Source organism: Pituophis catenifer, unplaced genomic scaffold, assembly GCF_029215685.1.
Source record: "Pituophis catenifer annectens isolate HBS135680 unplaced genomic scaffold, rPitCat1.0.hap2 SCAF_1, whole genome shotgun sequence".
Taxonomy (NCBI): domain Eukaryota; kingdom Metazoa; phylum Chordata; class Lepidosauria; order Squamata; family Colubridae; genus Pituophis; species Pituophis catenifer.
This window is the reverse complement of record NW_027256881.1, coordinates 71224849-71369027: the sequence shown is the minus strand read 5'-3', so window position 1 is coordinate 71369027 and position 144179 is coordinate 71224849. Positions and strand designations below refer to the sequence as shown.

At 39.1% G+C, this 144179-nt stretch overlaps 5 protein-coding genes across 6 annotated transcripts; 4 read left to right on the top strand and 1 right to left on the bottom strand.

The window, feature by feature from the left end:
* Positions 1-26798: 26798 nt before the first annotated feature.
* On the bottom strand, positions 26799-52589 carry URB2 (URB2 ribosome biogenesis homolog). Its single transcript, XM_070950972.1, has 10 exons — positions 52352-52589; positions 48677-48813; positions 46847-47023; positions 41831-45212; positions 40179-40339; positions 39101-39214; positions 36373-36606; positions 35262-35352; positions 33260-33399; positions 26799-27449 (listed from the first exon to the last, which is right to left on the bottom strand). Exons 2-10 carry the CDS (start codon positions 48800-48802, stop codon positions 27252-27254), a joined length of 4623 nt encoding a protein of 1540 aa, XP_070807073.1. The 5' UTR covers positions 48803-48813; positions 52352-52589; the 3' UTR covers positions 26799-27251.
* Positions 52590-52908: 319 nt separating this feature from the next.
* Positions 52909-64601, top strand: TAF5L (TATA-box binding protein associated factor 5 like). The gene is made up of 5 exons (XM_070950961.1): positions 52909-53228; positions 55118-55262; positions 57964-58068; positions 58908-59632; positions 61833-64601. Exons 2-5 carry the CDS (start codon positions 55121-55123, stop codon positions 62628-62630), a joined length of 1770 nt encoding a protein of 589 aa, XP_070807062.1. The 5' UTR covers positions 52909-53228; positions 55118-55120; the 3' UTR covers positions 62631-64601.
* Positions 64602-69513: 4912 nt separating this feature from the next.
* Positions 69514-91106, top strand: ABCB10 (ATP binding cassette subfamily B member 10). Of its 2 annotated transcripts, XM_070932569.1 has the most exons (13): positions 69514-69996; positions 73052-73252; positions 74739-74941; positions 76850-76984; positions 77648-77794; positions 81100-81235; positions 81961-82056; positions 83602-83811; positions 84346-84425; positions 84690-84870; positions 86175-86218; positions 87079-87113; positions 88680-91106. In XM_070932569.1, exons 1-13 carry the CDS (start codon positions 69645-69647, stop codon positions 88930-88932), a joined length of 2073 nt encoding a protein of 690 aa, XP_070788670.1. In that variant the 5' UTR covers positions 69514-69644; the 3' UTR covers positions 88933-91106. The 2 variants fall into 2 exon arrangements, with proteins under 2 accessions (XP_070788670.1, XP_070788671.1); XM_070932570.1 differs by lacking the exon at positions 69514-69996 and having other exon boundaries at positions 73120-73252; positions 74792-74941.
* Positions 91107-96686: 5580 nt separating this feature from the next.
* On the top strand, positions 96687-126963 carry NUP133 (nucleoporin 133). The gene is made up of 26 exons (XM_070950948.1): positions 96687-96940; positions 98641-98759; positions 100368-100471; positions 101460-101567; positions 103007-103138; positions 103311-103481; positions 104723-104878; positions 104958-105028; positions 105780-105927; positions 106604-106748; positions 107190-107347; positions 107508-107599; positions 109998-110161; positions 112132-112226; positions 112309-112533; positions 112807-112929; positions 113434-113533; positions 114671-114913; positions 116501-116634; positions 117892-118050; positions 120105-120240; positions 120371-120489; positions 121979-122059; positions 123585-123649; positions 126298-126386; positions 126744-126963. Exons 1-26 carry the CDS (start codon positions 96768-96770, stop codon positions 126881-126883), a joined length of 3450 nt encoding a protein of 1149 aa, XP_070807049.1. The 5' UTR covers positions 96687-96767; the 3' UTR covers positions 126884-126963.
* A 6476-nt stretch (positions 126964-133439) lies between these two features.
* Positions 133440-140058, top strand: ACTA1 (actin alpha 1, skeletal muscle). Its single transcript, XM_070932567.1, has 7 exons — positions 133440-133536; positions 135306-135446; positions 136041-136365; positions 137346-137507; positions 138372-138563; positions 138677-138858; positions 139599-140058. Exons 2-7 carry the CDS (start codon positions 135318-135320, stop codon positions 139740-139742), a joined length of 1134 nt encoding a protein of 377 aa, XP_070788668.1. The 5' UTR covers positions 133440-133536; positions 135306-135317; the 3' UTR covers positions 139743-140058.
* The last annotated feature ends 4121 nt before the right edge of the window (positions 140059-144179 follow it).

Genomic DNA, 144179 nt, shown 5'->3' with positions numbered 1-144179 from the left:
CAATCTCTTATTAAATATAGAAGCGAAAGGCGACTTCTGAATTCCAGAAATGAATATGGTACTGACTAACAAAGATTCTCCCATATTTCTTTCCCCTTTGTCACAATAATGGAATTCAGACACATTTCAGCACAAAATTATGAAATATTTTAATGCACTATGTGTATATCAAAGCCACATGTGCTGCTTTCCTGAATGATTTCTAAGAAAGCAAGGGAATTCCTGAATTGGATTAAGTTTATTGGATTCAACTTTAATTAAACAGAAACAGAAAGCACTTCCTTTATTTCATAAGTGAAGTATTTATGAATCAATCAGTTTCAGACATATTCATTCAGTCCATGTAAGAAATTCTGGAAGGCACGATTTTCTGGGAATCTCCACAATCTGGGAAATTGTGCTGTCCCACTCACTCGCATGCACATGTAATGGTGATTTAGTAGGTTTATTAATATTCCCCAGCAATTCTCTTTACCAAAACCCCAGAACTGTTCCAATTAAGTCCAGCCAAAAGCTGGACTAGTCCATAGAGCAATGGCCAATGAGTCCACAAGGCACTTGAAAGTTTCCCAAACGAGACAATTCCACCAGGCAAAATTAAATCCACAGTACAAAAGGATTCATGAAGCACGAAAAGTCCAGAGTTCGCAAGGCATGATCCAAGTCAAGGCACAGTGTCAATCCAAAGCAAGGCAGGGATCACAAGAACCACAACCAGGAAAACACAGCTAGGAAATGGACATGTTGTTTCCAGCATCTGTTTGCTGTGCTAAATAGCCAGCTTCTGCTGTAGCCCATCAAGAAGGGAGAGGGGGCTTTCTCATGAGTAATCAGTCTCATCTTTGCAGCTCCTGCCTTTTCTCTGCCCTTTGTTCTTGGATCAGGTGCAGAAGGCAGTTCCTCTTCCTCTTCACTGACCGGCTGTAGCTGCATGCTTTTCCCACCTGAAACCTCAGGGCAGTCCTGTTGTAGCCATGCTTCAACCAAATTCCTCTGAGATGGCTGCTTGGAGCCATTGACCAACTTCTCTCCAGAAGTGCCCAGGACTAGTTCATCCTCCTCCAAGCTGACATCTGGAGAGGTATGGGGAAGCGTCCAGAGGGGAATCATCACAGAAATTGACATTCATCTTATAGTTTCCAAAATTCAATGTTTATTCCTACCACTAGTATTAAACAAACCTCAATGAAGTTTGGGCAAGATTGAGGAACTGAAAATTGCCCAAACTTCATTGAGGTTTCTTTAATACTAGACAATATGTTTATCTAAGACTCTTAGTGGTGTTTGGGATGGGAATCCCAGTGGTGGGATTCAAAAATGTTTACTACCAGTTCTGTGGACCTGGCTTGGTGGGCGTGGCATGGCTTGGTGGGCGTGGCAGGGGAAGGATAGTCTAAAATCTCCATTCCCACCCCACTCCAGAGGAAGGTTACTGCAAAATCCCCATTTCCTCCCTATCAGCTGGGACTCGGGAGGCAGAGAATAGATGTGGGCAGGGCCAGTCAGAATTTTTACTACCAGTTCTCCGAATTACTCAAAACTTCTGCTATTGGTTTTCCAGAACTGGTCAGAACCTGATGAATATCACCTCTGCCTAAGACTAAATCAGGAATACAGACAATGACATAAAACATATAAGTATAATAATATTTTCAGTATACTATTGTCTGAATGTTTTGTTCTTCTTTTTTTTCTATTTTTTTTTATTTCTGTTTTGTTTGTAAAAAACCTCAATAAATCTTCAATAAAGTTTCTAAAAAAAAAAAAAGACTAAATCAGGAATAAATAAATCACTATTGAAAACTTTTCTTTCCATGAAAGCTGAAGTTGCCATACCGACCCTGAAGTCTTCCAGGTGACCATTAGAAAGAAGTAGAGCTTTCTGTTTCATTGTGCTGCCATCTAGTTAATATTCATGATTTGCAACCCAGATATGCAAATGCCCAGATGCATTTGCAGCCCAGATAACCTTACCCAAGCCCCCCCCCAAATAATTTGTTCCAAGTTTTTGCTCTCATTTTAATACTTTTTCATTTCGTATGTTTTATTATTGTCCATCTGAAAAAAAAAACTTAATAAATTACTGATTGAAAATATGGCTAGTTTTTATTGCAAATTATATTTCTGCTAGCCTTCTCGGGATCTTGGCTCCTCCCCAACCACTTAAGAACTATGCTTCAGCCTCTGCCTGTAGAATACCTTTTAACAGACAAGTTTTTAATTTGGGCTGTCTGCTATCTTTTGGAAGGTATTACCGATCTTCCAAAAATAATGCAAATGTAAAATTGAGTGGGGGGGGGGGAGATTTTTTTTGTGCATCTAAATATCTTTCTTTTCTTAGCACTGAGTAAGTAGTTTTATCATATGCCTGAATTGAGCTTTGGAGTGCCAATGTTGGTTTTCTCCAAACTGATAGCAATAGCAATAGCACTTAGACTTATATACCGCTTCACAGTACTTTAAGCCCTCTCTAAGCGGTTTAGAGAGTCAGCATAGTTCCCCAAAAAATCTGGGTCCTCATTTTACTGACCTTGGAAGAATGGAAGGATGAGTGAACCTTGAGCCTGGTGAGATTCAATCTGCCAAACTGCTGGCAGCCGGTGATCAGCAGAAGTACACTGTAATACTGCACTCTAACCACTGCACCTCTGCGGCTCTTATCTATCTGATGCCCTCTGAATTGGTTGGACTACAACCCCCATAATCTCTAGTTAGCACAGTCCAACACAAGGATGTTAGCATCCCCAAAACTGCCTAAATAACCAAAAATTAAAGAGAATTGAACATGGAAAGAATGATGCCTTATGGAAATTTTTTTATTTTTAACTGCATGTATCTATTTTATTATGTGGAGGATTTATATTCGGAGGCAAAATATTTCAATATTTCAGTGCTGCATTGTTTTTCTTCCCTAGATAAAAAAAAAGGGAAGGAAGGAGAATGCTTAATGCTAAACTCTTACTGATTATATGTAACATAAAAAGATATGAATCTCAAGGAAGAGAATTAAAATACTGTATATTGGCATGTATTTCAACATCGCATCTATAAATATGTTGTTAGTTATGCTGTGTGGATTTTACTACACTTTTATGACTTGGGTAGGTTTTTCCCAAGGACAATTTCTTAGCAATCTGCAACTTCAGAATTCAATATCACAAACACAAAACATTATTTATATAATTATTTGGGGGGGTGAGGGGATGAATTTAAGAAGGCAATCTTCAGTGGCAAGAGAGTTCACACAGTGGTTACTGCCAGTGGTAGGTTTCAAAATTTTTTGCTACCAATTCAGTGGGCGTGGCTAGGTGGGGGGGGCATGTAACTGAGTGGGCATGGCCAACTTGATGTCACTCATGCCCACACCCACTCAGTCACATGACACGCCCCCACCTAGCCACACTCACAGGAAAAGGTAGGAAAATTTTTGGAATTTCCACCTATCTACCCCCGCCCTCCCTTCACCAGTTGCCCCCATTTCCCCTCCTTTAGTGGCCCCAGTCCTAGCCCCATTTCCTCCCCCACCACCACCTCTTTGTTCGGGCTGCTTACCTTCTGCAGTGGCTGGTCCAGAGTTCAGAAGGCAAGCTTACTGGAGTTTTCAGCAGCCTCCACCCAGCCACCGCTGCTGGAAAGTGGCTGGCAAAGACGCCTCCCAGCCGCTGCCTCTTTGAGAGCCACTGAAAAGTACCGGAGGTCATGGAAAAAGCTGCTGCCGTCACCCCCATGTTCTTCGTGCATGCGCATCCCATTAGACTTGCAAGGCAATGGGATGTGTGCGCGCGAAGAACATGGCAGTGGGGCAAATGAGCGGCAACTGGGGGACCAGTTCGGGGGCATGGCCAGGTGACCATCTCTACCTGTTCAGCGACTGTGGCCAAATTTCCGCCAACGGTTCACACAAACCACCTCTGGTTACTGCTGTAATGTGCTCTACATGGGACTGTCCTTAGTAGCAACCCTAAAACTACAACTAGAGGAAGTTGTAGTGGCCTGCATACTAAATGGGACAGCTAGGTCTTGTCATGTAAAATTAATCTTGAGGACTGTATTGGCTTCTGATTTGTTTCAAGTTTAAGATGCTGTGATGCTACCGATCTGAAGAACTAAAGAAGCTTCTTGAATGAGAAGCGAAACATCTTCAAGGAAAAACAAAGGAAGTCCTATTGGGACAACCATGACCTTGGATGATTGAGAATCTCCATAGACGATTGGCTATCTAGCTTGAAACCTGGCTATCCAGCTGCTTGGATGGGCAGCTTGTTCCAAATAGAAGCTGCCCATCCAAGGTGGGTCTGTAGGGGGACCTTTTGAGAATTCCAATCTTGCTGAAGTGCAGCAAGAGCGGAGTTGGAGGTGAGCATTCTCAGCAAGAACTCTCCTCCTGTGGAACTTCTCCCACCAGATCTAAGAACTGCACCCTCCTTTTCAACATTCAAGAAGCTTTTAAAAACCATGCACTTGGGGACTGAAAGACACCTGAGTATAGGACGATGTTTGTAATTTGGCAATATATTGTATGGTGTTATACTCCTTGTTCTATTATTATTGTTATTGTTGTTGTTATTGTTACTATTATCATGGTTAGTCGGCCAGATGTTTAAACTGGATTTATCATTTTTAATCTACCTATTGAGCCCTTCTCAAGGACCTGAGATAGTCAGATGTTGCTTGATGGTGTTAAAGTACTGTTGCAGGATGTAAACTGTTTCAAGCACTATTAGTGTTATTCTGGCTTGTTGCACAATCAGCCAGATGTTCAGACTGGATTTGGCATTTTTATTGAGTCCTTCCAGAGGACTGTTATTAGTATTATTTGTTCCTTAAAATCAGTATTGACTCCAGGCAACTGCAAGATTTTGGAAGCGGCTTCCCTTTGCCTCCTTTCAAGAGCTGAGAGCGATGGCCCAAAGGCACCTAGCTGGCTTTGGGCTTAAGGTGCAGTTAGAATTCATGGTCTCACAGTTTCTAGCCTGGTGCCTTAATCATGACAAGTGTCAGCTGTCTCAATATTATCATTATTATTGATGTAGACAAACAGACAGACAAAGAGATAGATTTTAATCATTAGTGGATATAGTGTATTGTTATATATTTGCTGTTGCTTGGAAGCTGCTTAGTCAGGTAAACTGAAGCAGCATAAAATCATGCACAATAAATTAGAGAGAGACAGAAAGATAGAGAGATAGAGAGACATATGGTTTTGAGTGAATCCAGCTGTTGTCTCCAAGGGTTTCTAACTTGCAATGTTTTCACAAGAGCTAATAAAAGTACAAGGATGACTTGGAATTATTTGTTCATCTCTCAGCCTCAGTTTTCCTCCTCAAAAGGAAGAAGACCCATAGGAAGTTAAAATCCACCCCTCTCCTAGAAAATGAAATATTTTAGGAAATATTAAAAGGGCAGAATATTTCCCCTAAAAGGAAGGCAGAAACTCAGCCCCTCCACCTTTGTTAATGGGTCATTAAGGCCTGGGCCAGTCTATTCTACGTAACAAAGATCTACCTCCTTCAGGCAGAGCCATTTAATTGCCTTTCATTGCATCACCCAGCAAGATTCAACCAAAATTAACACAGAGACAACATAAAAAGCTAGCTATGACCTCTGACAGCAATCAGTCAGGATACTCTTCCTGTGTCCCAGGAAGTTCAAAGCCAGAGAGAGTATAAAACCCAGGGACTCTCAGCATCTCTTCCCTTTTTTTGCCCAAGATCTCCAAAGCATGTGATCCTGTTCATCAATAAACCTTCTTTCCAAGCAACTTCCATGAATCCAGTGTCTTTTTCCCCACTTGGAATTGAACCCAGAAGGATATTTCTTCCAACAGACCTATGCCAATTGATTGCTTTTGATTGGGTTTTTGCTTTGCTTTGTTGACCAGGTTAGACTAGGTTTCACCAACCCTTACCCACCCACTCTGATTGCCGTAAGGTATATACCCATTTCTATGCAATCATATGGTTCTGCCTATGCTCTGTAATTTACTCTGATCACCTGACAATGATTGATAGACAAATGAAGGCAAATATATGTGTTCCAGGATAGTGCTGCAGGATCCAATATGGGTCAGTCACTGGGGCCAGAGGCTTTGTCTTCCAGGCTTTCAGACTCATGCTGGAGCCCATCCTCACTCAGGGAATTTCTCTGTATGCTCTGGGCTGTTCTTTGTGTGGTATTTATATAGTGGGTGGTTATGTGTAGCTTTTTAGATGTAGATTGGGGTGTTGATGGCTGACTATTAAGTCGTTGGCTGTTGTTTCTGTTAAGTTGGGTGAATGAGGACGCAGCAAGCCAGAGTAGTTAGTGATAACAGCTCTTTATTATATGGTGAGAATCCAGCAACTGACCAGGGGAGCCAGCTCCCTTTATATACCTTGCAGCTGTGGTGGTCAGCCAATCAGCTGAGGGTCAGTTAATTCAAACTTCCCGCCAAACAAACCTATTTACATAACACTCCTCCCCTCCCAGAAGTCACTTGGGGTGTTATTTGCATACAAAGTCTCTCAGGTGACTAGGGCGTGTACGAGCCCTAGTTGACCTGCGCAGTTCAGTCGGAGGGGCGGCGTCGAGCAGGTCGGAGGGACTTTCTGTTTCTCCCTGCTCCGCCAATGAGGCCTCCGGGACCTCCTCGTGGGCGGCGACTTCTTCGGCTGCTGGGACTACCTCGATGGGGCGGCGCTGGATACCAGAATCCTCAGCTAAGTCCTCCGCTCTATTCGGGCTAGTGGTTTGTGCCTCTGGTTGGTAGTCGTGGTCGGAGATGGGGTCGTCTAATGCCTCGTCTGTGTTTGTGGTTACCCGTTTTCTTAATTGGTCAATGTGTCTGCGCCAAACTCTCCCGTCCCCCATGTCTACCCGGTATGACTTGGGGCCTGTGATTTCTGTGATTGTTCCTGCCTCCCAGAGTGGGCCCTGTCCATAGTTTCTGGCGTGTACCGGTGTTCCTATGGTGAACTCTCTAAGTTTCCTCTCCCCCCCCTTGAATACCTCTGGGGAGTAATTGGGGTTGAGTCTATCTAGTATTCCCCGGAGTTTCCGCCCCATTAATAGTTCGGCCGGGCTTCGGCCTGTGGCTGTACAGGGTGTGGAGTGCTGGGCTAGTAGGAACTTGTCTACCCTTTCCTGCCAGTCCCCGGGGCTTAAGCGTGAAAGGGCCTCCTTTGCTGATCTAACAAATCTCTCAGCCTGTCCGTTACTAGCCGGGTGAAACGGGGCAGAAAGGACATGTCTGATCCCAAGTCCCGCTAAGTAGCCCTCGAACTGTGTTGCGGTGAACTGTGGCCCGTTATCTGACACTAGGATGTCCGGTAACCCATGTGTGGCGAATAATTGTCTTAGCTCTCTAATGGTTGCGTCGGTGGTAGTGGCCTTCATTAGCTTGATCTCCAACCATTTGGAGAATGCGTCTACGACGACCATGAAGGTCTGTCCATGGAAGGGGCCTGCAAAGTCAATATGTATTCTGGACCAGGGTCCCTGGGGTCTTTCCCACTCTCTCACGGGTGCCGTTGGCGGGTCTGATCTGGACTCTTGGCAGGGCTGGCATTTCCCCACCCACTCGGTAATGTCTGTATCCATGCTGGGCCACCAGACGTAGCTCCTGGCTAGCCCCTTCATTCTTACAATCCCGGGGTGCCCCTCATGCAACAACGTTAGAACCTTTTCCCTTAAGCGTGAAGGAATAACAACCCGATCGCCCCATAGTAAACAACCCCCTTGCATTGTTAACTCGTCCCGTTTTCCCGCGAATGGTTTGAATTCCCCGCTCCCAATCCTTTCCGGCCACCCCCTCATAACCCAACTTGCGACTGTCCGGGTCACGTGGTCTTTGGTTGAGGCTTTCGCAACCTCGGCTGATGTGATGGGCCCAGAGTCCAAAACGTCTATCAGCAGGATGGGGATGCCGGGTGTGGGGTCTTCTAAACTGTCGGGTAGTGGGCATCGGCTGAGTGCGTCCGCGTTGCCCATGTCCGCCCCTGGTCGGTGTACCAGGCGATAAGAGTATGCAGCGAGGAAAATGGCCCAGCGTGTCATCCTGGGCGAAAGAGCTGCCGGAGTTGGTCGATCTCCCGCGAGGAGACCCAGGAGTGGGCGATGGTCTGTGATTAACTCAAAGTCTCTCCCGAACAAGTACTCGTGGAATTTCTTCACTCCCGAAACGGCGGCTAGGGCCTCTTTGTCGAGCTGGCTATAATTTCGCTCGGCACTTGATAGAGTTCGGGAGTAGTATGCGATGGGCGCCTCTAGTCCATTCGGGAGTCTGTGGCTCAGGACGGCTCCCACCCCGAACGGGGACGCGTCACATGCTAGAACAAGGGGAAGCGTTGCGTTGTACTGGATCAGAAAACTCTCGGCTGACAGCAGTTTTTTAATGCCGGCGAATGCCCTATCTTCAGCCTTCCCCCATTTCCAAGTGGCTTTTTTGGTTAACAGTCTATGTAGGGGTTCTGCCACTGTTGCCTTGTCTTTTAGAAAAATGGCGTAAAAGTTTAATAGTCCCAGGAAGGCCTGTAGCTCTGCCTTGTCTTTGGGGGTGGGTGCTTCTTGGATTGCCCTGATCTTGCTTTCTGTGGGGTGGATGCCGGTGCCATCTACCCTGTACCCTAGGAATTCGACTGAGGGGACTGCGATCATGCATTTGTTGCGTTTCACTCTGAGTCCTGCGTCCCTGAATTTCCTTAATACCTCCCTCAGTCTTTCTCTTAACTGATGCTCATTGTCGGCTGTAATGAGCACGTCATCAAAATAGGGCACCACCCCGGGGATCCCCTGTAGCAGCCGCTCCATGGTGCTTTGGAACAGTCCGGGGGCCACGCTTACTCCGAATTGCAGGCGGGTGCACTTGAAGGCCCCTCTGTGGGTTACGATAGTCTGTGCTTCCGCGGTAGCGCCATCTACTGGCAGCTGCTGGTACGCCTGCGCAAGATCGAGTTTTGCGAAGATCTTGCCGGGGCCCAGGGAATGCAATAAGTGGTGAACGACGGGCACTGGATAGGCGCTCTGCTGCAGGGCCTTATTAATTGTGCATTTATAATCGGCGCATATGCGCACTGACCCGTCCGGCTTGACCGGTGTAACAATTGGGGTTTCCCATTTGGCGTGGTCGACTGGAACGAGCACCCCTTGTTTGATTAATTTGTCCAGTTCAATGTCTATTTTGGGCTTCAGGGCAAATGGTACCCGCCTCGGCTTTAAACGGATGGGTGCAATATTGGGGTCTAGATTAAACGAAATCGGGGGTCCCCACATACTTGCCAAGCCTTTCGTCGAACACGTCCTGGAATTCCTGCATCAGGTCTTCCTTCAGGGTGCTTCGAACGTTCCTTACTCCGGTGAATCCCATGCCTAGGGCCCTGAACCAGTCCATGCCCAGGAGGCTGGGGAGGTTGTCGCTGACGATGGTGAGGGGCAGTTTCTCGGTAAACTCCCCGTACTGGACTTGGAACTCGCCTCTGCCTTCGACGGGTATGCGGTTCCCTTGGTAGTCCTTCAGTCTGCGTTGCTGCGGCTGGAGCTGTCGCTTGTGTATGCTGGGGATGACTTTCTTCAGGTTCTCCCAAGACATGATGGATATTGGTGATCCCGTGTCTATCTCCATCTGGCACTCCCGTCCCTCGATCTCGACCGTGGTGTAGGTCTTTTCTCCGGGCGAGGTGCAGGTCTGTGCGATGCGTATGGTGTAGGCCCCAGCGTCTTCGAATTTCGCGCCCTTCCGGTTTCCGCCATCCCTGTTGGGCCTTCGGTGTGGCGCCGTCTCAGATTGGGCAGGTTGGCCACGTGGTCTGTAGTTCTGGTGTGCCTTCGATCTGCAGACCCTCGCGATGTGGCCCCTCTTTTCGCAGGCACGGCAAACGGCGTCCCTGAACTTACAGTTTTGTTGTGAGTGGGACCCTCCGCAGCTGGCGCATCCGTCTCTGGGCTCCCTCCGGGCTGTGCGGGACTGCTCGGTGCGGTAGACCTCTTCCTCAGACTCCCCCTCGCTCGCGGTGCTCACGGCCTCCCGATGCACTGGCGCCGTTTTCTGCGTTGTCTTGGTTAGGTGGGAGCTCTTTAATCTCTCGGCGGCCTTTACTGACGACTCTTGCGCTCTGGCTTCGTCTAGCGCGATGAGTAGGGTCAGGTTTGACCTCGCAAGCAGCCTTCTCTGGAGCCGGCCATCTCTCACTCCGCAAATTAGTTGCTCTAGGAGCATCTCATCGAGGTCTCGGTACTCACATTGGGTTGCGGCCTTACGCAGGGCAGCGACGTACTCGCTGATCGATTCGCCCTCCTGCTGTAGCCGTTGCCGGAATTCATAGCGTTGGACGTACTTCGATGGCGTTGGTGCATAGTGGTCTTTCAGCAGGGTCTGTAGCGTCGACCAGGAAATGTTGTGGACCGAATTCGGCTCCGACAATGCTTCGGCTGTGTCGAAGACCCTTGGCCCACAGTGGCTCAGGAACAGGGCTTTCTTCCGAACGTCCGGTAGCCCTTGCATGTCGTTTGCCACCATGAAGCACTCGAACCGAGACATGTAGGATCCCCACTTCTCTTCCTTGGGGTCGAAAGGCGCTGGCGGGGTGTAGGCAGACATCGTTTCGGGGATTCTCCTGTGCTCCGCTCGCTCGCCTGGCTGGATTCGGTTGCGGTCTCTGGTCCCTTCTCTGAACGTGGCTTCAGCTCTTTCTCTCGAGTGTGGCTTCAGCTCTCCTCTGCTTCTGGCCTCAAAATCCCACCTTCGTCGCCAATGTTAAGTTGGGTGAATGAGGACGCAGCAAGCCAGAGTAGTTAGTGATAACAGCTCTTTATTATATGGTGAGAATCCAGCAACTGACCAGGGGAGCCAGCTCCCTTTATATACCTTGCAGCTGTGGTGGTCAGCCAATCAGCTGAGGGTCAGTTAATTCAAACTTCCCGCCAAACAAACCTATTTACATAACAGTTTCCTTGTGCTGCGCACCCCCCTCCTAAGTATTTGATAAGCTGGGGGTAAATGCCAATTATGAGGGGCCTGTTTCCCAGGCTTCAATCACATCCCTGGCTATTTTTGTGGGTGCTTGTCCAACAATCTTAATAGCTTAGAGTTTAATAGCTGCTCTATGATTGATAGAGTTTAGTATTCTAGTAGAAAACAAACCAGGTATCACTCTTATTCTAGGGTACCACACAGGGGTGAAATCTACTTACCTTCCCAACCGGTTTGGAAGTGCATGCGCCTTGCACGCGCAGTCACTTTGCTTGTGCATGCACGCGTGTCACGTGTGTTTCGGTGTCGTCTTCAAATAAATTGCATTTCCAAACAAATAGTCTTTGATGAAATCTTTCATTTATTAAGCACGACAATCTGTCCCCGATTATGTCATAGCCAACACTGACTGCCTGACCACAAACCTTCCCTTTCTGTTCCCCAATTCTCTGCGTCTCATTGGCCATCTTCCAAATCACTCTCCCCATATCTACTACTTCAGCTCCCAGGAATGTCCCCCCTCCCATCTCATCTCCTAGGGGATATTATTTTCAGGGAAAATAAGTAGGTGAAAAGTCAAGCGTCCTCTTGCCAGCTGCCCCCTCTTCTCCTCCTTATGTCAGCACTGGAACGAATGTAGTTTGGAGTGCTGACAACATGCACATGCAAACCCTCTGCTCGTGCGCAAACCCATCTGCGCATGCACAGAGGGTAAAAAACAGGTTACTTCCTGGTTAAAACCAGGAAGTAACAATGACTGGGTGGGCAGGCGGAGCTTCGTGCTGCCGGCGCTACTGGTTCTCCGAACCACTGGCCACCATCACTACCGGTTTGGGCGAACTGTTCCGAACTGGGAGCATTTCACCCCTGGTACCACGTTAGTTCTCAAGAAATGAGCACAAGGCATCTTACCTGCTTTTGGAAAGAAAAGAGAAAGAGAGGCAAAAAGATAGCAGTCTGAGGAAGAGAGACAGCACTTCCACTAGCTTTCCTGGCAAAGCAAAATGGCTCTGCTTGCACATACCTGGACATATCTGCTTCAATGCTTTGAGGAGCACTGCTTGGCTTGGGCCTCTTTCAAATGCTTTGCATAGCCTGCCTTCAATACAGGGGTGAAATGCTCCCGGTTCAGACCGGATCACCCGATCCGGTAGTGATGGCAGCGGGTGGTTCGGAGAACCAGTAGCAAAAATCCCTGCCCCTCACCCTCTGCCCATGCCCAGCTGAGCCGCGTGATCATCAGAGACTTTTTTAAAAAAACTTTTAAAAGCATTTTTTTCTACAACCTCTTCGGCCAAAGATGTTGTAAAAAAAAAATGCTTTTAAAAAGCTCTGACGATCCCAGCTGAGCAGCGTGATCGTTAGAGGCTTTTTTTTTTACTTTTAAAAGCAGTGGTTTTAAAAGTAAAAAAAAAAAGATTGCGTGCCACAGCTGAACACCCCCCCTCACTGGCATCCACTGCATGCGCGCACCTCACATTTAGTGCATGGTGCGCACTGCACATGCACAGCCAGCGAACCGGTAGTAAACCGGTTCAGATTTCACCACTGCTTCAATCTATATCTATTTCACTATATGTGCACACAGAGACACAGAGACACACATATATTCTAGAGAATGTTCGAGAATAGTCCATACAAAAAAAAAATATCCAAAACCAACACTAAGTTGTTAAGCTAGGGAGAATTGAGTATAAAAATAAAGGTTAATTTTTGTCCTTTGTGTATGAGTAAAAATCTTGCTGCATTAATGTGATTGCACAGATTTACATGTAAAGAATGACAAAAAGTATTTACCTTTACCTTTAGCAGGTGCAATAAAAATAAAATACCCTTCCAGTGCCTTTTTTCCCACTTTATATTATGGTACAGTATACACAGTACTCAGTACATACAGTACACTACACAGTATGGCAGTACCCCTTGCTAGTTTTGATCCGTCTCATGCTGTCTCTCTGAAGATTGCCAAAAACAGCCATGTGTATGTGTGTGTTGATGTCTGGCAAACACAATGTGTGACTGGCGGGTTCCTTTCAGCTGGATGTCTTGCAGATGGTAAATGACTGTTTTGTAGAAGGCAATAGTTTAGGATTGGCTCTTTCAATTTCCAGACTAGAGAAATCCCTGATTATAGCATCAGTCTTCTTGCTAGAACTCTCTGTGGTTTTCCCCTGCAGTTCCTGGCCCAGTGATTGAGAAATCTTTGCCTGATCTCCAGGGTTATCATGCTAACCCTAAACAGTTTTGCCAACTCATGAACAAGAATTACATTCCACCACCAGGTCATTACAGAGTGGAAAACTAGACAGTAAACATTTATTTTTCAGATTTGGCTTGTAATTAAGAACCTGGATAATAAAACCTTGCATTTTCCACCCCAGAAGTGCCTGAAATTATACTGTATAAACAGCAATCACTTCATCCACCATTAAATAAACAACTGCCTTCGCTTTTGTCTGATGACAAGGCATGTGCCAAACAACAATGCTCAAAGCGAGGAAGAGATCCTACTACAGGGCCTCTTCCATTCATTTAGCACCAACAAAATCAGAAATTTGCAAGCATGGCAAATGTATCAAGTGTACCCCGCCGTCTGCTTTGATATCCAGTGTGAATAATCTGGGCAGAAAGTTAAAGTATGTAAATTAGCGATGTAGAGAAGAGGGAAAAAAGCCAACAGAAAAAGCTGATAAGATTTAGTCATGATGAAAAGGGCAAGATGGAAAAAAGAGATGTCTATTCATTGGGGAATTCTGGGAGCTGAAGTCCAGAACTTCTTCAAGTTGCCAAGTTTGAAAAAAAAATGCTGCCTTAGATTGAAATGCAAAACTGAAGCAAACGTGACTTCGCCTGCATAACTCCCAAATGAATAGCCCTGTCAAGAGACACAAATGTAAGAGTTGTCTGTTGGGCGAAGTGAAGCAGGGCATAGTTTTAAACCGGTGACTTATTGCTGTTTACAAGAGATTACTCTGAAAACAGTTTCAGTTATTTGCACAGATGTACCTTTCTCTTGTAGAGTTACCTTGTTCGTGTATCAGTCTGGATAGGTGCAAGACTTCTTCCCGCAAGACATCTTCCCATATGGTTTGGCTCTCTGGAAGGTATCCGTACCATATATTAATGTATTATGCCTTAATGTATTAATATATTAATCTTTGAGACAAATCAGTTACGATTACAGAGTTTGTGGGTATGCCAGGAAGATGAACAACAAGGGCAGAAGTCTGTATGCAAATCACCAATGCTAGAGGTGGTTGTGGGACCTCAGGCTTTCATTAAAATGATGAAAACAGCATTGCAGTGTTACAGTGCGAGCTGTGCCTTCTGCACATGTCACAAATAAAGGCGAATATACATGTCCCAGGATAATGTTGCAGGATTAGAATAGAACAGAATAAGAGAGTTGGAAGGGACCTTGGAGGTCTTCTAGTCCAACCCCTGCTTAGGCTGGAAACCCTGCACCACTTCAGACAAATGGTTATCCAATGTCTTCTTAAGAACTTCCAGTGTTGGAGCATTCACAACTTCTGGAGGCAAGTTGTTCCACTGATTAATTGTTCTAACTGTCAGGAAATTTCTCCTTAGTTCTAAATTGCTTCTCTCCTTGATCAATATCCACCCATTGCTTCTTGTTCTACCCTCAGGTGCTTTGGAGAATAGCTTGACTCCCTCTTCTTTGTGGGGGCCCCTAAAATATTAGAACACTGCTATCATGTCTCCCCTAGTCCTTTTTTTCATTAAACTAGACATACCCAGTTCCTGCAACTGTTCTTCATATGTTTTAGCCTCCAGTCCCCTAATCATCTTTGTTGCTCTTCTCTGCACTCTTTCTAGAGTCTTAATATCTTTTTTACATCCTGGTGACCAAAACTGAATGCAGTATTCCAAGTGTGGCCTTACCAAGAGATTATAAATTGGTATTAACACTTCACATGATCTTGATTCTATCCCTTTGTTTATGCAGCCTAGGACTGTGTTGGCTTTTTTGGCAGCTGCTGCACACTGCTGGCTCATATTTAAATGGTTGTCCACTAGGACTCCAAGATCCCTCTCACAATCACTACTATTGAGCATGATACCACATATACTGATTCAAACTGGGTCAGTCACCAGGACCAGAGGTTTAGTCTTCCAAGCTTTTGGACTCATGCTGGAGCCCATCTTCAGGGAACTTCTTTCTCCAACCCCAAAGTTCAAAGGCATCAATACTCTCCCTATTCTGCTTCTTTAAAGTCCGATTTTCACTTCCATAGAGAATAGCACAGCTTGCACGATTCTGATCTTTGTGGGTATAGACACATCATGACATTTAAATATGTCTAAGATCTTCACAGCTGCTGTGCCAAGTGTTTGTCTGTGGTATATTTCATGGATATTTGTTCCTTTCAGGAATCATTTCTCCCCCATTTTGAGTAGAGGGAAGTGGGGGAAGCATCTGGGTCTCTGTGTATGTGAAAATGTACATAGATCTCTTCACTGTATGTGTAAAGTCTAGCACCTCTATTGGATTGGATTGCAAGCATTTTACAGTGGAATTGGAGAATAAAGATCACCAATCACCTCTCTGTCAGCTCCTGAAGACTGTTTGTCTTCCATTAAGAGCTGTCAGATTCTGATTCTGTTCGCATCTCAGCTATCTCACCTATGAACTGTTGCAAGAAATATAGCCACTTGATTGCTATTCATAGAGGCCCCTGTGTTTAGATTAATAAAACATTTTATCAGGAAGGAGGGAGAGAATTTTAAATGGGCATTTATAGGCATTCTGAGAATTAAACAAGCCACAAGAGTCAAGAATGAAAACCTGGCCTTAGACATGGAGAGAAACCAGCAATAAAAGGGGTGAATCGTTTGGGCAACATGTTTTTTTTTATCCTAAAAGCTAAGCAAGCATATACATCTGTGTCACAAGATCTTATCCTAGAGTTATTTGTTTTTCTGTCGAGAAGCTTAGAATATCTAGAAATAATGAAGGTTTACAGCTTTTATCTTTTACTTTCTGTACAAAAAGCTTCAGTCTTTTAAATATGTACCCCATCCATATCTATCCTACTCAAGGTCTAGTATGCCAAGCTAAATGCCAGTTCTACAATAAAATGAGGCATGAAACCAATGGTGAAATCCAAATTTTTTTACTACCAGTTCTGTGGGGGTGGCTTAGTGGGCGTGATGTGGCTTGGTGGGCATGGCAGGGGAAGGATACTGCAAAATCACTGAGTGGCGCAGTGGACTAAGTGCTGTTAAAGTAGCACTTAAGTTACCAGTTGCCTGCAATTATTGCAAGTTCAAATCTCACCAGGCTCAAGGTTGACTCAGCCTTCCATCCTTTCGAGGTAGGTAAAATGAGGACCCGGATTGTGGGGGCAATAAGATGACTTTGTATAAAAAAGAACACCGCTTGGGGGGGCCGAAAGCCCTACTAAGCAGGTATATACAAAAGTATGAAGGCTATTGCTTAATGCATTGTAAGCCGCCCTGAGTCTCCGGAGAAGGGCGGCATATAAATCTAACTAATAAATAAATAATAAATAAATAAAATCTCCATTCCCACCCCACTCAATGGGAAGGATACTGCAAAATCCCCATTACCTCCCCACTCCTGGGGGAAGGATATTGCAAAATCTCCATTACCACTCCACTCTGGGGCCAGCCAGAGATGGCATTTGCCGGTTCTCTGAACTACTCAAAATTTCCACTACCGGTTCTCCAGAACCTGTCAGAACCTGCTGGATTTCACCCCTGCATGAAACCGTCTCTGTAGCCTCTGAAATGCTACAATTCCCATCTACTTGCATCATCCCCTACAAAGTCTGGCTAGTCACAGCTAGGAACTTTTCTCTCACCTCCTGCTCTTTTTCAACCCTGATGCCCGTCTTTCATCCAATTCATGTTCTTCTGAGACTTAGTTTTTGAGAATCATCCTTTATTTTCCTTAGCAACCCTCCAAGTTGAAATTTTTCTATAAAATGCATAAGCTGATTATTTTCCAGAAAAAAAGCCTTTCCATTTCTATAGCCTGTTTTGAATGGCTCCATCTTTTGCACATTTCCATTCATGATACACACAAATGTATGCTGCAAGATACATAATATGAATAGGAATGAAATTACTTTCTTTGTCTCGATTGCCGATGCCCATGTGTCCAAGAAGTAAGTCAAGAATGCTATTCGATTTTTAGTGTTTAGGGTAGTCAATAATGCAGCTAAATTTCTGAATTCCCTATTATTGTTTTGGTAAATGGATATATTAATGGGTATGGAGTGTGATCTCCAAATAATTTGTCTCCAATTCAGAATATTACAGATATGCAGTCAGATGATCAAGATACCAGCAAATTTCTGTAACTTCTCTCCAGCTTGCTTTCAATAACATTCCTGCTGATTGCTATGCAATTACAATCAGTTTTCAAATCAACTGGCTTGGAGATAAATATACCATAATATAGAAATATGAATTTCTTTCTGTTGATGACTATTTTACTACTTACTGTGTTATCCAATCAATCGGGTTTTTGTTTGATGAATATCTTCAAGTTTCTATCTTCTATCGTCTCAATTGTTTCTTTCCAGTGTTTTTGTCTCCTTTTCAGACTTAAAAAGCTCCTAGTTTTATCAGATCACAAAATATTGTATTATTGCACTGCTTACCAGAATACAATTAGCCAATAATAAGATGGTGGGTTCTTTTTGTTTGCATATGTTTCTTTTCTTGGGTGTGTTCCCATGGGATACATATGAAGTCTTCTCATCGTTGTGTTAGGCTATTAAATAACAAATTATCAAAGCAGAGAATGTCAGACTATGGAAATGAGCAAATGGCTGTTCTCATCTGCATACATCTCCTTTTTGGAAAATACTTACACATCCTTGAAAGACCTCAGAGAAGGCTTAGGCAGCTGAAATAATGAACGGGAAGATTAATGTGCATGCAAGGAAAAGGATGCAGAAGAAAAAACACAGAACGGAAATGGGGCCACTTCAAAGCTTTTGTGGGGGAGCTCAACAAGGCTCCCTGAGATACTCTCTCTAGTGAGGTGCCACCCCAGCATACACAGAAATCGAAGATTTCTCTTATTTCATACTGATCAAATATTTTTGGTAACTAAGGCAGAAAAGACCTCCCAGAGGAATTACAAACCCAGATTAAAACTGGGTAGTGCCCATCATTCAAATCAGCTGCTTCTGCCCAATATGAGTGGAGTTTGGTGGAGTGGTGAAGGCATCAGCTAGAAACCGGTGAGTTCTAGTCCCACCTTCAGCACAAAGCCAGTTGGGTGACCTTGAGTCAGTCTCTCTCTCTCAGCTCCTAGGAGGAAGGCAAGTGGCAAACCACTTCTGAAAAACCTTGCCAAGCAAACTGCAGGGATTTTTCCAGGCAGTGGCTAAGAATTCGGCACAACTGAACGGAAGGAAAAAATTGCCCAGTGGCAGAATTAGACCTCCAGTTCAGTAAAACCTTGCAGAGAAGTGCAAGCAGAAGAGATCTAACAGCTTTCCAGATAAAGCTGAACAAGGGTGCTGTCATGACTATCTGCCCACGTTTCATAATGGCCATGTCCAACTTGTCCTAGCCTCAGCACAAACATGCTATAGCAGCAGAATCGCTGCCTTGCTCCACCACATTTTCTTTCACTTGTCCCCTTCCCATGAATGAGGCAGGCTCAAATTATTCTTAGCTGTATCAATGTTAAAGAAGGGTGTGTTCCCCCTTAGGGATTTGTAAAATCTGGTAGGCTTACATACCAGTGATGGGTTTCACTTACCTTTGCTACTGCTTCACTCGCGCATGCGCAGAGTATATTTGATGATGTCCGGGCGGGTGGGCGGAGCCTCCCACCGCCACTACTACCAGTTTGCCCGAACGGGTATGTAACAGCACTGTTACATACCCATTGGCTTGGGAGAACACTAGGTTATTGGCAATGTCTTGGAGCATAGAAAACAGAGGTGGGGTTAGATATAGGAAATGGAATTACAACGTTTCATTATGCATCAGAAGAGAAGGTTTCCTTAGTCTTTATACTTCTACTAGTGATTATAACCAGCAATATCAAATAAAAATTTGCAAGACGGTGGGCATGAAATTGTAAATGAAGCCCCACCCCTTTGGTACACATGGCAACTTCACACACGTATTTACAAAATGGACAGGGACTTGATCACAGTGTCGTGCTTGCTAGCTTGCCGATGGTGACAACCTCTTTGTGGATTTCCATGAGTAGAGGATTAGATTGGATTTGCATCGTGTGCGAATCACCTTTTTATCCCAGACTTATACATTACTGACAGGCTTCCACTTAAAATAGCTAATGTCAGCGTGTTCAGCAGCATTTACTCTTGTCCCGTGGTTCTCTTTTATCACAGTTTAAGTGAACATGGAGCAGTTCTAGCCAGAATTTGAAACCAAAGTCAATTATTGGTTTCAAATGTATTTATTTACTTAGTAAAGTGGTATAATAAATAAGGTGGTATACCACCATAAGTTCTAAAAGTCTCTTTAGCAATAGAATAAGCCATAACAGTAAGGTTAAAATGCCCACGATACAAATATAAAGATGAGAACTAAGGATCTGAGGAACCACAACAGCAAAACCAAAAAAAAGAAAACAAAAACAAAAAATGACATTTCACTGAAGTTCAGATCCCCCCAGACAAGGGTTGCTTTAACAAACTTTTAGCAGTCTGCCATGGAAGGGATGAGGTGACCAACTGGCACACATTCCACATTCTAATGACATTGAATGAAAAGCCACCAAAACCACGTAGAATAGGACTAGAATGATAGTGTGTCTGTTTATCGGCCGGAGTCCTCGGTGTGTCTTGTGATAATCCCCATGTAGTTGAGCAAGGAAAAGGGTCTTTGAGTGAATCCAAGCTAAGCAGATCCCAAAAGAGATCGTGATTACTTTCCAGCAAAGTAGACTCATAAGAACTTAAGAGAGATGGGCTGTTGTAAAATTCAATCGCAATTTATGGGAAGCTCAGCAAGCACAAGTCAAGCTGTGTGATCTACACTGTTTGACCTAACATTTGAAGCAGCTTCTTTACTCTGCCCAACAGAAGCTTTATTGTTGGTCGTGTTGGTTAGTTACCACTGTATTTTTGGGGAAAACATTGTTCCAAATCTTACCACTTTTCTCCCACTTTCTAACTGAATCCATCTACTTGAAAAATATACTACACAAGCAAACAGGTTTGTTTTAATGAATATGATTTTATAGATTGCTGTTGAATAGCATATGTGATCCTACATAACACTAAGCATCTGCAAGTGGCATTTTTTATAAAACCATGACATAGATTGTTTCAATCAGTCTATGTCACCTGATCTTTTACTTATGTCATGTTGGGGTTTTTTTCCCCCAGCTTTTATATCTTTTCCAGTTCAACAGCCATTTTCTTCAATGGATGGAAACTAATCAAGGAGAGAAGCAACCTAGAGCTAAGAATAAATGTCCTGACAGTTAGAACAATAACCCAGTGGAACAACTTGCCTCCAGAAGTTGTGAATGCTCCAACACTGGAAGTTTTTAAGAAGACATTGGATAACCATTTGTCTGAAATGGTGTAAGGTTTCCTGCCTACGCAGGGGGTTGGACAAGAAGACCTCCAAGGTCCCTTCCAACTATTCTATTCTATTCTATTCTATTCTATTCTGTTCTGTTCTGTTCTGTTCTGTTCTGTTCTGTTCTGTTCTACTCTACTCTACTCTACTCTACTCTACTCTACTCTATTCTATTCTATTCTATTCTATTCTATAGAACATCTGCAATAAATCAAAGTACAAGTCTTCCTGGTTTCCCAAATAGAAGAGCAGTTGACATGTTTGCTTTCTCAAAACTCCTTTCATGCTCCAGGATTGGCTGTTCAAGGTGCCTATTACCCCTGCCTGAAAGCCTTTTAATAACATAGGAGTTCTCCTTTTCATGGACCTTTCTCTCTGTTCCCCCACCTCCAGTTGTTTTCTGTAAAAAAAAAAAAAAAAAAAAAAGACTGCTGGAATCAATGAAGGTTGAGAAAGGCAGCAATCTGGAAATGCCTGACTAGGTGGCCCAGTGGCTAAGACCCTGCGCTTGTTGATCAGAAAGGTTGGCAGTCCAGCAGTTTGAATCCTTAGTACGTGAGCAGGGGGTTGGACTAGATGACCTCTAAGGTCCCTTCCAACTCTGTTACTGTTTACTGTTTACTGAAAAGAAAAACAATACTAAGCCCTCTTCCTCAGGACAAGGCAAATATAAGGTAATCCTTGATTTACAACCACAACTGAGCCCAAAATTTCTGTTGCTAAGCTAGACAGTCGTTAATTTTGAGTTTTGCCCCATTTTACGATCTTCCTTGCCACAGCTGTAAAGTGAAGAACTGCAGTTGTTATTAATTTTAATTATTTAATTATTAATTAATTAATTTTGCTTGTTGGGAGGTCACAAAAGTTGATCACATGACTCTGGGACACTGCGACCCTCATCAATATGAGCCAGTTGCCAAGCATCCGAATTTTGATCATATGACTATGGGGATGCTGCAATGGCTGTGTGAAAAACAGTCATGTCACTTTTTTCAGGGTCATGGTGACTTTGAACTGTCACTAAACAGATAGCTGTAAGTTGAGGACTACGTGCAAACATGGACTTTTGGGGTTGAATTATTAGATCTCACAATATAAGCTGAAACTTGATTTCCAGTTATTTTGGGCTACAAATCCTATCACATCCAACCAGCCTAGGCAATGCTGAGTTAAATCCAGGGGTGAAATGCTCCTGGTTCAGACCAGCGGGTGGTTCGGAGAACCGGTAGTAAAAATCCCTGCCCCGGCCCCCGTGCCCAACTGAGCCACACAATCATCAGGGTTTTTTTTTAATTTTTAAAAGCATTTTTTCTACAACCTCTTCAGCCGAAAAAATGCTTTTAAAAATTAAAAAAAAAGCCTCTGATGATCGCACGGCTCAACTGGGATCGTCAAATGCTTTTAAAAGCCTCTGATGATCCAAGCTGAGTTGCCTGATCGGCAGAGGCTTTTAAAAGAAAAAAAGTCTCTGCTGATCAGGCAACTCAGCTGGCACCTCTTCACTGAAGAGGTTGTAGAAAAAATGGTTTTAAAACTAGGGGGGGGAATGGCCACGCCCACCCAGTCACATTACCCCCACCACCACCAAGCCGTGCCCACACAACCGGTAGTAACAAATTTTAGATTTCACCACTGGCTAAGTCTAAATAGATTGCTTATCTCCATTATACACTACAGGCAATTCTCGCTTAATGACAGTAATTGAGACTGGAATTTCAGTCACTAAGAATTGAAGTTGTAAAGTACAACATCATGTGACTGCATTGTTTAGTAGCAGCAATCCCAGCAGTCTTCCATTGCTATTGTTAAGCAAAGACCGCGGTTCGAATCCCTAGTACAGGTCTCCTGTGTGAGCAGGGGGTTGGACTAGATGACCTCCAAGGTCCCCTCCAACTCTGTTACTGTTACTACAACAAGCAAAGTTAATGTGGGAGCTGGCAGGAAATTGCATGTCCTGGATGGCTTGCAAATTTCAAAGAAAAAAACAGAAAGTCCGGTTGCCTCTTGAAAAAGCACCTTTTGGGAGGCCAGTGGGCAAACTCACACAACTCCCTAGTTTAAAATACTAATGTGGCTAATTTGTGGTTCAGTGTGTGGTGTGCAAAACGGCAACTTGCCAGTTGAATGTGAGCCCTGGTATTCCTTAGTAGTCTCCCATCCAAATGTTAACCAGGCAGAAAACTGCTTATTTTCCAAGGCAAGACAAGTTAGCCTACTCTGTCACCTGAAAAGTGCTTTAAAACGATATTATTTATGTCCTCTTCCTTCAATATTTCTCTGTTTTTTAATAACTGTGGGAGTTTTACATCTCTACACAAGGCAGCAGTTAATCAAAGCGTTTGACATTTGAAAGGTAGGGTGGACTATTTTACATCCTACTTTCTTTGGGTATTCCACCGGGGCCCTTTTGTGAGGGGAATAACTTCCCTGCTGCCATTCAGCAGTGGCTAAAATGCCAACAGAAGCAGAGTCTGATCCTGCCCTGAGCATATCCATTTTTATTTTTATTTTTGCTGCATTTCTGCTTCTAATGAAATTGAGTTTTATGGCTAGAAGTTGGCTTTTTGACAACATCTCCCTCTTGTGACAAAAAGGGTGCACTGCAATGGGCTTCAGGGGATAATAAATATGTATGTCTGTTCTACAAAGGGAGAAAAATGGCTTATGTGCTTGCCTTCCTGCTTCCTATTTTTGAGTTACTCATCCAAAGGCAAATTTAAAATTAGCATTTTTGTCCTTCAGGATGAAACTGACAAAGGTTTGGGTACTTAATCCTAGAAAATCCAATACTGCTTGTAAGTTGCATTGTGACACCGGTTGGTGCTAATATGAATCACCATTTAAAATTGCAGCAGGCACCAAGTTACCTGTCCAGGTTTCAGCTTTATTTGCAGACACTCTTCAAGAGTTTCTCCAAGGCATAAATGAAAATGGAGGAGAATTAAAGATGGACATTCTGCCTATGCTATTCTGCTATGATGTGGCTCTTCTCATCGATTATAATAAAAACGAAATTTATCATGCATTGATTATGTGCCATCGTAGTGGTGTTGATTCATGGTGATCACACAGCTAAGCATCCTCCATAATGATTTGTCTTCAACCTTTGGATCATCCAAAGGGCTACCCATCAATTGAATCTAGCTACCTTATAGCATACATGCATTGCATATAGATACATACAGTACATAGTATAAAAAAGGATTTGATTGTTGTAGTTTTTTTTTTTGAGTTAAGCTCCATATTCCACTGATCTGTTTAAAAGTCAGACTTCATCTGTGCATTCACACATTATGTGAAAGGAACCAATTTGTGTTAGGCTTTTCAATGCAAAAAAGCAAATGTTGTGCTGAATTAGGATTTATTTATGTTTGAAGTTCTTTCTATTTTATTTATTTATCTTTCTAAAGCTAGTTATTAATTCTACTGAATTAATACAACACAAATTTGCTGATTTAATGAGCCTGAAGTGAGAGCATACTGGGTATCTTATGACCTCATTCTCATGTTTTTTTCAATGGTTAGATAGGAGGAGTTATCTTGAATTGTCCAAAAACAGTTAAGGAGGGAGGGAGGGAGGAAGAAAGGGAGGGAGGAAGAAAGGGAGGGAGGGAGGGAGGGTTTTTCTGAACTTTATCATCACAAAATATAGTTTCAAGTTGAGATACCCATGTAAACTTTTTTTTTATTTTTTCCAAAAAAGTTTTTATTTTTATTTCTCATAAACATATTTAAGTGTACAATCTTTTATCCATCATTTTACATTCATCTTATCTTTTAACTTTCATTTTTAGTTGTTCAGGGCTGCTGTTTTACCATTTACCCTTCTTTATTTTGCCACTTTTCTACTTCTCCTCCCCTTCTCTTCCTTCCTCTATCTCTTCCTTTCTTCGTTCTTCCTCTCCTTCTCTTTCCTACTTCCCCTTCCCTTCCCCCACTCCTCTTCTTCCCCCCTTTCTGACCCTCTCTCCTACTCCTCTTTCCCCTCCCTTTTCTTCCTCTCCTTTTCCCTTTCTTCTAACTGTCCCTCTCCTCTCCTCTCCTCTCCTCTCCTCTCTTCTCCTTTCCTCTCTCTCTACTCCTTTCCCTCTCTCGTTTCCCTTTTCAATTCAATCTAGAATGGTATTCAAGCAGCACCGATTTTCTATTTGTATCTATTTTCATTTCAATTTCTTATTGATTTAGTAATTACATCTACTTCATCATTTGTGTTCATTATTTTTATAATATTCTCACTTTTTCCCTTTTACTCATGTAAACTTTTTAGAGGAGGGAGACTTAACTAGTAATGTCAGGCCAAGTTAGCAACTGGAAAATTCCAGGATGGCATAGTGGACTCTCTTGATCGGAAGACCAGTAATGTAGAGAATATAAACAAGCATTCCTCAATAAACAATATAAAGGTTAGAAATGAGGAAATCTTAGTTTCCTGCCCCGAAAGAATGTTGCAGCAAACATACTGAAGAAAGACAATGGTTTTGAAGGACAAGGAAGATCCACTACCAACCAAGGCAACAGATAAAACTTCAATCCAGATCAAGAAAGTAATTTGTGAAAACCGTTCAGACAAACCTCCCTTAGATTTATGACTGTTCATCTAGTGAGAGTTTGAATTAACAGTGGCCTTGGAAAGGATGCTTTACAACTTATAAAACACAATCCATCATTAAAATGTCACACACATTCCCCTTATGGTCAAGGGATTTTGATCTGGGCACTTGATGATTCACCACTCCCAACCAGTTGCCAAGCATGCAGCAAACATATGATCACCATTTGCAATCTTCCCTGTCGGCTTCACCAGATAGTCAATGCTTGGATTTTGACAGGGTGGATTTGCAGCCCTGGGCAGAGACATTTGCTTGCAGCTTCTGCTGGGCTTCTCCCTAGCCCCCCCCCCCTCCGAAACACACAGACACACCGCATTCCTTACCTTACTGCTTACTACCTTAAAATCCTGCTTGGATTTTGGCAGGGAGGATTTTCAGACCAAGTGGAGGAGACTTGCACGTGGCCTGCGCTGGGCCTCTCAGGGTTGCCCCCCCCCCCGCCCACTCCTGAGGACCCCATAAGATTGCTTAGCAACCACAACTAGGAGTGCCAGGACTGTGGTCATTGAATGAAGCAACCATGTGGTATCTCACTTAACAACCATTTCACTAAATGACTGAGATTCAGGTCCCAGTTATGGTCATAAGCTGACTACCTATAATTTTCCTGAGGGAAGAAAGGTATATAGCACATTCCGATTTATAATTAGTAATTATATTATACTATTACTATTAGTAATAGTAATTTATTACTATAGCTAGTAATAGTATTACTATAGTAATACTAGTAATGTTATAGTAATAGTATAGTTACTACTATAGTTTCAATAAAAGTACCTTTTGTTCTGTACAGCCAGTCCTTAACTTACAACTACAATTGAGCCAAAAAATTATGTTGCTAAATGAGATGGTTGTTAAGTAGGTTTTGCCCCATTTTACAATCTTTCTTGCCAAGTTTATTAATCACTGCAGTTGTTAAGTTAGTAATACGATTGTTAAGTGAATCTGGCTTCCCTATTGACTTTGCTTGTCAGAAAGTCGCCAAAAATGATCACATGACCTTGGGACACTGCAACCGTCATAAATACAGGCCAGTTGCTAAGCGTCAAAGTTTTGATCACATGACCATGGGGCTGCAGCAACAATTGTATGAAAAAAGGTCGTAAGTCACTTTTTTTTCAGTGCCTTCGTAATCTTGAATGGTCACTAAATGAATGGTTGTAAGCCAAAGACTATCTATCTAGTGTCCCTTTCTTTGTTTGGTTTATTGATAGGGCTGACAGCAGAAAAGTTTGAAGACTCATAAATTTTGAATTACTACCTTTGCTTTCCCAGAAACTGTCAATATCTTATCTTACATGGCTTTTATCTTTTATCTTATCTTACATGGCTTTTATCTTATCTTACATGGCTTTTTTCCTAGACTACAAAAAAATACAGTTTCTAGTGGGGTTTATCCCTGTCTCAGTGGGACTCTGACAATATGACAATTTGACAAGCCAATAAGAGAACACACATTTTGTAGAAATTTTAAAAAATGTTGTCTGTCTTGTAAAATATTTGGAGGGTAATACACCCTCCAAATATTTCCTTCAAAAGCCTCCACATTTCCAGCTAGTTCTTTGCTGTGATGTGCAAGTAAGAGATAGTGAGATTTATAGCCTAATGCATCTGGAAGGATCAGGTTAGGAAAAATCTGTTTTAAGGATAGGCAGTAGAAGAGAAACAACTCCATCTTTTTTTAAAAAAAGAAAAGGCTATGTAGATTTAATAGTTATCAATATTTTACAGGTATAATACAAAATTCGTTCAGTCTAAATATAAAAATAACACTATCCCAACAAGAGAGTAGTTTGGAACCCATTATACCTTACTTCAAAAAGGGGGGAAATGGTGTTCGTTCATAGCTCAAAATTCTGGCCCATTAATACATTTATTTTTTTTCCCTTTACAGAATTTCTCCTTGCAATGTACATTTTTAATACAATTTCTTTCAGAAATGTCTGCTTGTAAAGCCTGGAAAAACAGAAGTTTACTCAAATCACCAGCACAGAGGATATGTGCCATACATCCTTGCTTCGGGGCACCTGGTTTTCTCATTCAAATCAAGTGACTTAATATGGAAGAAAAGTAGATTTCATCCCATCCAGATGGAGACTCTTCACCCAGATCTCAACAGAGTAATTAGTTCATGCTTTGTACTTTTCATCCCCTTGCTTTAAAGCTTTGTGATAATGAGCATAATCGCGATAGAGTTCCTTGAAAACTTCTCTCACACCTGCTGGTAGAGAGACATTTAAGAATTTGATGTCCCGTTCCTTGCAGAGATCTATGATATGATAGATCCCTTCTGTTAGATGTTTCTTTACAGCTGGATGCAAAGTCACCTAGAGGGAATATAAATGAGTTTATTAAAGCTTGTTACCAGTGATTAATGACACACATACACTCTCATTAGGGAAGGCACTGAAGAGAAGCATTCATTCATTATCCCACTTGCATTAAGACAAAGATTGTGGAGATATAAAGACTCCAACCTTAACATAATTAGAACAGAAGGAAAGATCTGTGGCGTCTTTACCAAACTGTAGCCTATTTTTATTGTCAGTTTCTTTTTAATGTATTTTTACTCCTCTGTGGGTATAATGAACAACTTCATTATTTAAAAGCCAAAAATACAGAACAAAAATGAATATTGCTATAGGAATGCATGGATGCCTTCCCTTTTGAGAAGATTATCATATTCAGATATGAAAGCCCCTTTTCTTCCAATTTTCCATTCTTCCATTCCAAGAGAGAATGACAGAAATGTCCACATCAAAAGTACAAACAGTAAAAAAAATATAATAGAAGAGATAAAGCAACAGTAAAACATCTACAAGCATATACAAGTAGTGGTAACTGTTCTTACAACGGTTCATTTAGTGACCACTCGAAGTCGCAATGGTACTGAAAAAAGTGACTTATGACCTTTTTTCACACTTATAATCATTTCAGCATGCTCATGGCCTCATGATTGAAATTCAGACACTTGGCAACTGACCCATATTTATGACGGTTTCAGTGCGCCGAGGTCATTTGCAACCTTCGGACAAGCAAAGTCAATGGGGAAGCCGAATTCGTTTAACAACCGTGTTAGTAACTTAAGAACTGCAGTGCTTCACTTAACAACTGTGGCAAGAAAGGTCATAAAATGGGGCAAAATTCACTTAAGAAATGTCTTGCTTAGCAAAAGAAACTTTGGGTTCAATTGTGGTCGTAATTAGAGGACTACCTGCACAATAATCAAATGGCTCAGTGATTGAGGATAAAGTCTACCCTAGATATATTACAGATAGACAGGAAGTAGATCAGGATCTAGTAGTAGACCCCTGGGTGATGTCAGATCCCACAACTGAGAAATTTTGGCAGAAGTAGACCCATTCTTACTGTTCAGAACCACGGGTTCTTATGAACAAGTAAGTTCGTATTGAGTCAATTACAATACTACATTCAAAACACACCTAAACAAGCTTTAAATTAAGCACAATTTTTACTACAAAAGACAACATTAACCAGGATACTAAAACCGACTTGACCAATGTTCATTTTTTTCCTATGCAGGCATGGTTTAATGTTAAATGTATTATTGGATAAAACACTGAATAGCGTGCAATAAATAATAACGCTGCTATGGTCTTCCAAAGGCATAGTTTTGCAGCATTCAAGATTGCTTTATAAAGATTTGCAGCAATGACACATCCAAGTATACACTCAGTCCAGGAACTTCCAGAACCAACCTAATTTTTTTTTTTCATGCATAAAAATCGTACCTGGCCTTTTCTATCCCTCTTGGCTTTTTTTAAAAAAAAAATAATAATAATAAATGTAACTTTGAAAGCAACCATTAATTGCTCTTTCTCACCCAGGAAAGCCAAAAACCCTAGTCAGCCTACTCAATTCATCAAGGATTTACCAAGCAATCTTTCAATATTAAAACCAATTTTTAAATATATATATACATACCTACACACACACACACACACACACACACACACACAATTCCCTTCCAAATAAACCACTGCAGAAATGACTGAAATGATACATCTTGAAAAGAAAGTTTTCAATAAATTTCATTGTCACCCTTTAAGATCTAGAAAATATGTACCAATAGCAATAGCATTTAGACTTATATACTGCTCCACAGTGCTTTACAGCCCTCTCTAACCGGTTTACAGAATCAGCAGATTGTCTCCCAACAATCTGGGTCCTCATTTAACCCACCACGGAAGGATGGAAGGTTGAGTCAACCTTGAGCCAGTGAGAATCAAACTGCCGGCATCCGGCAGTTTGTGATATAATCGACTAAATAGGTCTTCATCAAGATAGAAAATATGCCTGCTAGTTGTTCTTCTTTAATTCCCCCTCTACCCCCTCAGCTCCTAATTCTCCTCTCTAGAGAGTTAGGGGATTCCTGAATGTTTAGGGAGGAAGAAGAGGAGGAATCTGCAATGTGTCATTTATGAACAAAATCTATTCCCAGATGTCTAGCTTGAAATCAAGCTGTTCAGCTGGGTCCTCATTTGTCTACTGAAGGACTCCTTCTAGATCATTCATTCAACATTCAAAAGACTACGAAGATCCTAACCGGAAGCCCCTCATTCAATTCTGGAGCCGACCGGAAGTCCAGTTCCCCCACCATAGAGACTCCTCTTAGTGTGGCGCCCTTTTTCCTCTGCCAACTGGAAGTCCAGTTCCCCCACCATAGAGACTCCTCCTAGTGTGGCGTCCTTTTTCCTCTGCCAACCGGAAGTCCAGTTCCCCCACCACAGAGTCTCCTCCTAGCACAGCGTCCTTTTTCCTCTACCTGCCCTAACCGAAAGCCCTATCAATTGTGGAGCCAACCAGCGACAGGGAGCTGCAGCAGAGGGATGAAAGACCCACAGGCGGCTCCAGAGCCGCAGGTTGCTAACCCCTGTTCTAGATAGTTATATTGGGTCCATTACATTTTTTTTAAATTCATTTTGGATTTGAAAAAAATATTCCCAAAACTACAGTTGCACTCATAGTTAGCAATTATCTGGGAAAGAATCCTACTAAGTACTTATCCAAGTCTACAAAATTCAATCAGGCTTTTTTTGAAACACCCTTTTCCAGTACTAGTATTGCTCACCCCCTTTTGTCTTTATCTGCTCAACTGAGAAATTCATTATGTATTTCTTTGTAATCCAAAATTTTCTCACGCAGTCCAAAAATTTCTAACGGTAACATCACCAAAGCTAAAGACAACCCTGAGAATCAAACCTGCTCTACATGACTCCTGGCTGTTCCTTTTGAATTTTAGGACTGCAGGCGCCATCTGAATAAAAAGCCAGCTCTGGCAAAATTTTCTTGCTGTGGCTGCCTCGAGAGGCAATCTTGCTATTTTTACCACCAAAAGTATTCCCTCCCACCATGTGCCCTAACCCCAGATTAGTCTCATGCTGCCAGACATGTCAGACTAACTTCCTAGGAACAGAAATTAAAGAAAGGGCTGTCATTAGCATTAAAACCTTTTTCCCCCTCTTCTTCAGGCGAGTAATAAAATGTTTTTCTGATGAATTGAATTTCTAATTACTATGACAGCACAGCGGGGGCGGGGGGGGGAGAAGAATGTCAGTTTATCATCCAAGGTAGCTGTGAACCCATTCATTTGTCAAGGGACAAATGGTCCCATTTTTCCTCACAATTTTTAACCAAAGTGGTATCATCCATGTTAACATAAAACCAGCTTTAAAACCAGCATAATGCTGGGTAAGGATTCTGCTACTTGCAGGAAAGCTCAAATGACACACCGCCTCTCTCTCTCTCCCTCTCTCTCTCTCTCTCTCCCACTTTCCCTGTTTCTTCGCCATGCTCCTCCTCCTCCATTGCACCACACTGCCCAGGATTTACATTGACAGAGGCAGAGTTTGGGGGATGGTCAATCCCCATTCGTGGTGCAGTGAAGGCAGAAGGCAATCCCCCTCACCAGACCAGACCAGCCTGGGGTGGGAAACTGAGCGGTACCAAAAGCAGCTGAAGGCACACCAGCTGTAGCTGCCCCACCCCCTGCCTCACCTCATCTCATCCCATGGGATGAACCTTCTGCCCCCTGTCCCACCCACAGGAGACCTCTAGATACCCTCTCCAACCCTGCCTGGCCCCCACAGGCATCACCTACACAACTGTCAAGATGGTCACGCCCCAGGCCACACCCAATTGGTTGCAACCACCCCGGGCTACACCCCTCCCCCCTGGAGGACAACCACAATCATGATCGGTCCTCAATGAAATCAAAATTTGACAACCCTGTTCTAGGACAAGCCCACTCCACTCATGCCAGCAGAGAGGACCTACTGCAGATCCCATTGGTCAAAGATCTTCACTAGCGGGATCCAGAAGAAGAACCTTCTCTACCATAGCATCCGCACTTTGGAACAACATATCTTCCAACATGAGATCTGCCTCCACCCTCCTATCCTCCAAGCCTGAAGATCTGGTGTCAGGGTTCCGACCAATGTCCTAATAAAATCAGGAGCCTCAAGCCATTTAGCAAGAAAAATCCAGTTGTTTATTAGGAGCACCATGTCGGCACGAACCAAGTGAAGCCAGCTCTGACTTCACCCAGTTTGGGTCTTGCCTCTGACCCTGTTTCCCCCTCCCCTCAAGGTGTGTCACCAGTCACATTCCCCAACGAAGCAATTTCGCGGGTCGGACAAGTCACTCCCTCCGGCTGTTGCAGGTCTCTGTGGAGATGGCCTTGACTTTAGCCGGCTAGGATGTATTTTGTTTTGACTGAGATGTGAATTCCTTGGTGCAACTGCGAGGCGCAATTTCCCATCCTCCCCTGTCTATGGCAACTCAGGAGCAAGTCAGGAAGCTTCACAAGTTGACACCTGGCTCTGCTGGTTGTTGGCCTGGGGACCCAATGGGGGAGTACCAACACTGGAGGTGGTTACGAGATTATTAGTAAACACCACCTACCCCCCGCTTCCCCACCCACCCATCTTTTATTCTCATATAGTTCTATCATGCTGCACTATACAACAATGTGAGGACAATTTAATTTTGAGAACAATTTAATTTTGTCGTAAGCCATCTAGGCAAATAAATTCAAGGAACAAGTAAATAATTTGCCTCAGGACATAAGTGTTAGATGTTTGCCCTTGGTCAATTGTGACATTATACTGAATCCCCTTCTCCAACGTGGTTTTCCAATAAAGACATCATGAAACACTGGGCAACTGCAAAGTGAGAAAATATGGGAATGAATCAGAGTGCATGACGAAAGGAAACATGATGCTCTGAAGCACATTCCCACAGACCAAACTAATGTTAGGTCAACTGAATCATTTTCTGAAATGTCAGCTAAAGAAAAAAGCCTGAACAATACAGTACGAAGTATGTTAAAAACCAGAGTCACTTGCAGTCATTAATATCTCATTGAAAGAAGCGTTTGCTACTCATTAAAAAGAATGACTGAGAATTTCAATTACCATAATAGGACACAGGGCCAATCAAGAGGAACCCAGTGAGCAAATGAAATATATTTTGTTTCCTACCAGGTGAGAAGGATAAGGAGATTATTGCTTAACAGAAAAATAAGTAGGATGGAGCAATCAGAAGTTTTGCAAAAACAAAATTCCCCTCTCAAAATAATGCAGATTTTAGAATTAAAAAGGTGTCCAGGACAAATATCTATCGCTTAATTAAATATTGCATAAATATCTGCATTCTGACTCTAGGTGCACTTTATGAAAAACAAATCCTACTGATTTTAATAAACCTGATGTCCAAGCAGTGGGGATGAGCCTATTTAAGCTTCTCTCCTCTAGTCTAAGTATCTTGGAAGCACCATAGACTCCGGTATCCTAATCAGTTTTAAAACTGATTCAAAAGTGTCTTTCAATATTCTAAAATACAACTTCTCTAAATCTAATACACTTCAGATACATTGGATTACAGTCACCAATATAACAAGCCAGTATCGTGGTTCCCAAAAGACTTACCAGTTGAGGATGATGGGAGCTATAGCCCATCACTGCTAGAAAGCCTGGATTTGGACAAGCTGTCTTATGACATGAGACTCAATAAAGAAACATGTCACTAAATTTTTCCTGTACACCACTTTGAAGGTATTACTCATTCCTCACAACTAAGAACTCTTTGTCTTTTGACTGAATAAGTGGGTCATTACCTTTTGCAATTCTATCACATATTGGGCCACAATGAAGGCTGACATCACAGTGAAGTCTTCTGTTTTTGCAGCAATATAACTATACATCCGCTCCACCAACTGAGCACATTTCAATATAGCTTCAAGTTCATCCACAGACCCTTGGAAAACCAAATGAATTGAGATTTAATATTGCATTACATAGGGGAGGGGGATGAGAGGTAGTTTGGTTTCATCCATCCCTCAGCAAATCATAGGAGCAAATACAGGTAGTCCTCTACTTACAACAGTTCATTTTAGTGACTGTTCAAAGTTATGGCACTGAAAAAAGTCACTTATGGACATTTTTCAAAATTATGATCACTGCAGCAACCCCATGATCATGTGATCAAAATTTAGCTGCTTGGCAACTGACTCATATTAATGATGGTAGCAGTGTCCCAGGTTCATGTGACTAACTTAACTGCAGTGATTCACTTAACAACTGTGACAAGAAAAGTCATAAAATGGGGCAAAATCAGGGGTGAAATCCAGCAGGTTCTGACAGTTTCTGGAGAACCGGCAGCGGAAATTTTGAGCAGTTCGGAGAACTGGTAGCAGAAATTTTGAGTAGTTCAGAGAACTAGCAAATACCACCTCTGGCTGGCCCCAGAGTGGGGTTGGAATGGAGATTTTGCAGTATCCTTCCCCTGGAATGGGGTGAGAATGGAGATTTTGCAGTATCCTTCTCCTGCCACACCCACCAAACCACACCCACCAAGCCATACCACACCCACCAAGCTACGCCCACAGATCTGGTAATAAAAAAATTTGGATTTCACCACTTGAGCAAAATTCACTTACCATCTCAGTTAGTAACACAAATTTTGGGCCCCAATGTGGTCATAAGTTGAGGACTACCTGTATACTGATGATCATATGAAAGCTTTCTGTAAGCAGTTCTTCTTAGTTATGGGTCAGTTATAGGCTGCAGTAACAGTTAATAATTTCCCAGGCATGCTAATATGAGAAGGAAGACTGTATACTTTTTAGGGTGGCATATGTATATAATTAGATCCACTGTAATGTATTTTTTTCTTGTTGCTGAATTTATCCTCTTACATTCGTGCCTCCTGAAATGACACTAGTAAGACTCAACTCTGAAACTCAGAGGATGTAATAACATGTAGTGGTTCAATATGGAAATATTTTAATTGCACCTAGACTTCTATAAGCCTTACACAGCGAGAATTAAAATGCAAGTACTCATAGGAAATATTTAGAAAAAAATTAATCACTTTTACTGTTATGTATATGCTTATTTATTTTATATATTTATTTTATATAAATAATATATAATTTATTAAGACTCTACTACTATTATTTTTCTCTTCCTTACTAGTATCTACCTCTTCCCACTTATTACTATAAACCATGTTGCTTGTATCTTTCAATTTATATTGTTTTAATTTGTTTCCTAGTACAATTTGATAGTTTATTAGTAACCTTCACTATCACTAAGCATTGTATCTTTTTATTCTCCATGAATGCATTTTATTCTCCTTATGCACACTGAGAGAATATACACTGAAGACCAATTCCCTGTGTGTCCAATCACACTTGGCCAATAAAGAATTCTATTCTATTCTATCTATTCTTATTCTGTTCAGGGCAAATGGACTTGTGTGATGCAATAATTGGCATCCAAATAGTGTCTACATCTTTGACCTTTCCCTAATGTATACCACTGAAGGAAAGCACTGCATGGTCTAGATAAATGTTGACCCAATTCTATGGATATTCATTCAATATATTGGATGGGCTTTATTTCTAACGGTGGGTATTAAGATCACAGCTTTAGGTTCGAGTCATATACTTGCTTAATAACTAATGAATTCAATTCAAACCCAATAAGACCTACACACAGACCAACTCAAATTCGGCTAGGTAGAGTCTTCCAGACATGCAAAATCATTTTACAGTCAGGAAAGGACATGAGTGCAGAACAAGATGAAAATGGAATATAAGACAATAGATGTCAAACCTTTGTCTCCTTTTTGTCTCCCTTCATGCATCACAGAAATAACCAATCGATGAAAACTGTTCAGAAAAGATGGAGCTGCTTTCAGCATCACCTGCATAATAAGTACATTGATGTTAAAATGCAGCGATTCAAAAATCCATACTCAAGAGTAAATAAGAGAGATTGAAGGCAGGGTTCAAAGCTATGTCTGGCTTTTGAAGTCTGGCTTTTGAGAATTCAGACGGAATGGTCTTTTATTTATGTAACAATAATCCATAATCATCTACCGTGCTCCCTCCACCTCAAACACGACCCACCCCAATAGTAAGCCCAACCCTACTTTTTTGGAGGTGGGTCTAATATTACCTCTACCCTGAAAATAAACCCGGGGGGGGTCAGCACGAGTGGCCGGGGGGGGCAACTGTCCGACTTCAGCTACAGCCCACTGGCCCCTTGGGGCAGCGCAAATACCGCTTTTGCCCTTCTCTTTCTGGGCACAGTGCTTCTGCTTGTTGGGCCGCTTCCCCAAAGCCGGTAGTTTCGTAGCCAGCTGCTTTGCTTTTTCCCTCTTTTTGGGAGGCTCGCAGGAGGCTTTTTGGTGAACGGGAGGAAAATTGGGAGGGGGATTTTCCTGCGTACCATCCTTCCTCAGTCTGTGCTGAGCTTGAGGAATGGTTGACAGGCAGGAAAATTCGCAAAAATGGTCTCCCCGGGCTCCGGAGGCCCTCTGGAGGCTGGAAACTTCTCGAACTTCTGGTAGGCCCGTTTTTCGACCTCCCCAAGCCTCCGTACGTGCCCTGCACTTACCTGCATCCAAAACAGTGGGGATTCCTAGGAGGGACGGGGTCGGGTGGGCGGGTCCAGCCAGGGATTTGGGGGTTCTCCAAACTGCACAGAATCTTAGCTAGAGGTTCTCCCAAACCCCTGCGAACCCCCAGCAGTCCCCTCTGCCCCACCAGCCCCAACTTTATCCATCCTAAAAGCCACCAACTTTCATTTTCATTTATTTTTCTAAACTTGAGGTCACCTTAACAGAAGATGAACAATAGCAGAAAAAGCCTAATGGGGAGGTATATAGTTTTATCCCTCAGACACTAGGTTTACTTTCATGTTTTTCAAGCTTGCTCCTTACCTTAGGATGACACTGCAATATGGAAAAGAGCACTTCATGGATTCCCAGAAAGACGCTGTTATACACCCTCTGGTCAAGAGGGACAGTCAAAAGAATATTAAAAACAAGAGCGACATGATGTGGGTTGGAGAGAATCCCTTCTCCGCGTCTAAGAAGAAGAGCTGCTGCTTCCAGGATAGGCACAGCAAGAAGAGGGAGCAGGACTGGATCTTGAGAAGCCTCTTTGATTTGCATCTACATCAGGAGGAAGGAAACACAAACAGTAGGACACACACTGTATGTGTGGAAGCGTGCTTCTCCAGCCTCACAGCTCCCGCTTCAAATCACACAACTGCTAAGCTATTTCCACGATGGTTTTCCGCAAAGGCAGTAATGCCAATAAATCCATGAATATCCACAATCTTTCCTTGCCACTGGAAATTTACTATACAGGTGGTCCTCAACTTATGACTGCAATTGAGCCCAAAATTTATATTATTAAGTGAAACATTTGTTAAGTGAGTTTTGCCCCATTTTACGACCTTTCTTGCCACAGTTGTTCAGTGAATCACTGCAGTTGATAAGTTAAGTAACCCGGTTGTTAAGTGAATCTGGCTTCCCCATTGACTTTGCTTGTGAGAAGGTCGCAAAAGGGGATCCACATGACCTTGAGACACAGCAACGGTCATAAATATGAACCAGTTGCCGAGCATCTGAATTTCGATCAGACGATCATGGGGGATGCTGCAAAGGTCATTACTGTGAAAAATGGTCATAAGTCACATTTTTCAGTGCCATTGTAACTTCCAATGGTCACTAAATGAATTGTTTTAAGTTGAGGGTTGTATTTTTGATGGCTCTGGCGTATGCCAAGGACGTAAGACTATGTATTGGAATGAAATTTAGAACTCTACTATACAATCTGGGTTTTTTGTTGTTATTTGTTCATTCACTAACTCATATCTGGCTCTTCGCGACCTCATGGACCGTAGCATGTCAGGTTCCCCTGTCGACCACTGTCCCCTGGAGTTTGCCCAAATTCATGTTCATTGCATTGATGATACCATCTAGCCATTTCATTCTCTGCTGTCCCCTTCTCCTTTTGCCTTCAACCAAATCAGTTTTTAGCCACATACAATTTGTTCTTTAGTACAGTTCAGCTGTTTCAAGACTGCACATTTGAGTCTAGGGTTACTGGATGAGGGTTTGTTTTGATTTTAACCTGGACAACCATCATGTTTCCCCAAAAAGTTGCTTTCGGGTTGACTGACAGAATGGGCTTCAGACGAAGCGACCCGAGTGGTATGATATCATTTAATGATGCCATGTAATTACATAATTTAATTCTCCTTTGTGTGTTATTTTGCAAAAAAAAACAAGTAAATAAATATAATTATAGACATAAATATAGTGTAATCCTATACAACCCAAATAAGATAATCTTACTTTAAAAATAAAATGTTAAGATAAGAAACAAAGCTTCTATTTTTTTCATTAGTAGTTTTATTTCATAATGTCCTTTTCTTTTAACTAACCCTACTATGGGGATGACTTTAAAAGGACAAATTGGAATTGCAAAGTAGGAAAGTAGTTTCATTCATAATGTGCCTACACTCCATGCACATTATCTTATTATTTTCAGTTTCTTGGAGATTAAATGCTATCTCTTCTAGCAATATAACTATAACATAAACACACAGAAAAAGAAAAGGAGATATAAGCTAGAAGCTCTGGTATAGTTTTCCAGCTTCCATCTTCTGTGCATTAGGTCAGTGTTTTTCAAACTTAGCAACTTTAAGATGTATGTATTTCATCTCCCAGAATTCCCCAGCCAGCGTTTCCCCAGTCCACATATCTAAAAATTGTTTTGAAAATCCTGTACAGTATTGAAACTTCTGACCTCAGAGTGAACTGGAATGTTCTGGAAGGGTGGGGGGGGGTGTTTGTCTACGTCTATGTCTATCTGTATGTCTGTGTATAGAAATAAATAAATAAATAAATATCACAAAGTGTCTGCTTGCCATTAACCTGTATATTTTGAACCAGAGGTTCAAAACTGTCAGAGGTCTACAACATGTAATGAAGCACATGATATCATTCCACTGCTAAGGAAGCCAGGAAGTCTGGCCATACAGAAAGCTGCAAAGAGTAGGAATAATAATGTGTTTTGGAGCAACTAGAGCGGGGTTGTCAAACTCGATTTCATTGAGGGCCGCATCAGGGTTGTGTTTGACCTCAGGGGGCGGGGTGTGTGTGGCCAGAGTGGGCGTGGCCAGCTCAACGTCACCCGTGTCAGGGGCGCCTGTGGTGGCCTAAGCGCTCTGCCAGCGAAAATGGGTTCCCGAGCTCCGTTTTCGGCTGTGACGGCCTCCTGCAACCCTCTGCCAGTGAAAATAAAGCTCAGGAAGCCCATGTGTGGTCCTCCCAAGCTCTGTTTTCGCTGGCAGAGGCACCATAGGCCACTTCTTCGCGGTTTCCAGGGCGGCACCGCGGGCCAGATCTAAGCATCCTGCGGCCCATATCCAGCTCCTGGGCCTCAGGAGACCCCTGAATTAGAGCATAGAACACTGAGATAGGAGTTGATATGAGCTATGTAGTTTTTGATCCTCAGACTTGAGACTACAATATGAAAAGTCTATGCTTATTTTTATGTCTGTGTCTTCTTAGGTGAGTGGGGGTCAATAGCATAAATGTAAACAGTGACCTAAATTCAGAAGCATATACGTAATCCAGCAGCAGAGGTACTTACAGCTAAAGCAGTCATTATCTGGGGAGTAGAAAACCAGAAAACTTTTTCTTTCTCTCCACTTAGAGGAGGACAGTTGAGTAGCACTTTCAGTAAGGTAACAGCTGATAATACTATCTGTACAAAACATACCAAGAAAATAAGAGTAATAAGCATGGTCACATCAAAAAAGATAAAAGATACAAGCAAAATGCAATGTAGAAAATATCAAGTTAACCACGGTTTTATAAAAGTAAATGAAATTTAAGTATACAAAATACAGGTAGAAGTGAGTCCCTTAACATGTCTATATACTAATTATATTTTTTAAAGAATTTTTCTGAAGCTTACCAATGCACAGACAATTGGATATGTAAGCACATTACTTAAGCATTAAATCAACAGATTAAGACTGCAGCATTAAAAATATGTTTTTTTTCTGAATGGTGCAATTTATTTTTGCTAATGCATGATAGTTAGCTTACACAAAAAATTCTTAAAAAATAACCCTCATGTAATTCAGGAACTACTTATAATATAATACAGTATTTAGGGGCAGAGTACACATTTTGTACTCAGAAAGTTTCTGGGTTTAATCCCAACTCCTTCAGTTAGGGGGCACAATGGATTAGGGGTTTGATGCTGAGCTTGTCAGCTGGAGCTGACAGCCTGGGTTCAAGATCCGAGTACGTAACAACAGGTTGAGCTCCCATTCCTGAACCAACTGCTGCCTGCTTAGCAGTTTGAAAGCACGCAAATGCGAGTAGATAGATAGGTACCACTTCAGTGGGAAGGTAACAGCGTTCCATGCACCTTTGGCATATAGCCATGCTGGCCACATGAGCACAGAAATTGTCTTCAGACAATGTTGGCTCCCTCAGCCAAGAAACAGAGATCAGCACCACATCCTAGAGTCAGACATGACTACACAGGGAAACCTTTAACTTTTATCTTCTTCAGGTAGAAAAATACTCCATGTAAAAAATACAAAACAGAAAACCTGTTCAGCAACATAGCAATTCAAAAGCATGGAACTGGATGAAGGCAAATAAAGCATCGTTGATTCAATTTTTTTTAAACAAAAAATTAACATTGTTCTTACTTCAGGATTTTGTTTCCAAAGATTGCAAACATTCAGTCCCTCAATCAGCAGCCTCAACATGGTAGAAAAGTCATCGATGGTACCATTCTCTACCAGCTGGGCAATCAATTCAGTCAAGGGGACATCTAGATCTTGAATCAACTGGCCTTTGACTTCAGGAGCTGCAATAGTTCAAGAGAAACCATCATCCAAACTCTTAAGGTCCACAAACTGCTGAAAGATGCTAAACCATTATAGCACAAAACTTGCCCTTACTTTTTATCCTTTACCTTCCTTTACTTCCCCATTTGTCATTTACTGAAATGACAAACCAACCCATTCTTTTTTCTTTATAGTGCAACAAACTTAACAGCATTTCTCTCACACCAACAACATCTCCTTTTCTGCATCTAGAAGGCAGGATGGAAAATTTAGCTTCTCCTGTCATGTGAATGTCTTGCCCAAAACTCAAATTATTTCTATCAATAGAAATTTCTGTAAATTATAAAATATATTAGCAGAATTTCGCCCAGCAGAATAGTCAACCAAGCAGGAGACATCACAATGCCACTAAAACTCCCTTTCCAAGAAGATTAATAAAAGAAAAGGGTAATTCTGCAGATACTGTTGCTAAATATTCTAAATATGCTAAAGATACATGCTAAATATTCTTTATCATAGGCCGTGATGGTAGAGCTGCCAAAAGCTGCAGTTCATTTAGATAGCTTTTGGTTCCCTCCAGCTTCTAAATCAGGCAGGCTGCTACCATTATTGGGCAACTACTGTATTCCACACAACTCTCTGCTTCTATCCCAGCCAGTATGACCTGTTTTGGGAGACAGGAGAGTAGAGGGGGGAAACAAGAAGCAATATTTTCATGCCCAGCAAAGAGATCTAAGTAAATAACATCTCCAACCCAGTTAGCTATCAGGCAGCAGTGGAGAAGCCAATGAAATCCTACTGCAGACATCCAACTGGCAGCGATCAACTATATTTTCAAAGAAATTAAAATCTAAAATATATGATTTTAAGTAGGCAATTCTTTTTGGTGGCTTCAGTTCTTGTTTCAAAATAAGATTGAAATCCCTAGCACCTCACTTACGGCTCCTAGAGTCCACCCCAAAACAAGTGGAGACCAACATTTTGGAACCATTCCCCCCACTAAAGAGAGGGGATTAGGATGCCTTTAAGGCACCAAACAATATCCCCTAAAAATTCTAGGAATCACAAGAAAACTAGGCAGATTGTCTCAAGCTCATCAAAAATACAAAAAAAAAAAAACCCCAAACCTTCAGTGCACTGTTAAATTCATATCACCGAATGTGTTTCCGGCAGGCTAGGAAGTACATAAAGGTAAAAAGGATATCATCAAGATTCTGAGCTCTAGAGCTTTGTTAAAAGTCATTGGTTTCCCTTCTTCACTAACCATCTATTGGACTTTCAGAGTCATATCATAGCCATGCTAGAAAAAGCATTTTTAGAGAGGCCATTAATCTGCCATTGGTGGCCATCCAGTAGTAATTCTGACCTCACCTCTTTCATGATCTGTATTATTCCTATATGCTGTTTTTTTTATCCTTGCTCAACACTGACTACCTGGAACTGTTTCTAATCTACCTTCTCCTTCCAATATTTAGGAGTGAAGTGAGGAAATAAGAATTGCACTTCCTTACCTGCAAGTAATTTTCTGACCGAATTAAATACGGCAATTGAAGTTACATGTGGGGGATACAGTTCTGGCATGGAACAGAAAGCAGTCAAAAACTGCAAAGCAGAGTGAAGGAACTGGAAGTTACCATCTGCCAACTCAAGTTCTCTCAATATTTGAACACAAAAGCTTTGATATAATTCCCTGTGAAAAAGCTGGCTCTTTTTGCTGGGTTTCATTGGATCTTGTAGTTCATTCTCACCAGCTGCAGGAAGCATAGACTGAAAACAAAATGAATCTGCTTTTAGAAGAGTAGTAATATGCGGTATAAAAGCCAAAGGTAATGGCTGGCCTTCTGTCTTGTTTCGAAGGCAGAACTTGATAGTCGCTCCTGTTTGCAACATGGCCTGTTTAAGAAAAACAGGTAGCATTCCTGAAATCTGTAGTTTTCCATTGGGGTGTTGTTGCAGGTACGTAGCCAGAACATGACACAATGAAATTAATGCCACTAGAAGAACCTGGTCAACTGCAGGGCTCCAATGCTCAGGCTGTCCAGAACTTGTATCGCGTGGCTGGCAACTTGTTATAAAAGACAGGAACTTTTCCAGGTTCACTTTCACACTCTGCCTCCTTTCTAGCATTACCTGAAGATAATGTTCCAAAAAGAGTTGGAGCTCATGAAGAAATTCATCCCGAGCATCAATATTCAAGACACTGCCAAAGGTCTTACAGACTGCAAACATAGAGTTGAGGAGAGCTTCGAGAACATCACTAGCATACAAAACCTTGAAGGATGAGTTTGCATGTCTTCCGGCCTGTAAGCATGCTAGAAGATGGCAGCAGGTTGCCAAAAACTTTAAAGACAAGGCTTTGTTGCAAGAAATGCTTGCTCTGGTATTAACAGCCAAAGAAATCAACAGAAGAAAGCATCGTGCAAAATCCAAAGGAAAGAAGCTGTCAACATTCAAAGCTGAAATGACCTCTAGCATATTCAAGAGCTCTTTGATATGTTCTTCCTCCAAGGTAACGTAAGATCTCTCTTTCACAAATTGCAGTATATTAAGAGCAACTTTCTCCATAATTGCCCAGGAAACTGAAAAGTCATTGCTGGACCTTACGCTGGCTGCGTGACCTGAAGGCATAGCTTCACACCACGGAGTATCTCCTGCACACAGCAACTGAAGAGGCTGATTGGCAATATTTGGAAATGTAGATGAGAGAACACTAGCACAGTGCTGAATTATTTGGCTTAGGAAAAAACTGTGCAGCATCTGCAGTTCTGGGAGAAGGGAACTGTGCAATAAATCCTTAGACAGCTTCTCCATGGTGAATAAAAAATCGTCCTCATCAGCAAAAGTTGACTGGGTTTGCTTAACCAATAGTGTTCTCAGCAGCACCTCTGCAATATACTCTGTATCATTCTCAGAAAGATAAGGAAACAGGACAGGGAGATTTGAGAGTACCAGGTGCCAATGTGCCACTGGATAAGTTAGAGCGGTTATACTACTTGCACTGCCATCCCAGGGTTCCGATTCTTCTTTGTTCGTGGAAGCTCTTCCAGACTGAAGAATGAAAGCTCCAGCACTTTGCAAAGCCTGATGCAATGCCTCTGTCCAACAGGTGGTGTGCATTAGCATCTTCTTCATTTTTTGAAGCACCAGCCATTCGGTACAGTAGCTGCTCATTGGGGAGGAACATTTTACCAGCTTATTTATCTTCTCCCAACATTCTGCATCTAAGCCAGGAAATATGGTTGAGAAGTCCCAGTTTTCTTCAGAAGAATCATCAAGCAACAGGGCTAAGGGAGAGCTATACTGCTTGCAATTTAAGGCAAAAAGAGTATCACTTTCTACACACACACAAGCCAGAAGAAGAGCTGAGTTACTGACCTTCTCTGTCCAAAGCTCAAATTCTGTTTCTTCTGCCTCAGAACTTTTCAGCAGGTCAAACAGAACTTGGATGACATTCTTCTGCACTGTCTCCAGCAGGTTTTGAGTGCGATGCACAACAGACAGTGGAGTGGAATCATCTAAACTCTTCATATGGAAGAGAACCGAATACAGCAATGTGCTTATGGACAGAAGCTTTGAGGCCACATCGGCATCCCCCTTGACATGAGGAATGACGAAAGTCTGACATTTTTCCACTGTGAGAGCTACGATATCCAGCACCTGATTGGACGGCAGATCCAAAAGACACTCACATAGCTTGGCCCTGATACTGGCTGGCAACAATGGCAGTCTTGATTCCTCTGCAGCAGGGCGTAAAATGACTGATAAAACTTCTTGGAAGAGACTTGGGAACTGGCGCAATTTGGCATAAGTAGAGAAGACGGTGCTAACAAGGGTTGTCTGAGCCTTCTTGGTTCGTGGCTCAGAGACCTCCGCATCAATCCAAGCCAAGGCCACTAAGTCATCCAAATCGGGATCCACAATCAAATGATTTAAGGAAATCAAGGCCTTGAGACATCTAAACCAGGCAGGTATGGTGGCCTGTGAATGATTCATCAGCAACTGGGCTAACTGACGGTAAAAATTAAACTGGACTGCCTTGTGCCGAATCCGATCAGCAGCCACGTTATAAATATTATTGCTCAACACCAAATTGAGAAGCTGCTCCACCGCAAGCAGTTCCGAGCTCCACTCTGATGCTGGAAGCTGGTTGTCCCAAAGATTCCCTCGCAGGCAAGAAATCCGTAAGCAATCGTAAAGTTTGCTAAGCATGTGAAAGCAGACCAAATGGTCTTCGGGTTTATTGTAAGTCTCTAAAAAAAGCTTGAAGAGCAAAGGTACTGAATGAGCTACCACTTTTCCATGAATAGCTTGTTCGCGTAAGGTGGCTTCTCTTAAAGAAGCCTGGATTGTATTGGCTGGGAGAAGCAGATTTTTCAAGCCTAGTTTCTTTGTGCCAACGGATTCCTTCTCTGGTAACAGCTCTTCTCTGTAGGATGACAAAAGCTCCTGTTGGAAAATGCCAGCCTTGAGCAAACTCTCTACATGATTTCGGACTTCCTTGCTGAGATGTGGATGAATGCGATCGTCATCTGCATCAGTCCATACTTTCATTGTGAGCAAGTATCTAAGCAATAAGCATGGCTGCAACAATTTTTGGGTCACTTGACCAAATACACGATTTATATTGCTTTGCTGCCGCTGAATTAGAAGGTACTGCTTGAGGCTCAGTTGAAGGACTTCAAACAACTGGAGGGACACAGCATCTTCCAATGATAACTGCCAACAGGTTAGCCAGGACAACTTACTCAGAAGATCTACCAGCAGTTCAAATTTTGCAGTATAAACTATTGAAAGAGGAGGTTTGGAAAGGATGCCGCTACAACAGCTTAGCACTGCCTTGACATTCTTCAGTGTTTTTTGATTGTAAGCTAGAGAAAGATTTTCATTTATGACCTAAAGACGAGACAAGGGACAAAACAGAAGTTACGTTCAAGAATCTGTATCAAAATTAAACTCAGTATCTTCTTGTATATTTATTATTACCTGCTAAATCACGTGATATAAACAATTTTCTTTTCCTCCTTTTACATTTTACTGCACTATCTAAACGATCTGTTCTGGCCCTTTATAATGACAGTAATTATGGAAATTCAGCCTCATACTGAGGATCCAAAAGCAGACAGACAAAACATCCTTTACAAATGGATTATAGATAAGGAAGGTTCTATAAAGGTGCAAATCAAATCAGACAATTACTTAGTAAAAAAAAATTATCATACTAGCACAATCTGATTTTAAAGCAATGTGTGTCTTAGTGGACTTTAACTCCAAAGAAGCATTTCTTATTGTCAAGCCCCACATAGTTGGCAATGGCATCTAAGAAGAAAGAACCACACCAGAATTCAGACAGGCATATTTAATACAACTCAGAGGTAAAAAAATATAGGTGACTCTGAGGGCACAAATAAACCTCCAAGTGGCCTCAACAACTCTCAGAAAGAGTGCTAACGACCAGATGACTGCAAGGAATATAAATCCTTCCATTCTCCACCATTCATTCAGAATTGAAGATGCTTCTTGAATGAGAAGCAAAATGTCTTCAAGCAAAAACTAAGAAAGTCCAGTTGCCTTTTGAAAAACCATCTTCGGGAAAACCGTGACCTGTAATGACTGAGAATCTCCATAGACATTCAGGTAAAAATATAATCTTGAAATCTTAAAAGTTCCTAGGCAGGCTTTGGAGCATTTCCTTTCTTTACCCCCCACCCCATACCGAGGTTGTACTTCCTGGTTTCACATCAACTGAATCCTCTATCTGCTTCTCTTCGTCTCTCATATTTTCTCACCAAAAAACAAAAACATCTATCCTCGGAAGACAAAAACATTTTGCTCTGTTAAAACTTCACAACAATCAATGGGATTTTGTTCTTGAATAACATGTAAGATGATCAAGTGTAACAATCAATATTCTTTGACTGGGAAGACATGGCATTTAGTATGAACATTTTAAAGCATAATGTATTGTTCTAAATTCTCATTCACAATTCTATCTCCTGAAGATATGTATTAATTTTTTTAAAAAAACCCACCGTATCTATATCTACAATGTACAATAGTGATACTAAGTTAAAATGTCCAGCTATTGGCTAGTTTGCCAATCTGCACTTCTCTATGAACATACTGGTATCAAACAATATTCCTGCCAGTACCAATATGTTTCTATGTGCTAAACATACATACCTGCTTATAAATGTTTATAAATGACTGCTGGATTATATTATTATTGCCCAAGCTGGCATCTTCCAGATGTGTTGTAAGAGCAAACAAAAAATTCCCTTGCTGGAATTCTTTGAGTTGCAACCAAAACACAATTGGAGACAGCTAAACTAGGAAAAGCTGTTCATGAAGAAATACAGCTTTGAGGGGGTATCAGATTATTATGGGAGAGTTGCAGAAAAATTTGCAGCTGGTGTTGTGATGTAAAGAGAAAAGGTTCAGCAGATAGTCAGCAAGATCTCAAAGCAATCCAGGCACTATTTCCAGAGGAAGATGGATCTATGTAAAAGTTTGTTTATTTATAAACATACCTGTGCAATTGTATAGCGCAGGGTTACTGTTTTTCCATCCTTGAAGAGATTCTGCAGCTTTTTGCTGTGAATGATGCTGTCCAGGTAAATCCAAAGCTTCTCAATTATCTCATCTGGCAATTCAAGTTTCTTATTGTAGCAGGAAATCAAGCTATGACTTACCCAGTCAAGTAAGACCTGTGTCCCCCAAAATACCCATGCACACGTATTAACAATGATTATTTTAGATAGGATAGGGACAGTTGCAACACAAAGCAGTTTGACGCAAATAATGTGATTCCTAAAAATAAGCAGATCTGTTTCACTAATGGGGAACATGGAAGGGCAACTCAATACTTGTGTATAAGAGGCAGGCTTCCAGTATTGTGATTAAAAAGGTGACAATATCAAAATATAGAGATTCATTCTACTTCCTTATTAATAACCCCCTCACCAACTTGCATATCTGTTATACAGCTTGCAACTAAAGCTGCCTTTACCTGTAGGACTATATCTGGAAACACATGTTCTTTTTCTTTTCTTTTCCTCACAATCAAAGAGACATTTCCCAATTTTCAAAACTCCCATAAAAGATTATTTAAATGCAAAATTTGGATTCTATGTGTATTGAATGTCCACGGATGGATGATGTGTCCCTTCCAAAAATATACTCAGGCTACATTTTCATAGGGATGGAAACATTAGGAACTTCAGTGGGATGGCACAATATATTTAATTTTACATGACAAAGAGAAACATAAATAAGACCTACTAGCATATAACTGTGTAAGTGACATCCACTCTTACATTCTAAACCATTTTGCAAAAGAATATATTTTATAAGTAGGCTGCCTGCCGACCAATTACTTTCTGTGATAGTTGGTTAGATTTTTCTAGATTAACAACCAACCTGGAAAATAATGAATTATTTTCCCAAATTACAAAAGTTTTCTTGCTACTAACAGACCCTTAACTGTAGATAAGTTACTATGTACAGACTTAACAAAATTCAGTCCTTGTACAGCATAGTAAATCACATGTCTCTGGTTTCAGTCAATGTTGGCCTTGTGTGCCCAGTTTTATGTCCCATATTCCCAGGAACACCAGTGGTGCTGTTAGGAATCCTTAACTGTGGCTAGATAGTACCTTTAATATTTTTTTAGTTGGTTTTGAAGGGCAATGTACAATTTTTAAAAATAAAACAATAAGATCTCTATCTGCCTGGTACGTTGGTATTCCTTGGATGAAATCCAATGTTAGGAGTATATTTCTGCTTGAGTAACAGATTTTTTCTTTCTCCAACCTTCTGCATGTCCTCAAAATCTTTTCATAAAGCTGCTGCAGAAAAGCAAGGAAACCTCCCTCTTCTTTTTTTAAAAAATCTGCCTAAAATGTGGTTAAAATTGTTGTCCCCCAAATATACTCCTCTTGTCTAGGGAAAGAAATATTTTTTAAGAAAGGTAAGGTAGCCTTAAAGGTGGGTGAACTTTAAAGGTAAACTTTAAAAAATGGTGAAAAAATGGCACTAGATCTTTACAGAAATATCCAGTATATTTACATTTCCTTCAAGCACAATTTCTAACATTACAGAAATATATTAAGAATGGTGTGTTGAGATAAAAACATCCTCTCATGAAAAACAAAAACGATTTTGACATTTGTGCTATTTAAATGCTTCTCCGAGTGTCAAATTAATTCTCAGCCATTTTCATTTAAACTTGGAAAAAATAAGTGATAAAAAGTTTTGAATAACTAAGTTCACTTTTGGTTGAAGAAAGAGTGCCGAGCAGGTTCAAGACTTCCTAACATAAAAACAGCATTTAAGGGAAAAGATCTAATGAAATACATTACTTGTTCTTTGTTTGGAAGAAAGCACTGATGAGAAATCCACGCAAACCGAGCCAACTTGAGTTTGTCCTCCCAAGATGTCTTTGAGCTTTTCAGCTTCAGATGAATACCAGAGTAAATTGCAGCCATGGAAGGAGCACCTGAAAATTATTTAAAGCTGAATATTAATTATGTTTCTAACCAAATTCTCATGACAGCTCCTTCAAACTGCTACATATATGTTCCAGTCTGCAATATAGTTGATCCAGGTTGAAAAAGAGGAGTTCTATCATTCAGTTCTCATTCCTGCTAAGAATTCATTGATGGTACAGGTAGTCCTCAACTTATAACCACAATTGTGACCAGAATTTCCATTCCCTAGCACGGTGGTTGTTAAGTGAGTCATGCCCAATTTTACAATCTTTTTGCCACAGTGGTTAAGTGAATCATGCGGTCATTAAGCAAGGCTTCCCCACTGACTTTACTGTCAGAAGCCAGCTGGGAAGGTTGCAAATGGTGATCATGTGACCCTTGCTGGTTGCCAAGTGCTTACATTTTGATCATGTGATCACAGGGATGCTACAACAAGTCACAAGTGTGAGGATCGGTCATAAGTCGCGTTTTTTGATGCTGGTGTAACTCTGAACAATCACTAAATGAATGGCTGTAAGTCAAATACTATTTGGTGTCATTCACAAGTTTGCCTTTGCACTGCCTGTCCATCACTGTAATATTGGGCTAAAAATGAAGTGAAAAAATGAAAATGAAATGAAATAAAAATACTAATCAACTTTGAAGGGTTATTCTAACACCACTGGGGGACTTTCAATTCCTTTTTTTGGTACTTGGGAAATAAAAAGAGAGCATCCGCTGAAAGAAAATATAATCTCATAATAAGAGATGCCTAGATTTCCTTTCATAAACATTTTAGCAGAATAAACAATGTTTTGAAGGATCTGTTCTTTCCTGATTAGAATCAAGCCAAGGTCGGGCCACTATGGTCCCTTTATGACATCTGGACTTCAATTCCCAGAAATCCTGAGGCAGCCATTCTGGAAGCTAAAGTTCACAGATCGTAAAGGCACCATAGTTGCCCACCCGTTGTAAGATGCCAACAGACATCCGATATAGAAACAGAATAATAGAGGGCCTTGAAGGTCTTCTAGTCCAACCCCCTGTTCAAGCAGCAGACCCTATACCCATGATGGCAAACCTATGGCAGGCCCTCTCTGTGGGCACGCACACCATCGCCAGCTGCTTTTCTGGTTTCCGGCGCATGCATGCGCACTGGCCAGCTGGTATTCGGATTTCCGGTGCTCCGGCATGCATAAATGCACGCATGTTCTGGTTTGAGCACTCGGTGCCGAAAAAGTTCACCATTACTCCCTATACCATTTCAGATAAGTAGATGTCCTGTCTCTTAAAAGCGTCCAGTGATGAAGCACCCACATCTTCTGAAGACAAGCTGTTCCACTGCTTAATTGTTGTGTTGGGAAATTTCTCGTTAGTTCTAGGTTGCTTCTCTCTTTGATTAGTTTCCATCTTTTATTTCTTATCTGGCCTTCTGGTACATTGGAAAATAGGTTCAGAGAATATCAGAGAGCGAAAAGGACACACTGGCATTGTTTAGAAAATGAACTAGCTAACCAAGTGCACCTAAGCACAGTAAGCCATGTTAAGATTATAACTTCATTCTATGACAGCCTTCTCCTACCTTTTCCTGTCCTTATAGCAGCAAGGTCTGTCCTCAATGACACTGTGCATAGAGATTAGACACATATGTAGCACTTCAAATGCACTGTCCGAAAAGGGTTTGTAGCACCCAGGAAAAGGTACTAATTCTTTAAGGTAAAGATAAATGCTATATTCATTTTCCTGGACAGACCATGCAAGTATGGGGATATGACTGTTTCAATAAAAACTGTTCAAATCAATAAAGTGTCTCATCTCTATCATTGCCAGTCCTCTGTTTACTATTAAAGTTTGTATATGCACATTAACTAATCAGATTCTTACTACTGATTTGCTGACTGCTTACTTATTATAGTTTTTATTATAGATATACTACCCTGTCTTCCCCCCAGACATAAAAAGAACTTATTATGGGTCTACCAAAACGGCCTCTCATTTCCAAATTAATATAGGAAAGCACATATAGGAAGCACTCTGCCAGTAGTTCCCATACAGGAACCACAATCCCACCCCAGTATCATTCAATTCCAATGCTAACATCAGGTTTTCAAATGCCCCAATGCACCATGACAGTGATGGCGAACCTTTTCAGCACCGAGTGCTGAAAAGAGAGTGCACTCGTGCGCTTTGTGCTCATGTGCACGCTTGTCTGGGTCGCAATCCGGAAGAGGAGCTGCCCAGGGTGCATGTGCGTGCTCAAAAATGAACTTCTAGTTTCCGGCGTGCGGCAGTGCCGGAAACTGGAAGAGCTGATCTTCCGTTATCCTGTGTAATCATCCGCACCGGCCAGCTAGTCTTCCTGGTTTCTGGTGCACATGTGCGTGCGACGATCAGCTGACCAGTGCGTATGATCACACAGGAAAACAAAAGACCAGCTGTTCCAGTTTCCGGCACTGCCACACGCACAAAGACTAACTGTTCATCGCACACACATGCACACCAAAAACCAGGAAGAGGAACGGGTGATGCCGTGCGTGCCAGGTGACATGACTCCGCGTGCCACTTTGGGCACACGTGCCATACGTTCGCCATCATGGCCCCATGAGAATATACAATCAGCAGGCATACTTGTGCCCTCTATGTTTTAAACTATAATTTTTATCCAACCTAACTTTGCATGATTTGCAGCAACATTTGGCTACATTTGTCAGAATTCCCTCTGGCAGCACAGAAAGCTGCAGTTCAAAATATCTATAATATATTACATATATTACAAAATATATTATTAAAATATATATTAATCAGTGGAACGACCTGCCTCCAGAAGTTGTGGGTGCTCCAACACTGGAGTTTTTAAAGAAAAGATTGGACAACCATTTGTCTGAAACCGTAATAGGGTTTCTGGCTTGAGCAGGGGGTTGGATTAGAAGACCTCCAAGGCTTCCAACTCTGTCACTGTTATATCTAGCATCTGCCCCTTGCTAAGGATCCATGCCTCGCCATCATCTGACCCCAACCAAATTTAGAAGCAGTAAATTCAGAGCAGTCCAGGGGTGAAATCCAGCAAGTTCTGACAGGTTCTGGAGAACCTGTAGCGGAAATGTTGAGTAGTTCGGAAAACCCGCAAATACACCTCTGGCTGGTCCCAGACTGGGGTGGGGATGGGGATTTTGCAGTATCCTTCCCCTGGAGTGGGGTGGGAATGGAGATTTTGCAGTATCCTTCCCCTGGAGTGGGGTGGGAACGGAGATTTTGCCTTCCCCTGGAGTGGAGTGGGAATGGAGATTTTGCCTTCCCCTGGAGTGGAGTGGGAATGGAGATTTTGCAGTATCCTTCCACTGGAGTGGAGTGGGGATTTTGCAGTATCCTTCCCCTGGAGTGGGGAGGGAATGGGGATTTTGCAGTATCCTTCCCCTGCCACGCCCACCAAGCCACGCCCACAGAACCGGTAGTAAAAGAATTTGGATTTCACCACTGGAGCAATCTATATAACTTCCAGGAAAGCTCGCCTCCTAACACAAGAAAAAAAGAGTGCTTTCCCGTGGTTACGAAGTTTTGCAAACTCACATCCAAGCAGAGCCGCTTACAAATCAAGCCTCGCACACGAGATCGGTTTCTAGCAGCCGCCCGAAACTCGCCGCCCTGCCGAATAACAGCAGCTTCCAAGAGTCCCTGGCTGGGTTGAGGACTGAAATAAAGAGAATTAATTGGGCTTCACTTCCAGAATTTCACCTATGGCTTAGGCACAAGTCCCGTTAGCGAGAATTGCGGAGGACCGTAATGCAACAGAGGCTACAAGGCTACTCCAGTGACATTTTTTTGCACCGTTTCCCCTGGGACGTTCCACGGCTTCCCAGATGCTCCCCGCACGTGTTCCTCCTTCCGGAACCTCCTCGTGTCCTCCTCTGTCACCTAATTATCCGGATGAAAGGAACCGGGCAGGCCTTCCTAGCTGAGCGTCGAAAAGAAGGAGCGCCTTCCCATTGGTTAGAAGGCCACGCCTGCGCAATCGCCTTTCTCTCGGCCCACCTCCCCTCTCCTCCTCCTCCCTCTTCTCCTTCTTTCCCCCCCTCCCTTCCCCCTCCCCCCCCTGGTTTCTCCGAGTCAGTTCCGTCAGTCATGGAGCGGCGGTTTTCAGCCGCGACAGTCATCGAACCTACTAACGCCGCCGGGGCTTGCAACGCGGGACGTCCGAGCCAGCTTAGTTTGCAGAAGGTTCCCCCGGGTGGAAAAACTGCTCGCGCCACCGCCGGAGTCCGCGATCTCCGCAACACCAGCAGCAACCGCGGCGGAGTCGTCTCGCGCGGCTGGGCGCAGTGACTGACGGCGCGAACCCGGGAATTCTTGTCGCGTGCCTGCATTAGGAATCACCCACGTTCGCCGCCGATCGCGCGCCTCTCTCTCTCTCTCTCTCTCCCTGGACTTCCATGCCTGCAATGCTCCAGTGAGTATATTTCTTCCCCGCGGAGCTGCTCCTTTGCTCGGGCGGGTGGAAGAGAGTCGAGGCAAGGCGAGCTGCGCGTGGCGCGCGGAAGCGCTCTCGGGCCCTCCCTGGGTAAAATCGGGCTCTGTCTGTCTTCGGTTTTCCCTTCTTCCCGCCGGTGCAGCTGCCTGAGCGGCAGGAAGAACTGGAGAGTGGGGGTGGTCTTCCCGATCGTGCATGGACCCCCGATCATCTTTTTTTATCCCCCTTTTCTTGTCTTCCTCTCCCCCGTGTTTGTTTGGGGTTCCTTTTTTTGCAAGTGCTTTCCCCGGGGACGGATGTGGCGGAAAAGGCATAGAAACGGGAGGATGGTCTGTGCATCTTGCCTTGTTACGTTGGGAGCATGAAGCCACAGTTCGTGAAACTTTTGAATAAGTGGACTTTATATTTGGCCGCCGGGTATTGAGTTCTGCTCCATCTTTTGCTTTTTCTGATGCTGAGTTATCGGTGGAGATGAGCAAATAGAAGCCGGCATGGACCTTAGACAAAATAGCCACAGTAGAGATTAGCAGTAAATTTAATTCTATCCTATGGTGCAAAATATCATTGTTGCTTATTGTACAGAGACACTTGACAACCCAAAAGTGTTGGTCCTGTCAGGAGTAGTATTTAGGGAGACATGTCTCTGATTGATGGAGAGGAAAAATACCATTTCCAAACTGAACCATTAGGAAGGGAGGCAACAATTCAGCCTGCATGGTAAATTATGAAAAACCACACATTCCCCCACTTGTGATATCACCTGGAATACTCAACATCAATAATACTTTACTTTATTTTTATTTTTACTTTTACTTTTATTAGATTTCTATACCGCCCTTCTCCCGAAGGACTCAGGGCCGTGTACAGCCATATTAAAACACATAAAATTTACAAAATTTAAAAACCATTAAAATCAAATATACAAAAATTTGGCCCACAAATTAAAAAACTAACATACACCCATTAAAATTCATATTCATGTTAGGCCAGCCCGGCTTGTTGAAACAAGAGGGTCTTCAGGGCGCGGCGAAAGGTGTGCAGGTCGGAGATCATATGTACATCTAGGGGCAGCTCATTCCAGAGGGCTGGTGCCCCCACAGAGAAGGCTCTCCCCCTGGGTGTTGCCAGTCGACATTGTTTGGCCGACAGCACCCTGAGGAGCCCCTCTCTATGGGAGCGTATTGGCCGGTGGGAGGCTGTCGATGGCAGAAGGCGGTCTGAAAAGGCCCGCTAAGATACAGTGAAACTAAGAAACTAATCCACCACTCTCATTTATGTAAATTAATCAGTGATGATGTGGATTATTCTGGCTGCATTATCCATTCCTGGTAAGTGGGGAAAGTATTTTGATTTAATAACTCACAACTTATTTAATCCATTTTGACACTAATAAAACTCAATGGGAAGTAAATATAGTCACCTCCAGCTTGTACAGTGTTGAAAAATAATTTGCAAATAAAGATTTCCAAGCAGTTTAATATTTGATGGGTGCCAAGAAATCTAAAAAGTTAGATAGCCGGTGAACACAGCAATTATAGGTTTATTTGATCAATAGACTGGTTAAAAGCTTTGTTTTATGTGATGTGTAAATTAGGCCAGTGACAATTTGAAGTTTTCATTGACAAAATCTTTGCTCAACATTTTGTTAAGGTTTTATTTTAAATAATCATAAAAGTATTTCATTGTCATTGTCCATCTCAAAATGCTGAAATCTAAACATTACCTTCCAATATTGTATGAGTTCTCTCGGATTGAAACATTGCAGTGGCTTGAAGCTTACAATAATTTATGTTTTAGGAAAATGCTACATAAAACTCGTGATTTTACTGTTTCCTTGGAATTAGAATTCTGCGTCTCTTTCCTTGAAGGTCATGAAACGTGTACGCACCGAACAGATTCAGATGGCTGTTTCCTGCTATGTCAAGCGCAGGCAGTATGTAGACTCAGAAGGTCCCTTGAAACAAGGGCTGCGCTTATGTCACACGGCTGAAGAAATGGCAGCTAATCTAACAGGTAGGTAGGCAAGAAAGAAACAGTGAACTTATTTTTATAGTACTACAGAATGTCTAGGCATTTACTTGGAATGAGACTGAACATAATGAATCCAAGTCAGCAGCATTCAAGTGGAGGGGGACTCAGAAAAGTCAAAATGGTAGCTGTGAATGCATGATCAAAATCCCATTCTTTTTTACATGCATTGCATGAGCAGTGCACTTAAGGAGTGGGATTTTTATTGCGTGGTCACAACTGCACTCTTGACTTATTTGATATTCTCTGCAAATGTCCGTGTAAGAAGGTATGTAGTTGAAATTATTTATTTATACATATTTTCATAACTGATTATAAATATAATAATTAAAAAATCATAATTAATTATAACAATTATTTTTATTTGTTGTATTCCATCTTAATTATTTTTACAAATAACTCAAGGTGGTGAATATATTCCTCTTATTTTTCCCTTCAACAACAATCCTATGAGGTGGGTTGAGTCAGACCTGAGAGAGAATAACTAACCCAAACCTGCTAAACCTTTTTTATGGCTAAAAGGTGGGACTAGTACTCATGGTATTCTGCTTTCCAGCCTTAACCACTAGACTAAACTGGTTCTTTAATTAATCAGTTAATATTTGCAAGGAAAACTTACTAAAGATTTTGAAATAAGAAAATATAATGAAACATCTAGTTAATAACTGCTATTGCTGAATATTTGAAAGTGATTCATTTGGGAACTGCATCTTTAAATTATTGTATATCTTGATATATTGAGATAAACTGCGCTTTTATTGGTTTAGTTAATTAGTTGAATTAATCACTGAATTGGAACATTTATTTCATAAGTGAAATAAAATTATGGGAGGTTGTGTGATTTAGAAGTGGTTAATATGTTCTAAACTTATGAGTTCATGGCATACTTAAAATCTTGGTGTGGTAATTCTGGGTTCTATGGATATGTTAAATTAATCTAAATAAGGATGTTATGTCATTTTTGGACAGTTCTATATGAAATAACTGCATTTTAAAACAAATAGCAATAAAGTGTGCAACTTGAAGTTATGATTGGGGGGATACCAGGGACCATACTTATATAAGCATGAATTAGCTTTTTCCTTGAAATCTATGTTGATCTACCTTTTCAGGTTACATTAGAGGAGAGCATCTGTATGCAAACATTTTATGTGTTTTTTTCCATGTATATGTTGGAGGCATTATTAGTGTATATAAGTGCATGTGTATAAAAAACAGTAAAAGCAGCTTCATAGGAAAACAGGTGTATACACTGATCATTCTTGTTTGCAGTAATGCTGGAATACGTGTTAAATAACCTTAGCCACATATTCAGAGCTCACTATTTTTGTATAACTTGTATGAATCCACAGAAAATGAATGCAAGACCCTAATTAAATTAATAGAATTTAAATGATGTAGGATTTGCATAGCACAAGCTGATTAAAATATATTCCTAAAGTGTCTTTTTCCCATTTTTGAGAACTATTAGCCAATTTAACTGCAAAAGTTGCTTCTATATTTCTTCTGATGGGACTTTTATGGGATGCTAACAGTGAAATTTAGGTTTCCAGCTTGACAGGAAATTAATTGTAGAGGTTCCACTATAAGCAGAATCTGTAGTGATGCTGAGTCACACATCTAGCCATCCTGAGGGGTTATTTGTAGACATACCGGTAATCTAGAAAATTATGTTGGTGGAGTAATAATCTCAATGAGGTGAATCCCAACCAGTGCTTAGGAAGGAAAAAGTATTTTATGCCCATCTGACCCTCTCAGTTCTTTGCTTGTCCCGAAGGTGTAGAAGATTCACTGAAGGAGATAGGCTTCCTAAAAATCAAAGATATCTTTTGAAAGCAGGAGCTCTGATACCAGAGTCTCTGTCATTGCCTGAAATCCCTCATTTTTGCATCTATTCTCATGCTACAGTACATCGTATAGAAATGCCTCAGTGGACTTTCAGAGGATGGGGAAGGTCTCCTTCCTTCATTCCTTTCACCCATGTTCTTTTTAAAATTGTGTAAGATAAGTTCACACAGTTAGTGATTCCCAAGCTTAATTAGGATTCTAGATTGTATAGATAGTTATACACTCAAGGTAAAATTATACAAGTGCAGTTCTTCGGATTTATGGTGGACATTTAGATGGACATCTAAAAATGAAAGTGGATTATTTGATTATTGAATAATCTCCACTTAATTTAGGAATGGAGCTAGCTGAAAGAAATAATGGATTCTGACATTTCACGTGTCATCAATTTTCTGTGATAGTAATCCCTGATAACAAGCTAAGCTAAATACTGATTTTTATATATATATATATATATATATATATATATATATATATATATATATATATATATATATATATATATATATATATTTTGTGGCATGTTTAGTTTAGTTACATGTAAATTCGGTCTTTATCATGAAAAAAACTAAACTGGATAAATAGAAATATCTTAACTATCTTAACTTATTTGTAAACTTTATATAGAGACAAGTAGTATACCAAGCATTGTGGATTATTTTCAGCCTGATTGGTACCCTTTCCATTTGTCCTCTAAAAATAATGGAAACTGACGTTTACTAGATTGTTTTAATAATGCAGAAGTTATGTGTTTCAATATAAAAAAGCAGAAAGTTGCATTGCAGCATTCAATGCCTTCGAAAGCCAATTGTCTTCATTTTTGTTTATTTTTTTTTAGTACAATCTGAATCGGGTTGTACAAATGTGATTTCTGCTGCACCCTGCTTAGCAGAGCCCCAACAATATGAAGTACAGTTTGGGAAGTTGCGCAACTTTCTGACAGGTGGGTAAAATCCAGATTGGAGCCATAGATTTGTTAAGTGAAAGGTTCCTGACGTTGTATGCCAGATTTAAGGGTCAAGCAGATTTCTCCAGCACTGCATGCATGCTTTCGTCCTTTGTAGACAGTTGTATAGCTGTTGTATTCATGCATTTGCAAATGTTAACATTCTGGGTAGGGAATACTATGCCAATAACAATGGCACAGAACAAGTCAGATCAACCAATCAGCATGCAGGACACACATCTCTGCTTGAATGGGGAGGTATTTGTGTTGGGCCCGTCTGCAGCCATTTGCAACCTACACTTAACCATCAACCCCTTTGCTATCTAGATATGCGGTAACGGCTACAGGCAGTTGCAGGCAACTCTAAACCAACCTTTAGTCATTAGGGCAAGACTGTGATTTCTCAAAAGCCATTGGAATGTTAGTCCCTGCAATTTCCATTTCTAACTCTTATCTCTGCTCTGATGGCATGTTATTCTCTATCAAAGATGCCAGAATAAAGTAAAGAAGCTGAGTACCTTGTCTGATTGGAGTTCCATAGACAGAATGGCATTCTGTTACCAGAGCAATTCTTTTAAAGGGCCAGAGTGTAACTGGCTACTTATCTGCCCACCCCTAATTCTGCCACAAATAATGTTCCTATGTAAGTTTTAGAATTACCCTGTATTTCTTAATGAACAAAAAGTAATGTTGAGTATTCCCTGATTTGTTTTTAAAAAATGTAATCAAAAGGCTATCTGTAAATAGAGTGGGAGATGGCTTGCTTAATTTTCACTCTTCATATCTGCTGAGTACTCAGTGAGGAAAAATGACATTTCTTTCTCTTCGATGTTTAGATTCAGATTCCCAGCATAGCCAGGAAGTGATGCCTCTCCTGTACCCTCTCTTTGTCTACCTCCATCTCAACATGGTCCAAAATGGCCTAAAGAGCACAGTGGACAGTTTCTACAGTCGCTTCCATGGGATGTTTTTACAGAATGCCAGCCAGAAAGACATCATTGAACAGTTACAAACTACATTAACAATTCAAGACATCCTGTCCAATTTCAAGCTCCGGGCATTTCTGGACAATAAATACGTGATCCGCCTTCAGGAAGAGAGCTACAACTTCCTCCTCCGCTACCTCCAGAGTGATAATAATAGTGCTCTCTGCAAAGTCCTATCCTTGCATATTCATCTAGATGTGCAACCCACCAAGAGAGTGGACTACCAGCTCTATGCTAGTGGTGGCTCGTCACGTAGTGAGAGCAATGGCCTGGAACCTACTGATATGCCTGCTTCCATCCTGCAGAATGAAGCAGCCTTGGATCTCCTGCAAGATAGCATTAAAAGAGTCAAAGATGGGCCACCATCCCTTACTACCATATGTTTCTATGCATTCTATAATACTGAGCAGTTGCTGAATACAGCAGCGATCTCGCCAAATAGCAAGCTGCTGGCTGCTGGTTTTGACAATTCCTGTGTAAAGTTGTGGAGCTTACGGCCCAAGAAGCTGAAATCTGAGCCTCACTCAGTAGATGTTTCCCGAATCCACTTGGCGTGTGATATCTTGGATGAAGAGGTCCAGAGCATCTTGTTATCCTGTTTTGTTTTTTTTATTGAATCATGGGTAGAATGTATTACGCTTATGTTGAAATGCTTTATGTGAAAGATTTTCAAAATTGTCACGTTCTCACAAACCAAACCAAAAGCAAAATCTGCCTCACACTGATGCTTTCCTTCTACCTATTAGTCACATGGGTAGGCTGGACAGTGAGAAATGATAGGGAGCCAACAATAGTTTGCCTGGGAAAAGATTTAAGTTAAAACTGCCCATTTTCCCACCTCTGATAATAGTAGAACTGATCAAATACTTGTCCTTATTAAATTGCACACTTCATTAGCCAATTATGACTCCTTATGGTGGCAATTTCATTCTTCATTTGCATTTATGGTAATACACCTCAACTTTTCAAAGGCACAAATCGAGATGAGTTATAATATTTGAGTCAGAAAGGGAGACTCAGAAAGTGCTTTCAGTTATAATCTCTAGATTTGCTCATTAGAAGGAAAGTTACTTATAGATCGCATGTACCCCTGTAAGAACTCATGAACTGTATGTTCAGGGCGATTTTGAGACAGAATTCAATAAGATGCATGATTAATCTAGCTATTATTTCTACCTCTACTGTATGTGGCATAACTGCCTAAACGCAGCAGTGGTGCAATTGCCTAAAATAACTCATAAAGTAGTCTTGTGCAACTAATGCCTAGAGCAGATTGGTCAATGATCAAATAAATTATTTCAGTTACAGCAGAGTTCTCCCAACATTCCTGGCTTTCTGGACCGGCAGGGGAAGAGGGGATGGTTCTGTGTGAGTGGCTGGCAAACGCGCATGTGTGCACAGTTCCATTTGTGCGAGCAGTGTGCACACAAGCCTGCTGCTTGCTTAAGTGGAACGCTCGCTGCTCCTGCAAGTGAGATGTGCATGCATGTGCTCGCTGCCCATTTCCATGGCCTGGTTGTAAATCTCTCGGCCCACAAGTGGGCCATGGCACACAGGTTGGGGACCCCTGATTTACAGTATAAATATGCTATATATAATTTTATCAATTTTTAATAGAATTGAGGGTGATGGCAAAAGTAAGGAAGGGTCTCTCAGTCTTCTGATTATAGCACAAAATTTGTATATTTTATTATTTTTTCCTTAAAAACAATGGTACAGAATTTTGCAACATACACCATACAGTTGTACCACCATACAATGGTACAGAATTTTGCACCATAGAGTTTTCTGTCTGTAAAAAGAAATAATGCAAGCAAGACCCAGTTACATGTTGTTATACATCCAGATGTTAACATAATCCAAATAATATATTTGCAGAAGATGCAAAGCATCTTAGTTCCTCTGGCTGTTGGTGTATATCTGCACAACAAGTTGTTATGGTTTAGTAAGATATGTACAGAATTCTTTTTGACCTGACAGCAGTTTTAATATTCTAGCCATGGATCAGATATAGAAATATAGAATATAATAGAAATAGCAGTGCCTGTTTCCATCCCTCAGGTACATTTCAGATCGTACTTCTTAAGAGACAGTTGCTCTTTGAAATGACAGCTACTATATGGTGTCCCTTGGGACTCCATATCATTTTCAGTGCTTCTCAACATCTGCATGAAACTGGTAGAGAGGTCATCAAGGATTTGAAGCTGGGTTTAATCAGTATATTGTTGACACCCAGATCTACTTCTCTATAAAAACATTGGGTAATGAAATGATTCATGTAAATGCCTGCTTGCTATTAGTGGTAGTTGAAGGCAATGATACTGGATTGATTAGTCTCTGAATGAGGTATTAATTCCATGGAAGCTATAGTTTTATAAAACCATAAAGCTTCCATTTAAAACTAAAATTTGATGGGCCTATATTCTCCCAGAAAGAGATTCAGTAGAAACAGATGCATTCTCTATGCTCTTTCTTAGATTAAAATGATATTGGTATACAAGCTGAAAATATCCAAGCTTGATTTCTCTTCACATGGCTGCTTTTATATATGATCCACAAACTTTAGTTAGTATAGGATTTGGCAGCCAAGTTGGTCTTTGAAAAGGACTCTCAAGAAGATCATTTTTTACCAGCGCTTGGGAGAGTTTCACTGACAGCCTATTTATTTCTGTTAGTTGTAACTGGTAAAAAGGCTATTACTGCTTTGATAAGGACATTGAGAAAACAAAGCTTAGAGAAAGTTTGTCTGAAGAAACTTCTTTATTCTTTTTACAGGCTGAAGATGATGATGATATAGGAACTGAAATGAAGTTATTAAGAGGGCACTCTGGACCAGTGTATAGCACAAGTTTTTTGTCAGACAGTTCAGGATTGCTGTCATGCTCTGAAGATACAACCATCAGATACTGGGATCTTGGATGTTTTACAAACACTGTCTTGTACCAAGGACATGCTTATCCGGTGTGGGACCTGGACATCAGCCCTTGCAGCTTGTACTTTGCTAGTGCTTCTCATGACCGTACAGCAAGACTCTGGTCATTTGATCGGACGTATCCCCTACGGATATACGCGGGCCATTTAGCAGATGTCGACTGCATCAAGTTTCATCCAAATTCTAACTACTTGGCAACAGGATCTACAGACAAAACAGTGCGGCTCTGGAGCACCCAGCAAGGAAACACAGTACGTCTGTTTACAGGTCACCGAGGTCCTGTCCTGTCCCTTGCCTTTTCTCCCAATGGTAAGTACTTGGCCTCAGCAGGTGAAGACCAGCGCTTAAAATTGTGGGACTTGGCATCTGGAACGCTTTACAAAGAACTACGGGGGCATACAGATAATATCACCAGCCTTACTTTTAGTCCGGATAGTAGTTTGATTGCTTCTGCATCAATGGACAACTCTGTTCGCGTTTGGGATATTCGAAACACTTACTGCAATGCTCCTGTAGATGGCTCTTCCAGTGAGCTAGTTGGAGTATATACTGGACAGATCAGTAATGTACTGAGTGTACAGTTTATGGCCTGTAACCTTCTTTTAGTGACTGGAATTGCACAAGAGAATCAGGAACATTAGCCTTTTTGAAAATGGGACAGATGTTATTGAAAATTAGAGTCTATTATAAACTAAGATTATATATAATTGACTGTGAATTTTTCCCTCTCCCTTTGTTAGACATCCAGAATGATGGAAGTACTGTATTTGAAAGTATCTTTTATTTTTGCAAAAATGATAGGAAGGGAGAGCAATAGAAGAATTTCACCGTAGTTCTACATTAGTGCAAAGTTAGGAAGCAATGTAATAAAGTGAACAGCCCAGAATATTTTGATATAGGGGTAGTCCAAAACCTGGTCCAAACAAGTAAAATCATCACTGGAGCATTTGCACTTAAATATCCTGCATTGATGGGAACATCCTATCTATTTCTACTACTGACTTGTCCAAATAGCAATTATGTAGTACAGCTAACATCACCTTGGGTAGAAAAATATATTCTGTTCTGAGGATGTTCCCAAATATACAACATTTCAATAATGTTTAAAGTAATACCAAAGGGCAGTTTCCCAACTCATTAGCATAAAAGATATGAGATTAGATCCAAATAATAATAAAGAAAATCTTCCCTTCCACGAGATCTCTTTGATCCAAGAAAGAGAACCGGGTGAGTGAAGAAGAAGGAAAGACTATTTCTCACTGCAATCTCTATGATTTCCCAACTTTCTGCAGTTGATTTTCAAGAAAGTAGAAGGGGATTAAAGGAGAAAGAGTGTTGCCATTGTATTTTTTTAAAATATATATATGTGGCAGTTGTTGTCACTTCTAAATATATAAAGTGGTTTTAATTCTTTATACGGACCATAACATTTGCAACTATTCCTAGATCAGAAATTTGGGGTTTTCCTGGATCTGTTTGAACTGTGATGATGACATAAAAATACTAGATTAATCGATGAAATAATAATTAGCTGTGGAAGGAACCAGCAAAACATAGCTGAATTTGTTGTAGCACATTTCAACTCCATGTAGAAAGACAATTCCCCTCCTCAGAAACATTATCTGCAGACCATATGAACAAAGATATCCAGGGAATGGAAGCTAGTATCATTACATCATTAATTAATAGAAGCTTTGTCAATATCTGATGTTTTTCACTGAAATAAACATTTCTGTAAGTTTTCATATACAAGTGTCAGCATGCAAAATGGAGCGGGAGATGGGAACAGCAACTTTTAATTTCTTAATTCTAAGAGAAGATCAAATATTTCTGCTTTCGAAAAAAAGATTTTGTATTTTTTTTAATTAAAATGTTTAGTTTAAAGAGAAAAGTTTGGCATCTCTGTATGGAATTCAGATTTTATGAAGTAGATAAATCTAACTTTGTCACATGGGTAAGAATCTTTTTGTATCTTGTCCATGTCGGTCTAACAAATATACAAAAATCATCTCTTCAGAGTTCTGTACCATTTTGCAAATTGTTTTTTTAAAACTGAAAACATTTTTGTATACAACTTTCCCTAACATAACTTTTTACACATCTTGTATGCATCATTTCCCCAAATATATTGATTTTTGTATACGTCTTTTTCAGCCAAAAATACTTTAAGCCAGATGTTTGCAGGCTCTGAATTTTATGTCTGTTCACATTGTGGACTCTATGTTGATGGATCGCATAATTTTGCTTGAAATAAAATCCATGACAGGTTTCTTACCCAGATATATGTTACAAGCGCTATTCATGTTTTATGCACTTAATTTATAAATTTTGCAAAGAAGTAGAGGCTGAAGAAAGCAGATTTTAAACAAAACTAACATACAACATGTTTTAAATTTCTGATTGCTATTTTAAAATGCAACAAAATGAGCAACCATTTCTTATCAACTTTAATAAAAGTATACAAAAGTTTCTGATGCTTAAAAAAACCAATGCAATATAAATAGCTATAGCCAGGAAGCAAAGCTAATGCAGGGTTTCTTTCCGTAATATATGAAAGTTTATTCCCTCTGCAGTCCTCAAAACCCACTCAATGTTGTACAATTGAGATATTCCAGGGCAGATTTTGGAGGGCTCACAGAATTGCAGAGAAAAGTAGAGGAATTCTGTTACCCAAGTGAAAGTACATTTGTACAATGTTGGATGTTGTTTTTATGTTTCTTTAAGATGGAATGCTCAACTTTTGAGGAGAAAAGTGTTATAATAGAGACTGTAGTTTGAAAGAGAAAAGGAGCTGTGACAAAGGACACTAAACTTCATTACATTTAAATCACACAATTCAAGTACTCATGCATTTGATTATTTTCTACTTCCATCACTTTAAAATTCAGTTCAGTAGCAATTTTTGAAGGAGCATGAATTACACATCTAAAAATAGTCACCACAACATGCACAGTAAATTAACTCAACATTAAACAAATATGGACCAAAAGAAAAAGATAGGTGTTAGGTGCCAAAGCCTGTTGAAAAAATGTCTTCTAAAATGGCAGATACTGTATGGTGGTGCCAGGACTTTTCTTGGGGAAGTATATTCCAGAGTATGGGAGCCTCCATTCTGATTCATGCCCCTTTTACCTCTTGCAAGGATGAGACTAGTTGATTCTAGCTGTCCATATAGGATGGGCACACACAAAAAAACAAGAATTTCCAAATCAGAATGGCAGCAAAATTCTTTTACAGATCTTGGATTATTGAGATTAGGCTATGATTCCAAAAAACAACAAAAACCCACAGACATCCACAAACAGTAAATGTATGCCACAGACAGCAAGAATTAAGCTGCATTGATCTAAAATAGCACAATTGTTTAAATGCACAGGCTGTTAAAGAGCGGAGTTGAATCATAATAAATACTTCATGAACAGAAAGCCTTGTACATTTTGTGTTTTGGAGCTGGCTAATACAGATAGTCTTATACAATAAGCTGAGCACTAAAATCAAATTGTTATCAGATACTATATAGATCATAGACCTTATAAAAAAGGTAAAGGTTCCCCTCGCACATATGTGCTAGTCATGCACATATCTGTGTGTGTGTGTGTGTGTGTGTGTTTATATGTGTGTGTGTGTATATATATATATGTATATGTATATGAATATGTATAATCAATGGTGGGTTTCAAAATTTTTTACTACCAGTTCTGTGGCTTGGTGGGTGTGGCATGGCTTGGTGGGCATGGCTTGGTGGGCATGGCAGGGGAAGGATACTGTAAAATCTCCATTCCCTCCCCAATCCAAGGGAAGGATACTGCAAAATCCCCATTTCCTCCCGATCAGCTGGTATTTGGGAGGCAGAGAATAGATGGGGCGGGTAGTAGAATTTTTACTACCGGTTATCGGAACTACTCAAAATTTCTGCTACCGGTTCTCCAGAACTGGTCAGAACCTGCTGAAACCCACCTCTGGTATATATGTATATGTATATATGTACATATATATATAGATATATATATACAGTATATGTATACACACACACGCACATATACACATACATATGTGTGCATAGCAGGGCTTCGAACTGCTGAACTGCCGACCTTTCAATTGACAAGCTCAGTGTCTTAGCGCATCCCTCATATACTTTATATCTCAGTCCATTTGTTTATTATCCAGGCAGGTATTCAAGACTTGACAAAAAATGTGAGAAGTTTAAATTTATATTGAAAGTAATTAACAGTTAAAAGCCGTGCTTTGAGTTTTAGGGTCTTCTAGATCTGAAACTTTACCATCATTGGTTCTGGATTGCCCGAGACTGGTTTGCAATTTGGAAATCCTTGAGGAGCAAGTGGCAGTCATGGCCAGGAGGGCTTTTTGTACTTTATGTTGGCCCAAAGTGCTTTTTCAAGAGGCAACTGGGCTTTCTTATTTTTCTTTGATGACGTTTCACTTCTTATCCAAGAAGCTTCTTCAGCTCTGAATTTTTTTAAAAAAATAGAACGAGTTCAAAGACGATCAAGGAAGATGTTCCTAACTAAAAAATTTTTTTTAAAAATGAGTGAGGTAAGTATGTTCAGCCATGAAAAAAAGGTGACTGAGAGGGGACATGATAGCATGTTGAAGTGCAAAGTCAAGAATGTTAACTATAATTCTACCACAGTTGACACTAACTAATGGATTTAATTTACATGAAGATAGATTTGGATTGAATATTTAAAATAATAGAACTAATAAGAGCAATTTGACAGTGAAGCTAATTACCAGGATAAGTGGAGAACTCCCTTTTGTTGGATGTGTTCAACTAGTATAAAGCCATCTTTGTGGATGCATTCTTTGGATATATGTCCTAAACAAGGCACTGGACTGAGGGGCTTACATGAACTCTTCCAGTTCTGTATTATTCTTCTATGCAACCATATAACATGTAATAAACATGAGCATTCAAAGTTACAATGGCACTGAAAAAAGTGACATGACTGTTGCAACACATCATGATCAAAATTTAGATGCTTGATAACTGACTCATATTTATGATGGTTGCAATGTCCTAGGGTCATGGAGTCATCTTTTGTAACCTGACAAGCAAAGTCAATGGGAAAGCCAGATTTACTTTTTTTTTATTTTGATTTATATGCCGCCCTTCTCCGGAGACTCAGGGCGGCTTATAATGCGTTAAGCAATAGCCTTCATACTTTTGTATATTTATACAAAGTCAGCTTATTGCCCCCACAATCTGGGTCCTCATTTCACCTACCTTTGAAAGGATGGAAGGCTGAGTCAACCTTGAGCCTGGTGAGATTTGAACTTGCAGTAATTGCAAGCAGCAGATGTTAATAACAGTGCTTTAGTCCACTGCACTACAGGCTCTACTTAACAATCGTGTTACTAATTTAATAACTGCAGTGATTTACTAAATAAGTATGGCAAGGTCATAAAATGGAACATAAAACTGCGGCCCTCGCGACCTAAGTTTTCAGCTGCAACGGCCTCCTGCAACCCTCTGCCAGTGAAAATGGAGCTCGGGATGCCGCCTGCAGCCCTCATAAGCTCAGTTTTCAGCTGCGACAGCCTCCTGCAATCCTCTGCCAGCGAAAATGGAGCTCATGAGGGCCACATGCGGCCCTCATGAGCTCCATTTTCGCTGGCAGAGGCACCCAGGGCCGGTCCTTCGCTGTTTCCAGGGCAGCCCTGCGGGCCAGATCTAAGCGCCCCCAGGCCTTGAGCTTGACATCCCTGTGCTGGAGTGTCTATTCAGACTCTGATCCTGTTTACATATGAACTTATTTTTTAAACTCTAAACAACTATGCTTAAAAACTGAACTATGCTTAAACTCTAAACAACTATGCTTAAAACTATGCTTAAAATGCCATTAAACAGAAATAAAGATTTGTATTATTCATAAGGGCATTTATTATCTGCTCACAAATAATTCTGGGTCCTGGAATTTCGCACTACAACAAAGGCAGCGCCAGTGTTTTTTCAATTGCCAACTTTAAAGACAAGAAATTTCCCTTCCCAATAGCTTATATCTCCTTAATGTAACAATATAAATATTTTTTGTAAAGTAGAAAAAAAATCACTTGTTTATATTCTGTATAAATATAAACATGCATTTAGATAGAATATAAGGAAGAGATAGCTACAAGAAGCCAGTTAAAATACAACATACATTTTAAAGTTTAATAGGTAAAATATACATATGAGGATACTGAGACAATAAGAGTTTCCCAGTACTGTGTCCAGCATTTCTCACTGAGGATATTCAGCCTCCAATAATGAGTCTCCCCCATTATCTTTGTAAATTAAAGATACAATACATTTCATATCCTAACATTTACATTTTTTTTTTTTACATTTATACAATAACTTGGAAATCCTCTATCTTAATGAGAAGATAGAAACATTCAGAAATGTTCTTTGGAGTACTTGCTACATTTTGCAGGACCATCCACAAAAAAAAAACCCAGCTCAATTATGGATACTTGTAAGCCTGGTATATCTGAATTGTAAAACTATTAATTACATTACTTCAAAGGTTGTTGAGATAGTTGGAATTCTTTATATTGGTTTGTACCAGCTAATTCTTCAGTTGGTGGCTTTGAGTACTCAGAACTGAAGAGTCTGTAAATATTTGAGCACATTTTAAAAAGTCTAAGGCCAATATTAATAATGCAGTTACTACAGTGTGTGAGGGAATGTGGTTTTTGAGATGCAAAATTTGTTCTACAAACTTCCTTTAAAAGTTTTGCATACAAACCTGTCTGTCTACCACCACCCCCCCACCCCGATCAACCAAGTGTTGATCCATTGGTTGCCACAGGAATTGACCGCCAGAGCCTGACATCATGGGCTGTAAGTGACCCAAACCCAACTGGCTTTCATTCAATCCGATTAAAAGCCTTGCCGTTGCTGATTTCTATTTCATTCACAAGTTTTAAAAAAACCTGCTTCATTTGGACGTCGTGGTCCCCCTTGTGTGGGTGACACTGTTATAGGAACAGTTTTGGGGAAGAGTCAAAAGAACGGCCGGAAAATGGACTGCTACTCTTTTTTCTAGTTGGAAGATGGCGCTATACAATTCAATTTAGCACTTTGCAGCCTAGGAAGAAAGAGTTTCAAATACGAAAGCGATATTTCATTTTATTCTTATTTTAAGAGGTTGAGGCCAAAAGCTAAGCAGGATCTTGGAGGGACAGGATCATGACACGGGCTAGTCCGTGAAATCAAACATCACTAAAAAAAGGCAAGCGAACCCCAGTTTTATGCAGATGCTAAGCCAATTGAGCGGACAGGCCTATAAAAAGCCTGAAGAATCCGAGCCGGCTTCGATTCTTACTACGTAATAAAACGAGTTAAATAAGGTCGGCCGGCTTGCACTCAGCAGGCCGCACCAACTCGGTCACTGCGGTGCACAAACCGCGGTTTACGGCTTGCTGCTCTTGGCTGAACGCTCGGAACAGCAGAGGGCGCCGCCGGCTTCCGAGCCCCGGCCCAGGGTCGCTGGCGGCCGGTTGCAAAGGGAGGAGGAAGCCTCGGCCGGGAGCCTTATCTGCGGGCAGCAGTGAGGGCTGGGCCGCGCTTCATGGGGCCGCGCCGACCCAGCCCGTGAGAGGGGCCGCCCTCTGACCGCTCGGCCAGAGAGAAGGGAATCGCCGCGGGCTCAATGGCGGGCTTGGCTCTCCGCCTTCCCTTGGTGGTGCGGCTGTGGCGGCGGCAGAGCCTGCGGAGCTCCTCCTGGCCTCGGCTTCTCTTCCACCCGGCGGCTCCCGGGAGCGCGGCATGGACCGCGGAGAGGTGCAGGGTCGCCGCTTTGGCCCCGGGCACTCTTGGCCGCGTGCCGCTCCTTTCCCGCGCCGCCTCCTCCTGGGCAGCCGCGGCCGCCGAATCTGAGGGGAAGAAGCCGGGCGACCCTCAGGAAACCGAGCAGCCCCCAGCGGCAGGGCCCAACGAGCGCGCCGTCTCGGACGCTAAGAGGCTTTTGGCGCTGGCTTATCCGGAGCGCTGGAAACTGTCAGGTAATCTCCTCTCCGGCCGGTCTCGCCTCCTCCTCGGCTGCAGCTCCCGGGTTGCAAAGCGGGCTGCCCTGTGGCGCGGGCCGGTGGGGGGTGCGATTGATTTTACTCCTGCAATGTACCTCTCCTCTCCCCGGGAACTCGTAACCGGTTGCCGCAGGTAGCAAGGGAAAGGCTGCCGCTGCTGGCTGCTGTTTCCTTGTTCCCTTCCAGCCGTCTCCCTGTCCTTCGCACACTCCAACGTGGGCTCAGACCAATGGCCACGGGTGGGGATGCCCCCGCACTGCTCTTGACTCCTTTGCTCGTCCCGAAGGTGCTTTTTCAAGAGGATGCAAATTGAAAAACCACCTTTGGGACAGGGGTGAAATCCAGCAGGTTCTGGAGAACCGGTAGCGGAAATTTTGAGTAGTTCGGAGAACCGACAATTATCACCTCTGGCTGGCCTCAGAGTGGGGTTGGAATGGAGATTTTGCAGTATCCTTCCCCTGGAGTGGGGTTGGAATGGAGATTTTGCAGTATCCTTCCCCTGGAGTGGGGTGGGAATAGAGATTTTGCAGTATCCTTCCCCTGGAGTGGGGTGGGAATAGAGATTTTGCAGTATTCTTCCCCTGCCACGCCCACAGAACCGGTAGTACAAAAATTTGGATTTCACCACTGCTTTGGGACAACCATGACCTTGGATGACTGACAATCTCCATAGACTCCTTTGCTCAGCTTTGAGAGTGGTGGTTGATCTCAGCTCCCAAGTTCTTTGATCCTAAAGGGGTTCTATTCAACTTAACATCTACATGGATGTAGAGTCCATGTCTGTGACTTCCTCACAAAATTCCTGCATATTGGATTAGAAGACCTCCAAAGTCCTTTCCAACACTCTTTTATTCCTGCCCCCACCATATCTGGATCAGATTTGCAATTTCCTTTCATTTGTACACTACAATACTGTGTGTATATATATATAGTATTCAGTATTCCAATTTACCGGTAGTCCTCGACTTACAAACATTCATTTATTGACTGTTTGAAGTTACAACAGCACCAAAAAAAGAGGCTTCTGACCATTTTTCAGATTTACGACCATTGTAGCATCCCCATGGTCATGTGATCAGAATTCAAATACTTGTCACCTAGCATGTAATTATGGCAGTTAGTGTCCCAGAGTCATGTGATCACCTTTTACGACCTTCTGACCTTCAATGGGGAAGCCAGATTCACTTAACAACTGGGGCAAAATTGACTTAACAACTGTCTTGCTTAGCAACAGAAGTTTTGGGCTCAATTGTGGTCGTGACTCTAGGACTGCCTATAGTATAGTATAGGCCCTATACTATCTTCTGGAAGTCTTGAGTTGCATCCGTTATCATTTCTCACCAGCATGGATAAGCCTTTCATCCAGACTTCTCAGCATAGTTTGCTTTTTAGAGGGTTAACTCTGATATACTGCTGCTTCTTGTTTTTCTTCTATGTCTTTGAATAGTAGTAATACTTTGGGGGGGCATTTCAGGGTTACGAGGACAGTCGGATATAGGCTGCAAAAATCTGAACAGCCTCTAGATGACAGCAAATGCTGTGAATAAAGGAAACTTTGTTGGCTGCTAACTCTTGGCAATCCCAGATGTGAGGGGTCTAAACTAGGGATCCCCAAACTCTTCCACTTATCAGCACATGAAGCTTCAGATTGTACATTGACCCCCAAACATTTATATGAAAATAATTTAATAAATACAATACTACAATAAATAATTTAATAAATACTACAGTAATAACAATAAGTGATATCCATATGAATTGCTACTTCTCCACCTCACTCTGGGTAATTCACATGGTGCACCAGAAAAAATGGGGCTGGCTAGATTTTTATTCCCATTTTTGCAAATCCAGAGTTGGAGTTTTGAAGTAAACTAAAGCTCAAACCATTTCCCCACTGTTAACTTGTGCCCTATGTTGGCACAAATCAGTGCCATTATCACAAGCTATTGGTTGTCCAAATTGCCAGTCTTGCCTTGTATCTTTGGGGACTTTTGTCTAAATCTCCTGCTGATTTGATACAATGCCTGTACATCAGTCATTACAATAATTATGTTTAGTTTTCTTAGGTGTATTACTAAAGATACTGCTTGATACTATGCCATATTGCAAAATCAAATTACATAATACCCACAGCTGCACCCACTGTAAAACAGTTTTTCATTTGAGCTTGTGGTGAAACTGTTCAAGTCAATTGCTGCATTAAGAATGCAATGTAACTTGAATCCATATGAAGTTCAAGAATTAAGATCTTGCATAAAAAAGAATGAATAGGGATTTAGCTCATGGAATATTTCACTTTCACAGTAGTACTGCAGCAAGGTAAATTGAACATAAAGTTTAATGTGAACAATTTAAATTTATTTAAATGTAAATAAATTTAAATAGAAAGTAAGTAGCAATAATAATGTAGTTTACATATATGGGATTGTAAAATGATCCCTTATATAATTTACAGGTAATACTGGAGGTTTTACAAAAGTGGGGTAAGATGTTCTTTCAAGTTGTTACACCAGGTTCCTTAAAATAGTGACTAGGGTACAAATAATGGTAAGGTATAGTGTGGCTTGTTTGATTTTTACTTACCATAGTGTCAGCTGAGTCATTAAGCTTTGTAAAATTGTGGTTTATGACTTTCATCAATGTAAAGCCAGCCATTGTGACTTATTGTGTAAACTAGGTTTATGTGAATTAGATCACTAAAGTGGAGTTTGTTCTATGTATCTGATGCATTGGATTTTGGTAATATTATGCCATATTTATTAATTTTTAAGATGCAGTCCTTCACACAGCCACACCTGCGATTATGCTAAATTGACAAGCAGGAGATTGTAAAATACCTTGTGTTTAATTCAAAAAGCCAATAAGGCTTACATTCACAGTTTTCAGGTTAATACACTAGAATAATGTAAACATTCAAAATATTTCTTTGAATTGTTTCTATAAAGAGCTTAAGGATTTTATGAAATTTTAATGTAAAACTTGGAATAATTACTAAAAAGATAATATGTTTGTTCCCCTCCCTCCTATCCAGCTGCTGTTGGATTTTTGGCTATTTCCAGTGTCATCACTATGTCTGCCCCCTTTTTCTTGGGGAAAGTTATTGATGTTGTTTACACAAATCAAGCTGGTGAACTTGCAGAGAATCTATCCACGCTCTGTGCCTTATTAACTGGAATATTTATACTTGGTGCCGCTGCCAATGGAATACGTGTCTACCTCATGCAGATTTCAGGTAATTGCGTGTAAAATTATATCATTTTGTCAGCTATATAAGCCATTGGTAAATAAGATACAGCAAGATATAGCAAGAGCTTCTTGCCAGTGGATGGTCAGGCTGCTCCTTTATCAGATCAAGGCTGAGCCATTTGTAACCTGCAATCCACATGTGACCTAGAATTTTTTTCCAATTATAGAAATTGTGCCATTGAAACAAAACAAAAAAAAATTACCACATAATTTCGATGAAACAAGCAGAAAAAATGAACAAATTGGGCTGAAATGCCCTTTTCTGCCACAAAATCATGTCCTATAAATTAACTACCAAGATGCACAAAACATCTTATTTCTTTTGTGTTTGTAACCAATATTTCTTTTTGATCCAGTATTTCATATATGCATATACCTCTCTCCCTTGCGGCCTTTCTGTTCAACACATTTTTTACCAATAGAATAGTTGTAGCTCAGGATTGAACTGAGGAATCCTTGGTGCTTTCTGAGCTTGGCTGTTTTCTTGCAGACATTTCATTACCAAACTAGGTAGCATCTAGCACTGATGATGTTACCTAGTTTGGTAATGAAATGTCTGCAAAAAAACTACCAAGCTCAGATAGCACCAAGGACCCAACAATACATTTCTTTCTCAGTGCTGATAAATAGGATCTAGTTACAGTATAATAGTAACTATTGTTTTATTGATTATGAGATTACAAGTGACCATAGTATGGACATAGAATAAAATTACAGTTGGAACATAATATATTACACTTAAACATATCATAATGTAAAATAAGAAGCTTTTATACTAAAAGTACATAGCATATAATAACCATCTCAATACAGTTAATAGGTAAGAATTCATTTATTTTAAATCTGTTTCACGGGGGGCCATGAAAAAGAAGCATTTTTGTTGCTTTTTAAATTGTGAGTGATATGATTCCAAACATAAGCCTGGTGAGAGGCTATTCTACAGAACTGGAACTGATGAAGAAAATATCTTCACCATGATATGGCTATTCTAGTAATAGTAGAGTCAAATGGCCCTAGCTGAAGAATTGGTCAAACACAAATGGATGTGATCCATCAGCAGATCTTTGAAATAATCAGCTCTGCCCATATGAAAGTTCATTAAATTGTGATTCCTAGGTTCCTCGCGGCTGGAGAGATCTGCAACAAGTAGTCTTGAAATTCAAAGTAAGCAATAGGAAGGGAAGTGATAAGATGATCAAGGTAGAATGCAATAATCGTATCTATATTTGGTTTCAAACAATTGGAGCACATCCACTGTGAAATCCTGCTTAGGCGGTTGGTAAAAGATGCTCACGTAGTATCACCCACAATTGGGACAGGTAAATATAGATGAGACAGGTGAAGGACCTCAGAATGTAAATGGCAGAGAGCTTGGATTATGACAAATAACTTTGGTGAATGCTCATAATGCTAAGTTTTTTTTAACTATTAAAATCCTGTCTATAAATTGCCATACCTCTTGACTGTTTTAGGGCAAAGAATTGTGAACCGTTTAAGAGCAACAATATTTTCTTCTCTCTTGAAGCAAGAAGTAGCTTTTTTTGACAAAACCAGCACTGGGGAGCTGATTAATCGCTTGTCTTCAGACACAGCTCTCTTGGGCCGTTCAGTCACTGAAAACCTTTCGGATGGGTTAAGAGCTGCAGGACAGGCTTCAGCTGCTATTGGGATGATGGTATGTATGTGTTTGCATTGTTCTCCTTCCATTTTTGCAGATCCTTTGGTATAACACTGTTTCCCCACTCACCATCCATCTTCATAGATTTACTGTATTAAAATAGATGAGAAATTAAATAACTAGGTTTGCACATTGCATTGAGGAGCTATTTTAGCAAAGCTTTGTGAAAAATATCTAATCAACTAGTGTGGTGATTAAAAAGTTGGAGTTGGACTAGGGAAGACCCTGGTTCGAACTCACTGGATGACTATAAATCAGTCTTTCTTTTTTCAGTCGCATCTACCTTGCAGTGATATTGCTAGGGAATTAGGGAATGCATGTCTTATTCATACTATAATCCACAGAAAAAAAGACATAAATACCATAACTAAATATCACTTTGCCATTAATCATGATTTACCAACTACAATGACATTGCTCAACCAAAGACAATGCGGTTTAAGTGCATACCTTGAACTAGGTTGTTATGTAGTGCAAATAATACTACTATATTTAATTATATGTTAGGAAAGAAAAGGTAACTCAATGGACAGAAGTTACAGCATTCAATTTATACCACAGATTAATAGTTTCCATAATAAAAAAAAAATCATACAATTGCAGCCTCCCATCAATAGCTCTGTAATAGACAAAAATGTTACATTACATATGAATATCTAGAGTCTTTTGACTCCAAGTATCCTTGGAGTCAATATCCTGATTTTTCAGATCAACCAAGTGTTGCTTCATTAGTTGCAACAGGAATTAACTGATTAGCTCGTTGCCCAGGTTTGATGTTGTTTGCTGAGAGAGAGAGAGTGACTGGCTCAAAGCCAGCTGACTTTCATGCTTAAGGCAGGACTAGAATTCACAGTTTCTAGCCTAATACCTTAACGCATTGTAAGCCGCCCTGAGCCTCCGGAGAAGGGCGGCATATAAATCAAATTAAAAAAAAAACAAAAACTACTAGACTAAACCTGCGCTCTCTAAATGTGCTTTTTATATTTAGCAGTAAAAAGACTCCCAAGTGCTTTGCTTTATATGAACGATGGTGGACAGGTCGCAAGATATAAAAGAGAAAAGCTAAAAAAAACCTAATCATTGTATCATGTTAGTCTCTCTTCCTTCTACTTTGAGTCGTAATGCAGTTGGATCCTGTCCCATGGATAAGATTGTATTATAAAAGTGACTGGAACTGATGTTGATAGCTGTGTCCTATGTAATAGTTGTTATTGCTCATAATGGTTATGGCAGAACATCAAATAAATAATTCAGCAATTATTGAGCACAACTACAGTATTGAATTCAGTAACTAGTACATGAGAATTTTTTTTTTAAATGCAAAAAAAATTGAAAGGAAACAGACAGTTTTACATACAGATAATAATTTACTCAATAATCACAACTGAGGATGGAATTTGTAAATTGTGGTTATTAAGCAGGTCACCTGATTTGATTTTACAACCATTTTTTATGACAGTTGTAAAGCAGTTCATTGTGGTCATTAAGCAAATCATGTGGTCAGTAAGTGAACTATACGGTCGTGACAATGCTAAATGAGTGATATTTACAACTGATCCTCAGTCATTGCAGTACCTCCTTAGTCATGTGATCACAATCTGGGCATTTGGTCCCGGGACCACAATTACAACATTTCATTGTCATAGGGTCACCATGTGCAACCTTCTTTGCCAGCTTCCTATAGGTAAAGTCCATGGGGAAGCTGGCAGGAGGTCACAAAAGGTGACCATGTGACATCCTCACTTAACAACGATGCAGGTTTGCTTAACGACAGCATTCAGAAGCAACCAAAATCCTGGTCCAATTGCCATTGTTAACAGAGGACTAGTTGAAACATTTGATTTATCGATCTAGCAAAGCCTCTGTAAACTGTTTAAAAATTAATCACTGCTTTTTTGCTTCTAGTTTTTTGTGTCTCCCAAACTTGCTACATTCGTCCTGACTGTCGTACCATCCCTGGCTGTCATAGGTGTGCTTTATGGAACATATTTACGAAAACTGGCTAGAATGACACAGGATTCCCTTGCAGAAGCTACACAGGTAGTTTCTCAGTTGTTCAAATGAGAATGTTAAAAAATAGTGCTGAACTACTCTGGTCTTTTCTCTTTTCATTCACATCCCCCAACAAGTTCCCACTAGGAATCTGATTGAAGTCATTTCCACATAGCCATCCTTGTAATTCCCCAATTTGAAGTATTCTTTTTCGTACAATCACATCTCAAAACTCTTATATAGCTCAAGATGCTTGAAGGATTTGTTCTTTGGGGATTGTTCTTTGGGAAGTTCAGTGTGAATTGATCTCTTCTAATTAAACAATAATTCAAATTAGGCTATCCTTTTAGAAGAGAAGGATTTTGCCTTTCTCTTTCTTATAATATGCTGCCAAATGTATTTAGAAATGTATACTCTTAGATAAAATAATTTAAAAGTATCTTTTAATTTTGGCTGATTAAAAAGAAATAGCTCATTATGGAAGTAGTTTTAATATAGGTTTGTGAATGGACATAAAAAAATTGACAGCCTTGATATAGGGTAATTCATTCTTCCCTGGCCTTATATGTTGTATTACAGGGTGATAAATGCATCTAGGCTATGTAAATAGTATAGTGGAAAAGACCCACTGTTAGTTTAATAACATATAGTGAGAACAATCTAGGTAGGCTTATGGGAAATGTGTTAATTCTTACATTTTGTTTACTACAGCTAGCAGAAGAAAGGATTGGAAATTTAAGAACAGTTCGAGCTTTTGGACATGAGTTAACTGAAATGGAAAAATATGACAACAAGATTCAGTATGTGCTACAATTGGCCAAAAAGGAAGCAATAGCTCGAGCAGGATTCTTTGGAGCAGTAAGTATATGAAGAAGGTGAGGAATCATCTGTGTATTTCTGATAAGTGTTTCCTTGAACAATTAAATTATTATTTTGATATAGATGTAGTTGCATATTCTTTTATCATGACCATCAATAAACTAATATACTAAATAGGTTTACAGAAATTATTTATAAATAATGGCTTATAAATATATTTTCATGAAGCCACTCCATTTTTAGATAACATTATTTATTTTATTGTTTTATTTATCACATTTTTGAACTGCCCATTTCCCTCATAGAGTTATGCAGAGAACAAGAAAAAAGCAAGAAATGCTAAGGCAAAAAAAATCAAATGTTAAGAAAAAAATTAAGCAGAAAAGTAAATGGAACTGAAATTAATTTATATCAACATTTTTCACTGTACCTCTCCATAACTTTCTACTTTTGCAAAACATCTTCTACCTTCTACCACATCTGTATACCACTTCATATGTTGCCTTTTGTCCTCTAAAGCTTTGCTGGCTGACGAACTCTGGGAGTTGAAGTCCACAAGTCTTAAAGTTGCCAAGGTTGGAGACCCCTGTTCTAAAGTTCTGACCTGTCTCTTTTTAATCATAACTTTTTTAGACTTTCCATTCCTCTTAACCTATTTATTACTCCACATATGTTATTTTTTTTAATCAACCAGCATTGTCTGTGCACAAAAATGTACATAAGTTCATGCTGTTGGCAAGCATACTTTTTCCATTACCACAAGCATTCCTTATATTTTCAGCTACAAATGTGTTGAGCAAGCAAAGAGATATCTCGGCTGGGTTCATGTCTAAAGTAGGATTAGAACTCATAATCTCCCAGGGTCTTGCCTGGAGTCTTAACCACCACTTTCACTGAATTCCAAACTTCATCTCCATATTTACATAGCATTTCAGAAACCTATAGCGTTTCTCATATATTTTTTCTAAATCAATAAATTCAAAATAAATATTCTTTTTTATGTGGCCTGGAAAGCAGAAAAAAGTCTCTCATCTGTATACCCCTTGCCTTGCATAAAGCCTCATTGTACTTCCCCAAATTGTCATTGTCATCTGTTAATATGTTTGAGTCAGAAAACTGCCACTTTCCCACCAAACTAATGCCCTTGTGGATTTTTCCCTTTGTATAAAGGAACATTTTTCAAAACAGGGTACTGTTGTAATCTTCACAGACAAATTAAAATGTTGCACAGCCACTCTATGAGCAAACCATATATTTTAACATTTCTTCCATTAGACTGTATACTTCTGCAATTTTATCATTTTTCAACTTTCTCGTTGCATTTTTTCATCATTTTTTTCTTGGATAATAATACTTAAAATACTGGAAGTTTCAGTTCCACTCATTATACCATTGTCATTCTCATAAGAGATCTCTCAAATGCTGGTTCATTCCAGCATTTCCTCATTTCAGTAAGGTCCTAGATCATTTTATCTACCATTCCCTCTGGTAGAGATTTTTTGTTTAGCTTTCTTCATCCACTTCTGAAACAAAGTTCTATTTCCATTAAAATTGCTCCACATTTTCTTTGCCTTATTTAATGTTATTCCTTGCTCTCTTTGCAACTATCTTTTTTTCTCTATATATACATATTACACAATGTGTTTCATCAATTTTTGCAGGAATTCTTTTATTTGAATTTTTCTCTCTCATCCAGTTTCTTTCCCTTATCATTGTGATAAGCCTCATTTTTCATATGCCACATGAATATAACTCCACATATTTTTACTGTATTTTTAAATTATTTTCACATTGTTCTAAACAATTTCTACAATCCTCAGCTCTTATATGCACATTCCATTTGTTCTACTGGGGGACTAAGTTATATTCAGATTCTTTTTCACATAGCGTTTTCATTTGTGCTTGTCCTTCCTGCAATCATTCTACTTGAACTACAGCACTGTTTTTTTCTACTTTGTTCCTTTTTCCCCAAGACCTATTTCTAGGATTACTAAGAAATGGTATTTCCTCACATTCAATGTTCTTATTGCCTTTGAACACTTCATTAAGTTTGAAAGGCAATGAAATTTACCACCCAAGTGAGCACAGAAGCACGGGCACACACAAGTAGTTCGTCCTGTTTTACTTTGAAAAGACAAATGAGATACTGCATTTGTTTAGTTATGAATCTGAGGGGTGTGGGATGAAGCACTTCATTACAGTATTAGCCAGCAAATGATCATTAATTGGCTGATATTCTCTGGGATCAACAATTGGCCAGAAAGTTAAAAACACTGATTGCGTGATGGTTTAGAGTTCTGTAAACTTACTACTATGTAAATAGACCTATGATGGTAAACTTCAAAATCCGAGTAGAATTAAAAATAGACAAAGCATTCCAAGATACATTTGAAACTGGATTCTGGATCAGATATTGAAAATGCTACCGTGTTTCTCCGAAAATAAGACCCTGTCTTATATTTTTTTTGAACCCTGAAATAAGCACCTGGCCAGTGGTGAAATCTAAAATTTGTTACTACCAGTTCTGTGGGCGTGACTTGGTGGGGGAGTTAATGTGACTGGGTGGGCGTGGCCATTATTTTTTTTACTTTTACAACCATTTTTTCTACAACCTTCGGTGAACAGGTTGTAAAAAAATGCTTCCAAAAGGCTCTGACGATCCCAGCTGAGTTGCCTGATCGGCAGAGACTTTTTTTCTTTTAAATGCCTCTGACAATCAGGCAATTCAGCTTGGATTGTCAGAGGCATTTAAAAGAAAAAAAGGGTTTTTTTCTTTTAAAAGCCTTCGATGATCCCAGCTGAGCCGCCCGATCATCAGAGGCTTTTTTTTTACTTTTAAAAGCATTTTTTAGGCCGAAGAGGTTGTAGAAAAAATGCTTTTAAAAGTTAAAAAAAAAGCCTCTGATGATTGTGCTGCTCAGCTGGGCATATGGGGGGGGCAGAGATTTTTGCTACCGGTTCTCCGAAACACCACCTCCATCGCTACCGGATCGGGCGATCCGGTCTGAACCGGGAGCATTTCACCCCTGCACTTGGCCTTATTGCCATGTGCTCAAAAGCCCGATTGGGCTTATTATCAGGGGATGTCTTATTTTGGGGGAAAACAGGGTAATCATATAAAAGTGCCCAAAAATCTCTAAAATAATCTGTATTAAAGGATTGGCGTTTTTAATTATGGAATTCTAAATACTAAGACTACTATTATGATAGAAATCTTGATTTTATTTTAGGCCAAAGTGGGTGAAGGGTGCCTGTTCTTCCCACTCTTGTCATATTCATCCATCAATCTAAAGAATTACATTAAAATCCTGCAATCAGCACTTTTCCCTTTCCTTTCTTTACAGACGGGGTTATCAGGCAATTTGATTGTGCTTTTTGTTCTCTACAAAGGAGGATTACTGATGGGTGGTGCCCATTTGACTGTTGGTGAACTGTCTTCTTTCTTAATGTACGCTTTCTGGGTTGGCATAAGCATTAGAGGTAATATATTCTTAAAAAGTAAAATTTTAAAACAAATAGACAAAATATCAGATCAGAAGGCAAAAGATCAGCCATCTCCATTTTGCCTTTCTGCAGATGTATGGAGTGCATTTCCCAAAATTGCTAGCTTGTCTGCCCAGTGTTAACCTCTCCTTACAGAACAGCTCTTGTTGCACCAAACTGACTAAACAATCCTTCAGGTGCTAGAGGGGTCAGGGGTTAGCAAGAGCATTCATCCAGCCCAGTGCTTCTCACCCTTGGCAACTTTAAGGTGTGTGGACTTCAGCTCCCAGAATTCCCCAACTAGATGCTGGGGAATCTTAAAGTTGCCACAATTGAGAAACACTGACCTAACCTTTTGAATGATTAACAAATTCCAACTCTGATGAATGTGAGAGATAACCTACTCAGAGAAGTTCTGCCAGCCATTTTATGGATATTCTTTACTAAAAAGAAAGGGAAGGGAAGCAAATAAATAATTCTAGGCTATATGCTTATTTTCTCTGCTGCTAGGGGTAAAAATGAAGGAAGAAAGGTAAAGCCTCTGTCCAATTTTTATTCCTGCCTTAAACAACCTAATCTTAGGCTATGCTTTATTTAGCTGTACTAGCTGGCTATTTCATTCTAGCTGTTTGTACACGGATTGGCAGAACTTGTTTAACAAACATGCAATACCTGTTTTTGAACATGTATAACAATAGGGGTATTTTTTCTTTGTTTCCTAGGATTAAGCGCTTTTTATACTGATTTAATGAAAGGTTTGGGTGCAGGAGGGCGCCTGTGGGAACTTATTGATCGAAAGCCACAACTTCCTTTTAATGGTAATGTTCTTAATATTTTGCAGTTGTTTAAGATGGTAAAATATCCATACATCATGCAATATCACACATTTTCATAAATTAGAAATTATTCTAGTAAAGAATGTAAGCAAATACACATTTAATGTCATAAATGATCCCAAAGAATAGACTTATTCATTTGATGCCACAAAATACAATGCATAAATTGGTTATGGTGCAGGTTTTGTGTGCATCCTTTTAAACAGTTAAAATTTTGAAACTTCCCTAAACTACTTTTCACATCTCATGGTGTTCAAAATGGATGCCTTATGGTTAGTGCATTTCTCCCCTTGAAAATCCTCCTGACAAAATGAAAATAACAACAATGTCATTATGTTACTGGCTATGGACTGCAGCCTCTCTATGGCTTATATTACTATAGTTATTGGATAGTGGGGTGGGAATATATATATAATGTGTACACATACATATATACATATACATACAGTGTGTGTGTCTGTGTATTCCCACTCCACCCTCCAATAACTTATCTGCCTGTGCCTTATAGAATGCAGTAAAACACTATAAAGGTACCACACCTATGACAGTTTGAAATGAAATTGAAGTGGAGTTAGCACTCTGATCAGTAACATCATACATACATAAACAAATGATTTAAGACTTGATAATCCCTTGCCAGGAATATGAGTGATTTCTGTTCTACCTGTGACATATACACTGTGACATTCTACCTTCTTTCATAAAATCATAATTCATTCATTTCGTATTCTCTGTTCTTTGTTGCTATTACTGGAAACGTGACCTAATTACAGTTAGTCCTCAACTTTCAACAGTTTATTTAGTGACCGTTCGAAATACAACAGCACTGAAGTGATTTATGATTGTTTTTCACACTTAACACTGTTGTAGCATCTCCATCGTCACAAAATCGAAATTCAGACGCTTGGCAACTGAGTCATATTTATGACGGTTGCAGTGTCCCGGGGTCATGTGATCACATTTTGTGATCTTCTGACAAGCAAAGTCAATGGGGAAGTCAAATTCACTTAACAGTGGTGCTACTAACTTAACAACAGCAGCGATTCACTCAACAAACTGTGGCAAGAAAGATGGTAAGTGAGGATAAAAAGCCCCTCACTTAACTGTCTCGTTTAGCAACAGAAATTTTGGGCTCGAACTGTGGTTGTGAATCAAGGACTACCTGTATATTATCAATTCTGGGGTGAAGTAAGAATACCTTTGGGCCCAACTCAACCATAACCAGCAGGTCTTAGAAACGTTAGGCTATGAGGCACTAGAGGAGGAGTTGTTTCATTTCCTGAATGTACCAACAGCAGACCTTGTTCTGTAAGCAGACAAGTCCAAATTATTTGATGACTCATCTTTCAGAATGCCCAGATTCAAGTAACTCTAGTTTACAGAATCTTAGTAAAGTATCCTATTAACCATATTTGTTTTCTTTTAGTAATTTTTCATTGCAAATAATTGGATTTGTCTTTACTAAAATGTGTTTAAATGATATATTATTGATATTACTTTCATTTTTGGATTTTCATGTCTATTTAGAGGGAACAGTATTAAGCCAGGATGCTTTCAGAGGTGCTCTTGAGTTCAAAAGTGTCAAGTTTGCATATCCAACACGTCCAGAAACATTGATTTTTGAAGACTTTTCTCTCAGCATGCCTGCAGGTTCTGTCATGGCCCTAGTAGGCCCAAGTGGATCTGGCAAATCGACGGTTGTATCTCTTCTCCTGAGGCTTTATGATCCACTCTCAGGTAGTTACGTGTTTGTGTGAATATGTTTGAACATCTGTTACTGGGTATACTTCTGATTAGAGATCAAAACACAATTTGCTCATGGAGAAGTATGACCTTTATAGAATCAGTTGGAAGACTATTTACAAGGAAGTTGAGATAAAATGCATCATTGCCATTTTATAACTTAAGCCTTTCCGTTACTGAAATAGGAGCAATATATACAACAAATTCATATTCATGTTTCACTCAACTTGTATTTTTTTACAGTTAAGGCAATATTTCGGGCAATGTATATATAAACTGCCTGTCCCTATGCTTTTCTTGATAGGATTTGACATGAATGTCCTGGAATCATAATTTCTTAGAAAGAGAGATATCTCTAGAAATCACTTATTTTATACAAGGTGAAATCAGTTCATGCCGAGAATATTTTTCTAAAAAAATATTTCTAATTTGATAGGGTGTCATTATGAACTTCTGTATACTTTTAATCTCTTTACCCTCATTGTTGTCTAACGTATTATCTAACAACATACTCTTAATTTATTGAAGGAAATATTACTGTTGATGGAGTTGACATCCGTCAGCTAAACCCACTATGGTTCAGGACTAATATTGGAACAGTAAATCAGGTAAAAAAGGAGCAAAGTTTTCTTACAGTATTTGCTGATCCTAATTTCTTTTAAAATGTCAGAGAACGTTTTTTTGCCCCTCCAGCTTTTCAGTTTGCCTCATGCCCCTTTAAAGCAATCGTACTTGTACTCATCACTGCTTATGAGGGGAAAAAAGTATTCCCTTTAATCTCTATGGTCACGTGTTACTTATTTCATTTATGATCTCATCTGGGCATTTGTGTACCTGTGTTGCCATATTCCTTATGCTTTTTCATACACTAGGAACCCACTCTGTTCTCATGTTCTATTGCTGAAAACATAGCCTACGGCGCAGAGGATCCATCCACAGTAACTCCTGCAGAAATCGAGAGAGTTGCCAAAATTGCAAACGCTTCTAATTTTATCCAAAATTTTCCAAAAGGATTCCACACTTTAGTTGGGGAAAAAGGTGTTCTTCTCTCTGGTAAGACTATGTCATTTAAAAATCCATTTTTGTAATTTATGGCTGTTATAAAAGGAATTATCTTTCCCTGTCTCATTCTGCTGTGCATTTCATTTTGCTATAAGACAAATCTGTTCTAAAACACCTTCTGACCTTCCCAAGAGATTCCAGGGATAGGGGTGCAGAGACCATACGTCCTTTATTATAAAGGACAGTTCTTTACAGGTAGTCCTCGACTTAAAACAGTTCATTTAGTGACTGTACAAAGTTACAATGGCATGGAAAAAAGTGACTTATGACTGTTTTTCACACTTATGACCATTGCAGCATCTCCATGGTCATGATCAAAATTCAGACACTTGGCAACTGACTTATATTTATGACGGTTAAAGTGTCCCGGAGTCACCGGGACCTTCTGACAAGCAAAGTCAATAGGGAAGACAGATTCACTAAACAACTGTATTACTAACTTAACAACTGCAGTGATTCACTTAACAACTGTTGCAAGAAAGGTCCTAAACTGGGGCAAACCTCAGTTAGCAAGAGAAAGTTTGGGCTCACTTGTGTCAGAAGTTGAGGATTATCTGCATTTCAGAAAATTGTCCTTTAGATTTATTTATTTTTCAAAAACATTGTCCTTTATTTTGCTCATTTAATTTTTACTGTGCAAATTGCAGTTTTTCACAGTTAGTTGAAAAATGTAGAAATTGAATTGTCTTTTTAAAATAAGATACTGTTTGATTTTAGATATTTTTATTACAATAGGCATTCTGGCAAAGTTTCCCTTTGTCATAAACATAAAAAAAAATATCCTTATCAACCTTTTTCAGATATGCCCCTATTTCAGGTTTGTTTTACTTTTTTTCCCCAAGAAAATGTGGTCAGTGTAGTTATGGGAGATGGCGAAGAAGAAAGGAAGAATTCTATTCTACTGACAAATACTATTCTGTCAGCATCTAGAGCAGTGTTTCTCAAACTCAGCAACTTTACAGTGTGTGGACTTCAGCTCCCCAAAATCCCCTAGCCAGCATTCTGGGAGTCTACACATCTTAAAGCTGCTGAGGTTGAGAAACACTGGTCTAGACACCTTTTCTTAGAACTGCACAGGCTTGATTGTACTGATTTCACTCTTGAACTTTATTAAAATGCTTAAAATAATCTTGTTGTCAAACTGCAGTGCCGTAATCATTTTCTCCATTTAAGTCAGATTTTCCACAGAAAATAAAAAAAACTCATGTACTGGTACATGCCATTTGTTTTGATTGGCAGAGTTCTTAAAGTACATAAAATGCATGGAATATTTATGTTATGTTTTTTATGCAAAGGTGGGCAGAAGCAGCGAATTGCAATTGCTCGAGCTCTTCTGAAGGTAAGCCTTTTTTCTTCTGTGCCTTTAAAGAGAGAAAAGGAGCAAGGAAAATATGTGACAAAGATGATTTGAATTAAGAGAAATAGGGACTCTCATGCTTTCATTGCATTTCTAGGTAGTTCTCATACATTATTCATTACATTATACATTATACATTATTCTATTTTAATTACTGGGCTGAAATTATTTAATTGTTTTTAAACTGTTTTTTAAATTTTATATGTTATGTTTTATCTTGGCTGTGCACTGTCCTGAGTCCCGCAGGAGAAGGGCGGTATAGAAATATAATAAAATAAATAAATAAATAAATAAATAATTCTTTCAATATACTGTTTATTTTGCACCGGTGTATTTTAATAGTCTGCTGTTACGTGCCTTTTCTGAACAGTAGTAAAACATCTTGTAATTATTGAACCTTATTCTATTTTTTTCCCTAAAACAGCCAGGTATGAAAACCATCACTCATTAACCCTAAGAAAACAATAATTTTGATCAGGATTTTAAAGGATTTTAAAGTGGTTGGCTATATAATAGTAGTAGAGTTTGCAGGTTATTTTTAAAATGCAGTCTTTTCAGTGTCTTATAGTTACTAAAGTTTAACCAAGTTTTTACATGAAAGAAAAAGGCTTTGAAAAGACATGTCTTTTCTAGCTTAATTTTCTTTCTTTTTTTCTCTTTCTTCCTCCCTCTCCCTCTTGTATTTTGTAATAAAATATTTCAGTAATTTATTAGTATTGCTTTAGATAAAACATCTCTTGATGACTATTAAAATCTCTTATAAAACTGGCGTCCCTTTAATTTTTATTTTTTTTTTGCAAAAACTTCTAATCTCAACATTTTTGTACTTGTTCTGTTTTTAGAATCCCAAAATTCTTCTCCTTGACGAAGCAACAAGGTAAATAATAAAAATTAGGAAAATTATGGGAAGCTTGGACAATACTGAAATTGTTTCTTACTAAATTAATATTCAATCCCATGAGACTTTCTGGTATCTTTACTATTGATTTCATGACAAAACATTGCACATATTTTTCCTCAATGTGGAACGTTCTTTTGTAGCTTCCATTTTTTTCTCCCATTGTTCAGATACTGCTCTTCTTTTAAACAGGAGGGGTAGCATCCTAGATACCAGAGGAAATGTGAACAATTTCATAAGTTTGTTGTGCAATAAATGGTGTTTTGTGACTAGCCAGGTCTTCTGGGGTAAATACTTTATTGATCAGAATCTGTCCCAGAGCAGCTATTTTCTTCCATGTCAGAACATCCTGCCAGAATTCCATATGTGCTCAGGCAAGGACACATAACACACTGTTCCAGATGTCTTTTATGAATTTGAAGTTGTGCATACATATAATGCTTCTAGCCAATTCAATAGAAGGGTTTGTAAGAGTGTGCTCTAATATATTTGGATACATGCAGGCCAGGCTGGTGAACTACTTCATCTGATCCAACCCAAAAGATACAATTCTCAGGATAGATGTAAATTAAACAGACTTTATGGCTGGATTTGTACAAGTATGCAAACTTCCCTGCTTTCTGGAAGACTGCGTATGTACTACAGGTAGTCCTTGATTTACAACCACAATTAAGCCCAAAATTTCCGTTGCTAAGCAAGATAGTTGTACATTTTGCCCCATTTTATGACCTTTCTTGCTACCTCTGTTAAGTGATTCACTGCAGTTATTAAATTAGTAACATTGTTAAGTGAATCTAGCTTCCCAATTGACTTTGTCAGAAGTCACAAAACGTAAACACATTATCCTAGAACATATTTAACAGATTAACAGAGTTGGAAGGGTCCTTGTAGGTCATCTAGTCCAACCTCCCACCCAAGCAAGAGACCCTACACCATTTCTGACAGATAGCAGTCCATTCTCTTCTTGAAAGCTTCCAGTGATGAAGCTCCCACAACTTCTGAAGGCAAGCTGTTCCATTGGTTGATTGCTCGCACTGCAGCTGTCATTAATACAAGGCAAGCATCCAGATTTTGACCATTGGGATACTCTAATGGTGAAAAATGGTCATAAGTCATTTTTTTTCAGTGCTGCTGTAACTTTGAATAGTCACTAAATAAATGGTTGTAAAACGAGGAGTGCCTGTACAACACAGTATTCTAACACTGTCAAGCTTCCCTAAGTCATTCCTATTTCATGGTTCTATAATATTTCTTTACACTATAATGAGGTATTTAAATTGCAGATTAAAAATGAGGATGTCTTAACTCAGTTTTGGGGACATCTGTGAAATATTGGGCTCTCTTTGTTGAAAGCAAATCTCTCAAAATTGTAAATAATTGCTTTTGTTTAAAAATCCTGACACCATTAAATATTTTTTTAAAAACAATTTTAAATTTTAAATGAAATGCAAAAAGTTGTACAGACAATTATGGTCTAGTGAAGTCTCTGCACTAAAATTAGTAATGTGGAGAATAACCTTCTTTTTCATTCTATTCATTAATTAGTGCTTTGGATGCTGAAAATGAATATCTTGTCCAAGAAGCGTTAGACCGACTGATGGAAGGCAGAACTGTTCTTATTATTGCTCATCGACTCTCCACCATTCAGAATGCTAATTCTGTTGCAGTTCTGGACCAAGGCAGAATAGTTGAGTGTGGAAAGCATGAAACACTGCTTGCAAACCCAAATGGACTTTTCAGCAAATTAATGAAAAAACAGTCTTTCATCCAAAATATTGAACATTTTGCATCTAATTGAAAAATAACCTTTTTTAAAAAAAAAGAATGAAAAGGTCTAAATAGGGAAGGGTACTATTTCCAAGAATTTAAATTATGTTTCAATAAATGTGTTGTATATATTTTTAAGTGTACTTCAGATATTTGCAAAAATTTATTATCTTGAGCTTTTTATTCAAAGCATTTAAGTAATTATATAGTGGTGCAATCCAAGAGTGAATTGTTTTTAAGATTCTACAGTTGCTATGTGATTAATGCAGGGATAGATATACTTTCTAGACCCAGGTGCCGTTGTATAACCTGGTTACCTCCTTCCCAAAACAAAGAAACTTAAGAAGTTTGCGAAGTTTTTGTAAAGGATCTAGTGGGAGTACAGTAAGTACAACATGCTGATCCCTAGATTAATGGATATATCACAAGTGCTTGCAGAATTTAATTTTATGATTTGGCAGCCTACTTTGAATTATCAGCTAGTTTATTTTCACGCCAAATGTCTTTTCATACTTTGTCTTCCTTTTAAATCATCATGATTTTAATAATTTTATCATTATTATGAAGACAAACTAGATTCACAAATACAAAAACCATCATGATTTGGTCAACATTAATGCAAAGAATATTAGTCAAAGCAAATTCTATCACATCCCTGCTGTTAAAATATTTGATTTCTTTATGTTCCCAATTGGGTATAAAGAAATAACTTATCCAGCAAATTATGTTTTGCTGACAGTATCTTGATATATGTCTTGCCTTTTGTCTTTCAAACCACTCTATTCCATTTTCCTTTTATTGTTTCTTTTAAATGATCAGTATTTTGTAGCACAGAAAACTTATCAGACCTGTTTTCTTTGAAGACTCTCCCCTTTAAGGTAAACAACAAAAAATAATTTTAATTACTGACAAACCTGGTCAGTCTGTTGGTATTTAGCCAGTCTACTGATATATAAATAGTGCTATTTTGACTATAACTCTGCAATATAGAAGTGGAATTCTAAAAATCAGTGTTACATTAATTTACCCATACAGAAACCCATACTGCTTCCCATTGTATGCACAGATGAAGGGAAGGATCATCAATATTATACTTTCAAACAGTTACAGTATTCAGCTAACCATGAGTAAAAAAAATGGGAAGTGGCATGTGTTTAAGCCACAATGTGACACCGTAGTTTTACTTAAAGTACCTCCAGTTAACACCCAATGAGTTGAACTTAGAATGAACTGATAAATGTATAAAATGGAAGATACGATAAGATTCTTGATAAGTATTCAAAGAATATTAACTGCAAGGAATGTATTCCCATACTTCTACTTTACATTTGGTTCATATGGTGTTATACAGTACTTCTATATAACTGTCTTATGACTTGTCTCTAAATTGATTAATCAAGGGTTGATGACAAAAAGTCATAGTTACATTTTCTAAATAAGTTGTCATGGATCATACTGAAAGAAGGGGAAAATGACAAAGCTCTAAACGCATATAACGCCATGGGATGAATTCATATTAGATTAGAAATTAGAACACCCATGTCTACTGGATGCCCAAAAGGTGTTCCCAAGCTCCCCCAGATTTTTCTCTGCAAGCAAACAACCAAGCTCAGACAGCACTAAGGACCCCATAAATATAAAACTATTGATTAGAACAAAATGTTGGAATGTTGGTATATAAATGAAACTTTTCACATTTTTCACAAATTATGGTGCTGATCAGAACGATCAATTATTTTGAAGAAATTCACAGTTATTTTCACATTAACTTCAAATACTGTAGAAAAACACCTGGATTTTTTCTTCACTAACAGACTTCATTATCATTGGTCCTTCCAGTTTAGTGACACATAAAATTTGCACTGATGATTTATGTTCCATTTGAGTGGCCATGAAGGCTATAATTGGCAACATGCTTACTGCTCTGTAGTTTTTTTTAAAAAATCTCATTGTCTTAATGTCATTTAATATAGAGCGTATTTTGCAGCTGACCAGAACCAAAAGTTTTTTTAGTCCTGCAAAGAACCAATTCTTTACCATTGTTAATTCCTGGTTCCTGGGGGATGCACAGTGTGATAATGAAGTATTTAGTAATGCAGTCTAAAGCAAGGTTATCTAATTTTGATATAAAGAACATTTTTTCTACTCTTTGTTCCATAGTTCTTGTGAGTAATATTTTGTATAACAATAAAATGCATTAAGAAACTACTGGTATGTATGACATTTTTCCATTCTTATCCTTTTTGTCCTTAAGTTTTCTCAATTTCAGATATTCTTTATACTTTTTCAACTATAATCAGGTATACCTTTTCCTTTTTAAACAAAGAATAAATAAAGCATCATTCTTGCATAAAATGCTATCATTCATTTAATCCCATTTGCCTCATTGTAGGCAGTTGTGGCAAAGTTGCTAATGTAAATGATGAAAGTACAATATTTTTCCATGGTCTTTGTTAAAAAGTAAAAGTAATTCCCAAGGACGTCAGTTATTCTCTTACACATAATATGCTAAAGCAAAGCTATATGAACAGAATGATGATGGCAACATTTCCTAATTGGATCAATAATAATAAATTTGGTGAGATGGGAAATAATTTTGCATTGAGATTTGCTTTTGTTGTCTAACTTTATGGCCTGCAAGAGTTCTGAGCTAGTTCTCTATAAAGAGGTGCAAAAATGAAGTAATTTGGGTGGGTCTACAATATGATGAATAAGAGATTATTTATTCCCAATAAATTATCTGACTTAAATTGATACTACCTTAGAAAGTATTCTGTTATTAAAATGAGAGATAGTATACAGTGGTAACAATATCAAACTCTGTTATGAAAAGTGCAGTACATGCAATATCATCATGTAAACACATGTATGCATGCTGTGGCATTTGTAGGCTTAGCATTAAGAAAGTGTTCCCTTGGCAGCTATTCTCTGGTCCATCTTTCAATTTTCCTGGGAATATCAATTTTGCCCCTCAAATTTTCCAATAACCTGCCTTTCTATTGGAGTAGAGCCCAACCAGAGGTTTATGAAAATTTTGCAAAAATAAGAAAATCATTGTGAAATCACCCATATTTATCACAAATTAAAAGAAGAATTTCTGAAGTTTAAAAAGAAAATTGTCATCAAACTTGATACAGAATTTTTCGGAATTGGCCTGACCAGAGTTTATCTGTGTTCTTTTCGTGTCATTCAAATTCTACATTATAAAATTGGATTTAATAGATTATTTGGAATAAAAGGATGTCTGTTAAAAACAAATTTTCCAATGATGTAATTGACATTTTATCATGCTACGCATCAAGTTATATCAAATTATTATACAAACGTCATAAATTGAGATAGATATGAATTATATATATGAATTATAGTGTTTCAGAAATGATGGGGGTTGTCCAATGTTTGGGAATGAAATCCAAAGTTCAGTTTTTGCCCTTTGCATTCAAAGACTGTTGAATGATGGTCAAGAAAATTGAGGTTTTAGGATACATACACAAAACATTCCAACTGTTAATTAAATATTCACCCAGTTTATTAGACTCACATTCCACCCTGAGCCAAACTAGCCATACCAGCTGGATTTGTACAACACACTTGGTTATAATGTGTTATTGTTTATCATTTCCCAATTCTGTGGAGCATGTGGACATAGCCAAAAAAACCTGTGTGTGCATTACAGTGCTCGTTTCTGATGTAGTGAGGTTATTTGGTCTATTAAAAAAATAATAATTTACAGAGCAGTTATCTTCTAGCCAAATTAATAAGGCAGTCAATAGGTTTCAGAGCACTCTTCAACTAAACGTTACATTGTTTAATGATTAAACAATTAGGAATTTGTGTCATGAATGAAAACCCCCATTGTAGGCTATAACAATTTTGGAAATGTTGAAAAGAGATATCCAGAATTTTTTTTAAAATGTTTGACTCATAATCTCAACCCACACATCTTAAAACTATAATTTTTGGTTTAACAAATCAGTTTTCTGATGTGCATCTACACACAGCGCAAACATGGTATCTGCAGAATCGGAAGCATCAAACCACAAGCTCTACCCTCTTTATATGTGGACACACAACACATTGAAGAGGTAAGAGCTTGCAGCATGATGCAGTTCTTGCCATTTATCTCCACAGACACCTCTTATATTGTGGAAACATCCTTTCCTATCATATTCCCATAACTTTATTCTGGAATATCCTTTTTTGGAGCTCAGACTCACCCCTCCTCATAGTCCTTTAGGACTAAAAAGTGAACTATTCCAGACAATGTTTCCTTAATTTTATATATTGCACATTTTAAGTTATTACAATTTTCTTTTAATTTTGTTGTCATTTATGTAGTTGTTTTATGTGAATGGTTTGACTCTCATTCTAGTATTCTTTGTTAGCTGCCAAGAGTCAATCACAGTCAATCACAAGTCAAACCAATAACTGCCTTCATCTTGTTCCCAGGTCATGGGCAAGATTTCAGATGTTCTGTTAACTACCATTTGTTCACTTTTTTTTTTTAATTTGATTTATATGCCGCCCTTCTCCAGAGACTTAGGGCGGCTTACAATGCACTAAGCAATAGCCTTCATCCTTTTGTATATTTATACAAAGTCAGCTTATTGCCCCCACAACTGGGTCCTCAGTTTACCTACCTTAGAAAGGATGGAAGGCTGAGTCAATCTTGAGCCTGGCGAGATTCGAACCTGCAGTAATTGCAGGCAGCTGGTCTTAATAACAGGGTGCTTTAGACCACTGTACTACCAAGGCTCTTGGTTGAACTTGTTGAACTTGTGACAGCATTTAATAAGTAGTAGTTACAACTGGTTGTCCTTCTCACCAGCATAACATTCCCAGAGTCATGTGAATGTGATCCAGGTGCTTGGCAACCAGCCTAAATTTCCAACTGTAGCAGCATCCTACAAGCACACAATTGTTATTTGCAACCTTCCTTGCCAATTTCCCACAAGCAGAGTCCATGGGGAAAGCTGTCAGGAAATTAGAAGTTGCAATTATGCAAAGTCTATTAACCAGGGATTGCTGGAATTGCCATTGTTCACATGACATCATGCTTTACAACCTCATTGCTTAACAGCAAAAATTCTGGTCACTTTTACTATTGTTAACCAAGGACTCCCTGTACTAAAATAGCTTACTTATTCCAGCATATAGAGCCATGATAGTGCAGTGGTTAGAATGCAGTACTGAAGGCTACTTCTGCTGACTGCTGGCTGCCAACAATTTGGCAGTTCAAGTCTCACTGGCTCAAGGTTGACTCAGCCTTCCATCCATCTGAGGTTGGTTAAATGAGGACCCAGATTCTTGGGGGCAATATACTAACTCTAAATCACTTAGAGAGTAAGTCTAAGTGCTATTGCTATTTAGTTAAAAGCAGAAATCGAACTCTTGGGCACCTGAAGGGCAAATGACAAAATATTCATGACACAAACTTTTTTTTTTTTAATTTGATTTATATGCCGCCCTTCTCCGGAGACTCAGGGTGGCTTACAGTGCGTTAAGCAATAGCCTTCATACTTTTGTATATTTTATACAAAGTCAGCTTATTGCCCCCACAAACTGGGTCCTCAATTTACTTACCTTAGAAAGGATGGAAGGCTGAGTCAACCTTGAGCCTGGCAAGATTCGAACTTACTTTAATTGCAGACAGCTGGTGTTAAATTACAGTGCTTAGTCTGCAGAGCTATCCAGGCTCTTTCACCTCTTTTCAAACTTATGTTGTGATGCTTGCATGCAGATACTTAAGGGGTGGCATTTACATCAGGAATATCATGATACCTTTCATCATTTTGACATAAGATCCTGCAGACTGTTGCTAAAATATCCAATGTCTCTTTGAACTTTTGCCTTAGCTGGCAGTCAGAAAACTGGGAGTGGCTGGGAAATGAAGCAATAAGGCTCCAACCGGGACAGAAGATTTTATGCCATAATCCTCAGCATCAACAACACACATTTGGCTTTCCCAGACAACTGTCTGCCTGACTGTAGAAATGGATCAAATAAAAGAATACATATTGGGAAGTTCATGTTCGGCTTCTCAAAGTCGTCCATGGGTCCAATCGAGAGGTGACGAAACACCCATAGATACATTATCATAACGTCAGGGACTTACTTAGGCTTAGAATAACTTTATTGTCACTTTGAATGTACACTAATCATACATTTAATGCATACATTAAAATGAAATTTCGTTGCATACAGCTCTCAAAGGGTCACCACCTCCAATATACACTACATAAACATGACAAAATACAGAATTATGCATATACCCTCATATTATATGACACAGGGAAACAACAGTAGTTTGGATGCATAACATCATAAAATAAAATAAATAAAAGCATAATTAACCCAGACAAGACCGAGTGGCTGTGGGTATTGCCTCCTAAAGACTATGTCGATTGTCCATCCTTGGTTTGGGGGGGAGGAGAAATTGTCACCCTCAGAACGGGCTCGCAATTTGGTGTCCTCCTAGACTCACAGCTAAGATTAGAGCAACATCTGACAGCTGTGGCTAGGGGGACCTTTGCACAGGTTCGCCTGGTGCACCAATTGCGACCCTACTTGGATCGGGAGGCTCTCCTCAGTCACTCATGCCCTTGTCACCTCACGGTTAGATTATTGCAATGCGCTTTACATGGACCTACCCTTGAAAAGTGTTCGAAGACTACAGTTGGTCCAGAATGCAGCCGTGCGAGCTGTTGTGGGTGCACCTAGATAAAGCCACATTACACCAATTCTCCGCGAGCTGCACTGGCTCCCTATTGGTCTCCGATCACAATTCAAGGTGTTGGTTATTACCTTTAAAGCCCTATATGGCTCAGGGCCAGGTTATCTTCGAGACCGCCTTTTGCCACATAGCTCCCAGCAACCGGTAAGATTCCACAGAGTTGGTCTTCTCTGGGTCCCATCAGCTAAACAATGCCGGCTGGTGGGCCCGCGGGGGAGGGCCTTCTCTGTGGCTGCCCCAGCTCTCTGGAACCAGTTACCTCCTGAGGTCCGGACCATCCCCACCCTATTGGCCTTCCGAAAAGCGGTGAAGACCTGGCTTTTCCGGCAGGCCTGGGGCCATTGATCTCGCTCTTGTGATCTGGTGAGATCCGGCCATGAATGGTGTGCATGAGTTTTTAATGTTTTTAATTTTAAAATGTTTTTTAATAATGATTTTTTAAAATGTATTGTGAGCCGCCCTGAGTCTTCAGAGAGGGGCAGCATATAAGTTGAATTAATTAAATTAAATTAATTAAATAAAAGCATAATTAAATTAATAAAGCATAATTATTATACCATTATAACCTTAGACTGTCTACTGTCGACCTCTCCCCATTCCTAAGAGGTCTCTAAGGGGTGTGCATAAACGCACCAGCGTGCCCACCGTCCCTGTCCTAATGTTCCCTTTTATTCGTATCCATTTCATGTATTCATAATCATGTTTATATTTATATCTGCTATCTAATAGATGCTTGACGAAAATAAATAAATAAAATAAATAAAAATAAAACATGTACATGGCGAAGGAGAGCGCGGCGCCTGGAAAGCTGCTGCCAGAGTCCCCAGTTTGAAATATGCTTTAAAATGCTGCACCATCCAATACCGCCTCTCCTAGCCTCCCGCTACTTTTCCTGCTCATTACACTGCTGTCCTGCCCACAACACACACACACACCCCGCTTTTCTGAGTTAATTGGACCAAGACAAGGGGGCGGGGAAATCTCCATCCAATCCCGTGCTCGGAGGAAACACGACGTCATTTAGATGCGCCGGTTTTGCTTTACGAGAAAAAGAGACAGCAACGGGACTTGAGAAGCTTGGGATAAATTTTTTTTTTTATAACGGCTCCTCGGTTTTTCGCACCGAGGCGGCAATGTTTCTTTCCACTCCCACCTCGCCTCACACTCCAGGCGGCGGCGGTGGCTCGGGCCGAAGAAGCCTCCGCCCCGGAGGTAAGAAGAGCCAAATGCTGGTGACCCCGTCAGTCTCTTCCCCAGCCTTCTTCTCGCCGGCTACGAGGAGACACCTCGGTTCCTTCTCTGCGCGGTGAGTACTCTGCCCCGCCCATCGGTGGGTGGAGCCTAACCGGGCCCTCCTTCCACGCGATTGGTGCAAGGGGCGTCTGGAGAAGAAAAAAAAGGGGGGGCTTGTTTTCAGGGGACAGGTGCCATTTTAATAGCAAAAGAGCAAATAAGTGTTGTGGGGTGTGTGTGTGTGTGGGGTTCACAAATCCTGGGGTCGCTCCAATTGAGGCAGGAACACGAAGGCGTTTTTCAAGGAAGCTCACTCCCTTGGAAATTATGTGTGGTCCCTTCAAATGCGGTGCTGTTTTCAGAGGAAAAACGAAGGATTTAAGATTTTCTCTTGTAGGCTGCAAATCTGTCATTCACGAATTGGATGGGGCTCTTTTAAGCTGCCACTTATATAACAAACAAACAAAAATAGTCGCATTTTTTTTTATTTCTCCAGTGTTGGATACGCCTCTTCAAAGGGTTAATACAAATGTACCTTTTATTTCTTGCATTTAAAAAGAAATAAAAGGTATTTCTTGTATTTAAAAAGAAATCTTAAGTACCCAAGAAAGGGGGGATAAGATTTAAAGATAATTCTACTGATCAGTTTTCATCATATGAACAATTCTCGTATTTGTATTTCTAGTGCATAGTGAAACATAACTCTCAAGTTCTGATTTCCAGGCTGACACAATGATAGATTAACCCATTATTTAATATCATTAAATATGCCATTCAGTGTAAAGACCACTTTTTATGTGCTAAAACTAAAATACTTTTATTCCAGAATACTTTTGGTCTAGCTGACCCTTCTTTCAGATTTTTTCTATATTGAGTATATCTATGATTTTATTTATTTTTATTTTTATTGTATTGTTATGTCAGCTTCTGAATGCAATAAATGTGTTGAAAAGCTAATGGGTATTGTGTGTTTGTGTGTCCCGTTTCCTGTTCTACTGCAGTGGTGAAAAACATTTAAGGCCTGGAACTAGCATTCCCAGTTAGATCAGGACTAGATAAGACTATGGTTTGACTCAACGTAAAACAATTTTAAAATTGTTTAATTTGAATTTCTGTTCTGCTTAGTGTCAATGACATTGAAAAGGATTCAGAAGTAAATAGTATTTGTATTTGTTAGTGTTGAATGATTATGCTTAATTTTGCATTTAGGATATTTAATAGAATATAAATAGAAAATTCTATAGTGAAAAACAGTCCATGGAAGTAATAAGAACATAAAAATTATGATGTTTTCTGACTTAACTTCCTTTCTTCCTACATAACCACTTGCAAATTTTCCAATATTGAACTCATATTAACCTTGATTATTAATCATGCTGTTTTTTCAACAATGGAGAAATATATTTGGCAGTGATCAAGCTAGTTACATTTTCAAGTAGATATGACTCTTGCTTTATCTGTGATTAACAACACTCCCTGACTTTAAGCTTGCCCGATCTTTCTTCTCAGCTTCATTACAAATATTTCAATGTTTACCAAATATCAACAGTTTGGGAAAGGGAATAGACAAGTGCAATACTCAGTTTCTAAGAGGAAAAACAAGAAAAAACAAAGTCTACTTTAACTGTTGGATAGCTAAAGAATTCATGCCGTGATGACTGCAAGAATTCATGCAGTGATGACTGCAAGTAATAAAAATAATAAAAATAAAGTAATAAAAATTAAATCAGTTTCATTAATTTCATTATTAAATCATTATTTTTTTCTGCTTAGGTGTACACCTACAAAGGTTGTACATCATCCAACGGGAAGTGAAACTATCAATTATGATGTAAAAAAGTTTGGTTCACCTTTGCCAGTAAAAGTTGTAGAGGCTTTGAGAATGGCTGATGGTAAGTTTTTTTAATTTGATCATACAAATAAATGATAATTATGTAATGGAAAAAATAGAATTTAGAATATTAAATAGCATTATTTTTGCTAGTATCTGTAAACTAGCAAGACAGCAGTGTTGCTGTTTAAGAACTTACAAAATCAAAATGATTCAAACTGTCCTGAGTGGTTTGCATTTCTTCTCGAAGCAAAAATACTTGGTTTGGAAGCCATAACTTATTATTTCTATCTGACGCTCAAATAATTATGTACTTAAAAATATCTTCTATCAGCTGTGCTTAATTATTTCTAGCAACTGAGAAGTGTCAGCAGTTACAGATAGTCCTCAGGTTATAACAGCAATTGAAATTTCCATCGCTAAGTGATGTAATTGGAATTGTTTACAACAGCAATTGGGACTCAATCACATAGCGATGGCTATTCTGGCAGTCCCAGTGTTGTAATCATGAGCCTGGCATCCAAGCAACCAACCAACCGTGACCCTGTAACCAATAGCTGCAACTTTGTGGACTGGTTGTAAATCTCCCTCATTCACTGCCATTGTAATTTTGAATGGTCACTGAATAAGTGGTCATTGAATTCAATTCAATTTATTAAATTTTTATACCGCCCTTCTCTCAGAGGGACTCAGGGCGGTGAACAGCCAGGATTAAAATACATACAGTATGAAAATTAAAATAATTTAAAACATAATTAAATCCATTTGGCTTCCCCAATTTAAAACCCCTTACCCATAAAACAATTTAAAAATTTTAAGCCAGCCCGGCTTGCTGAAAGAAGAAGGTCTTCAGAGCCGGCGGAAAGTACAGAGGTCCGGGTTCAATTGTATCCCTGGGGATAGCTCGTTCCAGAGGGCGGGTGCACCCGGAAGACCACCGGAAGCCAGTGCAGCTCGCGCAGGAGAGGTGTTACATGGGAGTGCCATGTCGCCCCCATAATCACCCGTGCAGCTGCATTCTGGACCAGTTGGAGCCTCTGGGTGCTCCTCAAGGGGAGCCCCATATAGAGAGCATTACAGTAGTCCAGGCGGGAAGTAACGAGGGTGTGAATGACCGTGCATAAGGAGTCCGGATCCAGAAAGGGGAGCAACTGGCGTATCAGGCGAACCGGATAAAAAGCACCCCTGGCCACGGCCGTCATATGCTCTTCTAAAGACAACTGTGCATCCAGGAGGACGCCCAAGTTACGAGCCCTCTCCGTGGGGACCAATGACTCGCCCCCAATAGCCAGCGATGTCACCAGCTGGCTATATTGGGACGCCGGCAACCACAGCCACTCGGTCTTGGAGGGGTTGAGTCGGAGCCTGTTCCTCCCCATCCAGACCCACACGCATAACCTGAGGACTACCTGTATAAAATATAATCAAATTATTTTCTGAAGTTGACCACATAATCATATCAGTTTTATGAGATTGTTACTTTTTGTCAATTTTTCCCTGCTCTTAACATTACTCATTGTTAAAAACTTACATGCCTTGGGTGTCTAATGAAATTCTTTTTTCCCTATAAACTACTTACGGATTTGAGCCATCCTCAGAGAGGAAAGCAAGCCTGGATTTTATTTAATTTATACTTATAATTTATTTTGGAATCTATTATTTATTATAGCTGAGGACGATTTGAGTATGCTGCTAGATGAAAGTGGATGGGCTTGGCTAGTCCATAAAGATAGACTAATTATTTGGAAGATTGGTCAATCATCAATTGCTAAGGTAAAGTAATAGCAAATTGAAATGTATTGAAACAGGCTTAATTATAATGATGCATATGTTCAAAATAAAAACGTAGGCAAATGAAGTGCCTCAAATCAGCAGCATTCTGGATTCTTGTTTACGTGAAGTTGGAATACATCTATATTGCACACGTTCTGTAACATTTAGACTTTATATTAATGAGGAAAGTGGCTCACTTTGTTCCTCGATGTTCTGTTGTTCCCTCCAAGAATGAGACAATCTGAAAACTTTAAGGGTGTATCATATTTGGGGATGAAATTGAATGGAAACAAACCACATCATTCTGCAAATAATAATTTTATATTGGATATCTGATCATAAAAGTGAATAACTTTTCTTATAAGTTGCTATTTGATGTAGTCTCAGTAAATTTTTATTAATTTGTGCATTTTAAAAGAGAAGTAATTATATAAGTTTAACTATTCTTGGTTGAAAAAAGTCTTTGTGATTCTACCGGTAGTAGGCTTCCAAATAAGTGCAATCAGCATCTACTTGTAATATTTTTTTTAATTGAAATGTTTTTTTTAAGTCTTTTAAAAGTGAAGCAAGATCCATATTTATTTGTTAGAATCTAGTGAGAATTATTTTGTAATAATAGACTTTCATCCAAGAAACGTCTCATATACCATTTATAGATATATAGATTTATTTGTAGTGCTAGGCAGATAATATTTCAAATTATTCTCTATCCATTATTGTTGGGGGGTTTTGCACATGGTTCACATTATTTTAAAAAATTAAGTTTTAATGCTGCAGTTCTTTGACACTTAATACATCTTTGTTAAACACTGAGCTCAATTTAGAATACAATATCTTTTTTAAAATATATTTGTCAGCTTTTTAGGGAAAAAATAACTGAGAGTTGACCAAACTTTTCTTTTATTCAGAGCAAGAAACATTATAGCTGACTAATATACACACAGAATACTAAATTAAAGAGTATATATGTATACTTTTTGTGTTACAGTGTTCTATATGCAAAGAACTTCAGTTGCCACCAAGTGATTATATTTGGACTGCACATCTGGTAGCAGTATGCTGTCTTAATGTTCCTGGTGAAGCATCTTCTTTACAGGTTAGGAATATTTAAATATCTTTTGAAGACATTATTATACATTCAATTTATGCCATTGTCATGCTCCATTTGGAAATTATACCGGTACTTACCATGCAGTCAGTAACCTACACATCTTTAAATATGATTTTAAATAAAAGGCTGGGGAATTTCTGTGTTTAATATAACAACACAAATCTAAAAAAATAAGCTTTAATAACTTGATTTTTGCATTCAAAATTCTTCCTCATGGTAATGTTATATCGTGTTTCCCCAAAAATAAGACCCTGTCTTATATTTTTTTGAACCCCAAAATAAGCGCTTGGCCTTATTTTTGGGGAGGTCTTTTTATTTTGGGGCACATGGAGCAAGATGGGGCTCCTCTTGCCGTCTTACCTGATTTCCAGCTCTGCGTTTAAATATTTTTGGGGAGGGCTTATTTTTCGGGGTAGGGCTTATTTTAGCTTTTGCGCTCAAAAGCCTGATTGGGCTTATTATCAGGGGATGTCTTATTTTCGGGGAAACAGGGTAGTTGAAAACAGATAATTGTATCAGTACATATTTACTGAAATCTGAGGCAATTGTTTGCAGGGTAGGAATGTTTGTCTAATATATGTACATTGAATTAAAGCAATCTGCTAATTATAAGTGCTGAAATCACTTGGGTGTACTTTTAATTGCTTTAGAAGTATTCACTATCCAGCTATAGAAATCAATTAAATTTATTTATTTAACTATATCTTATATGCTCTCTATCTTACTATATATAAATAAACAATGTCAGAGTGATTCAGAGCACTATTTTAGAGAATTAAAATAGTCATTCTGTTATGTTATTTCTGGTGCTCTAAAACTATGTCCTAGGGTGAGTATTAAAACATTCTTACTCTGAGATGCAAATGAGATATTAGGATTAAATTAGGAAAGACTTCAATTCATACTAATCTTCTGCTTTAATAATCATTCCATTTTCCTTTTTTATTTAAATTTGTCTTTTTATTCTATAATAATATTTAATAAAAACTTTAAAAATATTCTATTTTGGCTGCTTAAATCACTAAATTGAAAAATCTGTTTTTGTATCTTCTCTCCTAGGAAGGCAGGGGGAACTCAAATCACTTAGTTTTACTCATTTTCATTGACTTTTTTCATAGAGGAAAACTTCTTTGGTTTATTATCTCTGTAAAGTTGTTGTAGTTTGTAATGCACCTAAAATCTGTATTTCTACATTTAAAAAACTATTTAGACCCAATGGAGGATAATATATTGTAAAATCTCTGTTATGAAACACTGCAACACAGATATAAATTTATCTCTGACAAGTTTATAATTCTCAGCAGACTAAAAATTCATTTTTTCTTACATTATACAACAAACTTAGACCTTGAGGCTCTAGACTGATGTGAACACTAAATAATAAATAGAATTAACATGTGTATATATATTTTTATATTTGCAAGTCCCTTGTGGTAATGGCGGCCACTCGTGAAGGAACAATACGTTACTGGCCCAGCCTTGTGCACGAAAGTTCCTATACTGAGACGAATATGGATTTTGGCGGTGCTCTTTATAATTTTCTTACAGCTGTAAAGGTACATTAAAGATGTTTTGTGACAACTTAGTAAAAGTTCTGAAATCTATTTTTTCACTATTTATATATAAAATGAAATAGAGTTATAATTTTGAAGTTGGTTAGCTAGTCTGTTTTTAAAAACAAAATATCAATACAGGTTTTCCAAAAAGCTGAACTGATCTTTCTTTTAGGGCGGAAGCTTTATTTTATCCTCGGCAAGGAGTCAGTTTATCCGACTTACACCTGATAGCAATGGCAAGATTTACCAACATGGCTTAGCTCAAGGACAAGGCATGTTTTCTGGAATAGGTAGAAAAGTGTCTTCACTGCTTGGGATTCTGTCACCTAGTAACGATGAAGAAGTAAGTCTTAAAAATAAAGGTATTTTAATTTTAATGCTGATTTTTTATTTTCCTATTTCTCTCACAGAAAAGGAATGCTTTACAACCGGACTCAGTGCAGACAGATTCCCTAGAACAGTTGGTAGACAACTACAGGCAGCTTTTGGCTCCCCAACTAAATTTGTATTTAGTTCCTTAAAATCTCAAGATCCCCAACTGACATGCAGCAACAAAATGGCCTAATGCTACAGTGTTTCCCCGAAAATAAGATCCTGTCTTATATTTTTTTGAAACCTGAAATAAGCGCTTGGCCTTATTGCCATGCGCTCAAAAGCCCGATTGCACTTATTATCAGGGATGTCTTATTTTGGGGGAAACGGTTCTCGGCTTGTCGTTCGTTCAGAACTGCGATAGGAAATAATCACCAGTAACACACAGAGAATCAGGGTTCTGTCGCAGTTCTGAACGAACGACAAGCCGAGAGAAAGTCAGCGCTGGGTGTAATCACACCACAGCGCTATTTAACAAAATAGGTATTATTTAACGGTATTAACGGTATTATTTTGATTAGTATTCAGATTACAGTCATTAGCAATGCGGTCACTTGAGCACCTTTCTTAATGAGTGCAATGACTTACCAAAATTCCAGGTTCAATTTTGGTTGTAAGTCAAGGACTACTGGTAGCAGACCACCTCTATCTTCAACTGCCTGTTCTTCCCTCTTCTATGAGTTATTGGGAGGTGGACAGCTGTCAGGATCTAAACTGATCATTTGCTGGTGTTTTTGAAATTAGTCTATAAGTTCAGTGGTTTTATAGTACCAGTTATATTTAAATTATAATTTAAATAGCTTTAAAAGCATCCATCAATATGCTGATGATATTAATGTATATGAGAGTCATGAATTAAAACTTTAGATTTTCTAGAAGTGAGCTCTTTTTAATCTAATAGAATCACATATACTTGCAGATTTCTTCTACAGAGAGTACTTCTGATTTTTGATACCATATTTTCCCAGTATTTGCATTGTATTTTAATGTAATTTTTATTGTTGTCTAGAATATATTGCAAGATTGACAGAATAACTTTGCAGTTCTCTCATATTTGTGCTATTTTTGAATTTTATCCTTGTTTCTGTGCTATATTTGTCTTTTTTGTGGGTGGGGAGTTTAAGCTTTTCTGTTTTCTTAACTTGAACTTCCAACAGAGAACTGCAATATATTAAACACAGATATTTTATCCCTAATTTATATCTAACTCAGCTTTCTAGTGTTCTTTGGGATGAAGATGACTCAAGATTTTATGCCATGACCAACTCAAATCTTTATAAATGGGAAATAGAAGACAATGCAGAACGTCAAGTTCTCAGCTGGGATATAAACAGAGTACTTAAAGAAAATATCATGGAATCAATATGGGTAAGAAGCAATATGTGTAACATAATAATATATAGTTTTTTTTATTTCTGGCATTTTTAACAATCTATTATTTTTACAGGGATCAGAAAGCAATTATGGGGACATTAAAGAAGATATTAATGTGCAATATTTGGATTTGCAGCAAAATTGGTAAGTTCTTATTTAGAAAGTGAGCTGTGTTACAGATTCATATTTCTAGTAGTATTACTAATTCAGACATTGTTCTAATCAAAATATTATTTCCTTATCCACACAATCAGGAAAATATAATTTAATCAAAAAAAAAAATAATTAAAACACACAGGAATAAAGACTATTTAATTGGTTAAGCAAGAATGAAAAAAATCCTTCAGTGTTCATGTGATATTTATTTATTTAAATTTATTTAAGCTGCTGGGGAATTTTGGACCAGTCATTCTTTTTCAGCTCATACACCTCACAGGGTTGTTATGAAGAAAATAGGAGGAGAAAGAAATATTATGTATGCTCACTGCCTTGAGCTACTTATAAAGTAATAAAATCAGGATAAAAGAAAAATCTAAGTAAAATAAATATTTTATTTATATAGGCACCCATCTCATATATGATTCTAAGGGCTTACAATGAAATAGAATTTAGAAAAAACAAAATACATAACATAAAATAAAATTAAAAATATAGTATCTGAGCTTCATAAAATAACTATCAGCAAAGCCGAGAAACAGATTCTAACACACGTAAATAGATAAAATTCAAGCTTAAATACAGTAAGTAGGGCTTATACACCATGTAAAAATCTTTAGATAATTTTTTTTTAAGTCAAGTGAAAAGCTTAATATATATTTGAAAAATTACTGTTTCATTATCTGATATTTCTGAACAACTATTTGTAATTATGATAATTGTGTTTTCCAATGAGTAGTGATGGACTAGTTATTTTGGCTGCAGCCTGGCATCTTGGTGACACTCCCTGCCTTGTTTACTATACTTTGATAACTGTAGAAGATAATGGTTATCCCACATCTGATAACATGATTGTAGAGGTCACTCAATATAACCCACCTTTTCAGGTAATTGGCATTATGTTTAAATGCTTTTTTGATGCTTCTGATTTTAAACATGCTTATAGAATATCATTTCAAGTGATTGATTGTGAGGATTAAAAAAACTGTTTGCTTGAACTATATCCATAGAAATATGCTATTGTACTTCCCGTCCAGTTGCCTTTTGTCTCGTAATGTTACTTCAGTAATACCTGAATTTTTAAAATTAGCATAACTAAAGATTAAAGAAAAATAGAACCAGTAAATACTTTAATTTACTCTAGAAAGAGAAACTGATGCTACAAGTTTTTGGAAATTGAGCTCTGGATCGTTCAATTTTGGAAATTGAGAATCCTGGTTATATATGTACTGGTATATACTATAAAATAATTCATGTATCAGATTGGATTACATGTGATCTAAAAAAGGATTTATCATTAGTCCGTATTCTATACACATTAGCAAAAATATGTGTGTATCAGTAAGATTGTACAACTGTAAAAAATATAACAATGGTGTATCATTATGAAAAACTATAGAAATGTAATTTATAATTGATTCCTTTCAAGGCATCAACTGTATTAATATTGTTATAATTTTGTATGTATGCCAGGCCTACCTAGAAGATAGTATTGCTGATCTTAATAATGCTTCATTTCTAAATATAATTATTTCTTGTAATATTTAATGCCGTATTTTTCAGCTTGAAGAACCATTGTGTCATTTAATAGTCCCAGATTTTTCCAGCCATTTTGCCTGTCTTTATACTGAAAATGAGGTATTTGCTTGTTCAACCGGAACGGGAAGAACCTCTATGCCACAGGAGAAGATTATTTTCAGTGCCCAGGGTGAGAATCTTAACAACCGTAAACTTTTTAACACAAACTAATGAAACTGTTCAGTCTTTCTCCAGACCTGCAGCAAAGATTCTTGTTCCCTTTAGCATTGACTAGTGATTAAGTTTTGGGGTAATTATGAAATTTAAAAATAAAACTTGTTGCATTACTGATTGATTCTTATGGATGTAGATTTTCCTTTGACTAGTTTATCAAAGGTTGAAGCTCACACATTAACCATAATTCTGGAGACTTGTTCCTTGTCATAATCATTACTTAAAAATCCAGTGACAGTTGAAAATCAAGGAATACTCCAACGGGGAGTCCCTGCTCTTTCAAGTACTACTTTCTACTTTAATTCAAATAGAATGAATTGCCATCCAAAACATATTGAACCTTGGTTAAAATGATGTCGATGATGTCTGTCCTTTTCTCCTTTTTTTTGTATTTTAGGTGATAAAATTTTAGGAGCAGGTTGTTCTGCTCAACTTCCCATTTTTTTTGTTCAGAGAAGCGGACTTGTAACTATATGTTCCAAGGAAACCACTTCTTTACTTCCTGAAGACATTGAGGATTCTTTAGCCTCTTCTGTAGCTGAGCCCAATGATGAGGTAATAACCAGTTGGAACCTTGAAAGAGAAGAGGGGGAAGCATTGCCTGGCATTTAATTCCTTTAGAATCTTTTGCCAGACATAATTATTTTTAATTGGGGTTTTTGTTGTAGTTGAATAATGCTTCAACTTCCATTTTTTCCCTCCTTTTCTCTTCTAGAGCATTGGTTTTGACGGCTCTTCTAGAATGGATATTGTAGCTCAAGAAGATAAAACTAAAATTCTAAAATCTTCTTTTTTGCAGTTTTGCAGGTACTAAACAAATAAACAAATACTATATTAATTAAATCATCAGTGGTATCAGGAGAATTTTAATAGTGCCTTTTATTGAGTTTTCTGTACACTTAAAAAGTTAAATCAGGAAATTTATTGTTTATGAGTGGTGAATTCAAAATCCAAGATTTATGTTCTAACTAGAAAACCTGTGACCCATTCGGTCATCGTTTCAAAAATATTTCCTTACCTAAATAGAGAAACAAAATGACCAAGGCCAAAGATCAGTGGGAGCAGGAGCAACTTCTGACTTCCAGCTTGATCACAGCTAACCAGTCTCCACTAGCCCATAGTAGGATCTGTCTACCCAGCTTCTGGAGGGCTAGGATAGGACCGGTCTACCTGATCTCCATCCCAAAGGAGGGGCCAGTTTACCCAATCTCTAGAGGGCTAGGGGCTGGTTTACTGAACCTCTGGATGGTAGCACTAAAATGACTACAAATCTGTCAAATTTCAATCCCATGGGACCACGACTCCTGGATTTTGGATGCATTCTGTAAATTAGCTCATCTGAAGTACCTTTATTGAAAAATTGTTGCTCTGTGATACATTGTTTCACAAAGGTTACACAAAGGTTACAGACAGAATAATTTTAGTGGTACATAGATTGGTTGCATTCTCAAAACCTTAATGTATTGCATATAAAGTAATAAAAGCAAAATCCCATTTTGAGGAGATAGCCTATATTGTATAGGATTTCTTAATCTTGCTGCCATCAACAAACCCTTTTCTTCATGTCTTTGAATTAACATGACTAAGTGGGGAAAGAACAGAATAGGATTACACAATCACTTTCCTAACATTCAAAGAAATTAATGAACTTTTATTGAATAACTTAAAATGGATGGTAACTAGGTTCACTTAACATTATAACATATTTGTAATCTGTCAATATTTGCCTTTTCTGCCACTAGCTATATTCTTAATCTGTCTTCTTCATAGGTAGATTTTCCTTAGATAGGACCCTGAGCATCCTTCAGATTCCTCCTCCTACCCACACCATCCAAATTCTGTCTTCAATTTCTTTTCTCTCTTGAATATTCTGGGAGGTATTCTGCATTGCTAGGCTTTTATTGGCAGCTCCATGAGTCAATTATCACATTATTCCCTCCTAGCCCAAGCTTAGCCTCATATGAACAAGATATTTCTGAGCATTGAAGATGACATTTTAGAGCTTTATTTTACAGAATAATTTAACGTTATTCCATATATTTCCATCGGGTTAAACTGCTGAGAGGTTTATAGCTATTCCAATTCCCAGGGGCCAGGGCCGGATTTAGATGAAAAGAGGCCCTAGGCTATTCCACTTATGAGGCCCTTTCACCTATAGTGAAAGTGTAATTTTAATTTTGCTAACAATTTGAATGTAGGCCCCTCTTGATCTTGAGGCCCTAGGCTGAAGCCTAGTTAGCCTATAGGAAAATCCAGCCCTGCCAGGGGCTCTCACTTGCAGAGTAGAGAAAAGAAATGCCCCTATTTTGACATTCCGTGTGTTTCGCTGTGCCCTTAAGACCCTACTGTTTCGTCAGGCAGGGCTAACTATGTAATTATTTTAAATTGGGAGTTTTAAATTGGGGGTTTTAATCCGGGCTGAAATTGTGTAATATTTTAAATAATTTTAAATTTTGATATTTGTATATTTTTTGTTTTAATAGGCTGTACACCGCCCCGAGTCCTTTGGGAGAGGGGCGGTATAGAAATAAAATTATTATTATTATTATTATTATTATTATTATTATTATTATTATTATTATTATTATTATTATTATTTACATTTTTCTAGCAGCCCTTTATGTTGCCATAAATTTTTCCTTTGTATAGATTTTAGAAGTTTATTTCTAAACTATTGCTATTCATTTTGACTTATTTTTGGCTTAGTCATCAATTTTCACTTTCTGCCTTCTATCCATCTCAAACTAAACAAAAACATATTCTAATAGGAATGGTTACCCATTCTGAACTTGATGAATAAAATAAGGAAAATCACATCACCTGGAATTTTTCCATTCATGCAAAAATGTTTCCTGTGTTTGTCATTTTGAATTACATTCTGAATGTGATCTTTATAAACACAAGTGTTCTACATGTGAAAAAATTCATAAACAACAAGTGTGGTTTGCATAACAGTTCCTTGTGGTTTGATAATAATATGTCATTTGGGATATAGAATTTTCTTGTGCAGGAAATACAGCAGTCCTTTAGGTGACATTACCAACAATATCAATTGAGGGCTTCAAAATATTCCATGACTGTTTATTAATGCATTATATAAAATGGGAAGCTCAACTAGAAAAGAATACTATCACGATTAAGTTACCCTCGTTAATATCTCATTATAATGATTGGCTTACAAAAAGTGCCTTTTTGTTAATTGCAGGAAGGATGTGAAGGGTGCAAATGCCACAATTGCTGACCTTTTCCCCCAGCAAGCAGATTTCGGTCCTGATGCTGATCTTGATAGAACTGTAACACAAGTCAGTGAAGAATTAATAGATGATTATCCTACATCTGATCCACGGTGGGCTGAATCTGTACCTGAAGGTATGGATTCCTCCATATAAAAAGCGGAGCAATACATGTGTTTGTTTATATTGGATATAAAGTATTCTGGATTATAAGTATACTTCAAGGGTAGCCCTTCAGAGGGTGCATTGCAATGTTATTGTGGATATGCATGGAACAGCTGCTTGCTGATAGTCTGTGACTGAATGAAAGCACATATGCTAAATATTTTGGTCTCTGCATGAACTAGAATAGGGATGTTGCAGGCAGGAGTGGTTTAGGATGAAAAGGAGACTGGAGCAGCTATGGAAATTAATACAGGGGAGGGATGGAGCGCACAACTAGCAATTTATTATTATTTATTATTTATTATTGAATTTCCCTTCTCCATTCAGTATGTCCTACGATGGCAGCCCAGCTATCCCCAATTTCCCCAGCTTCTTTAACTCTTCAGCTAGTCCAATGTTCCATTGCAGGATACCTCACCAGCCTGCCCACTTTCTGATCCTTCCTTGCATTTTTCCTTTCTTCCCTCCTCCCCTTTCTTCAGCTGCCACTATTGATATCCCACCTTGGCATATTCCACTGGCTAGTCTTCATTTCTCCCATTTCATGTCTTTCCTGTCCCTTCTTTCTCCTCCCTCTGGGATTAGTGCTGGAGAGTGTTGACCACATTCTGAAATTCACTTCAGGCAACAGGAAAAATTCAACAGGCTTACTCTGCATCCCACTTAAACTAAGCAGTATGTCCCTGAGCAGCTTATCCATAGCCTAGTATTGTCTATATGCATCAGAGGATTTTGAAGTTTTCCTTTATGTTGGGGACGAGAGTGGAAACTTCATGTTCAAAAAACAAGAGTAGTGGGAAGAAAAAGAAATGTTTTCCTTGTATGTCAATTATGTACATACAGTTACAACATGTGGAAGGTTTTGTATTTCTTTTCCCCTTTTTGAATCTATAGCAGAGAATACTGAGTACTAGAATTTTAGGTAGCCTCTTTTATTTTTGCCTTTGGAATTCCTATGCACTGCAGAATATTCCAAGGAATTCTTCTACAACATTGTTCTCCCACTGGTATCGTCTTGGTGTATTTAAATACAAATCCAAAGGTATAGCCAATCCTGTTCATTTTTTTTGGGGGGGGGGGGCTGAAATGAATGTAGAGTGCATTCTGAAACATGACCAACATTCTCTTGTACCTGTCCAAGAGGGAGGGATGAAGGGAAGGGCATTGGGAAGCCATCGAAGGGAAAGCATTGAGAAAATTGCTGGCAGGATATGTTATGGGAGAATGCTGGTGGCTAGGGAAGTAAGGAAGGTGTTGGGAAAATTGGGAGCAGGCAGGCCTATATACATGCCATGCTTGAGAGCTAGTGATGAAAGAAGATGATGGCACTATATGGGTTGCTTACTCACCCTGTCCATAGTTTTGTATCTTCTAAACCACCCTAATGTACTTAGTTTATTTTCTGCCAAGCATTGACTGATCCAATGAGTCTAATGAAATTTCTGAAACCTGACGGTTTGTTCCAGGTTCAAAACTGTACTTGTTCAGTTGCATACACATCCTGACCAAACATGCATTTTTCAGAAATAATAGATGATGGGAAGAATAGGAAAGAAATAGGAAAATAGGAATAGGACATCTAAATTAGAACTAACCTCAGAAAACCTCCATGCTATGAATTCCTCTATTTAAGAAAATTGTTATATCATCCAATATAGTTTGAACATGTATATAGTATATTCAAGATGACAGAATTTTTTTGCCCTCATGAAGTAGACATCTTAATTGATCTTGATATGAAATTGCAACCGAACTTGATCCAAAGGGAAAAAATATGTTGTTATTAGATTCCTTTTATATAATATTGGCAAAAATATGCAAAAATCCAACAGGACTTTTGGGAAAAAATGAAATGAAAATTTTTGAAAAGTAAAATTACATTTTCAAAGTTTATTTGAAACAAGTAAAAATCTAAATGCTCTTGATCGTGTTTTTATCCAGATGCAGCAAATTTTACCAACTCATCCATCATTATTCTTCACCAGCTGGATAATAAATCACAAGCACATTCTATGTACATTGATTTTCTTCGCCAAGTAAGTTCCTAATGCTATCGGATAAAAATATGGATAACAATGTGGCATACATTATTTTTATTTACAATTATCTCTATCTAAGGTTGATCTCTTTGGACGATTGGATTGTGTTCAAGTAAGAGGCATGCCGATGGCAGCTCGATTACTACTTTGTGAACATGCAGAAAAATTAGCAGCAGCTATTGCTCTCAAGAACTATCATTACAGATTGCCAGATCTCGTGACTTGTGCAATACAGATTGCTTTGAACAAAAGAGAAGATGACATTCCTTCAGGTCTAACACCTGCTGATGTTTTCTTCAGAGAGGTAAGAATTATTTGCTATCTAGAAACACATTATGCATGAATAAACTTCAAATATATGAGGAGCCTAAAAGCATCCTAGATATAATCCAAATGGCTTGGAACAAAGACAAAAAGTGAATAGAAGGCAGTCATGCCTTGATAATGAACATTAAATGGAGGGATAAAGTAAGCTGTATCTGCAAGACTGCCTACCCCAGTGTGATTTTTTTTTTTAAATACAAACCCAATGTCTTCAATAAATGGAATACCAGTGTGACATTCTTTTGTTTTTCAGGTTTCTCAAGTAGATACTATTTTTGAATGCTTACTGGAAAAGGAAAAACAAGTCTTGAAGGATACATCGGTTCAGTCTGAAGAATGGGGTGAAACAGTTGTTGATGTAAACAATATTATAAAGGTATGATATTCTATGTTAATCATGACAGAAACCTGCAAAGTTGATTAATGTTACGTAAACAGATTTCTATCCATCAGTGCGACTTAACATTTTTTTCCCCTATCTCTGTATTTCTGTACATCAGTTCTAAAGAACTCCATACTCCTTTGGAGCACATTTATGGAGTGTGCAGGATAGTGGAATGGAGTAAAGTTGGGGAACTCTACCAGTAGCATCCTGGTGTCCGCTTGTTTATTTTACCCAGAAATGCACTGTTGCTGAAAATGAAAGCAGTATATGAAACCATAAGGCACTTTTCTTTCTCATTTTTTTAAAATTCTGACACTATTATGATATTAAAAATTATTTGGCTTTTGTCTAGAGGCATTCATTTTTGCATATACATACTTCCGTTTTATCTGACTATGTGAGTTCATAATAAGAATCATATTTATATTAAAAACCTAGCATATTCCATAAAATTGATTTTAACAAGATTTATTTTTGGGGGGTTTTTTTGTGAAGGATATGCTAAAAGCTGCTATCCAAGATCGCCAATCTAAAATTCCTTTATATAAAACAAGAGATCCCACTAAAGTTGAACCTGAGTATGTACCTTGGACAGGTGAGAAAAATTAAAATGACATTTGTGATGTTTTTCTGTTCATTTATAATATGGTCTTAGTTATACCAGTCTTTCACATACCTGGTATTATATTAAACTTTAAACAATTCCCTCCATTTTCTGTACTTAATCTGTTAGAAGGTGCTGTGTTTCTGATGCCTGTGGCTAAAACTAAGAGTTTGTAAAAAATGTGAATTGTTTTCATTTCTTAATTCCACCTCCTGAAGTTTAAAGTTGACGTATTAATTTACTTAGCAGCATTCTGATTCATGATTTGGGAATAATGCAGTTATTCACACACCCTAACCTTAACACTTATTTGACGGGGCAAAAGTATACTATGATGCTGATAGCAAATTCAGTTATTTCTGCAAGAAACCTAAGGGAAGAAACCTAGAAGAAGCTAATGGTCACAATAGAAACCAGAAGATTGTGAATTCTAGTCCTTCCTTAGGCATGAGAGCCAGTTGAGTGACCTTAAGCCAGTCACTCACTCGCTCAGCCCAACCCAGCTAACAGGATAGTTGTTATGGGAAAAATAAGAAGTATTATGTTTACTCCAGGGGTGAAATCCAGCAGGTTCTGACAGGTTCTGGGGAACCAGTAGCGGAAATTTTGTATAGTTTGGAGAACCGGCAAATACCACCTCTGGCTGGCCCCAGAGTGGTGTAGGAATGGGGATTTTGCAGTATCCTTCTCCCAGAGTGGGTTGGGAATGGAGATTTTGCAATATCCTTCCCCTGCCATGCTCACCAAGCCACGCCCACAGAAACGGTAGGGAAAAATTTTGAATTTCACCCCGGTTTACTCCTTGCATTACTTATAAAGTAATAAAGGTGGGATAAAAATCTAAATAAAAAACCATGTTTGAATGAGTATGGGAGCATAAGTGGATACTTTTGAGCTCTATAATTTTTTCTTTTATGAATACAGTTTTTTTCTGGTTGTTTTATGCCCATTCTTCTTGCTGGAAAGTCTGTCTGTTGTTCTACTGAAAAATGCTGCTTTACTTTACAAACAATGAATGTATTCACATATGCATTTTCATTTTTACTTGTAACTTATATGTGTACTATATTAGTGGTAAAATTTCAAGCTGCATAAATGTCATCAAAATGTTTTTATGGTCTTCTCAAGCATCTGTTGGCGTACGAATAACAATAGTGCAGCAACATGAAATCATTCTGAAGAAGGTTTATCCACAAGCTAATAGTAAGCTTCGTAGCACCGTGACAGAACAGCTGGTGGCACTGCTGGATTGCTTTCTGGATGGCTATGTTTCTCAGCTTAAATCTGTGGACCGGCCTGAACATCAGGAACGTTATAACAGTCTGCTGGTAGAATACGAACAGAAAAGAACGGAATTATTGCTACCATTACGTAAGTGCTGCTGTTTTTGTACAAGCTGATGTTTAAATTCCTAATAATAATTTGCTGATTTATGCAGTATGAAATAAAAAATGGTTACAGCATAAAAACCAGAGGGATAAGAAGAGCAGAATATATTTAGGTTTGTACCATATAAAAATCTGGCATATGAAACAAAAGCAAATTTTCCCAAGGTGTTACTCTCTTTTCAGTTATATTTTTATTCTAAAGTTGAAGTTGCTTTTTCTTTTTTTAAAAAAAGAGAGAGCGAGAGAGAGATTGTGGGGGAAAGTATTTATAAGAATTACTATCTAATGTAATTTTGCATTCAGTCAGAATTATCAGATACTAATTTTTTAGTTAAGACAGGAGCATAACTTTTTTCAGATAGATAGTCACTTACAGTAATATATCAGGAACTGCTTTAGGCAAAATAGGCAAAAACTGAATTTGATTTGATTTAAATTTAATTAGATGTAATTTTATGAAGCCCAGCAGATGGCAGCATGCATTTGACTTTGGCCTATCTCAAAAAGCTATACAGCCCTTTAAGATCTGCTTATTATTTAAATGGGAGATCACAGGGAAATCCCTCAGTTCAAGGGTGGACTGGCAAGTTGAAGAACTCTTCTGGAGAATGATTAATGCAAACCACTTAGATACTGTTGCCAGGCGCCTAGATGGACATGGATATGTTCTTAGCAGCAGTCAAACTTCACTTGGGGAAGTTTTTACTTAATGGGATTATTCTCTGCATATTTAATAATTGCCCCTTTCTCTCATATTAAAAGTAACAATTTGGTAGTCAACTTTGGAATGACTTTGTGAATACCACCAAGATTTTTTGGAAAGTATATGCAGCTCTCAGGACTTGAGTTATAGCTTCACAAATGGATAGACAAGAGTTAAGAACAGTTCTTAATTCACTTTGATTACTTGTTACTTTGCCAAATTCCAGTTTTGCAGTTTGTGTTTTTACAGTATCTTTGCTTATAATAAAGCTTCCTTTGAACAAGGGAATACACCATGAAGTGGTGTGGAATATATGGAATATAAAAAAAAGTGAATTGAATTATTTCTTTAAATTGCATTACTGCTTTATATAAAAAATAAAATGGCATGATAGTGCTTGTTTCTGTATCATCTCATGGACTCTATTTCTAATAATTGTTGAATAGTTATTAATTACCCACTTTGCTTACTCTCAATTTGTTGTATATGGATATAATATTATAATGATAGCAATCTCGATTTTGTTTTATTTTGATTCACATTCAGTATTTTGAGACTGGTTACAGTGTATTAATTGTTGTTGTGCTTATACACCTCCCAGAATCATATTATGTTAAAAGATTGACCGTATAAACTTCTTAAATAAGTAAAGAGAGATAAAAGCCAGAATTTGCTATAGAAAGAAAAGATACTATCTGTCTACTTCGAGGGAGTGTAATGTCCAAATATCTGATAGATGCTTTGTGCATAAACTGTATTGTGAAGAAAATGTTTTTTTAATTTGACAATACTATCTTATCTACTAGTGATTACAGGGTAAACATGTATGATCTGTTGTGTTTTCTGTTTTTGCTGATTTTTGCACAGTTGTTCTCAAACAATATCAGCAAGTTGCTGCTCTTGCAGAAAAATATTGTGACTTTGATATTTTGGTACAACTATGTGAACAGACTGATAACCAAAGCAGATTACAACGCTACATGACCCAGTTTGCTGATCAGGTGAGTATTAAAATTTTACATAGTGAAGTTTTGTCATTTAAGTCAGCGGTGCCAAACCTTTACAGTTTGGTGGCCTGGGGGGAGAAGAACTCCATTTGTGTGAGCAGTGGGTCCACGCATTCGTCACTTGTGCAAAGGAAGATTAACACGTAAGCACAAGATGGCCACCGTTTGAATGAGCCAAGTCAAACTACACACACCCGCATGTGCACCAGTCAGCCGCTCGCACAGCCTGTTTCCAAACAGGCCACGGCCTGATAGTGGGTCGCAGCATGTGGGTTGAGGACCCCTGATTTAAGTTCAATACTTATATCATTTTAATTTCAAATGATACTTTTTTCCACATAGTTTCTCTAGAGCAGCGGTCCTCAGCCTTTCTGACTTGGTAGCCTGGCTGGGGGCGGGGGGAGAGGAGCTCCATTTGTGTGAGCAATGGGTGCATGTGCTCACCACTCGCACAAAGGGAGGTTCACACACCAGCACAAGATGACCATTGCTCAGACGAAGTTTCATGTGTGAGCACAAGACTGCCACCGCTCATGCGAGGGGAGTTTTGTGTGTGAGGGCAAGCGGCCTCCGCTCGTGCAAGGGGAGCTTCACACGCAGGCACTGGCCCACTGCTGTGCTGCCTGGTTCCGAACAGGCTGTGCCCAGGAGTGGGCCATGGCTGAGGGTTGGGGACTACTGATCTAGAGGATTATCTGTCTAAAATGTCCTATATTCTTTCAAGTTGTAGAGCATTATAGAGAGAATTGTCAATTTTATCTTTATTCAAAAAAGCTATTTGTTCCAGTACTTGAACTGGAGAAATATGCATTATAAGCCAGGGTACAGATGTGCATTCTGCAGATATGCCAATTAAGCAAATCAAGTCTCATGGGAACGTTTAATATAACATAAGGCAAAGGACCAACAGGTGTTTAGCTGCTTCAGGGTTCTGATTTATTCCTGCTTTGGAAATAATCACTTGATAACTAGCAGAGGAGCAATTGACAGGGCAAGCTAGAAAATAATGTTAAACCAGGACAAGAGCTTGCCCTTTTGCATGTTTGAAGATATATTTAGCATTGACATGAGGGAATAAAAAAATTCATTTTTTTCAGACTAAACTATAGTAATAGATGTTTGTTGGGAGCCAAGCTGTAAAAAAAGAAATGAGCGTTTTACACTTTTAAAGATCTATACTTCTGTTTCATAAGAAAACCATACTTGGCAAAGCAGATCCTTATGCATATACCGTATAATTTTATTTTTTAGAATTTTTCAGATTTTCTGTTTCGTTGGTATTTGGAAAAAGGAAAAAGAGGAAAACTGTTATCGCAGCCAATCGCTCAGCATGGCCAGTTGGCTAGCTTCTTACAAGCTCATGAACATCTCAGTTGGCTACATGACATCAATAGTAATGACATGGATAAGGTATGCTTTAAAATAATACAAACTTCTTACCTTTCCCTTAGTCAAGGAAATGCATTCAATGTACATCCTTCTTCCCTCTTTCTTGGTCCACTTGGGAAACATATAGAAATTGGTAATATAAGGAACAAGTAGTAACCTTTGTGTAATCATGCAACCTTTTTGGTTGGTTATTTTCATTTAAAAAAAAATAATGTTTCTGTAAATTGGGGTGGGGGACGGAGGTGGCATTTAAGAGGAGCAAGTTTCTTTCATGAGGAAATCCAGACCTCTGCTTGTATAGATTTGCCAGGTCTTTGCATAGAGCTTAAAATTGACTTTAACAGTATTCTTCATTGCCAAAATTTAATGTAAATCACATCACCAAAATTCAGCTCAAAAATTTTCTTCAATAATACCACCATGATGTAGGAGAAATTTTGGGTTGAATTATATAATTTAAATTTGGAACAAGAAGGTTCTATGAGATGATTTCATTCTTTCAAACTCTGCCCTAGAAGTAATGGGTAGAGTTTGACCAAACAAAAGTATTTAATAGAGCACTTTTATACAACTATTTTTCCCCTGAATTTACTTGGTTAACTTGTTTATGTCAGGATTTTATTTTTAAACATTAACAAAAAGCTTACATGCTTATCATATTGCAGGACCAGGTATCTTAGAGAATAAACACTTTGTAAAAAATATCTACCGTATTTTTCAGACTATAAGACACATTCCTCCCCCCCCCCAAAGTGGGTGGAAATGTCTGTGCATTTTATAGTGCGAATATTGCGGCGAGGGGAGGGGGGTTGGTGCAGCGCCAATCAGCTGTTCTAGGCAGTGGGGATCTCCACTGCTCCCACCCGTTCGCCGGCAATCGGTGGTGAATGGGCCATGACGAATGGGCTGCCACTGGGGCAAATGAGCTGTGGTGTTCCCCGCTGCCTAGATCAGCTGATCGGTGGTATTCTGGGAGGCAAATCCAATCACCAATCAGCTGCTTGGCAGCGAAGGCTCCAGTGTTTCCCAGTGGCGGCAGCAGCTCAGCTCAGTTGACCAGTGATGGGCACAATGGAGCGGAGCCCTGACAAGCCACGTGCTGGGACTACGATAACGTGCTGAAGCTGACCAGGCTGTTTGCTGTTTGCTGCAAGGACGCTAGCTAGATAAATACTGGATGGATGCTGGGAGGCAAAGACAGATTTTTTTTTCTTGTTTTCCTCCTCTAAAGCTAATGTGTGTCTTATAGTCAGAAGCATTTTATAGTCCGAAAAATATGGTATTTCCTTCCAAAATACAGAAGCGGTCGTTATTTATTTATTTATTTTACTGCCTTTTATTGTTTTTACAAATAACTGAGTGTGTGAATATATCAAACACACCTTCCTCCTCCTATTTTCTCCACAACAACAGCCCTGTGAGGAGAATTGGGCTGAGAGAGAGTGACTGGCCCCAGCTGGCTTCAGTGGCTAAGGTGGGACTAGAACTCACAGTGACCTGCTTTCTCGCCTGGTGCCTTAACAACTAGATCAAACCAGCTCTTTTTTTAGTGTGTTCTTTATCCTTATTATGAAACTGGCATTTTAAATATTATGATGTCTCTTCTCATTTGTGCAGAAGCTCAGTTAAAATTTAAATAATGATGCATGTCAGTAATATATTTTGTAGTAGTTCTTGTCTTGATAGTTTTCCATTTTCAATGGCTATTGTAATCTTTAAAATCCTTATCCTCTTACCTTACCTTTTTATGTTGTTCCCAATAATTGTAGAACACCGCTCAGCAGAAAAGAGGATTTTCCTCATCATCTCAGAATTTGAATATGTAGTTATGAACTAGTAATTTCAAGTACAACTGGTTTGGGAAATCTGTATCAATTTTTTTTTTTTTTGATATTTTTAAGTAACTTTGTGATTAAGTCTCTGTATCTATAAATATTCTTGAAATGGAGATGAGCAATGCTCTCTAGAATCGGACCCAACTGGACAGGAGAAACCTTTATCTTTACCTTTTTGTTCTTCTGTAACTTTACTCTTTCATAACTTTATCTAATCAGAACTATGTTGGTCACTCTTAGGCTTACAGAACACTCCACAATTTAGCAAATACAGAAACAAGGTACTTTGCGAAGAAGAAAACTCTTCTTGGATTAAGTAAACTATCTGTGCTAGCTTCCAGTATATCAGATGTGATGCTTAATGAGAAAATTGAAGGTACTTTTTAAGATAAACTTTAAAACTATGCCACGCTTATACACAGAATCCCTCTATTTCTGGTCCTCGTTGAAATGGTTCTATTGCCACTATCATCGGTAATTATTCTTTTTTCTTCCATGTATGCAAGAAATCATTGAACAAGAATGTTTTTTACTGCATCAAGAAACCCTTCCTGAACAGTTGTTGGCAGAGAAAAAGATGACTCTCAACGAAATGCCGGTTTTAAGTGCCCCACAGCTCATTGAGGTATTTACCATATTTTTAATGAATGGGATTTTTGCATCTATCCAAAGGAAATTCCATTTTTAGAAAGAAAGCAACATTATCCATTGAAAAAGAGTTTTGTGTTGAAGCTAGTATGAAACTTGCTCTGAAATTCTGACTTCAAAGCCCGAACAATAATGTGTCAGTGTCTTACGTACAGTGTATGATGAACAGTATCATTGACTTGAATATTGTGTGCTTGTTTGGAAATTAGCCATGCCAGGTTGTTACTTACTTTCTTGCAATTGTACCCGCTTGCCTTGTATCAAAGCAATTCAGCTTAGTAAGGTTCCGCTATCTCTCAAATATGAAAACCTCAAATTTTCATTAGTCAGAATGACCCATAAGTTGTGTGGCTGGGGGTACTTCTTAACAGAATGTTCATAAAGCCATCAGTGTATGTAGAGTAATAGCCCAAGAGTGTATGAACATTTGAATGTTTCTTTCCCCATCACATGCACTTGCACACAAAAACTTGGTGCTGTCTACATCGTGTTTCAAAATATAAAACCACTTGTGGGTGGATAGATCTTAATTTAGTACTCTCCAGGTTTATCACAAATAATTCTGTATCGCTATTACCTCCACAGTATTATATATAATCTTCAAGTTATCCAAAATTGAAAGTAATTTTATAATTGCAGGTTACGACAGAAGAAAACGTATCAGTATCTTTAAATAATGATTTGAGGATTCAAGTACAGGTAGTCCTCGATTTACAGCCACAACTGAGCCCAAAATTTTTGTTGCCAAGTGAGACATTTCTTAAGTGAACTCTACCCCATTTTACGACCTTTCTTGCCACAGTTGTTAAGTGAATCATTGCAGTTGTTAAGGTAATAACAGAATTGTTAAGTGAATCTGGCTTCCCCATTGACTTTGCTTGTCAGGCGGTCACCAAAGTTGATCACATGACCCCAGGACACTGCAACCGTCATAAATATGAGTCAGTAGCAAAGTGTCTGAATTTTGATCATGTGACCATAGGGTTGCTGCAACTGTTGGAAATGTGAAAGAAAACAGTCATAAATCACTTTTTCAGTGTTGTTGTAACTTCAAGTGGTCAGTAAATAAACTGTTATAAGTTGAAGACTACCTGTAATGGCAATGTTTCTGAGATAGATAGTTGTGCTTTTCTGTGCTTGTTTCATTCACTTACATGCAAAAATTAATGATTTAATTGACCCTTAGAGTCATGTTAATATGCTATAAGACTCATAACCAGATGGCCAGATTTACCATGGTGAAATAGGCATCCACATGAATTGAATAAGTTATCATTTATCAATCTTACACACAATGACTATAACATGGAAAGTATATCTAAAAGTTTATGCCGCTCCCTTATTCTCAATGGAATTGAAGCATATTTCTGTGAAAAATAGTTAAAATACAGGGTGATTCCCCTCCACCCGCACCCCTCCATCCCACAGCACGTTCTAATTTTTGTGTTCATTATTTTATACAATAGCTATACATATGTGATGAGAACCGGAAAGCTAATGAGTATGACTTCAAGAAGGCACTGGATCTACTGGAATATATTGATCAGGTATGAAATTTAATTGGAGTTTCAGTTGTATGTTACTGATTTTCAGAGAATGGGTATACATGATTATACAAATTCTTTACGACAGTTGATAGAATACCTCTAAGAGTTCTTCTAAGTACCACTTAATGCAGATAATCATTGTTAGATCCATTTTTAATAATGGAGGACCCAGCTTGGGAAGGTATTGTTATTAGTAGTATTAGTATTATCCACAATTTTATGAATTTTTGTTCCAGCCATTTATTTATTTATTTAAAGTATTTGTGACAGTTCCTCTTTGCAAAATTTCCAAAAGGATTTACCAAGTTATTTTTAAAAATGCAAAATAAACTTTTGTAAAATAATGATAATAAAAGTTTAAGAAAGGTTAACATAAAAGATATTGAACACACCAGTTTAGGATATGGCTTATTCCAGAGGGTAGATTATTTCACAGGATTATTGCCATTTCAGTAAAGGTATATTGATGACTATACTGGCTCTAAACATATTGTGTCTATTTGCCTCAGTACATATGCATATTTCATCCACAAAAGCTGATAAAAAGGTAGAGCATTGTCTGTGAAGGAAAAAAAATAGAGTGCAGTCTTTCCTCTGCATAATGTAAAAGGAACCCTTTTTCACTGCCCAACTCAGGAAGATGACATTATTTTTTCATGTGTTACTTATATTCCACATTTTCTTCACATATTCAGGTTAGTCCTCCTACAATTTTTCTTTACAACAACTTCCTTTGAGATAGATCAAATTGACCCAAGAGTGACCAAATCAAATCACCAGTTGAGCTTTTGGAGCTAAGGGTAGACTAGAATCTGGGTGTATTGTGTCCTGATCTAACACTTAACCAGCACATCATGCTCTCTCACTGATGTACAAAAAAAGAGGCTTAATCTCACATGATAAACACATACATACACACTGCTCAAGTAATCAAAGATTGCACTGTACAGACCCGTTCTGTAGAGCCATATGGAAAGCCGGGATGCCCTATCCTGTTTGTATGTGAAAGGATACATTGTAAATGGCTGTTGCTGAATTAACTGTCTGAAGCATGGCAAGGGAACATTCGGATAGTATTGTATTTCACCCACAAGCTAAAGCCAAGAATTTAATCAAGTATGTTCATCTTTGAGAAAAAAAGTCTTTTCTTAAGACTGTTTTTTACCATTCTGGTTCCTGTAGAACACAGAGAGTAGTTACACGTTGCACAAGTTTCTGTGCTCCCAGTCTCTGGCTAACCTGTCGTTTCATTGTCTACTTGCCAAATTATTCAGATGGATAAAATAGCATTGCCCCTACTTTGATAACACTCATAATGCTATTGTGTAGCTTATCCCTTTGTTTTCTCACATTGCTTCATAATTTCTTAAGCCTACAATTTTCTGAAATATATTCTTTAAAACACATCATTATTTGTTACGTTGTTTGCTAGAATAAGTATTCAACCAAATATGATTATAATGTATAATTTATTTCCTGAAATTTCAAATGCAATTTAACATTATTTCTTTTTTTTTTTATGAAGGCCGAGCAAGTGGACATAAATTATCTTAAACTCAAAATACTTTGTAAAGCTCTCCTGAGAGATGGGTAGGTAAAAGCAGTTTAATTTGTTTAATGTATTTATTTACAACATTTGTATCCATTCTTAGGCAAAACAGTTCCTAGAGCAGCTTCCACGAAATCAATAGAAAATGAAATACCATAATCTCTATTTTTTGGTCTTTATTTTCAAAAGATTTAACAAGGGATGGGGGCAATGGAAAAACAGATAGATTTGGATACCAGTTCTTAAAAGTATAATACAAAAGGTTGAATGCAAGGAGTTTCTGAACAGGTAGAGAGAAATTAGGCTAAGTCTTCCAGAAGAATTCATGGATTGGCTCTGCTTTCCATCTCTCCTTCCACTTTTGAGGGCATCTTTGATGTCAATTAATATTTTTTTGGAGTAGCCTTCCAATATCTTCCAATTTCTAATATCAAACTGAATACTTAGGTAGAACATTCCAAAATCAGGGCACCACTGTCAAGAAGAGATTTCCTTTATGGAAACGGCAAGTTGATAGAATAGTAGATGTTCCTTGGGCAAGTGAAAGGCTATGCAAGGATATATGTTTGATAATCCTTAATTAAACTATTGGAAAGGCTGGAATTATCTCATTATAAACTGGGGATTCACTAAAAGTGTACCAGTTTCAGTGAAGATACATCTAGCTTCTCAACTGTTAGCTTTTAACCATTATACTATTGTATTCCTTTTAAACAATCTTCGTACATTCCATTCAGCTAAATGTTTGCTTAAAAAATAGAAATTGCCTTTCTGTTTGAAGGTCTATCATTCCAGATAAGAGAATCTGCTTCCGTCCTCTTTTGAAAGGCTACTCACCTTTCTGAACTACTCATGTTTAGTTTCCAAGTTTTGAAGGAGTAGATGAACAGATGATGAAAAGACTCAGCACTGTGCTTTTGACTGGATAAAAAACAATAACAGTGACTCCCCTCAGAATCTCTTGGGATTGTGTAAAATACCTATTCCAAACAAATATATTGACATAGTTCAATTGGATGTGGTTCAGGAACAATTTGGGGAAGTTGTTTAAAGTAGAATATGTTTTGAATAAATTCATAATTATGTCCAGTCTTAATCTCAAAATGAGTTAGGTATTGATCCTCAATTGGATGCCACCATTTCTGTTTGTCCAGTTGTTGATCAGTTAGAATAAATAACTATACAAAATTATCCTTATTCAGATGTCCTCCTCATTATCAAGGCATTTCTGAATCAGATACCTCAAACTACCTGCCCTATAGGGATGTGCATAATTTTTTTAATGCTACTCTACTCTATAACTATATATGGCAATAGAATTGTTGGGCAGTACCCGAGGCTTGTGGGAAACACACAGTGACTTCCTAACAAGGTAGTGTTTTTTTTGTTCCTCATTCATTCTGTTCACTATTTCACTTTCAAGATAAGTAAATAGCTAGGAAGGAGAGTATTATGGAAGAATGTGTTTCTCTTTGCCCTGGTTTAATGCAGATTAAAGTCAGCCACATTAAACATTATAATAAATGGATTAACAAGAAAAAACTTTTTAAAAAATGCATTAAAAATATATTACTGAAATAGAGGCCTCTTTCTTGCTAAGGACTTTAATTGATTCTGAATTCAAATTTTAGCATTCTCTTCCTTTAGCATCCAGCAAAGCTACCTTCTCAGGGGAAGTCTAGGCAATAGGACCAGTTAAACTGTCAATGACAGAATGTACACTTGGGACATGGACTAAACTTCCTAGTCACAATAGTATAATGCAGCAACATAGACATATTAAATAATTTAGCATTAAAAAGCTGACTATTTCAATTGTAGATCACTGACAATGATGATGAAGAAAAGTGTACTGCTTTTTTTCATGCCAATTCTATATTAGAGAGGCCACCCCTGTTCTAACTCTTCCATCCATATGTTTCACCAAGTCATGCATGCTTTAATTCTAATGAAATATATGGATATTTCATTAGAGGGCCTTCTCTGTGGGGGCACCTACCCTCTGGAATCAATTGCCTCCAGAGATAAGGAGTATCCAAGACCTCGGTGCCTTCCGCCGTGCCCTTAAAACCTTCCTTTTCCAGCAAGCCGGGCTGGCCTAATTTTTTTAAGTGTTTTTAGGTGTTTTGTTTATTGTTTTTAATTAATGGGGCCAAATTTATATATGTATATTTTAACTGTATTTTAATATTTGTACTTGATGTTTTTACTTGGCTGTTCACCGCCCTGAGTCCTCAGGGAGAAGGGCGGTATACAAATTCAAAATAAAATAAAATAAAAAAATAAAATAAAATATATTGCCTAAGTAAATTTTCACCTTGCCTTTCCCTCTACTTTGCTCCAGCATTCTGTACAAATTGGGGGAGGCTACACTAAGGCTAAGAAAACTCTGTTTCCTGATTAATACTTTTTCTCTGGTAGAAGAATCTAATTGCATAGTTCTGAATCTTTTTTAAAATCTATCTGTAACTTTTTTCCTTAAATTATGAAACTTAATCATTTTATATTTTAATACTACATTGAAAAACAGAAATGTAATACTTGCTGAAATCAGAAGAAAATAATAAAGGATGCAAATGAAAATTTGAAATATAAACGTAGGACAAAGTCAGTGAAATTCAGATTAACACATTGCATGTTATTCATTTTTACAATATATTTGTTTTGGTTCTTTTACATTTTGACATAGCTGGTCCAATTCAGAAGGCAAAGATGATCCAATTGAAGCATCTAAAGACAGTATATTTGTGAAAATACTACAAAAGCTGATAAAAGAAGGTATATTTTATTGAAATATATTCAGAAATAATTTGAATCTCCTGCTTAAACATTGTCATGGAAATATTAGTTATACATCAAAGATATATAATATAATATTACAGCCATGAATTTAGTACAGTATATTGCTGGCCAAATTAAAGGCAGAAGAAATGCAATATACTTTAACATGCAGAGTAACTATAATGTTAGAGGGAAAAAATGTAAATTTTAATTTTAATAAATAATTTAAATAAAGATAAATTTAAATAAAGATAAAGAAAAATCATTCCTGTTTAATTATGTTATGCTGAAATTAAGTATAAAGTTCCATATTGCCCAAACATCTATAATATCTAACAACTATTTCTATTGTAGGAGTTCAACTTAGCGAATATCTGCCTGATGTGAAAGATTTGATGCAGTCGGATGAACTTGGACATTTAAAGTACAATCCTTACTTTGAATTTGTTCTGAAAGCAAATTATGAATTGCATGTTTTTAGAGATCAGGCATGAGAAAATTTAAATTTTAGTTAAGTGAGCTTTTTTTATATTGTGCATTGTTTTTGCAATAAAGTTTCAATTCTGAACAATAACATGGCTGATTCATAATTATTAAAAACTGAAGCCAAATCAAGGTTATGAAAGAAAGTTGAACAAAACATTAAACATTCTATAAACAGTCTGTTTATAAAAAGTTCTATAAACAATATATTTCTAAACAGTAATCCAGCTTCTTACTTGTGCTGCTGTTTTGTAGTGAATACAATTGTTCATGCAATGTGAGAAATGTTGATTTTTCCTCTTATAATATACACTTATATTCTTAAATATATAAATGACTAAATTCAAGTGCTCACCATGTAATGAAGTTCTATTACAATCTAAGTAATGACACGAAGGCTAGAAAGTAGTTCTGCAAGTGCTTCTCCTGGAAATGTCTCTTCTCTACTTGATGTTAGCTTGGTTTTGGTAGTTTACAATCCACAACACTTTGCCATGCTAATGCATAAAGAACAGATGGACTAAAGTAAATCAACTTAGTTCTTTAATCTGACAAATATCACGGAATTGTCCCTGCAGCCTGCTCAACATGTACAGAATAACTGCAAAACCAATTTGCATCGTCTTACTTTTTTATGTCTTGGCTAAATGCCTCTAGAATTTGATCCAACAGCTGAGAAGGTCATAAGTTAAATCAGTTGAAGAGCATCCTATGCCCAGTTTTAAAAGTACAGCTACCATTCCATGGCTTCCTTTCTTGCTGTGCTAATAGAGCTCTAAGAATGGAAGAGCTGAATACATATGGAAGAATATACTTATCTCGAAATGTTCAAACCAATGTAGATAATGAACAATGCATTATCCCTACTGGAAGATTGAACAGAATATCTGAAGTATGTTGGGATCTTCAGAATATGTGATTGCAAAAGGAACAGGCAACCTCAAGTTATTAAAGTTAAAAAATTGAAACATAGTAATGAAATAAAGCTGACAAAAGATCACATTTTTATTCTGCTTTCTCAATTAAAAAGCAGTGAAAAATGCACTGGTCTGATTAAAGTCTTCCTAGAGCTTTTCATTTCAATCCAAACTATCATTTGCTTTTGATATATAAAGTGCTACATAATCTGAATTTTCTAGAAATTCTCTCTTGACGTTAACATTTCCCCAAAAGCTAAAACAGCTTTTCTCTTAATTATTCAGAATAAACAACAGGCTCTGAGTACATGAAAATGTGTTATCTGAGTATTTGTTAAGAGTTTTTTTATGAAAAGACATAGCCCGGTTTTTGGCAGTTTACTAAGAAGCTTATCTCGGTGAATTCAACAGAATGTATTCTCATGGAAGCATGTAGTGGTATTAATGCAAAATCTGAACTGTGGAAAATTATTTCACGTAATGAGCAGCCACTGGAATGATATAGATAGAATGATCTATAGGTATAGTTATCAACAGCTGGCAATTTCATTCCAAAATAGTGCTATTTTTTTTCTTCCTGAAAAATGGCTGAAAATCATCTGAATCAGATGGTCTTATATAAAAAAAAATACAAATACATTTTGGTTTCAGTAGATGTATTTGTTTTGTTGGAACCACTGGATTGATTTAATGAAAAACAATGGCTCAATTAAATGCACTCATGGAATATCTTGCAATAATTGCTATGAATTCCTTTCACTGGAAAGTTGTTACCTCACATGATCGTTAGGAAAAACAGGAGTCAGCACCATAAGCATCACATTAAGTTCCTAAATGAAAGGTGGTGTATAAATAAATAAAATATATGCATATTAATTCCTCAACAGTTATTTAAATTTACAAAAGAGGCAGCATTTGTAACAAATCATAGTGTGTTATTAATACTTCTGTCACTATTCAATGTCATGCAATAGAAAAGAGAATTTCTACTATACTTTCCAATTAATGAAAACTCTGGGTGGCGAGACTAGTTTCACTACTAATTTAGTAAGCACATCCATTAACTTAAGAGAGTGTTTCAGTATCTAAGTGACACTTATAAAGCCATAATATGGTTTTGAATAGAGAAAGGTGTAAAGTTGTTACTTCTGTTGGCAGAAACTTGAGAAACTACAGTAATTTCTCCTACTGGGATGAGCTTTGCACTTACCCTTCTCTAATTGCTTGAACCTGATTGGATTTGTCTCTATTAATACTGGCTAAAACTTTTATGCAGTCATAAATCCTTCAGCCATAATTCCCAACTATGTTTATAGAGCAAATAACTTGCTTACAGTAATCAGGAAAAGGTTACTGTAAAAGTTTATACAAATGACATGGGGGTTTATAAAATAATCTAATAAGCATGATACTAACGTCTGCTTAACTTCAGGAAATTATAAAGGTGTCAAGTTACCCTTACGTTAGTTATTAGTTTATTTTATACAATTTACTGTCCACATAGTCTTTAATAAAAATGTAAGTTATAAGGTGTAAATTGTCCATCGGTGATAAATTTAATTTTACAGATTAATTTGATATACATTTACTTTTCAGTTTTGCAGTAGTAATAATTTGATATACTTAAAATGCTAGGTTTCACAGGATGCCTTTCAAGAATATGACATTAGGAATTCAAAATTTGGTTTTTCATTCATTAAACTTATTTTAATATGTGATAATTTATTATTGAGAACCAGCTTTCCTTTCACTTTAGCATTCATCTTTGGATGCCTGTACCCATTTTAAAAATGTTGAATTGAGATCCTTTGGTTTGCTGATCTTAGAGCAATTAAATAGATAATATGCATTTAATAATCCGTTAGATCATTAGTCTTTTAAATACATTTTAGTTTCGGTTTCTTCAAAGTCCTGTATAAAGGAATTTTATCCACAGTAAGAATTAATCCATTAAATCTAAAAGGGCTTTTGCTCTCCTAAAGTTGCTCCAGAACACAGGAACACAAAAACACAGGACTGTCTACAATGTCTTTGGGCAATTTCCTGGGATTGTATGCAGCTGTTTTAATTTCAAACAGTCACTAAAAAAATAGAACAGAACAGAATAGAATAACAGAGTTGGAAGGGATCTTGAAGACTTTCTAGTGGAACCCCCTGCTTAGGCAGGAAACCTTAGACCATTTCAGACAAATGGTTATCCAATCTCTTCTTAAAAACTTCCAGTGTTGGAGCATTTACAACTTCTGGAGGCAAGTTGTTCCACTGGTTTATTGTTCTCACTGTCAGGGTATTTCTCCTTAGTTCTAGGTTGTTTCTCTCCTTGATTAGTTTCCACCCATTGCTTCTTGTTCTACCCTCAGGTGCTTTGGAGAATAGCTTGACTCCCTCTTCTTTGTGGCAGCCCCTGAGATATTGGAACACTGCTATCATGTCACCCTAGTCCTTCTTTTCACCAAACTAGACATACCCAATTCCAGCAAGCGTTCTTTATGTTTTAGCCTCCAGTCCCCTAATCATTTTTGTTGCTCTTCTCTGCACTCTTTCTAGAGTCAATGTCTTTTTTACATCATGGCGACCAAAACTGAATGCAGTATTCCAAGTGTGGCCTTACCAAGTTATTATAAAGTGGCATTAACACTTCACATGATCTTGATTCTATCCCTCTGTTTATGCAGCCTAGAACTGTGTTGGCTTTTTTGACAGCTGCAGCACACTGTTTGGCAGCTGCAGCACACTGAACTGTTGTTAGTCGAGAACTACCTAGATTCCATATGTTTTTGAAAGTAGCACGAACATGCTTGGACAGCAGTTCAGGAAACCTCAAAGCAGAAATGTTCAGTAAGAGCGAAGTATTAAATTAGGGCTTGTTCATTTTGGGGGGGGGGGATATTGCTGGATATGCATATGTGCCTGCATAATTAATACACTCTTTTGCTTAGACCTGCCTGTAGGATTGCTGAAAATGTTGGTTACATTTGCTGCAAATACAACTTTCTTTTAGAAATGCATCTATTGTCTATTTTTCAACTAGTCATAAAGGAATAGAAGGAATATTTATTTATTATCCTGCCTTTATTATTTTTATAAATAACTCAAGGTGATGAACATATCCAACATACTTTCCTCTTATTTTCCCTACAACAAACCTGTGAAGTGATTTGGGGCCGAGACAGAATAACTGACTCAAATTCATCCAGCTGGCTTCCATGGTAAGACAGGACTTGTATTTATGTTTGCTTTCTAGCTTGGTGCCTTAACCACTACACCAAATTAGTTCTCTTAGGTCCCTCTGAGAGATCATCTAGTCCAATTTCTTGTCCAGTACACAGATAGTACATGTTTTTGAGAATGACAAGACTACAGCTCCCAGAATTCCGTCAGCGTGATTGGGAATCCTGGGAATTGCAGTCCGAATATATCTGACAAGTACCAAGGTGGAAAAGGCTCTCCAAGGGTTTCATTTTCATCTCATCTTCTCCATAATTGGCTGTTGTCATTGCCCATCCAAAAGGGGATTTTTACTTTCACCCTTCCTCCAATCCCAAAACTGCCATTAACCTCCTCCATGACCATAACTAGATGTGAATTGCTTTAGATTTTTTTTTCTTTTAAAGTCATCTTACCCATGTGGTATAAATAGCATGAAGTACAGCGAACTCATGGTGTATGGTAACTCTTCAATGTGGTTGGCAGCCAGCCAGAGCCTTCGGTATTTATCATCCTCTATATATAAAACTGATTTTGCACAGCATTTTAAAGAACATTTAACATGTTCCTTTATAGTGATTGGCAGTCCAGCCAAAATCCTGCTCTTCACATACAAATAATACTTCAGAAATGCTGCTCCATGTACTCTGATCTTGACCGCTCCTTTAACAGACAACTGTTCTGAGAACTGGTGTTTTTGGCCAGAAGCCACAGACCTCGATGAATATTCCTCTTCAGCCATGATTGTCCAGGGCAAGCATGTTCATGTTATAAAAATATTGCGCAATATACTAAAAGTAACATTAAAAAAAAAACACTTTGCAAATAGGACAGAATAGAATGTTCAGAACTGTGAAAGTAATCTAACTGTAACATGCTTAATCCAGTTTTGGCCCGTTTGAATCACCTGGGTTTATGTGTCTTGAAAATGTTGACCTGTGTTGTCAACCTGATCCTTAATGCAATAATGCAATCCAACAGCAAATAGCTTTGCTTTACAAGAATAATTTTCTGAAAATGTTTTTATAAGCATCACAATTACTTTGAGGTTGCTTGAGGAGATAAAAAAAAAAAAGAGTACATGTTATCTACTGAAATGCAACCAACACATTGTCACTTTGGGTTGCATCCTAGAAAAAAAAATGTGTATGGTTTCCCCGTAAATTAAGGCAAGAGAAGATGAGAATCCAGGGTCGAACTCAGAGCAGAGATGTAAAAGCAAACCTTTGGGATCATCACAGTAGCTTTAAAAGAATATATAGTGTTTTAGGGGATTTTTACGTGGTTTTTCAAGGTGGCAAAACGGTGTAAGTTCTGCATTTGTCTAAGGCACTAAGTGGACCATTTAAAATTTCCAAAGAACTTCTCAAAAGAGACTTTTTGGTCAACAGTCCTTGCCAAAGATCCGGAAAACTGGGTTCTTCTTAGATCACGGGCAAGATCCAATTCAAGAGCCCAGACTTTATTTTGGGGGGGGGGCTTTAAGAAAGGGCGCTTTTGTCCTCACTTGAGGCGATGTAATAGCCATGTCCCATCTCTCTGTTTTAATTTATTTGACAGACTTCTAATTGTAATTTTTCACCGCATATTCTTCGTTATTATTTTGTTTGTTTGCGATTTTGGGGTGTGAAGAAGGAATATCCTGGCGAAGATGGAAGAAAGGGCTGGGAGAAATTTGGGAGGTGGGACGGGCGAAGCGCTGGGCATTCTTCATCTTTAGAGCTAACTACTCTAAAAAAAAATTGTTTGGTAAGAATCAATTAGTACAACTAATTGTAACATATTCTTTTAAATAAATTGATTTATTCGATGGAGAAAAAAAATTGCCATGTCCCAACCCTCCTAAACAGATGCTCAAAGGATGGCGGGTTCAATCGAGCCGCGCTCGCTTTGCAAACCCAGGCTAAGTCCGCTGAAAGCCCCTCAAGGGGTCGACCAGCCGCGGCTACCCGCTTGTGCCTCTTCCACCCCGCAGGGCCGGAGGCGAGGAGGAGCAGAAAGCCGCCCTCTCGATTGGGAGGGCGGGCCTCGGCCTCGCCAGCTCCGCTGCGGCCCTTTTGCCCGCCTTCTGCCCCGCAGCTTCCTCCTTCCTTCCTTCCTTCCTTCCTTCCATCCTTCCGCGGTCGGACAGGGATGCCCACCCCCGCCCACCCCCCCAACTCGTTCCTGGGGCTTCTGTCTCCTTTCCGGGCATGATGGCTCGGAAGATTATTTGGGAAGGGAGCTTTGGTGGCCGGGCGGGGGTCGCCGGCAGACACTCCTTATACGGCCCGGCCCGTGCTACCTGGGTCTGGGCCAGGCGCTCCTTCTTTGGGCAGCCCCGCGGCCGAGCAAGGGGCCTGGGGGGCTCCGGTCCGGCCGCCTGGCCAGTCTCGATGCCCAGCACCCAAATATGGAGACATTCCTGTGGGTCGGCGACAGGGGAGGGGAGAAGCCAGCAAGGGCCTATATAAAACCCGCCGGACTTTTGCAAGCCCACCGACCAGCAGAGCTGGGAAGAAGCGGCAACCGGAGCTGAGAGCCAGGAACCAACCCCCAAGGTGAGTGAGGCCGGCAGCCGGAGGGTGGGTGCCTGGCCGGTTGGCTGCTCAGACAGGCAGGACCCGGAGAAGGAGGACCGGCTTCTCAGCGCAGCAGCTCTTGGGACTGGAGGAGGAGACTTGGAGAGTGGTGGGGTGGGGTGGCCGGTGGGGAAGAAGCTCAACCTCTTCAGCTTTAAACTCAACAAATGACCAAATCCTGAAGCAGTTTTGCTGCTTTTCCTGGATGGGTGGAAACAGATGCCTCTCCTGATTTTACTACCGTTTTATATGGCAAGAGGAAAGAAAGACCTTGCCTTTTGCTGGAACAACCAGGGGCAAGCTTTCAAAGCCAAGCAAGTAATAGATGGTGACTCTGAATCAAAAGCTGAAGTCACTGGAGACCCAAAACGATGGTCCAAGAAATGTAGGCACAGATCAGTTGTGGAAACAAGGTAGTTTTATCCAAATCGTCATTATTAAGCAGCTTAGAAGGAGTTGGAAATGGACAGCAACTGGATGGGCTAAAACTAATTACTGGAAAAGTATAAGTGCCAGAACAGTCAGTTTGTTGCAGGAAACATCTACATTTTATTAAATATATCTGTCAGATGAGACCTCATTGGGTTTATTCGTGGCTCATATCTCTTTAGTTCCAAATGTTAAAGAACAGTCTAACTAGCTGTCAGATGTTGTCATTCAGAGTTGGATTGGGTACCTGACAGTTTGAAGAAAGAAAAGGGTATCCTCAGTACAAGCTGTTGCACTTCTGTAAATCAATGTGTCTAGTATGCTGGGAAATCTGGCTTCATATTCCTATTTAATTATTTTCAGAATTCACAGGTCACCCTTCAAAACTGGCCTTTCTCATGCGTTTTAAGAAATCAAGTCCTTAATTTTTTCTTGAAAATCGTATATTTTGCCTGGAGAAATAGCCCACATTTTGCCTCTTGCTCAAATTTGGTGCCCTTGGATGTGTTGGACAACTGTTCCTATATTCCTCAACCAACAATTTGTTTGGTGTTGTGAAAGTTTTAGTCCAGCACACTTGGATGATTAAAAGAAGAAAATCATCCCTAGTGAATTAATATTTGAAAAACAAAAAGGACCAACTTCAGTCTCCTTTTGCCATCCTCTGACATCCTGGCCACTTCAGTTGTGCATCAAAATTCAGTATTCTTCTCAAACAAACGTATTTGACAATAGCATCACTGAAGTGAAGAGGTTTCATTGCAGTGTACATGTGTAATATTTACACATGAACAATGTAATAAGGTAATCTAGTTGTTATTGGTCAATGTGTAAATTCTTTAGGAGACAATTTACTTTAGATTTATATTGTTTTTATAGAGAGACTAAAATTACAACCCTGAACATATATTGATTATTTTAAATAGACTTCCCCTTGATCCCACTATAAAACTGCAGAAGTAAATCTTATTCAAACAAACAGGTCCTAATTTTAAATAAATTTGGTTAAGCTCCACCAATAATCTAGGACTTTAATATGATTGTTACTTGATATTGCAGCTTTTAATGATCAATGGAAGCAGCAGATAAACAGAGAAGGAGCTTTATGTGTTTTTAACATGGATTTTCCCCCCTGAGTTTTCTCACTTATTAGTGAGAACAGCTGTAAGGGTGAACTATTTCACCCTTTCCTTTCCCTCAGTGAGGGAAATCTACGGAATTTATTGAGGTTGAAAATCTTCCTGTAGTCTTTGTGTTCTGAGCTTGCATAGCTTCCTGGTGCCTCCTGTGACTTTTATTGTTTTTTCTTCCATTCTTAGAAAGCCAACACCATGTGTGATGAGGATGAGACCACCGCACTTGTGTGCGACAACGGCTCCGGCTTGGTGAAGGCTGGCTTTGCCGGGGATGACGCCCCTAGGGCTGTCTTTCCCTCCATTGTTGGCCGCCCACGTCATCAGGTATGTTTTCCCTTTTCACCAGCTGTGCTTCTCTTCAACATTAGGCAGACTGAAAGATACAGCATATATTGTTTTAAATTTTACTTTGCTGGGAAGGTCTGGATTGTGACTAAGGGTGAGGAATTAGTAGGTCAGATGACCCATTGTATTTCCTTCCTTTCCCAACTCAGGTGGCTCCATCTGAAGCCACTAAAATTACCATGACAATATAAGTCCCCTTAACTTCATAAGGTCTGCTATTTGGGGATCATGCACAGAAGTGAGTTACATTTTGAGACAGTTGTCAGGTCCCTGAACTGGAACTCCCTGTGCTATTATTATTTTGAAAAAGCGAATGTCCATCATAGCCCAAAGAGTCTACACTGTTTCAGATAAAGAATACAAGATAATAAATTGGCCGCTCTGTAGAGATCATCGTAACATTGTCTAAATGATCTCTGAGTTAACTGCTTCCTTTATTTGTCCTACAATTTATTGTCTGTTTTGTGAAGAACTTAATAAGAAGAGCCTGATACTCCTTAGATTAATTTGCAATATGTAGGATAGAAAATAGCCATTCGAAATTGCTAAGTATTTTTTCCTCTTTCTTCCTAGGGTGTCATGGTGGGTATGGGTCAAAAAGACTCCTACGTAGGGGATGAAGCCCAGAGCAAAAGAGGTATCCTGACCCTGAAGTACCCCATTGAACATGGCATCATCACCAACTGGGATGACATGGAGAAGATCTGGCATCATACTTTCTACAATGAGCTCCGTGTTGCCCCTGAGGAGCACCCCACCCTGCTCACTGAAGCCCCTCTTAACCCCAAGGCCAATCGTGAAAAGATGACCCAGATCATGTTTGAGACCTTCAACGTCCCTGCCATGTATGTGGCCATCCAGGCTGTGCTGTCCCTCTATGCCTCTGGCCGTACTACTGGTGAGTGCTGGTTGCTGGAAATAGAGAAGCAAAAGGCCGAGTTCCAAGGGAACTCCACCAACTTCTTTCTTTCTAAGAACAAGCTAGTCATAATCCAACTAGTCTAGGAGATACCCTGTCACTGACATGGGTTTAGGAACATAGACAAACTGAATTGTCTTATATTAAATCCATCTAGTTAAATAATGTTTCTCAGCCTCATGTACTCCTGATACTTTGGATTATATTGTCTGACTAGACTACTGAGTTCCAGTAGTTCTAAAAAGATCCTGGTTGGAAAAGGCCAATTTATGTTTACTGGCAACGGCTTTTTCAGATACAAGTTTTTTGATCTTCTTTTTTTCTTTGTAGAATGGACTATTTAACTCTTGCACAGTATGTTCCCTTCATGCCTTCAATGGCTGTTTATATTCCTGGTCCATTCTAGACAGTAAGACTTTGTCAGCCCATATTTATTTATTTATTTATTTATTTATTTATTTATTTATTTATTTATTTATTTATTTATTTATTTATTTATTTATTTATTTATTATTAGTTCAATTTATATGCCGCCCTCCTCCGAAGACTCAGGGCGGCTTAAAATGCACTTATAGCAATAGCATTCATTCTTTTGTATATACCTGCTTATTAGGGTTTTTGGCCCCCCCATAAGCGGTGTTTCTACAAAGTCAGCTTATTGCCCCCACAATCCAGGTCCCTGTTCAGTAAAAGAATGAAAAGTTCAACTATGGGCATGACTAAAGTTTTCCCATAAAAATGTACATTGCCTCCATGTCTAGCCTACTGCTTAATGAAAGGGAATTCTTAACTGGCTAACATTGACTGTGGGAGTATTGGGAATCCCTCATGACTCCTGTAGTTGTGTTGTCTCTTCTTTCTTCCCTATTGCTATGTGTCCCATATCAACTTAGATCTGCAAGTTGGTGAAACATGTAGCCTCCATCGTTAAAAATTGTGTCTCTTCCTTTTTTCTGCAGGTATTGTGCTGGACTCTGGCGATGGTGTCACCCACAATGTGCCCATCTATGAGGGTTATGCCCTGCCCCATGCCATCATGCGTTTGGACTTGGCTGGTCGGGATCTCACTGACTACCTGATGAAGATCCTGACTGAGAGAGGCTACTCTTTTGTCACCACTGGTAATGATGGAACCTCCCAACCCTCTTCTGTTGCTCTAGTTCTTGGCTAATCCTGAATAGCTTGTCCATATTTAGAATTGGAAAGACCTTCTCACCAGCAGCTCTGCCCTCTAATTGCCCCTTAGTTCTTTGGGACACCACCTTGGAGAACATTTTTTTTTTGTCAGGACAAAGGAAAATACCACCTAGGCTTCTAAACCATCCCTAACAATGGAAGCTCTCTGGATAACTTTGGACCAGTTAGTTTCTTCTTTCCGTCCATGGGGGTATTACAAGATAGTTGCTATGGGAGGGAAAAATCGGAGGAAAGAATACAACGTATGATACTCCAAGCTTCAGGGTGGAAGCAGGTTAGAAATAAATTTTAAAAACGTAATATTGATAAGGTGGATGACACTTAGGCCTGTCTCCCTCATGGGAATGAGCTTAATATGTTCAAGACAGGAGAAAAAAAGTGATCAGGGCACATTTTTGCCTTAGTTAATTTAAGTGAAAGTGGGGAAAGGTTCCATGGGCATAGGGTGGCACTCACTAAAACAATAGAGTGAGTATGACGTGGACAGAAATGCAGAAGAATATGGGTGATGCTTCCAAGCTCTTCTACACTGCAAAGTTCATCAGACCCAGATGGTTGTGAGTTTCATACTCTTCCATCACAACCATAAAATAGTGTGTGAGTGTTGCTTTGTTGCTACAGCCAGATGTGTATGTGCTTTTTAAAATTGAGTTTCAGGGTTATGCACCAGCTGCCTGCATTCTTTCCTCTTTACTATGCTCGTCTGTCCCCTCACCCTCCTACCCCTTTCTTTTATTCTGGGAGGACTTTTTTCTTTGGCTAATGGCTAAATTCTTCTCTCCCCACAGCTGAACGTGAGATTGTCCGTGACATCAAGGAAAAGCTGTGCTATGTGGCCCTGGACTTCGAGAATGAGATGGCAACAGCTGCCTCTTCTTCCTCTCTGGAGAAGAGCTATGAATTGCCTGATGGGCAAGTCATCACCATCGGCAATGAACGTTTCCGTTGCCCAGAGACCCTTTTCCAGCCTTCCTTCATTGGTAGGTTTCCTACTTAGCATTTCCCATCTTGTGATCCTTTACCTACGGAAAGTTTGTATGCTTGGAATTGCGATATTCCTCTTCTCATTCCTTTATTTTGTCGATGCCACCAGGTATGGAATCCGCTGGTATTCATGAGACAACCTACAACAGCATCATGAAATGTGATATTGACATCAGGAAGGACCTGTATGCCAACAATGTCATGTCTGGTGGCACCACCATGTACCCCGGTATTGCTGACCGTATGCAGAAGGAAATCACTGCTCTGGCTCCCAGCACAATGAAGATCAAGGTGGGCTTTAATTACACAACTTACAACTATGCAATGGAATATGGCAGATGATAAGACCATAAACAGCACCCTGAATTATAACACATAGTCATTTTTATTCCACCTATTGCAATGAGTCCACTCTGGAACATGAGATAAATCTGGAATCAGCCCAGAGTATTACTAATGGGGCTAATCATGCAGAATTATTATCAATGAGTTTAGATCTGAATTAGCTTTGGCTATGTTCCACATCACTGTTTTCAGTGAAATTTCTTTTGAATGAGTATTTCTGGATGGTAGCCTTACATTTCCCTTCTGTCACTTTCTGAAATCTTCCAGGATTCAGACAGATTAGGTAACTGATCCCTGTAGTCGATGAAGTCACCTACACGTTTTGCTGAATGCCTTAGCTTGCTTTTCATCTATTTCTGTTTGAAAAAAAAAAAATTAACACAATTTACAATAATTGGCAGAAATTCACGATACAGAGGGACAATACTTGATAGGAATTTAAGATACGAGATGCAGAAAGCTGTGGAGTTGTGTAGTGTTTTTTTTTTAAAGGATTGCATTAATAGTTTTAAATCCAAGCTTAGATTGCTTTGCACTTAAATCAGTATCTTGGTGATGGGACATAATGCTGTTCCATTGTCTATTTGAAATCCTCCTTGTGAGGTTCTGCTCTTGTTAATTAAGCATCTCTTGCTTTGTTGTTGCTTTTCCCGCATTGACTAAATCTTTCCATTTGCCTCTTTCAGATCATTGCCCCCCCAGAGCGTAAGTACTCTGTCTGGATCGGAGGGTCCATCTTGGCTTCCCTGTCCACCTTCCAACAGATGTGGATCACAAAACAGGAATACGATGAAGCCGGCCCATCCATTGTCCACCGTAAATGCTTCTAAACATGTTTACAGAAAAGATCACTTATTATTATTATTATTACTACTTGGTAACTACTCTCAGGATGACGACATTGTGAAGCGCAGGCTGTTGAACACCTGCCCAAGCCACATTAAGGTTCAATTTTATACCAATGTCTATGTGACGGTTGCTGCAGACGCCATGTGATACTGAGTGTTTGTAAAGTGTACATAAAATTAACTTATTTTACCTCATTTTGTTATTTCTCAAAACAATGCCCTGCGGAAGGAAACCAAACCAAAACAAAAAAAATTTCAAGAAGCATTAAATCATCAGTCATTCTGTCATGCCCCAACACAGCTGGCTTTGGTGTGATTTATTACTCCGGAATGTTTTGGGTTGTAATATTTCCCTGCTCAAGTTAGATCACTACACATGAAAGGGTTAGGGAGTAAAAGGGGTGGCAGTGCATAGCAGTGGCACACCATCTATAGGCTTTGATGGTAATCCTCAGTGTACACACATTTCCATAAATACAATGGAACAGGGCTAAGTTAACATGCATTTATCATTCCTATGACAGATGGGGAAGATGGTGAAGTTATTTGTCCCGGATCACCAAGTGAGTTCATAACAGAGCAGGCATTCCAGTTCAGATTTCACACTCCTGAGGATTTTCTTGAGACAAATGTCAAGAAGATTTGGGTGGCCGCAATCATGATTTTATAAAACACTTGCACTTATCATCACCAAACATGCATAATATAGACATTCGGGAAAAGGGTGGTATACAAATACAAACAAACAAACAAACATTCTCAAGTGACCCAGAATTTTCCTTACCATTGAAATTTCCTTGATAATGCTATTCTCAGGGGGGTTTGGATTCAGTTCAACATCCCCCTTCTCCTGACTCTGCCAATTGTCCAGAGTTGTGCCGGGGCTGAGCCCAAGGTCTGTCCGAGCCCTGCTACGCAAGAGCCTTTAGCTAGTGCTTAACCAGCACAATTACAGCTCAAAAACATGTGTTCTGCCACTCAGCTCCAGCCTCTTCTTCAATTACTGGCTGTCAACCTTAGCTGAGCCAAGGATCTAAAATACCACAGAGGTCAACGCAGATTAGTGCCAGCCTTGTGCTGCAAAGAGAGACTCTCGGCTATCAGCTGTTGCCGTCTTTCACTTTTCTTTTTAGCTTTTCCCACTGAAGGAATTGCATCAGCTTCTTCAAATTACTATAGTCCATCCAGTGGATAGGAACCGAAGGTCATTTGGCTTTACATATGCCAAATTCATATGTCAGACCCTCTCACCCAAAGTATTACTGTACCAACCCTGCACGAAAGAGAAATTGCTTTTTGACTTTCTTACAACCTATGAAGGCTTCATTTCCAATATGCTTTTTTGGCAATGAATACTAACCCCTTGGTCAACCTTTTCCCCCCATCCCCTCTCCCACAACCATTTCCATCCTCAGAACACATCCCCACATTTCTCTCTCCTTTGAAAGCAAGGCTGGTTGAGTCTGCATATTCATTTTCCTTCCAGGACAAACAAGACTATTCCTTGCATAGCCATGGTGGGTCAACATGAGAGAGACAACAGGTGCAAAGAGCCTGTGCCAACACATTCATTCAAACAAGCCCAGGTCACGATGTATAATAATGAATCAAACCCATCCTGCAAATGCTGCACACAACAGATGTCCAGTGGGAAATGTGATACTTTGGAAACACTTGGTGTCTGTGACCTGCTTTTCAGCAATAGGGGAGGCAGTTAAAGCTGCCATGTTAGCTATAAGCTAATTTAGCTGATGCTCCTCCAGTAAGCCCCACCGATTGCAAAGCCGTGGAAATAAGTTGCATTTACTGGCACTTGTGCAGGAAATACTCGAGGACAACACAAAAAGGGTTTATGCAGGAGATTCTTCCAGCCAGTGGTAACTTTTGTTCATTCTCACATACAGTGAAATGACAGGTTTTAATTTTAATCTGCATCATGTAATGGTCTTAATTCATTCAGGAACATAAAGATCAACCAAAGGATGGAACAGATTTCTGGGATACTTAACGGTTGTTTCAGGTGGTTGTTTTTCCTATTGCAATGTTTTTGTACACAGTGTGGCTTCGAGCAAAGAAAGCTTGAGAATGATTTCTGCACGAGTAAAGACTAATGTATCACAAAGCTTTCAGCATCCATCTACCTATCTATCTGCCTTTTGTGGAAAAGAAAATATGAGCTACATTTCTGATTTTTTCCCCCTCAGAATTGGCAGGGCAAACTATTGTATATAAACAGAGAGGAAACCCCACTCCCTTCCAAGAGTGAAGATATTACCTAGCTGGGCAATGAAATGTCTGCGAGCAAACAAGCAAGCTCAGAGAGCACCAAGACAGTTCACTCCTGGGCTACATATAAACTCTTCTATTGGTATTGCAGTTTTGTTTTGATGTTAAGGTTTTTAGCTGCTGTTAGCCACACAAAGGCAGGATGTTGAGATGGGCGGCCATACAAATCAGTGGTGGGTTTCAAATTTTTTTAGTACCGGTTCTGTTGGCGAGGCTTGGTGGGTGTGGCTTGGTGGGCGTGGCAGGGGAAGGATATTGTAAAATCTCCATTCCCACCCCACTCCACCGGAAGGATACTGTAAAATCTCCATTCCCTTCCCAATCCATGGGGAGGTTACTGCAAAATCTCCATTTCCTCCCAATCAGCTGGGACTTGGGAGGCAGAGAATAGATGGGGGTGGAGCCAGTCAGAATTTTTACTCGCAATTCTCCGAACTACCCGGAGGACCCGGATTGTGGGGGCAATAAGATGACTTTGTATAAAAAAGAACACCGCTTGGGGGAGGCCGAAAGCCCTACTAAGCAGGTATATACAAAAGTATGAAGGCTATTGCTTAACACATTGTAAGCCGCCCTGAGTCTCCGGAGAAGGGTGGCATATAAATCGAACCAATAAATAAATAAATAAACTACTCAAAATTTCTGCTGCCGGTTCTCCAGAACTGGTCAGAACCTGCTGAAATCCATCTCTGATACAAATGTCCTTCTGTACCTTGACTTAGTACCTTGTTCCCTTGGTATTTGGATTGCCACAATGGCAACTTCTTTAAATTGCTGGATGCCATAATTTTGTCTTTAAAAAGTGTGACAAGAACTCTAGTTGTAGAACGGTTGAATATCCCTTGGCATCTTTCCTTGTGAGTCACAGTTCATGATCTGCAAGCCCAGCTTATCTATTTTTAAAACCCTGCTGCTACCCACTGCATCTGGTTCACTCCATAACCATTCCATGTGTTGGAAGCGAAAAGCATTATTTAAGAAGGTATTATCTAGAGATAGGCCTTGACTTATGGCCACAACTTGGACCAGAATTTCTGTCGCTAAGCAAGGTGGTTGTTAAGTCATGCCTGATTTTATGAACTTTCTTGCTACAGTTGTCAAGCCAATCTCTGTGAAGCATATGATGATTAAACAAATCTGGCTTCTCCCATTGACTTTGCTTGTCAGAAAGCAACTGGGGAAGGTTGCAACGGCAATCACATGACTCCGGGATGTTGCAACCATTTTAAATACTTTTAATGGTTATCGAATGCCTGAATTTTTGATCACATGAACATGAGGGTGCTGCGATGGTCGTAAGTGCGAGGAGTGGTCCTGTTGGTTTTTTCAGTGCTGCTGTAACTTCGAACAGTCACTAAACAAATGATTGTAAGTTGATGGCTACCTGTATATTCGTACGCATCAAATCCCTAAGAGAGTTAACAATATCACAAAACTATATATAAGAAAGGCACAGAAATAAAAGGTCCACATACAAATGAAAAGTTAGAATAAAATTTATTTAAGAAAGCCAAATTATAACTAAATCAAGATGGAATCAATTCCAAACTGCTTGGCAATTCTGGGAACTTCCAAAAGGAAATTAGTATGGGGGTCAGTTAGATGGCTACTGGAAAACTACTGTAAAGCACCATGACAGCCACTGATAAGTGGCCCCACTGAGCCTCAACAACCTTCACCCAGTGGTGGGATTCAATTTTTTTTACTACCGGTTCTGTGGGCGTGGCTTGGTGGGCGTGGCAGGGGAAGGATACTGTAAAATCTCCATTCCCACCCCACTCCAGGGCAAGGATACTGTAAAATCTTCATTCCCTCCCCACTCCTGGGGAAAGTTACTGCAAAATCCCCATTTCCTCCCGATCAGCTGGGACTCGGGAGGCAGAGAATAGATGTGGGCGGGGCCAGTCAGAGGTGGTATTTGCCGGTACTCTGAACTACTCAAAATTTCCACTACCAGTTCTCCAGAACTGGTCAGAACCTGCTGAATACCACCTCTACCTTCACCTCCCTAAAGTGGAGTACCACTAGCCATTTCGCATGGATAGATTGAACCGGTCAGGCAAACTATAATAGGAGAATAAGGTCCTGCATATAACTAGACACCGAACCACGCTTTCTTAGCTCATTCTTAGC

What these genes read in the sequence shown, in the direction of transcription:
- URB2 (XM_070950972.1), bottom strand. Translation starts at nt 48,802, where the DNA reads ATGGCTGCAATTTACTCTGGTATTCATCTGAAGCTGAAAAGCTCAAAG. An exon ending in TTCTTCCAAACAAAGAACAA is followed by an intron (nt 47,024 to 48,676) that starts GTAATGTATTTC and finishes TGGGGGACACAG; the next exon opens with GTCTTACTTGACTGGGTAAG. An exon ending in TATTGCAGTGTCATCCTAAG is followed by an intron (nt 35,353 to 36,372) that starts GTAAGGAGCAAG and finishes CTTATTATGCAG; the next exon opens with GTGATGCTGAAAGCAGCTCC.
- TAF5L (XM_070950961.1), top strand. Translation starts at nt 55,121, where the DNA reads ATGAAACGTGTACGCACCGAACAGATTCAGATGGCTGTTTCCTGCTAT. An exon ending in AATGGCAGCTAATCTAACAG is followed by an intron (nt 55,263 to 57,963) that starts GTAGGTAGGCAA and finishes ATTTTTTTTTAG; the next exon opens with TACAATCTGAATCGGGTTGT. An exon ending in GTTGCGCAACTTTCTGACAG is followed by an intron (nt 58,069 to 58,907) that starts GTGGGTAAAATC and finishes TTCGATGTTTAG; the next exon opens with ATTCAGATTCCCAGCATAGC.
- ABCB10 (XM_070932569.1), top strand. Translation starts at nt 69,645, where the DNA reads ATGGCGGGCTTGGCTCTCCGCCTTCCCTTGGTGGTGCGGCTGTGGCGG. An exon ending in GCCACAACTTCCTTTTAATG is followed by an intron (nt 82,057 to 83,601) that starts GTAATGTTCTTA and finishes ATGTCTATTTAG; the next exon opens with AGGGAACAGTATTAAGCCAG. An exon ending in ATATTGGAACAGTAAATCAG is followed by an intron (nt 84,426 to 84,689) that starts GTAAAAAAGGAG and finishes TTCATACACTAG; the next exon opens with GAACCCACTCTGTTCTCATG.
- NUP133 (XM_070950948.1), top strand. Translation starts at nt 96,768, where the DNA reads ATGTTTCTTTCCACTCCCACCTCGCCTCACACTCCAGGCGGCGGCGGT. An exon ending in TCTTTTTTGCAGTTTTGCAG is followed by an intron (nt 107,600 to 109,997) that starts GTACTAAACAAA and finishes TGTTAATTGCAG; the next exon opens with GAAGGATGTGAAGGGTGCAA. An exon ending in CTGATGTTTTCTTCAGAGAG is followed by an intron (nt 112,534 to 112,806) that starts GTAAGAATTATT and finishes TTTGTTTTTCAG; the next exon opens with GTTTCTCAAGTAGATACTAT.
- ACTA1 (XM_070932567.1), top strand. Translation starts at nt 135,318, where the DNA reads ATGTGTGATGAGGATGAGACCACCGCACTTGTGTGCGACAACGGCTCC. An exon ending in TTGGCCGCCCACGTCATCAG is followed by an intron (nt 135,447 to 136,040) that starts GTATGTTTTCCC and finishes CTTTCTTCCTAG; the next exon opens with GGTGTCATGGTGGGTATGGG. An exon ending in TGCCTCTGGCCGTACTACTG is followed by an intron (nt 136,366 to 137,345) that starts GTGAGTGCTGGT and finishes TTTTTTCTGCAG; the next exon opens with GTATTGTGCTGGACTCTGGC.